The sequence below is a fragment of the Garra rufa genome, chromosome 22, assembly GCF_049309525.1.
Source record: "Garra rufa chromosome 22, GarRuf1.0, whole genome shotgun sequence".
NCBI classification, from domain to species: domain Eukaryota; kingdom Metazoa; phylum Chordata; class Actinopteri; order Cypriniformes; family Cyprinidae; genus Garra; species Garra rufa.
Window position 1 is genome coordinate 12,087,903 of NC_133382.1, and position 122,007 is coordinate 12,209,909.

Genomic DNA, 122,007 nt, shown 5'->3' on the forward strand with positions numbered 1-122,007 from the left:
AACTTTATAATGCTTTTTGACCCACTTAAGTAGGACTTAGTTTATTTCCAGAAGAAAAAAAAATCCCTGATAATTTACTCACACCCATGTCATCCAAGATATTCATGTCTTTCTTTCTTCAGTAAAAAAGTAATCGAGTTTTTTGAAGAAAACACTAATATTCTTTCCATATACAGTGGTGTGAAAAAGTGTTGGCCCCCTTTCTGATTTTTTTTTGCATGTTTGTCACACTTTAATGTTTCAGATCATCAAACAAAATTAAATATTAAACAAAGATAACACAAGTAAACACAACATGCTTTTAAATGAAGGTTTTTTCTATGAAGGTAAAAAAAAAAATCAGGCCTAATTATTGCCACACCTGTTTGCAATCAAGAAATCACTTAAATAGGACCTGCCTGACAAAGTGAAGTAAACCAAAAGATCCTCAAAAGCGATGCATCATGTTAAGATCCAAAGAAATTCAGGAACAAATGAGAAAGAAAGTAAGTGACATCTATCAGTCTGGAAAAGGTTATAAAGCCATTTCTAAAGCTTTGGGACTCCAGCGAACCACAGTAAGAGCCATTATCCACAAATGGTGAAAACATGGAACAGTGGTGAACCTTCCCAGGAGCGGCCTGCCGACCAAAATTACCCCAAGAGCGCAGCGACGACTCATCCAAGAGGTCACAAAAGACCCCACAACAACATCTAAAGAACTGCATGCCTCTCTTGCCTCAGTTAAGGTCAGTGTTCATGACTCTACCATAAGAAAGAGACTGGGCAAAAATGGTCTGCATGGCAGAGTTCCAAGGAGAAAACCGCTGCTGAGCAAAAAGAACATAAAGGCTCAGTTTTTGCCAGAAAACATCTTGATGATCCCAAAGACTTTTGGGAAAAAGTAACAGCATTTCAGAAAAAGAACATCATACCAACAGTAAAATATATTGGTGGTAGTGTGATGGTCTGGGGCTGTTTTGCTGCTTCTGGACCTGGAAGACTTGCTGTGATAAATGGAACCATGAATTCTGCTGTCTTCCAAAAAATCCTGAAGAACAATGTCCGGCCATCTGTTCGTGACCTCAAGTCGAAGCGAACTTGGGTTTTGCAGCAGGACAATGATCCAAAACACACCAGCAAATCCACCTCTGAATGACTGAAGAAAAACAAAATGAAGACTTTGGAGTGGCCTAGTCAAAGTCCTGACCTGAATCCTATTGAGATGCTGTGGCATGACCTTAAAAAGGCGGTTTATGCTCGAAAACCCTCCAATGTGGCTGAATTACAACAATTCTGCCAAGATGAGTGGGCCAAAATTCTTGCACAGCGCTGTAACAGACTCATTGCAAGTTATCGCAAACGCTTGATTGCAGTTGTTGCACTTTTTCACACAGGGCCATGTGGGTTTGGATTTTGTTTTCCCAACAAAACTTCATTAAAAAACTGCATGTTGTGTTTACTTGTGTTATCTTTGATTTATATTTAAATTTGTTTAATGATCTAAAACATTAAAGTGTGACAAACACGCAAAAAATTAAAAATCAGGAAGGGGGCCAATACTTTTTCACACCACTGTAGTGGACGTCAGTGGTGCTCATTGGATTGAAGGTTAAAAATGTAGTTTCAATGCAGCTTTAAAGGGCTCTAAACAATCCTAGCCAAGGAACAAGGGTCTTATCTAGAGAAACAATCAATAAATTTATATTTATAGACTTTTTAACCACAAATGCTCATCTTGTCTAGCTCTGCGATGCGCATGCATACTCTGTGCACTTCGGTTCAAGACAATTATGCGACAAAACACCCATCTCATTTTCTCCTCCAACTTCAAACTTGTCCTACATTGCTGTGTTACCTTTTTTGGTAAAGGGTTGCATTTTTGACCTTCACTCCATTGAGCACCATTGAAGTCCACTATATTGAAAAAAATCCTGTGATGTATTCTTCAAAAAACATAATTTCTTTGCGATTGAAGAAAGAAGGACATGAGCATCTTGGATGACATGGGGGTGAGTAAATGATCAGTAAATTTTTATTTTGGAAGTGGAGTAATCCTTTAAGTCTTTCTAAATCCTAAACCTGCTTAGTGAGCAGTTAGTAAGAAAGAATCTTACAGTTTTTCTGCTTTCTCATATTCACTTTCGAATTAAAATGTGGGTCAGGGGAAGCCAGTCGTGGGTCAAAGCAGCAGAGTGACTTTATTTAAAGCCTGCAGCGGGTCAGCGGGTCATACGGTAGTCTGTGGAAGGCTGCTGTATATCCGCACTGCTCTGCTGAGCATTTTCCAGCATGTATTGTGATCAGGATAGCTTTGCTTCCTCAGTGGCAGTTTGCCCATGTGAAAACACAGAGCGCACCACGCAAAACACGCTTCCTCTTCCCTCAATTCGCAGCCCTTGAAAACAATAGCAATGCAGCACATTTCAAGAGGAGGGAAACTATTTTGAGGTTGCATGAGCCAAATGACGGCAGTCCGCAGTGTTGACGTGGACAGACTGTCAGATCTAGGCATGAGAAATGAGCTTCAAAAACAACAGCAGAAGATATCATTTTTCTTTTACAACTTAAAATTTGACAGTATTATAGGAATATTATATGCTAGTTTTCTGTATGGAATACCTGGATGAGCTTCTCCATTTGCCAAAATGTGCAGCAACATATTGCATCCCACAAAGTAATGAGCTTCACTTGACCTTATTTTGACCTTATTATTTGAAGTACATTTTTCTGTGTGGAATGCAAAATTTAAAATGGCTTAGAAGAGTGTGCAAGTACATGAATTGTAATATGCCTTGAGGAAACTTGCTGAGATCTAAAAAAGCAGCAAAAAGAAGAAAAGAAGAATGAAGACTTTCATGTCTTAATGGCAGACTGTCACCAGCTGCTTTTGCTCCACAAAAGTTTCAGGCATTATTTTGGACACAAGTGATGTGCATGCCAAAAAAAGGGAAAAGATTAAGAAATTAAAAAAAAAAAATAATAATAATAATAAAACCTAGGAACTTTTGGGGAAAAATGCATGATAAATAAAAGCAAAAAGTGCATAATAATGATTTTTGTTATTTGTATCTTTACTATTAGATATTTTTAGTCTACATTGCTACTTTCACATTATTTATTTACTGTACTACCTTTTTTTTTTTTGCAAAAATGCGGCCACTATTTATTAATAATTAAAGTTACAGAGGATTTTGGATGCTGTCATTTTTGTTGCTTATTTTTTTAGTTGGAAATGAATAAAAAAAAAGTGTTTCTAACCTGGTGCTGTTCTGTCGTTTTGTCTGAAAAATCTTAATTTTTAAATTATTTTTAAAGCTTTTATCATTGCAACATTTGCAACAATATGCAACAATTTAAATAAGTCTGATGTCTGATATAAACCTAAGCATTTTTGTGCTATTTAAAATAAATCATTAATACTTAAACAGCTATCAAGATGTGCCATGCTCATAATTCAGTGACTCTAAGGGCATTAGTAGTACAGTATAGCTGTTATTAGACATAGTGTCCACCATACATGAACATGAAGACACAAAAGCATTTTGACATTTGGTGTAATCCATTAATATATTTACTCTGCAAAGGGGGCAAGATGCAAGATCAAAATGGGAATGCCAGAGCGAAGGTCACCAGGATGGGCGGAGACAGTCCTTCAATCTGGAACGGCTGTTAAAAAAATGTATACTTTTTAAGTTATTATAATTAAATAAAAGACTGTTAGACTAAACATTATTATGTATGTTACTTGAGAAAAAAATATATAATAAAATAAATAAAATAATAAAATAGATAGATTTAGTACTGACCTGAGTAAGATATTTCACATGAAAGACAGAAAATAGAGAAAATAGTTGTTGAAATTATTTAAAATGACCGCGTTCAAAAATGTACATACACTTGATTCTTAATAATGTGTTGTTACCTGAACTATCCACAGCTGTATTTTTTTTTTTTTTTTTTTTGTAATAGTTGCCCTTGTTTGTCCTGAACAGTTAAACTGCCAGCTGTTCTTCACAAAAGTCCTTCAGGTCCCACAAATTCTTTGGTTTTTGCCATTTTTGTGTATTTGAACTCTTTCCAGCAATGATTGTATGATTTTAAGATCCAGAGCTGGGGGGTGAAAACTTTTTGAATTTGAAGATCAGGGTAAATTTGTTTTGTTCTCTAAGAAACATGTAAGTATCTTCTTTAGCTTCTGATGGGCAGTACTAAATGAAAAAAAAAAAAAAAGATATTTAAGCAAATAAGAAAAATGTACACATCTTCATTCTGTTCAAAAGTTTACACCCCTGGTTCTTAATGCATTGTTTTTTCTTCTGAAGCATCAGTGAGCGTTTGAACTTTCTGTAATCGTTGCATGTAAGTACTTCAGTTGTCCTCAGTGTGAAAAGATGGATCTCAAAATCATACAGCCAATGTTAGAAAGAGTTGAAATACACAAAAATGCTGAAAAACCAAGGAATTTGTGAGACCTCAAGGATTTTTCTGAAGAACAGCAGGCAGTTCAACTGTTCAGGACAAACAAGGGACTCACGAACAACTATCACTAAAACACACACACACACACACACACACACACACACACACACACACACACACACACACACACACACACACACACACACACACACACACACACACACACACACACACACACAGACACAGACACACAGACACACACACACACACACACACACACACACACACACACACACACAGACAGACACACACACACACACACACACACACACACACAGACACACAGACACACAGACACACACACACACACACACACACACACACACACACACACAGCTGTGGATCATTCAGGTAACAACACAGAATTAACAATCAAGTGTACGTAAACTTTTGAACAGGGTCATACATATATAAATATAAATTTAACTTTTATTTTCTCTTGTGGACTATATGTAAACAGCTTTTATGTGAAATATCTTATTTAGGTCAGTACTAAATAATAAAAAGAAAAACATGCATTTTGAATGATCCCTCTTATCTGTACAGATTCTGCAAGGTGTTTGTAAACTTTTGACCTTAAATGTATATTTATTATAATAATAATGATGATGATGACAACAAAAATCAACAACACAAAATTACTCAAGTTTTAAAATAAACAATAAATTATAAAAATCATTATTAATAAAAAAGCAAAAAAAATAGTATCTCGGCTATACTAAAATACTGATTATTATACATCATATTTACACAATGTTGTTCTGTAGTCTGAGTGGTTGTTAATTTATCTTCATCTTTATTTTGGACTGTAAGCTATTTAAACTGGCAGTGTTCAGATTATCGTGCTCAAACCACTTATCCGTCTCTAGTTTTCAGTGTTTTATTGTAAACTCTGGGTGTTGGTACCTTGCTCCTACCACGGCGTTTACATAGGCCAAACTCTTGATTGACAGATCCACTGCTGTGCTCTTGCCACTCGCCATTGGCATAGCTTTGCACTGTGATGTGATAGCGTACTGATCGATCCGACCTCACACTGTATGGACGGCTCACGGTGGAAGACTGGCATAAAGCAGGATCCCAGTGTCTTAACCTCTACACACAGAGAGAGAGACAGTGAGAGAGACAGAAGGAGGTGGGAGAAGCCATATGTTCTGAGGAATCTCTGACGAATATTCCGAGGAACAGTTCACCCAAAATATGTCTAAGTCTAGTCATCATTTATCACCAAAATGTATGACTTTTTTGAATTCATGCACACATACATTTAAATCCGAGGCCAGCTGCATAAACACTGTGTTAAAGGGATAGTTCACTCAAAAATGAAAGTTATGTCATTAATTCCTCACTCTCATGTCGTTCGAAACCTGTAAGACCTTTGTTAGTCTTCGGAACACAAATAAAGATATTTTTAATGAAATCCGAGAGCTCTTTGTTGATGTTCTTGGCATGTTTCTGGACCTCAAATGTGGTAGGACCCTTGCTGTCTATGGAGGGTTAGAGAGCTGTCGCATTTCATCAAAAATATCCTAATTTGTGTTCTGAAGATGAAAAAAAGATCTAACAGTTTTGGAACGACATTAGAGTGAGTAATTCATTTTTGGGTGAACCATCCCTTTAAGACTGTGTCTTAAGAACTAGTTTGACTTACTTTTTAGATTCAAATTAGACCATTCTCCTTTTTATAACAGTTTTTAAAACCTATGACTAGTCTTTAGGGCTGCACAATTAATCGCACAATGTTGTGAGGCGCGTTTAGTCAATGAAGCCGGTACTTTGATTAGTCAAAGTAGACTTTGATCACGTGCGTTCAGCTGCGTTCAGCTGGAGCGTTCAGAGGCATAATTCACTGACAAGCTACGCCAAAACGCGCTCAAAATCGATTTGGCGTAGCTTGTATTAATTGCCGCTCCAGCTGAACGCACGTAATGGAGATTTACTACCAATCAAAGTACCGGCTTCATTGACTAAACGCGCCTCACAACATCGTGCGATTAATCGTACAGCCCTACTAGTCTTAAAGGGATAGTTCACCCAAAAATGAAAATTTGTTGTTTATCTGCTTACCCCCAGGGCATCCAAGATGTAGGTGACTTTGTTTCCTCAGAAAAACACAAACTAAGATTTTTAACAAAAACCGGTGCAGTCTGCCAGCCATATAATGGACGTGGATGGGCACCAAACCTTTAAAAGTAAACAAAAACATGCACAGACAAATCCAAATTACACCCTGCGACTCGTGACGATACATTGATGTCCTAAGACACGAAACGATTGGTTTTTGCGAGAAACTGAACCGTATTTATATCCTTTTTTACCTTTGATACACAGCCACGTCCATCTGTCATGAGCACGAGCTTAACATCCGGCTCGTAACATGTGCACGCGCTCTGGCGTAGTATATGCAAATGCTGTAAGGGGAAATCAGTGAAAAGTCCCGGATGAGTTTGCGCAAGCAAACATAATCTTTTAGCTTTAAATCGGTTTGAACAATCAGGATAAGCGCAAGTAATTACCATTTTGAATAGCCGCTATACCCACAATCTCTGTGCTCTGTGTAAACAATGAGTGTCGTATACATGCGACAGATCGCTTCCGGCGTTTGCGTATACTACGCCAGAGCGCGCACACATGTCTACATGCTAAACTCGCGTTCAGGACAGATGGACGTGGCTGTGTATCAAAGGTAAAAAATGATATAAATACTGTTCAGTTTCTCAGTTTCTCTGGCTGGCAGACTGCACCGGTTTTCGTTAAAAATCTTTGTTTGTGTTCTGCTGAGGAAACAAAGTCACCTACATCTTGGATGCCCTGGGGGTAAGCAGATACACATCAAATTTTCATTTTTGGGTGAACTATCCCTTTAAAGAAAAAAAATGAGATGACTAACTTTCAAGACTAGTCCAAGCAGTTTATGCAACCAACCCACGCATATGGTGTGTCAAGCCTTAGTAGGCAGTTTTGACTACAATGATGAGACATGTAAGAACCAGTAATGACTTCAATTTTAGACTGTTTCTAACATACAGCGTATGTATGGAATACTTTTATGTTAATTTTGTGGCTTTTTTATATTTTGACATTGCTCTTCTGCTTTTTTGTGTTCTGTGGAAGAAAAAAAAAGTCATTCAGCTTTGACTGAACAATGTAAGAATGCATAAATTATGACAATATTGTTGGTGAAGTGCATCTTTAAATTTACAGAACACCAGTTAAATACATTAAAAATGAAGTGCATTAATAGCTCAAAGTCTCAAAGTGCCATCTGGTGGATACTTAAGACATATTAAGTCCTTGTTAGACATTCTCTTGTAAACAAGAAGTACACTTCAGGATACTTTTAAAAAGAGTATATATTTACTTTAAAAGATTATACTTAAGTGCAAACTGAATGTAATATCTCAGACACTTAATTGCATGTTATTTACTATTAAACAAAAATGTATTGTAGTTTAAATTTATAAGTGACCCTGGACCACAAAACCAGTAAGTAAGTAACAAATAAGGTATATTTGTAGCAATAGCCAAAAATACATTGTATGGGTCAAAATTATCGATTTTATGCCAAAAATCATTAGGATATTAAGTAAAAATCATGTTCATATATCAAAACGTAATTTTTGATTAGTAATATGCATTGCTAAGAACTTTATTTGTACTTTACTTTATTACAACTTTGAAGGCAATTTTCTCAATATTTAGATTTTTTGCACCCTCAGATTCCAGATTTTCAAATACTGTCTTAAAGGAACACTCCACTTTTTTTTGGAAATAGGCTCATTCTCCAACTCCCTCCCGAGTTAATAAGCTGAGTTTTACCGTTTTGAAATCCATTCAGCCGTTCTCCTGTTCTGGTGATATCACTTTTAGCATAGCTTAGCATAGATCATTGAATCCTATTAGACCAATAGCATCACGTTCAAAAATGACCGACAAGTTTCAATATTTTTCCTATTTAAAACTTGACTCTTCTGTATTTATATCGTGTACTAATACCGGAGGAAAATGTAAAGCTGTGATTTTCTAGGCCGATAAAATTCACTCCCATTCCGGCGTAATAGTCAAGGAAGTTTGCTGCCGTAATATGGACGCAGCAGGCGGAGTAATATCACGCAGTGCCTGAAATTAGTTCCCAGCTAGGTTAGTATTTGCACATGTGCTGCGTGATATTACTGTGCCTCTTCTGTATAACTACAGAAGAGTCAAGTTTTAAATAAGACAAATATCGAAACTCGTTGGTCATTTTTGAACGTGATGCTATTGGTCTAATAGCATTCAATGATCTATGCTAAGCTATGCTAAAAGTGATATCGCCAGAACAAGAGAACGGATGAATGAATTTCAAAACTTTAAAACTCAACTTAATAACTCGGGGGGAGTTGGAGAATGAGCATATTTCCAAAAAAAGTGGAGTGTTCCTTTAACAAAGCATACATCAATGTAAAGCTTATTTATTCAACTTTCAGATTATGTATAAATATAAATTTTAAATTTACCCTTATGACTGGTTTTATGGTCCAGGGTCACATATTAAGTGCAAAAGTACATTTAAGAGTATGTGGTTAAATTGCACTGCTGAATAGACTGACAAGCATATATGCCAAAATAAAATGTAATTGTAATTTCCATTGAAACGTATATGGCATAAATATGTTTGTTATTACACATTTGTAATAAATTAAAAAAAATATGTTAACTTTAAATGTAATATCAAATAACACACTACATCAGGCATTTACAAGTAAGTGTACTTTTTTTTAAAGTGCAAGTAAAACTCATAATTTTACATAAAGTGCACTTTGTGTGTTAAGAATTGCAGTCATGAAGTGTCTTCTCTTTAAATACACTTGGCCTTATATTTTATTAATATTATATTATCTACAAGTACAGTTTTTTAAATACAGTTTTAAGATTTGAAGTATACTACAAGTGTGTATTCAATACAATTACGCACATTCTTTTTCATAAGCATAAATGAAGATATGAGTGCTCTAACCTCAATGGAGAAGCTGTATGTATCAGATTCGCCCATTTTAGCTGCTTGGAGAAGAAAGTAAAAGCCATAGAGGCTGATGGTTTGAGTGCAGCACTCTTGTTCCTGTACGGTGAAAAACAGAACACATAAAATACTGCCTTACAAGCAAATAAAAGAACATGAGCATGAAAGAAAAAAGCATGGGTTGACTTTGTCATATTGTAACAACAGTAATTGCAAGTGACTGAAGGACTGAAAAGCTCTGGAAATGGCCATAACGCATCAGTGTTAAAGTGTCAGAAAGTGTACCGCACCCTATCAAACATCATTCCAAACCGGATCGCTTGTTTGGCGAAGTCAGTCACGACCATGTCACCCCCACTGTGAAGCTATGGAAAAAGAAACAAACATACAGATAAACCCTGCAGCTAATAAATTAGTTTTCACTTGGTGCCAAAAAAATCAATACAACTTATATTGAAACAAGCAAGACTTGAATTATGTATGGTGCTACATCTGGAGTGATGGGTGGGTTGAATGTAGTGTTGTGTTTGTGGTCTCTACACACACTCACAGTGTGGTAATGATTGGACAGGATGTGCAGCAGCCAGGATTCAGGAAGAACTCCGATGTTCTGCAGCTCCTGCAGATGCTTCCCTGAGACATGAACACACATAAACAAAAAGAATGTACATATATATAGTCTTGGGGAGTAAACTAAAAGCTGTAACACTTCTAACTTAAGCAAGAACATTTGTCAGTAGTGTTTTTCCCAAAACAGTGTAGATTTTCCAGTGATAAGCAACTTCTCCCAACAAGTTTAGTGTGTGGTTGAAAGAATAGTTCACCCAAAAATAAAAAGTTGCTGAAAAGTTACTTTTGCACCATCCTACATGTAGCAGAGTTTGTTTCTCCATCAGAACAGATTTGATGACATTTAGCATTGCATCACTTGCTCATCAATGGTTCCTCTGTAGTGAATAGGTGCCATCAGAATTAGAATCCAAACAACTGATCTACAAGTAATTGTCACAACTTCATAAATTAAAATCTTGTAAAGTGAAATGCTTTTTGTTCCCCTTTAATCAGTTTCTTGTGGATTATTGCAATGTATCAGCTGTTTGAACTTTCATTCTGACGGCACCCATTCACTGCAGAGGATCCATTGGTTTCTCCATTTTTCCAAATCTGTTCCGACGAAGCAACAAACTCACATACATCTTGGATGGCCTGAGGGTGAGTACAATTTCCAAAAAAATTTCAATTTTAGGCAATTAATTCCTTTAACATTAATTGAAGAGACCTTTCTGTTTTAATCTACACATTATTCCATGTGAATTTTGAAACAGTTTTTTTCTAAGCTGCAACAAGCCCTATGATTTGAGGCATCATTTATGGCTGCATCTGGTGCAGACAAGGTATGTAAGGCTAAGAATTAGTTGAGATCCATAACCCATGCGCAAATTGTGTTAATAATTGTTTCCAAACAGGTTTCCCTAAATATAGATAGATAGATAGATAGATAGATAGATAGATAGATAGATAGATAGATAGATAGATCTTTATTGTCATTGTCACAGGTACAACGAAATTTAAAGTGCTCTCTAGTCAGTGCATCATTCATTCAGTAACATCCTCTCACACATTCTTTTGTCACGCATTCTCCTGTCAAAATACATTGATTAAACAGTGATTGTGCACATTATCGCTTAGCAGCATCATTTAGATCGGTTATTGCAGTTGGGTAAAAACTGTTTTTGAGTCTGTTTGTCCTTGCATTAATTAGTCTGTACCGCCTGCCAGAAGGCAACAGTTCAAACAGGGGGTGGCCAGGGTGTGAGGTGTCCTTTATAATGTTCTGTGCCTTTTTGAGACACCGGGAGCCATGTAGGGCTTCCAGTAAGGGGAGAGGGCAGCCAACAATCTTTTGGGCAGTGTTGATAACCCTCTGGAGTGCTTTCCGATGAGCTACTGTGCAGCTAGGGTACCAGATACATATGCAGTATGTTATTATGCTTTCTACTGTGGCACGGTAGAAGGACACCAGAAGTCTCTGTGTAATGTTATTCTTCCTGAGTATTCTCAGGAAGTATAGTCTCTGTTGGGCCTTTTTCAGCAGCTCATCGGTGTTTACCCTCCAGGATAGGTTGTCTTCGATGTGGACTCCCAAGAAGCGGAAGTCAGCCACCCTCTCCACACAGTCCCCGTTGATGATTAATGAAGAGATGATTATTTCCCCATCTTAGATAGTACTTGGCTGAAGCACCTTTACAGCCTCAAGTCTTTTTGGGAATGACGCAACAAGATTTGCACATCAACGTTTGGCAATATCTGCCATTCTTCTCCTTACTTCTTCACCACTCAAGCTCTGTCAGATTGGATGGGGTCTGACAGACATTTTCAGGTTTCTCCAGAAATGTTTGATTGGGTTCAAGGCAAACCCAGGCTCAGGCTGGGCCACTCGAGGACACTTTACTTTTTGATTAGACCACAGAATCATGTTTTTCAGTCTGAGATTCCTTTAGGTGCTTTTTTTTCTCAAATTCCAAGCGTGTTTTCACGTCTCTTCACTGAGGAGAGGATTAAGTCTTGCCACATCACCATAAAACCCAGATCAGTGGAGTGTTGTAGTGATGTTTATTCTTCTGTACGTTTCTACGTTACGTGGGGCAGCCGTCGTAGAGAGTCGGACTTGTAACCCAAAGGCTGCAGGTTCGAGTCTCAGGTCTGGCAGGGATTGTAGGTGGGGGAAGTGAATGTACAGCACTCTCTCCACCCTCAATACCACGACTGAGGTGAGTCCCTTGAGCAAGGCACCGAACCCCCAACTGCTCCCCGGGCGCCGCAGCAGCGATAGCAATATGGCTATTCACTTCACGGTGTGTATGTGTTCACTACTGTGTGTGTGCACTTGGATGGGTTAAATGCAGAGCACAAATTCCGAGTATGGGTCACCATACTTGGCCTCATGTCACCTCCTTTCCTTTCCTTTCTCCCATCTGCATATATGATCATGAAGCTCAACTAGAGTGACCATCAGGTTCTTGGTCACCACACTAGCCAAGGCCCTTCTCCATCAATTGCTCAGTATGTCCAGGAGGCCAGTTCTAGGAAGAGTCATGGTTGTTTCAAACCTCTTTCATTTAGGGTAATGGAGCCTCCTGCTTCTGTGAACCTTTAATGCAGCAGATTTTTTTCTGAATTCTTCCCCAGATGTATGGCTTGATGCAGTCCTGTTTCTGAGCTCTACAGGCATTTTTTTTTTTTTACCTCAGGGCTTGGTTTTTGCTCTGATATGCATTTCAGCTGTTAGATCTTTTATTAAGATGTGTGTGCCTTTCCAAATCATACCAATTCAATTGAATGTGCCACAGGTTAACTTCACTCGAAGTGTAGTAACATCTACAAGCAATATGAATGCTCCTGAGCTAAATTTCAACTGTCTCAGATAAGGGTATGAATACTTATGCAATGGAATCATTTAGGTTTTTAATTTTTAATAAATTTGCAAAGATGTTAAAAACATGTTTTGCTTTGCCATTATGGCGTATAGAGTTTAGACTAATGTGGAAAAGGTATTTTAAAGCAGTTTAACATAAGGCAGAACATAAAGAAATGTAAAAAACAATGACAGGGTATGAAAACATTTGCAAAGCACTTTACATGCAATACTTTGCATCAATCCAAATGAATCCAATCAATTTCAGATTCTGAAAAGTTTTGTTTTCAGATATGCATTTCCATGTGAAACAAATGCATTCCAAACTAAACAACTTCAACACATGTACAGCACCTGTCACACCCCCGGACTTTCATGTTGGTTTCTCCCATTCTCCCCCGCAGTTCAGAGTGTTTTTGGTTTCTCCCTCATTGTCTCCACCTGGATGTGTAATCAGTCTGTCTATTTAGTGTGTGTGTTTTCCCCTCTATGCTGTCGGTCTTTAATGTTATATGGATGTTTTCCCCTGGTGTTCCTGTGTCTGCCTGTATCCCGTTGGATTTATTAAATATACGTCTTTTATTTACGTCGTTGTTCGTGTGTTCCTGCCTGCATCGTGACAGAAAGACCAACCCAAACAGTTTTTTTTTTGCGTATTCCACCCCGTTTTGTTTATCATTCAGTTTTTCAGTCTTTTTGTTTCCGTAGTGTTTTCCCCCATGGATTCCTTCCTCCGTCCTGAATTCATCCTCCTCCGGCTGAAGCAGGGGGATTTACCGCTCGAGGGTTACACATTCATGTTCCAGCTTGTAGCAAACACCACCAGCTACCCGGACGAGCGCCGTCGTCCGAAGATGGCCCTCGAGCGGATTTCGCCGCATTTGTGGAGTGGACACTGGCGAGAAACAGACCCGCCAGTGCCACTCCGGACCCAGAGCCCAGCCAGCCACCCCGACCTGCGGATTATGAGCCCTTCACAGACGGAAAGCCCGAGCCCGGAGCGACAGCAGTATGGAGTGCCGACGGGGTCAAAACTGCTGATCAGGTGCGTGAGCCGGCCATTACATCCGTGACGGTGGAGTGCTTCGTGGAGCAAGAGAGGGCTGTAGAGAGCCCCGTCCACTGCACCGCCACTGGGGGTGAGCAAGAGCACTCTGGGGACTTAATTGACTGTTTCACGGAAATACCCATCTGCCTGGTTTCCCTCCCACCCTCCCTCTTCTGCCTAAGCCTGAATCTCCGCTGGTTCCGCCCAGCCATACAGAGTCACCGCTGGTTCCGCCCAGCCTTCATGAATCCCCGTTGTCTGCTGTCTGTCCCCTTGCTCACCCTCAGCCCACCATCTGTGCGGTGGGTTCGCCGCGGGTCTGCCAATCTCCATCGGTGTCATGGCTGGAGGATCCCTCACCATCGCCTCCAGCCTCAGAGTCCTGGACTCCGCCTCGGCCCTCCGACCCTGCGGCTCCACCCCGGCTCTCTGCTCCCTCGTCTCCGCTGTCGCCCGTCGGTCCACCAGCTCCACCGGGCTCCATCGTCCCTCCGGCTCCGCCCTGGTCAGTCGTCGCCCCACCTTCGCCTCTGGACTATACTCCTCCGGCTGTGCCTCGTCGCTCCGTCCCACTGGCTCGTTGGACCTCCTTCCTCCCGCGGGCACAGCCTCGGCCCTCTGTCGCTCCGGCTCCGCCGCGCACCTCCGGATCTCCATCTCCGCCTTGGTCGCCAGAGCCTTGGGTTCCGCCTTGGCCCTCCGGATCCGCGGTGTCACCCAAGATCTTCGGCTTTCCGTCTCCGCATCGGGCTCTCCCACCACCTGCTCCGCCTCCATCGGTCGGACCCATGGAGTCGTCAGCCTCTCCTCCACCATGGCTCCTCCCTCCATCGGCTCCACCGTGGAATTACATCTTGGCTGCGGCCTGGGTCCCACCTGGCTCCTCCTGCTCCAGCCCCCTCCTGTCACCTCCTTGGCTCCTCCCTCAGTCATCACCTCCATGGACTGTTCCGTCACCATTCTGGACTCCATCTTTTGCCCTCCTCCCGGGAGTTCGTCCTCCGCCGAAACCCCCTCCTAAGACTGTTTGCTGTTTCCCGTTTGTCGGCGCAAGGACACGCCTTCCGGGAGGGGGAGGTAATGTCACACCCCCGGACTTTCATGTTGGTTTCTCCCATTCTCCCCCGCAGTTCAGAGTGTTTTTGGTTTCTCCCTCATTGTCTCCACCTGGATGTGTAATCAGTCTGTCTATTTAGTGTGTGTGTTTTCCCCTCTATGCTGTCGGTCTTTAATGTTATATGGATGTTTTCCCCTGGTGTTCCTGTGTCTGCCTGTATCCCGTTGGATTTATTAAATATACGTCTTTTATTTACGTCGTTGTTCGTGTGTTCCTGCCTGCATCGTGACAGCGCCCAGTAAATAAAAGTCACTGCGATAATGTCAACAGAGTAAAATAGTTGGATTCAAAAGCCTACACCCACCTTACCATTCAGAATGAAATTCTGTTCAAATCAAGCTCAATCGGTTTGACATGGTGAATTTTTAGAAATATGATCTGTCAGAGTATAGAAGAATAAATAAAAAAGGTAGTAAGCCAAGTAAGAAGAAAGTAAGTCATACAAGTTTGAATGACATAATGGTAAGTATATGATAACAAAATGTTCCTTTTTTGACCAATAGGCCACATCAGTAACATGACTGTGTTTGTGAAGTATTTCTGAATAGCTGACAGTGCTGTCATGTCTGTTTGATGGTACAAGGTCAAATGCTGGGTGGGCATTGAAGGTCCAGTGGATTAGGCTCTGACTGTGGCCATGACGTGATTCTGTAGCTGGGACGTACTGTTTGTCTGGACAATCTCTCATGGAGATATACACATTCATTCTGCCAAACTGCTGTTTTCAGTTAAGCTAGCAATGAGCCACAGCAGTATTTAGAGATTCGGGACAAAGATGTATGCTTTGTTTAATGGATGATGTTAGCTTGTGAAACATCTTCATCATTGTGAAGCATAAAAAACTTACGTTCAGTAATGCCATGCATACGAAGAGCTTGAAAGATAGTGATGTATTTTTGACCCTGAGGCTGTTCCAAGAAAACAGCCGTTTCCCTGAAACAGACAGATATTTGATGGAGGGATGTCATTAAAACAGCATATGCACATGGAACTAGCTAAGCAGTATCAAGGTCATTTTAAAAAGAATGTAAAGTGTACTGAAGTATTGTAATGTCCTCTGTAAATGGGTTTTTTACTGTCTGGAATTATACTAATGGATCACGTGTATTGTGTTTTTGCTGATAGCTGTAAATTGCATAAAGGAGGTTATGTACCTGGAGAAGAAGGTGATGATGGTGCTATGTGCTGGTAAGGTCTGTCTGAGGGGGTTTAACTGCAGATACAGCCAGTTCAGCACTGCTCTCAAGACCTCATACTCATTAGATGTGAACAATCTAGACACAGAAACCTTATTAGTTTCCTGCTGATTTACTCCATCTGCTCAGTTTTGATGCATTTTAATAGGCATTATGTATGCTGAAGGTGACTTGAAGTACAAAAAAGTACTTATAAAAGTGTCGTAAAGACTGTCCAAGCCATATGTCACCCCAAAATCAAAAGAAATTATGTTTTGCAAAGACAAAGGCCTATTTTAAGACCATTAAGTGTTTTGAAAATCACATTTCACCTATTAGAATAGTGCAAAGTAAATAAAAACATTATTTATGTTTTAAGTACAATATTTAGGTCTATGCACCATGGTAGTGTTTGGTGCAATGTACTTACTTTATATTGATGCAAATGAAGTAAATAATGTAAATGAAGAAAGCATTTGCAGAAAGGATGATTTTCATGGCAATATTACAGTAATGAGAATCTAATGAAAATTACCAGTGAGAATAAAAGGCATTACAAACAAATGCAAAAGTAAAACATCCTGATGCACTGCAGTAATGAAGCATTGGAAGGAAAATGTCACGATGCAAAACATCCTAATGGTCGTATAAACAGGCTTCATCTTCTTTATGCAAAATCAATGCAATCAAATAAGGTCCTGATGCAAGTGCTTCTCAATGTGATTTGCCACTGAAAGGTCAAAACGAGAAGAGAAAAGTATGAGACCTTGGACTAAGCAGGGTCTTCAGCAGGAGATCAAATGGCAAATCTTTGAGTTTGATGTGCCAGGAAAGCTCAGTCACTAGGAACAGCTCCAACCAGCGCTCGCATGCTCTCTGGAGAATAGTCTCTTTAAACTGAAAAACACAGAAAGGGGTGTATAGACGTTTACACACTGAATACAGAGCTCCCCCTATTGGCCATTTAAAGAACAATAGAATAATACTTTAAAAATAATAGTAATAATAATGGTTACCTTGCAGGACACTTTATGAAAGCTGCACACAGTTGCAGATGAGATATTTTTCAGCATCTCTTTAAGACACCTGTCAATCACATCCAGGACACAGTATTGGATATACACCATACAACGTGTATTCATATATGTCTAAATTATTTCTGAAACAAAACAAGTATGCATTTTGTGTAAAAATTAATTTGTATTAATGATTACAAATTCACGCACCCATCACCAAGGGAGAAATTGACTGTTATGTAATGAATGTGTAGTTCAAAATCTGTTGGGTGGAACATGGTTGATCTTATTTGAAAAATATCTTTCAAATAAATACAGTGACTGACTGCAGTGCCAAAATTCACATCCAGTTCCACCCAACATCCTGGATATGAATCAATCTAAGATTGGACAACACAAACTTCTCTAGAGACCTGAGTGTGAGCTCATGCACCACTGGATCAGTCATTATTACTTAATATGACACATTACACACACACAGAAAAAATGTGTTTTGACTTTCATTATTAGTAGGAGGCATGTGACCCTTTGTCAACCCTTTCCTAAACTAGGATTTTTATTTATTTTTATTTTTTTTTTCAGGTCAAAATATATGTAGACAATAAATACAGGTGCATCTCAATAAATTAGAATGTCGTGGAAAACTTCATTTATTTCAGTAATTCAAATTGTGAAACTTCTGTATTAAATAAATTAAATGCATGCAGATTGAAGTAGTTTAAGTCTTTGGTTCTTTTAATTGTGATGATTTGGGTCACATTTAACAAAAACCCACCAATTCACTATCTCAGCAAATTAGAATAATTTAAGACCAGTGAAAAAAAACATTTTTAGGGGAATTGTTGGCCTTCTGGAAACCTGGTAGGGGCTCCTTTTGCTTTAATTACTGCATCAATTCAGCATGTTATGGAGGTGATCAGTCTGTGGCACTGCTGTGGAGGTATGGAAGCCCAGGTTTCTTTGACAGTGGCCTTCAGCTCATCTGCATTTTTTGGTCTCTTGTTTCTCATTTTCCTCTTGACAATAGATTCTCTATTGAGTTCAGGTCTGGTGAGTTTGCTTTTGGTGCTTTTGGCAGTGTGGGCAGGTGCCAAATCCTGCTGGAAAATAAAATCTATAAAAAGCTGGTCAGCAGATGGAAGCATGAAGTGCTCTAAAACTTCTTGTTTTTCAAAAAACACAGTGGACCAACACCAGCAGATGACATTGCACCTCAAATCATCACATACTGTGGAAACTTAACACTGGACTTCAAGCAACTTGGGCTATGAGCTTCCCCAGCCTTCCTCCAGACTCTATGACCTTGATTTCCTAATGAAATACAAAACTTGCTCTCATTTGAAAAGAGGACTTTGGACCACTGGGCAACAGTACATTTCTTCTTCTCCTTAGCCCAGATACGATGCCTCTGACATTGTCTGTGGTTCAGAAGTGGCTTAACAAGAGGAATATGACAACTGTAGCCAAATTCCTTGACACGTCTGTGTGTGGTGGCTCTTGATGCCCTGACCCCAGCTTCAGTCCATTCCTTGTAAAGTTCACCCAAATTCTTGAATCAATTTTGCTTGACAAGCCTCTCAATGCTGCGGTTCTCCTGGTTGGTTGTGCTTTTTTTTCTTCCACACTTTTTCCTTCCACTCAACTTTGTTAACATCATTGGATACAGCACTCTGTGAACAGCCAGCTTCTTTGGCAATGAATGTTTGTGGCTTACCCTCCTTGTAATGGGTGTCAATGATTGTCTTCTGCACAAGTGTCAGGCCAGCAGTCTTTACCATGATTGTGTAGCCCAGTGAACCAAACTGAGAGACCATTTTGAAGGCTCAGGAAACCTTTGCAGGTGTTTTAAATTGATTAGCTGATTGGCATCTCACCATATTTTAATTTGTTGAGATTGCTGTTGAGAAATGGTGGGTTTTTGTTAAATGTGAGCCAAATAATCACAATTAAAAGAACCAAAGACTTAAACTACTTCAGTCTGTGTACATTGAATTTATTTAATACATGAGTTTCACAATTTGAGCTGAATTACTGAAATAAATGAACTTTTCCACGAGATTCTAATTTACTGAGATGCACCTGTATATGTTGTAAACAGCTGTCACGATGCAGACAGGAACAGACAAACAATGACGTAATAACAAGAGTCTTCAATAAAATCCACAGGGAGGAACAGGAAACGCAGAAGAATACAGAAACACAGGTGGTAAAAACAACGCTAGACAAGAAACTAAGCAAACACATCAACTTATAAAGACACACTGATTTAACCTTACAGGTGTAGGGAATCACGCTAATGATGGGGAGAAACCAAAACACACAGTACAGCGGGGGAGACACTAGGAGAAACCAACATAGACAGTCCAGGGGTGTGACAATACCTCCCCCTCCCGGTAGGCGCGTCCTTGCGCTGACAAACAGGGAAAACAAACTAAACAATGTCTTAGGAGGGGGCTTCGGCGGAGGACGGACTGCCAGGAGGAGGGCGATCAAGGGGATCCAGGGTGGAGACAGAACAGTCCAGGGAGGTGATGACAGGGGAAGAAGCCAAGGAGGAGACAGGAGGGAGCTGGAGCAGGAGGAGCCATAGTGGAGGAAAAGCTGACGACTCCAGGGGGCCGACCGACAGAAGCGGAGCAGGTGGCGGTAGAGCCGAGGTGGAGACGGAGAGCCGATGATCCTGGGCGACACCGAGAATCAGGAGGGCCAAGGCGGAGCCCAAGGCTCTGGCGACCGAGGCGGAGATCCGGATGTCTGCGGCAGAGCCAGAGCGACAGAGGACTTAGGTTGTGCTGAAGGGAGGGAGGAGTCCAACGGAGCCAGTGGGATGGAGCGATGAGGCGCAGGCGGGATGATGACTGACCAGGGCGGAGCTGAATAGACGATGGAGCCCAATGGAGCTGGTGGACCGACAGGCGATGGTGGAAACGAGGGGGCCGAGAGCCAGAATGGAGCTGCAGGGTGGGAGGGCCAAGGCGGAATCCAGGACTCTGAGGTTGGAGATGAAGATGAGGGATCCTCCAGGCATGACGCCGATGGAGACTGGCAGACCCGCAGCAAACCCACCACACAGATGGTGAGCTGAGGGTCTCACAGGTGACAGCGGTGGCAGGGCTGAAGCAACATAGTTGTTAGATGGTGTTAAGTTAGGAAGAGTGGGAAATTAACACAGCCAGACCGTTCAGGGTGTACAGGGAGTTTAATGACAACGTCCAATCATGTCCTGTTCCACCGCCAGTTTCCCCAGGTCCAGTTTAGGCTCACCCTTAGCGGCGGTGCAGTGGGCAATGCCGTCTTCAGCATCCTCATGCCCCACTGAAATTTCCACCGTCGCGGGCATCGTGGCCGACTCTCACACCTGGTCAGACGGCTCGTGCACCTCTGGCTCCGTGGCGATCGGCAGCTCTGTCGCTCCTAGTGGCGATAGCTCGATGGTCATCGGTGGGCTCGGGCTCATATCCCACGTGTTAGGGGATTGCGGGCTGGGCTCTGGGTCCGGAGTGCCACTGACGAGATTCTCCTGGACACAGGCGGGGAACGAGGATCTGTTTCTCACCAGTGTCCACTCCACAAAAGCGGCGAAGTTTGTTCGAGGGCCATCCTTGGACGACAGCGCTCTGCATGGCGCGTTTAGGCTTGCGTCACAAAATGCACTTGAGCGTGTCGTCCGGGTAGCTGGTGGTGTTTGCTAGTAGTAATAATTGGAATAATTGGGTGTAGCCCTCGAGCGGTATCTCCCCCTGCTTCAGCCGTAGGAGGATGAATTCAGGACGCAGTAGGGTATTCATAATGAACACTACGGAAACAAAAGACTGTGAAAAAGAATGGGAAACAAAAACAGGGAAAAAACGTACAGAAACTGTTTAGGTCCGGCGTACTGTCACGATGCAGACAAACAACGACGTTATAATAACGAGAGTCTTTAAAAAAATCCGCAGGGAGGAACAGGAAATGCAGGAGAACACAGAAACACAGGTGGTCAACTTATTAAGACACACTGATTAACGATGACAGGTGTATGGAATCACGCTAACGAGGGGAGAAACCATAACACACAGTACAGCGGGGGGAGACACTGGGAGAAACCAACATAGACAGTCCAGGGGTGTGACAACAGCATGGCTTTTTACATTTTTCATTCAAAGAGCCAATATATTGTGAAATACTTAAAACTTAATGTAATATATTCCTGTAATGGCTAATACAGGAATATATAATAGTAATTTGGAATAATTATATGTATATAATTATTCCAAACTTTGGATTGGCATTTATGTATATACAGTTAAGGTAAAAAAAATTGCATACACCTTACAGAATCTGCAAAATGTTAATTATTTTACCCAAATAAGGGGGAATCATACAAAATGTTATATAAAATGTTATTTTTTTTATTACTGACCTGAATAAGATATTTTACATAAAATACATTACATATAGTCCACAAGATAAAATAGTTGAATTTATAATAATGACCCCTTTTAAAAGTTTTTTGTTTTGTTTAGTGATATTTGCCCACTGCCCACTGTTCTTCAAAAAAATCCTTTAGGTCCCACAAATTCATTGGGTTTTCAGCTTTGTGTATTTGAACCCTTTTCAAAAAATGACTGTATGATTTTGAGATTCATCTTTTCACACTAAGGAAAACGAGGGACTCGTGCAAAACTATTACAGAAGATTCAAATGCTCACTGATGCTCCAGAAAGCAAAACGCATTAAGAGCCAGGGGTGTAAACTTTTGAACAAAATGAAGGTGTACATTTTTCTTACTTTGCCTAAATAGCATATCTTTTTCCATTTAGTACTGCCCTTCAGATGCTACAGAAGATACTTACATGATTCCCAAAAGACAAAATAAGTTAAATTTACCCTGATTTTCAAATTCAAAACATTTTCACTCCCCGGCTCTTAATGCATTGTGTTTACTTCTGAAGCATCAGTGAGCGTTTGAAACTTCTGTAATAGTTGCATATGAGTCCCTCAGTTGTCCTCAGTGTGAAAAGATGGATCTCAAAATCATACAGTCATTGGAAAGAGTTCAAATACACAAAAATGCTGAAAAACCAAAGAATTTGTGGAACCTGAAGGATCGTTCTGAAGAACAGCAGGCAGTTTGACAAACAAGGAACAAGGAACTCATAAACAACTATCACTAAACAAAAAAGCAGCTGTGGATCATTCAGTTAAAACACAGTGTTAAGAATCAAGCGAATGCAAATTTTTGAATAGGGTAATTTTTATAAATTCAACTAATATTTTTTTCTTGTGGACTATATGTAAACATCTTTTATGTAAAGTATCTTATTCAAGTCAGTACTAAATAAAAAAAACAACATGAATTTTGTATGATCCCTCTTATTTTGGTAAAATAATTAACATTTTCTGAACAACAGTCACTGCAGTAGCTTGTGTTTCTTGTACTGAACCTGCCAGTGTAAGAACAGATTGGAAGCTGTCGATACTCACTTTTGGAAGAGGACTGACATTCCCAGTAATGCAGCAGTAGAAAGCACAGCCTCTCCCCACTCACTGGGGCGTTCCTCGGGGTTGTACAGGGTCCGCAGGGCAAAAGACAAAGCTAGAACAAAGCAGAGATTCTTACATAACTTTGTTTCTCCTTAAATGTCACTGTACACCCCCTCATCAGTCAACATCAATGATAGCACACTTAGATCAGAAACTCTTGTGACAGCAAGTCAACAAGTCATGATGGCACAGCTTGTTATTTACCTCTAAAATTTAATAAATATGACATCTTTTTAGCGCTTACACTCTTTATTGATGGAGGCATCTTTGACAGGCAGTTGGAGAATCAAAGGGCCGCTGGGATGCCACTTCCTGTAGACCAGTCCTCTTTCACGCTGAGACCTATTAACTCTGCTGTCTCTACCAAAGGCTGCAGTATCACAAACAAAACAGAAGGCCTGAATTTCTCTCTTGAGGTGTTTTCTTTTTTAAATATGTCCACTATACAAACTCTAAGGTAAACATGTAAAATATTTATAGGTTATATTTGAAGTGGTCTATTTATTATGATGACTATAATTATGATGAATTATAACTTGTGAACCATTATTATGTAATAAATAATGCAATAAAAGATCCCATATCTTTTATTGCATTATTTATTACATAACAATGGTTCACAAGTTATTATTCTGCATATTTTATGACTACTTTAATGAACTCCTTTATAAATAAACAGTTTGGCCCCATGAGCTCATTATATAAAATTATTTCTGGATGGTGTCAGCTAAACAAAAAAATGGAAACAAAACAAAACCAAAAACAGTATATAGATGGGCACCATACCAGCTCTCTCTTGTAGCTGAACATCCCTCTGTCTATTGCTGTTGGTATACAACTCAGATAATGTGTCTGAACCGCTCAGAACAGAGCAATGCAGCTCCCACCGGACCCCCAGACATTCCAGTACTGCATCTATGAACATGCACGAACAGGACAGTTATTTAGTACATCATTATCTAGCATTTCTACAGTACATTTTCTAAACAAAATGTAAGCGTCATTTGTCACCGTAACAGTGCTAGGGTACTATAGATGTAGTGGTCTGGCTTGTTAGTTAGTCAAAATAGCCCAGTCCCAAGTCTCTATGACCCCAACAATGTCACAGAATAGGTGCAAAACTGGTCACTTGGATAGTACTCTTTCAAATAGTAAACCTTTTTAACTTATTTACCTCTAAAGAATGCATATTAGTTCCTTAACGTTACACATCAGTACTTAATGTGTACAAATTAGTACCTAAATGGTAGATAGTAGTACTTTTTGAAAAACTGCCTCACTCACCGCTTTTGTACCTTTTTTCTGATAGTGCAATATGAGGCATTGCCAATGAGTCATTATGTGGTTGCCAGTTTGTTGCTATGGCTTGATTTTGAATTTAATCCTAATTTTGGCCTACTATCTCAAATTAAAAAAATATAGCTGTAAGCAGCAATTAAGAGGCCAAGCACAACAGAGGTAAAATGAAGAGCCAAGGAGCTGTCTTTAATTACTTAGTAAAGACCATGGTTCTCCAACCTTGCTTCTGGACAGCTACCTTTCTGCAGACTTAAGTTCCAACCCTGCCCAAAAAAGGCTGACATAGGAAAGGAAAGGAGGTGATGTGAGGCCAAGTATGGTGACCCATACTAGGAATTTGTGCTCTGCATTTAACCCATCCAAGTGCGCGCACACACACACACACACACACACACACACACCCACCCACACACACCCGGAGCAGTGGGCAGCCATTGCTGCGGTGCCCGGGGAGCAGTTGGGGGATCGGTGCCTTGCTCAAGGGACTCACCTCAGTCGTGGAGAGGGCGCAACTCACTCCCCCCACCTACAATACCTGTCGAGCCTGGGACTTGAACCTGCAATCTTTGGATTAAAAGTCTCTTTAACCATTAGGCCACGGCTCCCCCCAAAATTAGGTATTGGGTATTGCTCAATTCGGTTCCAAATCTAAAGAGACCAGTCTTATGATTTTTGGCCAAACTAGTCAGAAGTTACAAGCAGAAATAACATTTTTTTTTTATATTTTGACTAGTAGGTGATGCTGTGCCAGTGCCCTCAAGACATGCTTGATATAAAACATACCAAGTTTGGTCAGAATCCGCTAAATCATGGAGAAAAAGCCTCATGTCTTTGTTTTACATATCAATAAGCTTTTGATAACTCTTTGCCAGAATACTCTGAAAATGATCTGAGCCAATTTTGGTGAAAATGGGACAAACCATAAATAGATTAAATTGTGAATAATCTTCACATGTAGATTTTTTTTTTTTTAAATTTTGGTAAGAATTTGATTCGGTATGAGCCAAGGATTTCAGAGGAAAGAATTTTGCTTTTGTGTGTCTACACTGGACGCGAGCGGCGCTGCGCGACGAGACGCAACAAATTACAATAGAACCTAGTATGCTGTCTACACTGGATGCGGCGCGGGGCGCGGCGTGACACGGCAAATCCCAGACAGTAATCTGCTGCCGCATTCTATTTATGATGTGCTCACACAAAGTTTAAAGGTCCCATATTGTACACATTTCTGGAGGTTTATTTTAGTTGTTGATGTCCTTAAGAATATATATTTTTGGTATAAGTGCCAAAATCCATCTCAATATATTTTTACAGCTCCTTTTTTAGGAGCTCTGTCAAAAACAGGTCGATTTTGGCCCATCTAATTAATATTCATGAGCCTCTCTTCTGACTGGCCTGTTGTTTTCTGAGTGACGCACAGCCAGGCCAACCACAGTTAACTACGGTCATGTATGCTTTAGCCGAGCCCAGAGCCATAGAGAGAGCCTAGCCTGCTGATACTCAACAGGATATTTCAGAATGATCATTAATGTTTTTTCTTTTTCAAACACCGAATGCAGTAAGCCACATAACTGTTGCTTCAGTAAAGCCCCTGTCACAATGCGCGCTGATTCTGGAAAATTACGGGAATGAGCGCTGTGTGAACAAAAGCCAGAACCATAAAGGCAGTGTTGTAGTGATGATGCAAGTTATCATGCGACTCTTCACAACGAAAAAATACGTGCAAAGTGGAATGAAGCGGCGATCGGGCAGAGCCAGCTCCTCACTATCAGCACTGAAGCACAGTTTGTTCAGGTTAGTTTCAGTTTAGTGACGGACAGATTCCGGAAAACAACTGTGAATGAACCAAATCAAACAACTCCGGAACAAATCATGGGACACATTATCCGTGTATTTACCGGAATGGCTGTGTGAAAGAGGCTGAAGTTGACGTGCCAGTGGTCTCTTATATTCACGTTGTTCTGAAGCCTGTGCAATGATGTAGTTTCGACATCTATCGACTGAACAGGGTTTTCTCGACTTGTTTTCGTGTTGTTGTTGCTTAGCAATGTTATGGACACGATATTGTCTGGGTTTGACAAAAGGAGGGTGGGACGTGATTGGTGCTGGGGGTGGTGACTGAAGGCGGTGACTGAGTAGATCGGATGTCACATCTTTGCGGAAGTCACAGTGGCTCGTGAAAATGAACAGCTACTTTAAGCAGGCTGTGTGCAGTTTACTGTGGATTGACTGTTTTGAAACTCATATGGTAGTCACATAGCCCATAGACCTCAGTTATCATGAAAAAAGCCAGGAAATTTCGATTTTGACAATATGGGACCTTTAAATGATTTGCAACGGTCGCTTTGTCGCGTCCAGTGTAGACAGACTTTAGCTATTGCGGCGCGACACGACATGACACGGCGCGACAACACCGGCCAGGTGTTACAGTTCAAAAGTTATTAGCTGAAACATAGGCGCAAATTTGGCCTGTTGATGGCATTTCAAAGTTTAAGTGAGAGGCTACAAATTGACTGTGGGTAATAATGAGGCTGTCCTCTATGTGTGCCAAATTTCTTCACTTTCCCACAAGCGGTTAATTTAGATTCATAAGGTTCATAACAATATGCTAAAGTGTTCGAAAAATAACACATCTTACTACAAAATCCAAAATGGTCCATGTTCAAAATGGCTGACATGGGAATACTGGGTATTGATTCGGTATAACACTTTAAATTTAATGAGATGATTTGTCAATCTGCTTAGAAATTATAAACAAAAATGTCAAATTTTAACAGAGCACGTTTGGTCCGAATCTGCTAAAACACTGAAGATATAGCCTCATTTCGCAAATTTCAAATTTCAAAATGTTGGTATGCATTTATGCATGCATTGATATTTGGTTAAATTTCGGTTGCGACGTCAGGTGACCAAAACTGAATGTCAGTTCAACGTTTAATGTCAACCTTAATTTGATGTCCAATATCATTGTCAGCTGACATTGATATTTTGTTTTTAGGTTGTGTAACCAAAATCAAACATTAAGTCATCATCAAATTGACATCATGTGCCCTCAACTCATGCTTGGTATAACAGGGAACTGTTTGGTTTATCAAAAAGCTTTTTTCCAGGGCCAATTTTGGTGAAAATCTCTAGGAAGAGTTAGAAAAAGTAGCCTGGCAAGCCAGACCCACATAAATGTAGGGTCTGGGCACTCTCCATAGACAGGGCTCAACCGGAGGGGTGGGATAAACGGTTGTCTTTCAAACTCCTCTCCACGCAATAGGATAGTGCTACAACCAATCAGAGACTTAGTCTGTCAGGTGACGTAGTCTGTATGGCTCTGGACGTAGTCAGAGCGACGGAGATTTTTAACGAAAATCAGTGCACTGTGCAGTCTGTCAGCCAAATAATAGACATAGATGGGCACTAAACCTTTAAAAGTAAACAAAAACATGCACAGACAAATCCAAATTACACCCTGCTCTGATGTAGTATACGCAAACACCGGAAGGGGAAATCGGTGAAAAAGTCCAGGATGAGTTTGCGTTAGCAAACGTAATCTTTTAGCTTTAAATGGGTTTGAACAACCAGGATAAGCGCAAGTAATTACCATTTTGAATAGCCGCTATATCCACAATCTCTGTGCACTGTGTGAACAATGAGTGTCGTATACACGCCACAGATCGCTTCCGGTGTTTGCGTATTCTACACCACAGCGCGTTCACATGTAACGAGCTCCTGCTCAGGACAGATGGACGTGGCTGTGTATCCAAAGTAAAAAATTATATAAATACTGTTAAGTTTTCCACACGTAATTCACAGAACCAGGAATTCATGTCTGACGGAACTTATGGTCGCAGGTCAGGCGTCATCATGTTAAGCCCGCCCACCGACTCGTGATTGGCCCGGTACATCTTGGATTTTTCGGAATTTTAAGTGAATTGAGAGTAACTAGACTGACCTTGGAAGCAAATGTAATTTGCTGCCGCTAGGGGCGCGTCTAGATTCTAGGCTATAGAAAAAGTAGATTTTTCGCAAAATTCAAACCTTTAAATCTTGACCCACAGAAATGTAAATGTTGGTATGCATTTAAACTCGGCATGAGCCAAGGAATCAGGGGGGAAAACAGCTTCTAGACCTAGAAAAAATTGTGCCAATTTGGCCCTATTGGTGACGCTGGAGAGTTTGAGATAGAGACTCCAAATTTGCTACGGTTAATATTGAGACTGTCCTCTGTCAGTGTGCCAAAATTCATAACTTTTCCCCATGCTGTTCTATGGGCTGCCATCAGGGGCGTAGATTTAGGGTGGACGGAGGGGATGTGTCCCCACCAATATCCTCCGACCATTGAAATGTCCCCACCAATAATTTAATCCATTTAAAAAAAAAATAAAAAAAAATTGTGCTGTCAACATTAACCTAGACACGCAGAAAGGGATAAATCACGTTCTCTCCTTGAGTCCTCCCGCCCCCAAAACACATATGAACATTTTGATTGGCTGTGCCTTTTCCTGCTATCATGTGAGAGGCTATGGCTGCGTTCAGATACAAGCAGCACCAAATGCATTGGATTGTTGGGTGACATACATGTGAGGATGGCGGCAGCAAAAAAAAAAAAAAAAAAAAAAAAAAAAAAAACCGCTGGACAAAAGGAGCTTTTTTCAAAGAAAAGTGTAAGTCACTTCAAGTTCGCTAGTGAATCCATCAAAGTAACGACAACAGTTAACGTTAATGCTAGTGTTTGTTTTTTTTACCGCTTTGACGCACATTCATTATAGCAGGGCAGGCTATAGTCTGTGAATACGGATTTAAAAGTAACAGCAGATTAAACAGCTAAATGTAAAAGTATAAATATGATCCCTGTCAGTTATCCTAATCTAATGATGACTATTTGTCAGAAATCAGTCTTGTGAAAGAAATTGATATGCTACATACTAATATTGCCATGGCTAGAATTTTGTAATAGGTCCCCACCAATATCCAGAGCAAATCTACGCCCTTGGCTGCCACAGACCCCCACAACGGAAGAAGAACGTTTAATGTCAGAGTTAATTTGATGTCTAATACCAATGTCAGCTGATGTTGATATGTTGTTGCTTTTAGGTTGTGTAACCAAAATCCAACGTTAAGTCAATGTCAAATTTACGTCAAATTCTGACCCATTGTTTTTTACCTCAACCAAACTGCAACGTCTGTCCGACATAATGTCCAGTGTCAACTTGACGTTATATTGCTGGGCAGGCTCTGGATATGACTCAGGTCCCTCATTTACAGTCTATTTATTCAGCAATTTTAACATCACCAAGGTAAAAACCACTTAAAAATGCAAAACACACCTAATACATAATTTGAGGCATCATTCATTCAAATAGAACATGTTTGTTCATAATACATTTGAGCAACAGCAAAAACAATTCCTGCCTTATAGCAAATATCACCAATTAGTCAATACTTCATACCTGGTTTAGTGTTTTGGGTCACTCTGCGAGACAAAATGCTAAATTGTTCCTCAGGGGTGTCAAGCTTTGAAGACCATGTGACATCTTTGCTGCGTATAAAGGTAAAGAGATACATTATACGTGCATCCACACTCTCTCTCTCTCTCTCTCTCTCACACACACACACACACACACACACACAGTCACTTTAATCCCTGCTAATCCCCCAGTCCTTCAGTGCCAAGTGTTCTGTGGCCCCTCCTGATAGTCTTTGTGTTCAAAGGCCCACCAAATTGAAAGTTGTCATTCTCTAATGTGCTATCCAACCTGCTCCATAATGATAGCATGTGGCCTGGCAGATTTCCCATAGATCTATCCCCGGAGTGAGATAAACTGTCCCCCCCTCTTTTCGCCTGCCCGTCTCTCTCTCCCGCTAAACAGTTGTCATGGAAGTCTACTTGCCCCTGGCAACATACCAGAGTCTGGTACGTCGGCTGGCCGAGAGTGGGTGAACGAGACGTGGCAAAGGGGATCGTGGGCAGCTAGTGGCATCCTCGTGCCAGTGGAGTGCCATGGGGTCAGCTGCAACATAAACACACAGTGAGAGAAAATCCAAGAGTGTGCGTGTCAAGAATAGGATGAAGTGATCCAGATATTAGTTTTGAGTAAACATATGTCTGTGACAGATGGCTCTTTGCATTAATGAAAACGAGAGCAAATGACAAAAAATAAATTCAAATTAAGAATATTCTACTGTGGATTACTAATACTTCACTTTTGATCAATCCAGCATTTAAAATTGAGATATTGTTTACCATCTGTTTTGAATCCTTTGCACTTATTATTAACCAAATTAAAAAAAAAAAATGACTTGCCTTCAAGTCATCCAAGATGTAAAGAGTTTGTTACTTCACCTGAACAGATTTGGAGAAATTTAGCATTACATCACTGGATGTATAGACAATGGATCCTCAGTGAATAGGTGCCATAAAAATGAGATAAAAAACATGACAAAAACATTACAACAATACACATTTGTTACGGGTTTGGTGCTGGATGGACGAGACACGACACGAGTTATCAAACAAACAGAGTTCTTTAATATAATCCAAGGAGCAGACTGATCAGGAACACGAAAGACATCCACACACGTAGCGTTAACATTCAACAAAGACCAACAGAGTACTGAACACAGAGAGAAACTTTTAAAGGGTGTGCTAATTACTAAGACAGGTGCAGGGAATCACAATGACGAGGGCTAAACCAAAGTACACAGATCAACGGGGGGAGACAATGGGAAAAACCAAATACATACATAGACATAACTATGACAACATTATATTAAAGTTATAGTTTGTAATATAGATATTCATCAAGACGGTTTTATCTTAAAATAATTTTTAATTTAATTAAACAGCTTCCTGCTAAAGTACAGTTGAAGTCAAAAGTTTACACACACCTTGTAGAATCTGCAAAATGTTAATTATTTGATCAAAATAAGAGTGACCATACAAAATGCATGTTATTTTTTTTTATTTAGTATTGACCTGAATAAGATATTTCACATAAAATACATTTACATATAGTTCACAAGAGAAAATAACAGCTGAATTGATAAAAAGACCCTGTTCAAAAGTTATGATTCTTAATACTTTCTTAATACTTTGTTGTTACCTGAATGATCCACAGGTGTGTTTTTGTTGTTGTTGTTGTTGTTGTTTAGTGATAGTTGTTGTTCATGAGTTTCTTATTTGTCCTGAACAGTTTAACTGCCCACTGTTCTTCAGAAAAATCCTTAAGGTCCCATAAATTCTTTGGTTTTTCAGCATTTTTGTGTATTTGAACCCTTTCCAACAACAACTGTATGATTTTGCGATCCATATTTTTATACTGAGGGACTCATATGCAGCTATTAGAGAAACTTCAAATACTCCATTCAAAATGTTCAAAAGTTTACACCCTCTTAATGCAATGTTTTTCCTTCTGAACCATCAGTGAGCATTAGATTTAGGAAGAACTAGGCTATCACTGAAAAAAAAAAACAGCTGTGGATCATTCAGGTAACAACACAGTAATAAGAATCAAGTGTATGTAAACTTTTGAACAGGGACATTTTTATAAATTCAACTATTATTTTCTCTTGTGGACTATGTAAACGTCTTTTACGTGAAATATTTTATTAAAGTCAGTACTAAATAAAAAATAACATGACTTTTGTAAGATCCACCTTATTTTGGTAAAATAATTAACATTTAGCAGACTAACTTTTGACTTTAATTGTTCATGTGAAGTACTTATGGATTATTGTAATGTTTTTATCAGCTGTTTGATCTCTCATTCTGACGGCACCCATTCACTGCAGAGAATCCATTAGTGAGCAAGTGATGTAAAGCTAAAATCCTCCAAAATCTGTTCCAATGAAGAAACAAACTCATCTAAACCTTGGATGAGTAAATTTTCAATAAATTTCCATTTTATTTTAACATTATAAATATATCATCAACAAGCTTGGTAACCAGCTAAGGAACAGAAAAAGAGTCAGAGATAGAGAGATACAGGTTTGGTATGACATGACGGTTAGTAAACAAAGTTATAATTTTCATTTTTTGGTGAACTATCCCTTTGATTAAAATATGTAATAGTTCTCTCTTCAAAGGCCATAGGGTTTGTGCCTTTACTACTGTAACAAAGTAATAGGACAGCAGTTTGTTTCCTATTTTGTGGAAAGTAACTATTAACATCCCTGGAGCTATAGTAATAACTTCAGTCATACAAAGCATTCAATTCAAGCAGACGCCTCTCAGCATGCGCACCTCTGTTTCATCACAATATTCTGATTATTCTGAATTAAACAGACTCACAGAAGCCTGGCACAGGAATCAAAAGCCATACTGTCTTTCTTATTGTTTCACTGGGTAAAGGGCCTTCAAGTGTGTAACTGCCAATGCCTCTTAAACCCCTCCCGTGCCAAAGCCCTACAGGTGCCTATCTCTAAAATGATGCCAGGTTTGTGACACCAGGTCGGCGAGTTGGCACAGACTGGCACTCGTATCCCTCTGGTCAACCCAGGATTCTGGCAAAAGTCAACGCTGAAGACGCGCTGCGGCATTATGGGTAAAACTCATTAATGCAAGTTGGTTACTCCTTGATATATAAGAAAGCTTTTGCCAAATCTGAACACCGGTTTGAAAAGACATGTTTTGTCATGATTAGTAGATCAATTGGATCTGTCTTGCTCTGTGTACTGTAATGCAGTGTAATAGATAGCTCTACAACACACACAAACACTCACACACACAAAAATATTATTTTATATTCAAAATGTTAAACAGTACTGAAATGAAAAAAATATATATATTAACAAAAAAAGATACAAATTAAATGTAGGTAGACATATTCTAAAGAATACAGTGGCTTTAAAAAGTGTTTAGACATTTAAAATGCACCTAAAGATGTCTAAATGGTACAGCATTAAAAATAACAACATCAAAGCAAGTGAACATACAGTACAAATACATTTTCAGATACAAATACATTTTCACACAAAAAGAAATTTGTTAAGAAAAAGAGATAAATTAGATATAGTATTGAAATAAATACATTATTGATAATTTAGGGTATATAGTGGTGTCTATGTATACATACATTAAAAAACTCAGTCACACTGGTGATTTTTATATAAACTGTATATATATATTTTTTTCCAGTGACATTCTGACAGCGCTTTAGTGTCCAAAAATGTATTGTGCACTGTACTTCATTGTAAAAAATAAATAAATAAATAAATAAATAAAAAATAAATAAATAAATAATGTAAATGAAACAAACATTATTGCAGAATTATAATTAATTAATCAATTAATTATTAGTAAAATTCCATAAAATTGAATTGAAAAATCATTATTGTAAAACACACACACACACACACACACACACACACACACACACACATGTTGGGTTTACATGTTTTATGGGGACATTCCATAGGCGTAATGGTTTTTATACTGTACAAACCGTACTTTCTATCGCCCTACACCTACCCTACACCTAAACCTAGCCCTCACAGGAGATTGTGCACACTTTTACTTCCTCAAAAAAACTCATTGTGCATGATTTATAAGCCTGTTTCCTCATGGGGACCTAAGAAATGTCCCCACAAGGTCAAAATCTACTGGTATTCCTATCCTTGTGGGGACATTTGGTCCCCACAACGTGATGAATACCAGGTACACACACACACACACACACACACACACACACACACACACACACACACACACACACACACACACACACACATATATATACACACATATATATAATATATATAATAAATGCATATAAAATATAAATTAATATGTTGTAAATGAAACAAAGATGGTTGCAGGATTATAATTAAGGTATCTTAATTATAAAAAAAATATCTTCTTTTGTGTTCAAAAGTTGAAAGAAATTCATACAGGTTTGGTACAACTTGAGGGTGAGGAAATAATGGCAGATTTTCATTTTTGAGTGAACTATTCCTATAAAGGGATTTACATGCTAGAACAGTATTTTATTTTTTATGTGTGCATAAATCCAAAATAAATTTTCTGGAGTTTCAATAATCCAGAGTGTAAAGATCATCCAAAACATTAGTTTGCATTTTTAGGCTGATAGCACATCTCACCTGATTTGATTTTTCTCTCTGCTGTTTTATCACCAAACTCTTCAGACCTCTGAATCTGTGCCTGACCCAGCAGGTCACTGCCTAAAGCACCTGCCAGCTGCCAGCGGTTAGTGTGCCCGGCTTGTGTGCGCTGACATATTGAGTGAGCTGACACCTGTTAGAAGCACAGAATAACAGTGTGTGCTAAACATTCCAAAGGGAAATAAATATATTTCATGAAGTCATGAAAGAGATTCAAACTCACACTTCTTGTAGAGTTTTTTTGTGAATTGTGGGAGGCTATAAACATCGACCTGAAAAACAAAACCACTGAATGAGTAGCCTAATAAAGATTTACACACACAATACCTCAAACTCTTTTATGAAATGAACTATAGATATGAAATGCATTGTAGAATATTTTAACTACACTGATTAAAAAAAAGTTGATGTCACAAATAATTACAAAGAAACGATAAGTAGCCTAAACATTCAATTAATCTTGAAATTTTAAGTCAAAATAGTAGGCTGTTTTCTCACACTTTAATAATAGTTTTTTTTACAACTTCAAAACAAATTTACAGTGTAAAAACTATATTAAGTGATTCTGGTAAATCTGTAGTACTTCGAATTTTTACATTTTTAAAAGTCTCTTATGCTGTCAAATATTTTTACAATATGAAATAACTTCTATTTGACTACATTTTTAAAAGTAATTATCCCTGTAATGCAAAGCTACATTTTAAGAATCATTAATCAAAAGTCATTTAATTAAATTAAATTAATCATTTAAGTCACACGATCCATCAGAAGTCATTTTAAAATATATATTTATATCATCATTATGAACAAAGCTGGGTAGTAACTGATTATGTGTAATCAGCTTCCAAAAATTAGGTACTTGTAATTAGATTAAACTACACTTTAAAATAATCAGACTTCAGTTACTTTTTTTATGGATCACGTAATTGCCTATTATTTACACAATAGTATTAATTATTCATAATTTATTGATTCTCCGGATGCAACAGTCGCACCGCAACAGCTAAAGTCTGTCTAGACTGGACGTGACAAAGCGACCGTTGCAAATCATTTAAACTTTTTGTGAGCACGTCATAAATAGAACGCGGCAGCAGATTACTGTCGGGGATTTGCCGTGTCGCGCCACGCCGCCCCGCATCCAGTGTAGACAGCATAATAGGTTCTATTGTATTTTGTCGCGTTGTGCTGCGCCGCTCGCGTCCGGTGTAGCGGCCTCTGGCGTGGCGGCCATCTTGGCCGGAGACACTGAGGCCTGCTGTACTGAGCGCTGGGTGGCAGCTGGCGGGCTTGAGCGCAGAGAGAAAGCCGGCGCACTTGAGCGCTGGGTGGCCGCCGGTGGAACTGGGCTGAGGATTCTGGTGGAGCTTTGGCAGACTTGGGGAAGCGTGGAAGGCTTGTAGGGATCGAGCTCATTGAAGAAGTAGGTGGAGGACACTGGCTGGTGGTGAACTGGAGTGATTACATGCTTTCGGATGGGAGGAGGATAGGAATCCTCCACATCGGCATAAACTTAAAATAATTAAGTAGAAATTACTCTTCAAACTCTAACTGTACATGTTACATTTACTTATTTCTAGGGATGCACCGATACGAATCGGCCGATCATGCTTGCGCGTTTTGTCAGTAAAGCCGGTTCTGTAATCAGCGGTAAATGCCATCAGGTGCGTGATTTCAAGTTGAGCCGTATATACTACACACCGCCGTTGTTTACCGACGAGCTGCGCAAATCAATGTTCATTATCAGTGTGAATGTGCGCAGCTCGTCAGTGAACAACGGCTGTGTGTAGTATATACGGCTCAACGTGAAATCACGCACCTGATGGCATTTACCGCTGATTACAGAACCGGCTTTACTGACAAAACGCGCAAATGATCGGCCGATAAGGATCGGTGCATCCCTACTTATTTCCTTTGCTAATTTTGCTTAACTTAGTTAAGTAGGTTTTACTTAATTGCATACTTAAATTTTACTGGAAAAAATATGCGTGCAAAAACTTACTAAATCAAAATAAAGTAAATTTCCTTTTTTTTCCCCAATTGTATCTTTGGAAGGCTTGTGTCTTTTAAAAACATTAAAATGCACAAATTTGATTTGGTTCACGTTTAACAAAAAAACACCAATTCACTCACTCAACAAATTAGAATATGGTGACATGCCAATCAGCTAATCAAGTCAAAACACCTCCAAAGGTTTCCTGAGCCTTCAAAGTGGTCTCTTAGTTTGGTTCTCTAGGCTACACAATCATGGGGAGGACTGCTGATCTGACAGTTGTCCAGAAGACAATCATTGACACCCAAAGCCAAGGAAGCTGGCTGTTCACAGAGTGCTGTATCCAAGCATGTTAACAGAAAGTGGAAGGAAAAAGTGTGAAAAAAAAAAGATGCACAACCAACCGAGAGAGCCGCAGCCTTGAGAGGCTTGTCAAGCAAAATCGATTTGGGTGAACTTTACAAGGAATGGACTGAAGCTGGGGTCAAGGCATCAAGAGCCATCACACACACAGACGCGTCAAGGAATTTGGCTACAGTTGTCGTATTCCTCTTGCTAAGCCACTCCTGAACCACACAACGTCAGAGGTGTTTTAGGCTAAGGCGAAGAAGAAATGGACTGTTGTCCAGTAGTCCAAAGTCCTCTTTTCAGAGCAAGTTTTGTATTTCATTTGGAAACCAAGATCCTAGAGTCTGGAGGAATGGTGGAGAAGCTCATAGCCCAAGTTGCTTGAAGTACAGTGTTAGGTTTCTCCAATCTGTGATGATTTAGGGTGCAATGTCATCTGCTGGTGTTGGTCCACCAAAGTCACTGCACCCGTTTACCATCAAATTTTAGAGCACTTCATGCTTCCTTCTGCTGACCAGCATTTAAAGATCCTGCTTCATTTTCCAGCAGGACTTGGCACCTGCACACACTGCCAAAAGCACCAAAACTTGGTCCCATAGTGAGTCTATGGGGTATTGTCAAGAAGAAAATGAGAAAAACAAGAGACCAAAAAATGCAGATGAGCTGAAGGCCACTGTCAAAGAAACCTGGGCTACCATATCACCTCAGCAATGCCACAGACTGATCACAGGTGACTGATCACAATTAAAGCAAAAGGAGCCCCTACCAAGTATTGAGTACACATACAGTAAATGAACATATTTTCCAGAAGGCCAACAATTCACTAAAAATGTTTTTTTTTTTTTTTTTTAAATTATTGGTCTTATGAAGTATTCTAATTCATTGAGATAATTGAGTTAATTGGTGGGGTTTTGTTCAATGTGAGCCAAATCATCACAATTAAAAGAACCAAAGACTTAAATTATTTCAGTCTGTGTGCCTTGAATTTAATACACGAGTTTCGCAATTTGAGTTGAAATAAATTACTGAAACTACTGAAATAAATTAACTTTTGCATGACATTCTAATTTATTGAGATGCACCTGTATTACCTAAAATGTGTAATGTATTGGATTACATTACTAACTACAATTTTTGTCATGTACATACTTTTGGAATCAGTAACAATTTGTAAGTAATCAACTGAACTCTGATTCTGAATGTTTTTACACAGTCACTTTTGATCAATTTAATGCATAGTTGCCTAATATTAATTTAACATTAAAATAATATTAAACATTAATTTGTATTAACACACACAAACATGCAATATTTATGCAGAAACAATTACACAATTATATAAAATATATTTTATAATATATTATACAATATAAAGCACTTGTTTTAGTTTGTAATAATATTTTACAATAGTACTTTTTTATTCTGAGCAAACAAACGCATACTTGGTGAGCATAAGACATAACATTAAAAAAGTCGTTTTGTTTCTAAACTTTTGACATGTAAGTTACTGTACATGACACTTAAAATGAATTAACCCACCTTGTGTGAGGTCTGAATGGCATATTCCTGGTATATAACTTACTGTACATGACACTTAAAATGAATTAACCCACCTTGTGTGAGGTCTGAATGGCATATTCCTGGTATATAACTGACTCCACTGGATGTGCATTCTCTTTAAATCTAAATAACGTTACTTTCACTGGCGCTGACTGACCGTTCACATCATGTTTTAAACGCTAAAGACGTTAAAACACTTGAGAAAATTATTGAGTATGGCGTTGTTCCCCACTACATCCTAAATAAACACGGAAATCTATTTAACAAACCAGGCAGTACTGTACAGGTGAAAGAGTAAAATAAACTTAACGTTTATGGCCCATGTCTTACTTCTTGTTGACAAGTCCTGTTGCTAGGAGACATGTGGGTCACTTGACTTGTTAGTGTCAGATGACACATATTATTATATTCTCGACTGCAAAAAAAAAAAAAAGAAATAAATAAAATGCTACATAAACAATTTATTTTTTATTTATATTATGCTGACAATGCTACATTGATATATAGCCTACATATTTTTCATTCAGCTGTATTACTAAATACTAGAAATTGATGCTAACCAAAGATTCTAGTTGAATATAGCCTGCTTGAGTGCGTATATATAATTTTCTTTTAAGTATTATAACGTTAAATTCCTTAACATAAAACCAACAAATGCCTACAATTCCCATAGTTCAATGAGAGGTACGTGACGCCCATCGCGTTCAAGTTCAAGGCTCTGTCCAAGACCAACCAATCACACGCCTCGAAAACTGTGACGTATGCATAGCGCCGTCTGTGATTGGTCAGCATTTTTACGCCTGTACCGCGACGCGATTGTCGTGACGCGAAAACGCGAGGGAGGGGGAACGCGAATGGAGGCCGTTGGTGTTTCAGAGCCGAAACAATCGAGGGACAAATACATGAGGAAAACTTAAATAAAAAGTCTGTGAATCTTCATAATCCGTTATATCGAAACTCATATCTCAGATACACGCAAAACTGTGTTGGTGGAGCTCGCGAAGCAGTGCTTGTCAGTATTTAGTGTTTGTTTATAGTGTTAGTGGAGCACAGAGGCCCGGATTCACTCTCTTCACCAACCAGGCGAGTATTTAACCTCTTTTGGTCCTGCTGTGGGTTCAGTGCTTCTGTAGATTCAAAATTTACATTTTGTCCAAAAAGGTGAAAGATTTTTAATACTGGATATAAGAGTGCGTTTCATAGCATTGCATGATTAGCCTGCTAGCCTTTTCATGCTAATCCTCCTGCTAGCCCATTAGCCGTTAGCGTGGTAATGTTGTTTTTATCAACTGATTTGGTTTTCTGGTACTATTTTGTTTTGATCCACGTAAAGAAGTTGTGTTAACGTCTTATTTGCATAGCGAAGGCAAAACAAGTTGTAAAGTGTAAGGTAAACAGAAGGGAACAAGTAGAATTATTAGCATTAGCTTATGATCATAATAGCTTTTAGCACTTTTAGTTTATTGCTGATTATTGAGAGAAAAAGTCGCTTTGTTTGCAGTAATATCGATTGGAATTGTAGCATACCGGTACATTTTGTTTAATATTCTTGGGGTTGTTCAGTTGGCACCAGCTAGGTTGTAAGCCTGTAAAGAGCTGAAGTTATTATGATGATAATACCATGATATTGAATGATTGCTATATTAATGTTCAATGGCATTTGCTTGGTACTTCAATGAATGCAACTCTAAAATCCATGGTAGTTCTTTTGTGCTGTTATAGTAGTCAGGATCTTGGAACTTGCACTGCCTTTTATTATTTATTGTTGATATATAAAAGTTTCAATATTAGATTTTTGTGCACATTATATCAGATTCTTATGTAGGGCACAAAGTGACTTATAAACTGGTTTATTTTGTTACTTGTGATGATTATGTGTATAGAAAGTATTGAGTGGATTTGTAGCATACTTTTTGTTTAATATTTGTAATATTATCAAACCAGCAACAGCCTTAAATTATCATGGTAGTAATATTATTGCTATGAGTGATTGCCATATTAATATGCCATATCATTTGCATCAAGGAATACAGATGTACAACCTTGATTCTTTGTGCTGTTACAGTAGTCAGGATCTTGAAACTTGCACTGTGCAAAATGAAAATTTGTTAAAAATATACTCACTCAGGCCATTCAAGGATGTTGTTGAGTTTGTTTCTTCATTGGAACAGATTTGGAGAAATTTAGCTGAAATCATGAATCCATTGCAGTGACTGGGTGCTGCCACAATAAGATTCCAAACAGCTGACAATAAACCACGTCAATCCAATCCGTCAGATAGCATCTTACGAACTGAAAAGCTATATGTTTGTAAGGAACAAATCTGTAAATAAGATGTTTTGTAACTTAAAACCATGGCTTCTTGCTAAAATACATAGAATTAATCCTTTATCTATAATATTGCTTTCTTCAGTCTTGTCTTGGCTCAATCTGGAGAGAAAAATGCACAAATTAAGGCCTAAGCCCACAAGTGAAAACAGTCCAAAACAGTTTTAAATATGTCGGTGGATTTTGATTTGAGAGCACAACAGAGGATGGACGTTTTCACTAAAGTAAACATTATTATGGACTGGTATTTTGACAGTTTAAAAGGGATTTGTTTATTAAAAACATCTTTTAACTTCACAAGACAATAATTGATCACGTGGAGTTATGTGAATTATTGTGATGTACTTACCAGCTGGTTCGACTCTCATTCTGATGGCACCCATTCACTGTGGAGGAGTGAGCAAGTGATTTAAAATTTCACAGGAATGAACAAATAAACTCATCTATGTCTTGGATGGCCTTAGGCTTGGGTACATTTTCAGCCTTTTTTTTTGTATTAACCATTCCATTAAACTTCTCAGTTTTTTTGACCACATCACGTTAAATTGTTTTTTACTTATGTAGGGAATAAAGCGACTCGTTAATGTTATTTAATTTGATACATATTCAGTTGAGGTCAAAAGATTACATACACAACCAAATGTTGTGAAATGTTGTAAAATGCATGTTATTTTTTTATTTAGTACTGACCTAAATAAGATGTTTCACATGAAAGATGTTTACATATAGTCCACACGAGAAAATAATCGTTAAATTTATAAATGTGACCCTGTTCAAAAGTTTACGTACACTTGATTCTTAATACTGTGTTGCTACTTGAATGATCCACAGCTGTGTTTTTTTTTTTTTTTTGTTTAGTGATAGTTGGTCATGAGTCTCTTGTTTATCCTGAATAGTTAAACTGCCTTCTGTTCTTCAGAAAAGTCCTTCAGGTCTCATTGATATTTAGGCAAATTAAGAGAAATGCACACATCTTCATTATGTTTAAAAGTTTACACCCCTGGCTCTTAATGCATCGTGTTTTCCTTCTAAAGCACCAGTAAGTGTTTGAACCTTCTGTAATAGTTGCATATGAGTCCCTCGGTTGTCCTCAGTGTGAAAAGTTGGATCTCAGAATCATACAATCATTGTTGGAAAGGGTTAAAATTAGGGCCGGGACTTTAACGCGTTAATTTAGATTAATTAATTACACAAAAATAACGCGTTAAAATTTTTTAACGCATTTTAATCGCACTTAGTTTTGCGGACCGATTATACTGGAGCACCAACTAGCGTTCAGACAAACTGCGTCCGTCCTAAATAGTATTGTATGTCCCAAATCGTAGTATGTTTAAAAAAGTATGGTCTACTACTTAACGACCAATGCACACTCTTAACGGCTAATATTGCCCGCAACACACTGCGCCGTGAACGAGGATTCGATTAGAACTACAAACACGCATAAAGTGTTAAAAAACTACAAACATGGAGGATATACGCGACCAACGGACAGGTAGAGAAAGGGGTTTGAGTGATAAATAATCAGTGTGTAACCTGATAAAAAATATTTTTTAAATGTTATCCGCGTTATATTCCATGTGCAGCAACATTTATAATGATAGGTTTGGTCATTAACGTTTAAATGCATAATTAAGCAAACACAAGAGCAGAGTTCTCGGAATGAAAGACTCGTTAAAGAACGTGCCTCTTGCTACACTTAATGGCAATATTCCACTGGTCTGTTGGACTTGGTTGAACAAAAATAAACAATATTTTGTTGCTTAAGCTTATGTATTCAGTCATTATTCAATGGTATACTAAAAATCCATGTAAAAATCTTAATTCTCACTGTTCTCAGGTCAAATATTTATATGCGATTAAAATGCGATTAATTTCGATTAATTAATTACAAAGCCTCTAATTAATTAGATTAAATTTTTTAATCGAGTCCCAGCCCTAGTTAAAATACACAAAAATGCTGAAAAAGAATTTGTGGGACCTCAAGGATTTTTTTTTTTTTTTTTGAAGAACGCAGATTAACTGTTCATGATTCATTAACAACTGTCACTAAACAAACACACACAGCTGTGGATCAACACAGTATAAAGAATCAAGTGTATGTAAACTTTTAAACAGGGCCATTTTTTCATAAATTCAAGTATTCTTTCTCTTGCGGACTGTGTAAATGTCTTTTATGTGAAATATCTTATTCAGGTCAGTAGTAAATAAAAAAATAACATGCATTTTGCAGGGCTCGACATTAAGGCTTGTCCGCTTGTCCGGGACAAGTGGATTTTTTTGTAGGACAAGTGGAAGAGAAAATTGGTTGTCCGACTGGACAAGTTAAATTTCAAACAAAATAAAATGCCATGTTAATTAACGTTATATGCCGTTAACGACAGAGCAGAACGTGCAGCGCAAACACCGAGCGGAATATTGAACAGAGAGCGCAGCGCGCCGACACACACACACACACACACACACACACACACACACACACGGAACGGAAAAGACCTGCTCGTGAAGTTACTGTACGTTCACACCGCCCCGTTAAGAACTCTTGTCAAACAGTACGAGGAAGCTTGTTGACGCTTTGGCCGCTCTGACGTAGCAGCATTCTATGTTCGATAATGGGAGAGTGCGCGAGCGCGCGCGTCTCTCTCTCTCTCTCTCTCTCTCTCTCTCTCGAAATTGCGATAAATTAATCTGTGCGACCTCAAATTATATTTGGAAGCATTTGTGCGAGTGAGAGAAATGAGTGTGGTGCGACTCGGTTTCAAAACTGTCGCTAGCCTAACTACTGACTAGTAGTACAAGACTAAAAGTCTTGATTAACATAAGTTTAAGAGACGAAAAGACGATCGCAATAGGTTTGGATAAATCTTCAAAAAGGCAATGATGTCATTGAATAAATATGCACGCTGTACGTTTCAAAGTCAAAACGCTGCAGGGATGTCTTCATATGAATGTATCTGAAGGGAACAGACTGTCCTCAGAAACATGTCGTTTGTATTGTCATTTCATGTCTGATAAAACCATAGACATAATATCTCTATATATGTCTATGGATAAAACGGCGTTAGTGCTGGTTTGTGTACAGCTGTTACTATGGAAACCGTAGTATTTCAGCGCTCCTAAAGCGCCCCCTCGTGACAAACAAATTAATTTTTATTTTCAATACATTTTTTCAGCTGTTTATGGTCAAATTATTGGAATTATCGATCCATGTGTAAGTGTGAAATAATGTAATTTGCCTTTTAAAAATCTAAACAATTAAGTAATACTAATGTTATATATCTTATATAAATATAAGAAATGATATACTTGATTTATCCCTTTTAATGGTATAAAGGTTGAAATGCCATTGTATTAGATATTTAGTTTTTTGTGTCTGTATCTGAATTATAAATCATGTAATTTTATGGCTTAATATTCTACCGTACATTGTCCAACCCCACTCATACTATTCATTTAGCTTGTGCAGCTCTTAAAAAAAAGGGTCATAAATTGCCTTAAATTGATATTTTAAAATTCTGCAGCTACACTAAATGGTGAAATAAAATTCTTTCCTTGATATTTGTTTATATTTGTGTATTGAAAACATTTTTGATTGACATTTAGACTCCTATCTGATTTTCTATATTTTTAAAAAATGTCTTTTTTTTTATTTGGGCTAGTTAAATTAATTTTTGGGCTATCAAATTCTGATGAGTACCTGCCCGAAGGGCTACCAGAGATTTTGACATTTTGCGAGCCCTGAGCCGTCAATCATTCCCTGTCACTGAAACTGCGCTCCGCTTAACTTAGAACTGGACGTTTTTTTCTCTCTCTCTCTCAACCAAACCCTGTTCCGGCGTTGCACAAACTGCAATTAGGGGTGTGTGAAATGACAATTTTATTTTTATTGTGGACAATTAAAAGGTCTCCACAATTTGCTTTTGAAGAAATATAGTATATTTCGTGCTACAGCGCACATTCTGTCAGATACAATTCTGCCGCCTCCGTGTCAATATACTATACAATGCGGCTCAGATAGCACATGTACGTCTGCAAGATGTCTGATAAAGATCTCTTGATCTGGAAAGCATCTGCTGTGTACAAACATCTGGCAGGCGTCTGTCAGATGTCAGTTAATCAGAATCGGCCATGAAGAATCAAGATCGGTGCATAACTAAAAAGAAATTGGGTGCTCCTAAATTTTTTGGGATGCTCCTAACTTTTTAAAGTTGGGAGCACCAGTGCTACCAAGTAAAAAAGTTAATTTCGAGCCCTGCCTTACACCAACAGCACCATATGAGTTCAAACGGGAACGAAAATTTGTAACCAAATGGAAAGATGAATTCGACTGGGTTATTTATGAAGACGGAGAAATGTTCTGTGGCGTCTGTCGGATAGATAGTTTTAATTTTTTTTTCACCGAAAGTCACCACTACCTCTGGTGATACACTGTGCACATCAGCGTGCAAAGTATTACTTTTAGGGATGCTCATATTGACCGTTTAACCGTTAACCGACAGTAAGAATTTTAACCGATTATTACTATCAGTTAAACGGTTTAAAAGGGTATTTTTTTTTTTTTTTTTTTTACGTTTGCTGCATGGTGAAAGAAATAATGCTATTTGTAAGTTATCTGTTTACTCATGCACGCGTGTCGACGTGCAGTGTGGCTGTACAGACATATTTTGCTTCACCTTTACTTAGTAAACAGATGCAATATATGCAACTCAATGGCAAGTGGCGTTATTGGGTTATCAGAGAGTGAATCCGTGAGTGAATGTATTCAAATTCTGAATGAATTATAGTCTAGAAAGTAAGTGCTATGCGCTCCCATTACAATCACTGGAAAGCTATCACTCATCCTAGAGTAGTTCATCGCAATCTCATAAAGTTATTAAAAAGTAATAAAATAACCTTTACACTGCACAATTAATGTCTTATTTATATAATGCCAACACTTTCTTTGTTTTAATAAGAGAGTTCGCGAAAGTGTAGAATTCAGCAAAACTGAAACCGGCACTTTGGTTGGTGAGTGGATTGTAACATAGCCTCCTGTGATTGGCCACAGTGATAATCAAATCAACATACATGTCTGTGATTGGCTATTGCTGAACGCTGTAAAACACGCATAACGCATATGACAGTGGATGGAAGTCCCGAACCGCAAACTGAAAGGGTTTTTGTGATGGTGTTTTTTTCGCGGATCTAAGAGTTAACAGGCGGTCCTGCCTACCCGTACAGCATGTGGACATGTTAAAAACTAGGCACACTGAGGTATTGGCTGGCCTGCTATATATTTTTATGTCCGACGAGAAGAATAAGACCGGTACAGTTCTTCAAAGCGCATAAAAGGATTCAGTGTGTTTTAGTTTTGTCATCTTTATTAGGTAGTTATTTAATTTATACATATTTAGTGTAGGCCTATTTATATTATTCTTTTTTTTTCATTCAGATTTTCTCTGTTCTCAGAACCGCTGCTGATGCGTGATAATTTAAGTATATGTCAATACAGTTTTTGTTGTTGCTCTGTATGCTGCTGTTTGCACGTTAAAATAAAACATTTGCTTGTATTTTTAATGTATCATCACAGATACTCGTGCATTCTATTTTTATTTTAAACTAATTTATTATTCTAATTTTATCAGTTAACGGTTAATGTTCGGATAACGAGCAGCGGTTGTCGGTCAGGAAAATTAACCGAAATGAGCATCCCTAATTACTTTGTATTATACTATGAGTCTGGAGATCCTTCTACTGTTCCTTTCTACTTATACTTCTACGTTCCTTTCTACTGTTTCAACTGAATTGTATTAATATTGATAGTGTTTGGATGCTTTCAATGAATTCTGCATTAGCAAAACAAAAAAATAAATAAATGATATTATAAATCTTTACCCGGACAAGTGACTTTTGTGCATGGACAAGTGAAACATAAATTTACTTGTCCGAAGGACAAGTGCCTCAAAAAGTTAATGTCAAGCCCTGCATTTTGTATGATCCCTCTTGTTTTGGTCGAATAATTAAAATTTTGCAGATTATGCAAGGTGTATGTTAACTTTTGACTTCAACTGTATGTGTACAGTAATCAAAATCTTATCATGTAGTAATTTTGGCATTCTAGTTTCATACTCTTTATCGGCACATAAACGCAAGAAGTTATCAGGTTTGAATATGAGTACATCTGTTTTACTATGAGCAGCTTCAAGATCTTTTAGGTTCACACATGTCGAATGCTGAGTAATGTTAATTTTATTTGTTATGAACAGATGAAACTTGGAGCATTTGATTACAAAACAGCCGGTGAATTATTCATGTAACACTTTATGATCTTTCACAGGGAATATGAGACAGATGCCACAATGACATCTAGATTTGGAAAAACATACAGCCGAAGAGGAGGCGATGGAACCTCCAAGTTTGACGAGGTGTTGTCCAATAAAAGAGCCACGCTCAGTACCAAATGGGGTGAGACGACTTACAAAGCCAAGGTGGGAGCAAAGAGGCCTGGTTTGAAGACTGAGGTGACAGATCAAACCAAGAGGTCCAAGGTCTCTGACGGTGATGGCTCAGAGGATCCGTTCGGATTCGACAGTGACGACGAATCCAGGCCGGTCACGTCTCGTAGCGTAGCCCAGGCTAAACCCAAGGTGACGTCCACAGGAGGATCCCAGGCCAGCCTAACGCTGGAGCCTAACAGCAGGGTGAACCAGCCCGCCAGCGTAGAGGCCGTGGCCCCCAGCAGGGCCCCTTTCACTCTCAGCACTGAGAGAAGTGCTCACAAAGTGCCAGAGGATCCTGGGAAATTTTTTAACACCTCTACTACAGGTATGTTTTTCCATAAAGGATTTTTTTCCCCCTTTTAAAAAATTCATTGCAGTTGTATTTAAACACAGCGTTTAAACACTGCATGATTTGTTCCAGCGTCCCCACATTAATCAGTTGTTGTTATAAGCTGTCAGAGTCTTTCAGGTGTTTGACCCGTTTAACTTCACGGGAAGCAAGTGTGAGCTTACCACATTGTAAAAACCTGCCCTAGATAGGTTTTTGTGGTCGTTTACTTGCCTGAAACATTTGAACAAGCAACTTTAATTTTCTAAACAAAACCGCATCTAAATATTTCGTAGTTTGACTTTGCAGTTCATATTTGGCATTATGGGTATTTTCGAAATAGGGAAGCGTATGCAGTATCATCAAGTCTCCAGATCCTTGACTGTCCTGTAGAAGATTTGTCAGCTGTTTCTTACAGTTTCTTTTGCTCAGATTAAGGGGTGTGCAGGAGCATTGGTGACGTCTACTTCAGTTTATATCATCAGGTGTTTCTGACAGATTTTAAGTATCTTTTACAAGTGCATGTGAATGTTTGGAAGTAAAATAATAATGTTTGTTACTAAAGCCTGGAATAAACACCAGGCATCATACACTTGATGACATTGTAATAGTTACAGTGGAAAAACTGCACATCATATGTGACCCTGGACCACAAAACCAGTCTTAAGTCGCTGGGGTATGTTTGTAGCAATAGCCAAAAATACATTGCATGGGTCAAAATTTTATTATTTTTTTTTTTTGCCAAAAATCATTAAGAAATTAAGTAAAGTTCATGTTCCATGAAGATTTTTTGTAAAATTCCTACTGTAAACATATAAAAATGTAATTTTTGATTTGTAATATGCATTAAGAACCTAATTTGGACAACTTTAAAGGTGATTTTCTCAGTCTTTTTGATTTTTTTGCATCCTCAGATTTCTGATTTCAAATAGATTTATCTCAGCCAAATATTGTCCTATCCTAACAAACCATACATCAATAGAAAGCTTATTTATTGAGCTTGCATATGATGTATAAATCTCAGTTTTGTCAAATTTAACCTTATAACTGGTTTTGTGGTCCAGGGTTACATATACTAAATGACTGAGGATTACACACCACCAGAGATTTAAGTCATTGTGAACACAGCAAACTCTCTCAGAAATGTGCCTTGTTGCTAGGAAACAAGTGAAAAATGAAAACAATATGTGTTCTAAAATCAGCTCAAAATACCAAACATGTAAAAAGCACAAAGCGATTTTCTGTGAAATCTGTCAACTCATATCTGCAGACTGGCTCTGTCTTTCGGCAACTAGCATCAACTTGTCCTGTTTGTAAATCAGGGCAAAAATCTGGGCATAAGTCATGTAGTGTATTTTAGCCTTAAGTGTCTGCTATATGCTGCAGCTCTTTGCTTGGGCTTTTGTATTTGTGTATAGTTTCTAGTTATTACAAATCTAAAACTAATGTACCTGAAAGTGTATTACCAATTCTAATCAACACTAGCCAGGCTGAATTTATGCTGGACTCATGGATATTTGTATTACTGGCGAGTGCCTTTTAATACTTGTCGATTGATTGATTGAATGATTTAGATGGAATTTTTTTATTCAAAATAAATGTGGCCATGACTAACTTTCAAATTGGAATTTAAATGCAAATATCTTGGAGTGAAATACCAAGAGGCTAGGTATAAGAATTAAATAAAGCATACCGTGAAGTCGCAGTTACGTCTGATATACAGTGTTGGCCAAAATTATTAGAACACTAGTATTTTCAACAGCTAAAAACATGGTTTTATGTCAGTTATTTCTATCTTTTGCTGTAGTGTGAGTAGGAAATATCAGTTTACATTTCTAAACATTAATTTTGCCATTAATTGTAATCCAGTGAGATTTTTGTTTGCACAAGGATTCTGATAACAGCCAGTGCTCCACACAGAGATCTGGTCGCATCATCCAGTCTGTCAGGAATGACTTGAAGAAACAGAACAAACTGAGACAGACTAAATCCAGAAGAACTGGGGCAACTTAGGCACTTGTGTAAAAATGTTGTAAAATGTGGATGCTGTCAAAAATAATGTCATAAATAGATTTTCTTTATTACTTCTATTAACTAAATTAAATCAACATTTGGTGTGACTATTTATTTGTGTTTAAAGCAGCCTTTGCCCTAGGTGCACTTGCGTGTAGTTTTTCAGGTAGCTTTGCAGGTAGAAGACATTGACCTCTGTGTGGAGCACTGGCTGTTGTCAGACTCTTTGTGCAAACAAAAATCGCACTGGATTATTATATACAATTATTGGCACAATGTACGTTTTAAAATGTGAACTGATATTTCCTACTGACACAATGCAGCAAAAAAGAGATATAACTGACTTAAAACCATTTTTTAGCTAGTGAAAATACTAGTGTTCTAATAACACTGTAAATATTTCATATTAATATTTCATTTGACTTAATTTTCGTGCTATATAAACAATACAATACTTTGATATTCTCTTACACCTTTCCATGAAACGGCTTGCACAATTTAGTCAAACCCAGGGGTGTAGAAATTGTCAAATGTACAGTTTGCATAGTTTTTTTTAAGATACACTCAAATAAATAACTAAAACATTGAAGATGAAATGTGAACATTCATAGATTAGTTTACATCCAGAACAAAAATGTCCTAATTAGGGTTGCACGGTATACCGGTACTACGGTAGTATCACGATACTAAAGCTTACAAATACCCGCGGTGCCATTGCATTTTTGAAACGGTAGTATCGTCCAAACGGTAGCACCATAAGATATGTTGTATGCACGGCAGGAACACTGTTTAAAACGTTCATGCACGCCAGCAGAAACATTACAAGTTGACTGCCAAAATGTCTTTCTGCTGTGCTTTGTGTAGTACAAGCGGTGTATAGGCTTTATATGCTATTCAGTGTTTCACCATGCTTCAGTTCAGTTTGAAATGAGAAGCTGCACGCGCACGTCCTTGTTCACGCTGCAGTTTCAGAAGAGAGGGTCTGATTCAGACGACTGTCTAATGTTATTTAAAAAATATCAGCCCAAGAATCAATTATTAAACATCAACATATTTTACTAGACAGAATTTTCGTATTTTTATTCATTTGCCCACTTTTAGAACATGTGTAATAATTTGTTTCTGGAAGCATCTTTGCGATCACGAATGCAATTCCATTCAATAACATAGTGGTTTTGACCTTGGTTCTTATCAATCATATATATATATAACTTGGATATTTTAAGATATGGCAGCAAAAATGCCCCTGACAGTTCAGCAATAAGACACGAGCAAGATGTTTTAGTTTCGTTTCTGTGTTCGAATCTGAATTGGCGTTGGTTTGGGCGAATCACTGATTCACTAAGCCATTCATAAAAACGAGTCATTTGATTCACCCCTGAATGATTCAGCCGTTTTGAAAGAATCGTTTGAACAACTCAGTGATTCAATCATGAACACTGCTGCCATCTGCTGGCGGTTTTAAGTTTCCCGTCATGTTCCATTCTTTTCCAACATATTTCTATATTCAGAGTTTTGTATTTAAAACATTTATCTTATATCATTATTTATGCAATTATAAGTACAGTCTAAATGCATAAATACCACATCTAAATGTCACTCTATGAAGCTTCTGTGCAGTGCTCAGATGACTTTTGTTGACATGATTTCATGGATAACAATAGCCAGTCATTTATTCACATTAGTGAAGTATTCAGAGAAAAATCTTGCCTGTTTTCATTTACATCTTTTTATTCATGAATTTTTTTTATTCATTTTGTAGATTTGAATTTTAAAATAACAGAATACTGCATGGTATCGTGATACTACTTGGTATCGTGATACTTCAGCTGGTATAGTATCGTAAGTCATTTTTATGGTATCGTGACAACCCTAGTCCTAATAATTTAATCACCTGCATATAATGTTAATGTCTTTCTTTTTTCAGTCGAAAATAACTTTACATTTTTTGAGGAAAACATTCCAGGATTTTTCTCCATTAAGTGGACTTCAATGGTAGCCAACAGATTGAAGGTCCAAATTGCAATTTCAGTGCAGCTTTAAAGGGCTCTACATGATCCCAGCCGAGGAATAAGGGTCTTATCTAGTGAAACGATCAGTCATTTTCTAAAAAAAACCCCCACAAATGCTCATCTTACACCAGCTTTCTGTCCTCGCATTACGTGGTAACGTTGGAAAGGTCACGCATGATGTAGGCAAAAGTACAGACCCAGTGTTTAATCATTAATGAGAAAATGTTAGTTTTTGCTCTAATTTACCATTTTGAGTATACAGACAAAGAACTAAACTGCCAATGAATTTTCAATGTGATTGCGTAATGTGTGAAGTCGTGGACACTCGTCGCAGAGCTAGTGCAAGGCGAGCATTTGTGGTTAAAAAGTATATATAAAATTTTATATTTAGAAAAAAAAACGACAAATCGTTTTGCTAGGTAAGACGCTTATTTCTCAGCTGGGATCATGTAGATCCCTTAGAAGCTGCATTGAAACAATTTAGATCTTTAACCTGTTGGATCCCAATGAAGTCCGCTATATGGAGAAAAATCCTGGAGTGTTTTCCTCAAAAACTTAAGTTTCTTTTCAACTGAAAAAAGAAAGGTGTAAACATCTTGTATGACATGGTGAGTAAATTATCCGGATATTTTTATTCTGGAAGTGAATTAATCCTTTAACCAGTGAGATTACAGCTTGTGCGCTGTGACAGTGGGAATTTTGCAAATTGAACAGTGAATTGTCTTACTGTTTCCAATATGGAGTTGTAGATAACATGGGTTTCTTATATTTAGGTGGATATGCAACAACAACAACAACAAAAAATCCTCCTCATACCCAACACAATGCCAAAACAAACTGTCACATTTTGATTTCTTATATGTGTTGTAAGGAGGGAAAAGAAATGTGGAAGTGAATGTGGGTGGAATTTCACATGCGGGTTGCTGTAGGGATGTTGGTTTTAGCGGTACATCCACTGCCATAAGTGCTGTAAATGCTCAGGCTGTAGACTTGTGTAAGACCCTGTGTAATATCTCAGTAATGGATACGCCGGACTAACTCTTGCAACAACAGCCTGGAGCTCCCAGCAGACCAAGAAATGAAAATCTTTAATTGGCCCAAACTCTATTTTACATTTCCTCTGCGTAATTGCTTTTTCAGGTTGGTACTCCTCCAGGGTCTTGCAAATCATTTGGCTGACTAAGTAATCAATGAGGTGAAGTTAGGTGAAACTTTCAGAACACTGACACCCGTCAGCGGCGATGTTAATACGAGGAGAACACTTAGACGCCGATGGAGCGTAGAGTCTGGACAGGCTCCTGTGAGCTGCTTATCTCATTTAGAAGCACAGCACAAAGAACTCATCACCTTGTCTGTAACTGCTAAGGGTCTCTCATGATAATGCTTGCTGATGAGTGGCTCTCCCTAAGACACTTCATTTTGGTTGCTCCTATGCATATTGCTTGGGTCAATCTATTATCTGGCAAAAGTAGATGTTGATGTTCATATCAATCTCTAGACAGCAGAACAAAGCCTGCTGGATCAAAGGGGAATTTATAGACAATAACTAAACTTTCAATTCATGGAAGGAGATTTTAAAAGCCTAAATGTTAAATATCCAGTATGCAAATAACAACATATTTTTAACTTCTCAAACTGAACTTCTTAAATGTTCTACTGAATTCCAGAAAGAATGGCAAATTACTTCTGGGGAAATCTGAACAACATTAAATAAAATGCAAAGTAACACCTGGAACATCATAACTAGAGCTTTAACTCCATTTGTTGCACGACTCACTCATATATAAAAATGGGCTTTTTCTGGACTAGGAAAATGCTATAATAAGCACAGTGAGATATAACCATGCTCAGCAGCGTTTAACACATAAATACTCCCACACAGTCGAGGTGTTTCCCCGTTTGCACCAGATCTTCTTCTGCAGCTGCAATAACTGCCTTGCCTTGGTTATCAGGCGGGGCCCTACGCTTGCTTTTCTTTTTAGTAGCACGTTCTAAACCGTAATAAAAAATTAGCCTAATACGAGGTGATATTTGACGACTCAAAGTGATTTACAGAGTTTTTTTTTTTTTTTTACCAAAGATTTTACCTTTGTTTCTAACTTTATTAGACGTATATCATCTTTTATGTCAAATAAAAAAAAAAAATTTAAAAATAACGTTCTAATTAAAACAACAGAATAATAACAAGTAGGATAAGAATAAGTTACCAGTCAAATGAAATCGGTATTAACAAAATTAATTTGTACTACAGAGGTGGCACAGAAGAACAAAAAAAGTGGCTTGTAGGTGTATTTTCATGTTTAATGAGGCTCAGAGGTGGCATGAGTGCAGTCAAATTCATAAATTCATGTTGAGATGAATGTTTTAAAATTTTGAATACAGAAATATTAAATGATTTGAATAACTTAAAAGATTGTTTAAAAATGAAACTAAATCTGCCAGTGGGTCTGTCACTGATTTAATTACTGAATCATATCATTCATTTGATTCATTCAAACGGCTGATTCATTCAGAAATAAAGCAAGTGACTGTCTTTATGAATGGGAAATTGAATCATTTCATTTCAATTGACTCACTGATTCGTTTAAAAACGCACGTTCATTCATAAACAAAACACCGTTATAGTTAGACCATGTCACTTAATAATAACTTGTTTATTTAACTGTTGTATTAAATCAATATTTAATTTACAAACTCCCTTAAAAATGATTCAAAGTTGTCACTGATCTTAGTTCATTGCAAAGTTCCATTATAATCAACAAAGCTTTCTAAACTGCACAATGAATTTTGACCGGAAATGACACAGGCTTCTTCCAAAAGATAATAAGACGATGTACAAGAGGCATCATTGTAGGAAAAAAAAAAAACATGTCTAAGCTTTTATTTACATTTGAACAAAAAGTGGCATGTCCAAAATTATTCATACCCTTTACAAACTGTCACAGTCTATAAGAAAATCCAAAGTTCTATACATTCCAAATAGTTCAAGCTGTTCCCAAATCACGACAACGGCCCAAAACACACAGCAAAAGTGGTGAAGAAATGGTTAGCAGACAAAAACATTAACGTTTTGCAGTGGCCCAGCCAGAGTTCTAAATCCAATTGATAATCTGTGGAGGAAGCTACAGATCAGGGTGATGGCAATGAGACCCTCCAACCTGAATGTTATAGCTCATCGCTAAAGACGAATGGACAAAAATACCAGTGGAGACATCCAAAAAACTGGTCGGCAATTATAGGAAGCGTTTGATTGCTGTAATAGCCAATAAAAGCTATAAGCCAATTGATTATTGAGAAGGGTATAAATAATTTTGGACATGCCACTTTTTGTTCAAATGTAAGTAGATGAGTAAGATGAGTAATATTTTTTTTTTTTTCCACAGTGACTCTAGTACATCATCTTATTATCTTCTGAATCAGAATCAGATTCTGGGAGACGTCTGTGTCATTTCTAATCAAAAAAGAAAACTTGCTGGTTGAATAAAAGTAACTTTAAGTCAGAATTTGCCAGGGGTATGAATTATTTCGGGCTTGACTGTATGTCTGTGATGCATTACTCAATGTTGCAAAAACACATAGAAACCTTTGAAGCTCCCCTGAGCGCAAACTTGCAAACATGCTGATCGGGTCAGTTGCACATGTTGCTCCTAAATGTTTTTTCATAGTCACACACAGTAGTTTTTAGTGGCAAATGCGAGTGAAGTGGTCGCACTGTAGGACCCTGTCAGGCAGACTCATTTTGACTTTAAAAATGCTTCCTCTGTCCAGCTGTTTTGAATGCAAACATTGTCTTGGATGAACAGATCCCCAGTTGTAGGTTCTTCACTTCTCACTGACATTACAGATTATTCACTGTAACCGAAAGGAATGTGAAACAATCTTTGACAGCTCCTGTTTATCTAATAGTTTTTTTAAAAATATGTTGGTGTGAGCTGGAAATCATCTGCTGCTCTAAGAAACCTCCGCATGTGGAAAACAAGCGTCCCGTGGTGGCCAGGGGACAGGATGGGATTAGCGATGACACTGACAGTGATAAGACACAGAGGCTGAAGTAGAGTGAGGGAGGAACGTGGACTTGTTTGACTTCTCGCTGGTTGAGAGATTGAAACTTGTCAATTCTCTGTCAGAGTGGTGATGTGAAAGCGCTGCCGAGTGGAAAATATATATCTCTGGCCTCTTGCAGAAATGTAGTCTTTTCAAAATGTCAAAGAATGGTCTTGTTCCCAGTTATTCGTTTACTTGACAGAAAAAAAAATGGATTTATTTCACTTTAAAAATCTAAATTGATTTAATTTATTTTAATGGAATGTTGCAGTATTTATGTAAAATTTATCTTTTCTTTCTTTTTGTAATTTTAAAAATAGAAAGTAACTTCATCTCTCTTGCCTAACTCATCTGTCATGACGTGTACACCTTTAATAAGGGGTCAACATGAACTGCGAGCACTTGGAATACCTGGAATCGGAAATAGAATGGGACATTTACTGTCGAAGATTGGTCATATCAATCCGTACCACATCCAGTCTAGTCAATCACTTTAATTAACGTTTGTTTTTGTGTCTGGATTTATTATTTAATACAGTTTTATTATCAGTGGTAATCAAGTGAAGGCATAAAACATTAACTATTTAATCTTTTAAAATGTAATCAAATTAAAATGCAACAGGTTTAATTAATACATGGGTGAAAAACTCTGATATTCCTTAAAATATCCAGTTTTAATAATAGTAATATGTTTCTGTCAATTTCAAGTTTTAATTGGATTTTTTTTTGTCATTGTCGTGAAAACCTTTTAAAGGGCTAGTCCATCCAAAAATGAAATTCTGTAATTAATTACTTAACTTTGTTCATCTTCAGAACACAAATTAAGATATTTTTGATGAAATCAAAAATCCTCCATAGACAGCAAGGGTCCACGTTCAAGGCACAGAAAGGTATCAAGAACATCGACAAAATAGTCCATGTGACATCAGTGGTTCAATATGCATTGTTTACATTTAGAGAAGAGCCTGCATTGTGATAGTCTTCAATATGGTACTAGGGTGACAAAGAAGAGAAGAATTGTTAAATAAAGTTGTTACTTTTGGGTTTATTTGCACACAAAAAAGTATTCTCGTAGATTCATAAATGTACTGTTGAACTACTGTCACATGGACTATTGTGTTGATGTTCTGGACCTTGAACATCTAAGGACCCTTGCTTTCTATGTAGGGTCAGAAAGCTCTTGGGTTTCATCAAAAGTATCTTAATTTGTGTTCTGAAGATGAACAAAGATCTTACAGGTTTGGAATGTCATGAATGTAAGTAGTTAATAATGACGCCTGCTCACGCAATCATTCTAATATTGAATATTTCACACATCAGGGAGCAGCTATCATACGCAGAGTATTTAAATCTCTTTTAAATAAGCGGATATTCACTTTCACTTTCAATTCTGCGATCACATGCACTCTGTCTAAAGGGAGCACATCTTACAAGATCAGATATGAGCACATTTTCTGCTCAAATCATCCTCCAGCATGGTTTGTCAGTTATCTCTCTTTACTCTTGTCTTGACCCATGATCAGCTAAATCTGATTCCTGCAGCTTGCGTTGGATGCAGGGTTGCCAAATTTGCATTTTTTGCACAGAACTGGGCTAATTTTTACCATGGGTTAAATGTTTGTTTGAAATGTTGCATAAATTACATTTGTCTGAAATGCTTGCCTTGTATTGAAACGTTTTGCATTCTACCCATGATAAAACTGTGCAAGATGTTGAGGTTTGCGATGGTTCCTGACTTTGGGGTCGTGCCCTTAAATCCACGAATTTAAGGGATAGTTCACCCAAAAATTAAAATTGTCATCATTTACTCACTGTCATATTGTACCAAACTTGTATTAATTTCTTTTCTTGTGCTGAACAACACAAAAGTAGATATTTTGAAGAATGTGGGTAACCAAACAGCTTCTAGTCCCCATTGACTTTGAGAGTAGGAAAAAAATATGGAAGTCACTGGGGATCAGCAACTGTTTGTTTACCCACATTCTTCAAAATAATTTTTATGTTCAACAGAAGAAATACAACTTAAGAGTGAGTATTGGCGCTTTTCCACTACACAGTACCAGCTCGCCTCAGCTCGGCTCTGTTTGGTTTTCCACTGTGTAAAAGTTGTACCTGTACCGGCTTCCAGGTACTTTTTTTCGTACCACCTCCGGCGAGGTTCCAAGCGAGCTGAGGCGAGCTGAGGCAATACTAAAATGTGACGTGAAAACACAGCAGACTGCTGATTGGTCAGAGAGAATCGTCACTATTCACTGCGTCATCATTGCACGCGCCAGCAATAGTATCCAGAATAACCCCGCCATTTTTAAAAAGTTTGGCCAGAGATTGCGTGACATTTCCAATCCATTACATATTATGGCAACTCGGAAGAATACGCCGTGGTCAAACGAGGAGGTGCAGACAGCGGGTGTGTGTCGCATAGAAGATTACATCACGGCAGTTTCTTGCAGCGTCGCTATGACAACCAGGTACTATTGTGGAGGTACAGGTACAACTTTTACACAGTGGAAAACCAAACAGAGCCGAGTCGAGCCGAGGCGAGCTGGTACTGTGTAGTGGAAAAGCGCCATAAATGATGATACAATTTAAATTTTTGGGTCAAATATTCCTTTAATGTTTATAAAATAAAACAAAACGAGAAATAACTTACTGCTCTTGACAGTAGACATTTTTTTTTTACATATATTTTTGCACCAAATAGTATCGATAACAGTACATATAGTCGATAAGTGTCAGTATCGATAAAATGTAAACGATACCCATCCCTAGTAGTTAATGACGACTTTTTCATTTTTGGGTGAACTATCCTTTTAAGTTGCTGTGTGCTTGTGATATGGCAATAGTTTTATAAATAAATAAACTTAAAATTAACTCTGAGCAGCTCTAGAAAAATGAAGCATTACGCATAATTCAGTATGTGTTTTGTAGATGAAGCTGGTGCAATCGTTCATACAGAACAGACTTAATATTTAAAAAAAGCTGTCTTCTTGCACTTTAATATTCACAGACATTAGTCTGTATCGAAATTTGATTCATTGTACAGTCTACTTTGATTTATTCATCCAAAATTCTGTGACCTCCTGTGCTATAAATTACTTTTTTATAACTATTCTGTGATTTTTGCCCATGTTCCAACTTCAAGGCCGATTGTGTGCTGCTTTTACGTTAGTGGTTGCTGTGTCATGTCACTGTGCATTTGCAAAGTTCACTGCTGCTTAACTTTGGCAGTGGTTGCTGTCAGTCACGTCGCCCAAACACAAGCCCCTATTTAAATTGAATGACTTCTGCTGCCCCATTCAAAACGCTGCCAGTATGAGCGCCTCTTGACTTGATGTTTTCATACATTACCCAGACTTTAATTCAGATGTGTTTGAAGGACTGTTACATAAATCCTTTTCAACTAAGATTTGAAAAGAATTCAGTCATTGGAGAGTGATGGGTAGTTTGACAGTGACTGCTTTAAATTGTCATTAATAGGTTTGTGGTGAATAAACAGTCATTTGGATGAAAGTCTGAATGTTTGAGGTGATCTTGATGGCCTAATTTGTTATTTTCGCCTAAGTGGTGATATAACTAAAATTGTGTAAGTGCTGTTGTGCAATAGATGGTTTTTAAACCTAACAGCTTTTCTGCAACACTTCCTTTGCTATGGAGCTCAATGGGGGTTTTGTATGTTGGGACCTTTTTCCAAAGCTGCCATTAACGTTTTGTCCAGTTTGCTCATTCATAGTTAATTGTGGTTATTGGTGTAATGGAGAATACGTACAGTAATGGAAGAATGGCAGACAGCACTCATTAGCCACGTTTCCACTGTCGGGCCAAAAGCGGGCGTGCTAGTGCGTACCAGAGCCAGTCGCGTTTCCACTGTCACTTCCGGGGCCTGATCGTGCCTCGTCAGTGCTTCCTCAGGGCCAATGGCCCGGGTTTTTCGGCCCGACGAAAACCTTGGGCCAAAGCGGGCCAGCCGGGGCTTGAGGCGTGGTCAAAGTGAAAGGCGGAGTGTGTCGGTGCGGTAAGATGCGCATTTCGCTGTATTACTAATACAGGGCTCTTCTATGTATTTGGGCCGAGGACAATATACAACGCCAGTTTGACGGCGTTTGCAGAAACAAAGACGTGATAAAATACATCGTTGCTGGACTCGCAAAGCTAAATATCCAGCGCACCACAATGCAAGTTCGAGACAAGTTGAAGAAATTGCGGGCGCAGTACAAAGCCATAAAAACGCACAATGGACAAAGCGGTGCCCAGAGAAGACACTTACATTAGGCAGATATTATATGGAAATGCAGTTTTGATGGGCACATTACTTAAATGGTTATCTGATGGGGCACCTTTTGTGTCCTGTGTAAATCAGGTTTTATTCAGTAATAGTTACACTATTAACTGTTGTTACAGACAACTATGTAATGAAAATATTTAAATGCATGTCTGATTAGTGTCTACTCGTATTTAAATTTGGAAAAATGCAAATAAGATCCTATAAAAATGAGATCTGATGTATAAGTTTTTTTACATCGTCCAAAAAACCCCACAGAAACTCACCAACACACCTTGATAAATTGTTAACATACACTGTACCTGTATCTGTACCTAAATAAAAGCATAAATTATACTAGAAGTACAACTGTGTAGTTATTTTTTGCAGTAGTGTGTAGATAATATGCAACATTTTGTTTAATGCAATACCAAGTTAGACGAAAGATGTGTGTGTAGGTCATAAAAACAAAGCTTCTTTTCAAGTGATTTATTAATGTAATATGTGACCCTGGACCACAAAACCACTTAAGTCGCTGGGGTATGTTTGTAGCAATAGCCAAAAATACATTGCATGGGTCAAAATTATTGATTTTTCTTTTATGCCAAAAATCATTAGGAAATTAAGTAAAGATCATGTTCCATGAAGATTTTTTGTAAAATTCCTACTGTAAATGTATCAAAATGTGATTTTTGATTAGTAATATGCATTAAGAACCCAATTTGGACAACTTTAAAGGTGATTTTCTCAGGATTTTGATTTTTTTGCACCCTCAGATTCCAGATATTCAAACAGATGTATCTCGGCCAAATATTGTCCTATCCTAACAAACCATACATCAATAGAAAGCTTATTTACTGAGCTTTTATATTATTTATACATCTCAGTTTTGTAAAATTTTACCTTATGACTGGTTTTGTGGTCCAGGGTCACATATATTACAAATATTGCTGCTGCATAAACAACTGTTGTTGAGCACTTCTTGTATCAGAACAGAGATCACCAACATTACAAGACGTTTCTGCATTGGCTGTATCCGGCTTCCACGTCGCTTTATTGTTCTTTTTCGCCTTGCAGCTAATATAAGCTTTCGCCGTAAACGCTGCTGAGCCTCTGTCTTCGCATCTTGGTTTCGCTGCCTCATCTTCCACCAAGAAAACACCGAAAGGAGCAAACAGCCGCTTCGGCTCTCTTCCTTCGATAATCACACTACGGTGACTTACTTTCAATCTCCCCGCTGAAAGGGGAGGGGTTTTGTGACGTTTGATTCAAGGAGGTGTGTAAAGGGCGGGCTTTAGGTTTGCGCAGCGAGGCTACTGGCTCGATAGTGGAAACGCAGCTTACTTTTGGTCTTGGTGCTTGCGACTTGAGGCCATTGGCCCCGCCGGCACGCTCTTAGCACTGGCTCGCACTGGCCCGACAGTGGAAAAGCGGCTATTATTTACCAGAGTATAAACTAGACAATGTTATGACTGCAGAGGTGTGATTATTGCTTTGAACATGTCTAGCAGTGTGTTCGTATTGTCTTCAGGCTTGTTTGTGGTAGGGATCAGAGAAAATTGATGGGCTAAGACTGTGGTCTTCAAGACTTGGTGCACTGTGTGAAATACTTTTTATGATGGAATGATGGATGGATGCATTTTATTTTAGGGCTGATCGATTATGGCGGAAACCATAATCACGATTATTTTTGAAAAAAAAAAAAAACACTGAATACTTTTATGCAAGTCTAAAGTAGTCTAACAGCCTACTACAGAAACTGAATGTAATTATTTGAATGTAAAATTAAACAGCGTCTTCACTGTAAGAATTAAACATGCTTTGTTTCTTATTAAAACTACAAAAGTCCTTCATTCAAAAGCAGTGAGTGCTTTCTTTTTGTATTTTTTCGTTTTATTAATATTAAGCATAGAGACGCAGAAGGAATATTATTTGTTGCCACTTTAAGAGCCACACGGATCCATACTGTTACACACGTATTTTCATTCTCAACCGTTTATGATCATTTATGACACAACTGACAAAGGTTTACATGAATAATCACAGAGCGCCTCATTTTGAAATATTTTTGCGACCGTTTAGGCAGAACCTTGAGCTAAAACATAACTTTACATGTCCGTTTTCTGCTCCATCTCTGAGAGCATACACAGAACAGCGCAAGTTCTCTTTCTCGCTTTTAAAAACACAACATCAAAGAAACATTAATAAATCAAGCACGTCCCATTTTATGAAAGTCACGTTACATGATTTGCATGTGAAATTAGACTTTTACAGAGGAGTGAAAGTGCACCACTGGAAAGGGGGTGGAACGGGGCGCAATAATAATTTTATCTCAATTACTGTATTTTAATAATGGTTTAAAGCCGAAATGAAATCGGAACTGAATTTCGATTAATTGCACAGCCCTACTTTATTTTGCTTCAAAATCTCGACCACCATTCACTGCCATTATAAAATCATAATTTAAAAATTGCAATTTAGAATTTAAGCAAAACAATCATGATTAACCACTATCTTGCAGCCCTGATATAGTTTAGCCAGAGAGACAAACAAATTTGACCCTGGATGACAAAAACAATCTTAAGTAGCACAGGTATATTTGTAGCAATAGGCAAAAATACATTGTATGGGTAAAACATTTTCTATTATGCCAAAAATCATTAGGATTTTAAGTAAAGGTCATTTTCCATGAAGATGTAAATTTCCTATCGTAAATATTTCAAAACTTTCATTTTTAAATTAGTAATATTGCTAATGACTTGCATTGCTATTGCTAATTGCTAATATTGCTAATGACTTGATTTGGACAACTTTAAAGGTGTTTTTTTTTTTTTTTTTTTTTTTTGCACCCTCAGTTTCCAGATTTTTAAATTGTTGTAACTTGGCCAAATTTTGTCGTATCCTAACAAACATGCATCAATGGAAAGCTTTTTAGATTGTGTATAAATGTCAATTTAAAAAATGGACTCTTATGACTGATTTTGTGGTCCAGGGTCACAAATGAGGTAGTTAATTTCATCTTATAGTTACAAAGGTATGTGCCTAAGTAACTGGTTATTCCTGATAGAGTTTAAAGGATTAGTTCACTTCCAGAACAAAAAATGACAGAAAATGTACTCATCGCTTTGCCATCCAAGATATTCATGTCTTTCTTTCTTCAGTTATAAAAAAAAAAATATTTGAGGAAAACCTTTCAGGAGTTATCTCCATATAGTGGGCTTCAATGGTGTCCCCAAGTTTGAACTTGCAAAATGCAGCTTCATAGTCAGTGTAATCCGAGTCAATACAGTTGGGTATGTCGGAAAACTCCCATCTCGTTTTCTTCAACTTCGAAATTGTCTAACATCACTCTATTACCTTTTTTTTTTTTTTGTAAAGGCCGTTAGATCTTTTTTGCATGTTCACTTTGTAAACACTGGGTCAGGACTTCTGCAGCAATGTAGGCCAATTTTGAAGTTGGGGAAGAAAACAAGACGGGAGCTTTTCGACATGCCCTAACTGTCTTGAACCGGAAAAAAGAGTTCATGCAGACTTAGTGAGTTTGTTTCGACAGGGTTTCCGCGGGGTCTTAAAAAGTCTAAAATTTAAAAATCAAAATTTTAGGCCTTAAGTCTTAAATTCGCTGTTCTAGGTCTTAAATAATTTTACACAGGTTTTATTTTTCCGATGTCCATGTAACGCTACCTCTAATGCTCATTTAAATTCTCTTTTTGTTGTTTCTGTGGTGTTGTAGTTCTTTATTTCACAATTCCAAATATAATTTGCTGTATTTAAACTACAAATGAGACCAGCATGCCATAGCCAATCAGCTTTCTGTTATTGGCGCGAGTCTCTCTCGGATTGTACCGCAGAAGTAAAATGGATTTAACTTTTTAGCTATGGGGAAGTGCAAGTTTAGCGATACTTAGCTTGAAAAAACTGAATATAGGGCTTGGCTAAGGCCAGTTGCTAAAAACTAGATTATTTTTCTCCCTCTGTGGAAGTTGCAGAATCGCAGTAGCAGAATACAGGTCAAACGACCTTTTTCTGTATATAATGTTATCAATAATAATAAGAAATATAGGTCGAGCTAGCTGACCGCCAGCCTTCGAAATACTTTTAAAATGTTTTTTTTTTTTTTACTTGCCCGACCGAACAAACCGCCTGATTAAAACTGAAGTGACAAAAACAACTAGCGAAGCATCGAAAGGCAAGAAAGATTCATATTTTAATACATTCAACGTAAACAGAAATTGATAATGGATAGTGTATTTCTGGTCTATTTGTGACATACTTAAAAACAAATGAATGTAACAGCACTCTAAAGAAACACACTGAGGTAAAAATTTCAAATGTATAGTTTATTTATAACATGATATAGTTCAGTAATATACCAAGTGAGCTTTTTGCTGAATATTCTCACAATTACAAATGTTACATTAATTTTAGCTCAATAAAAAAGTAGTTAGTCGAGTAGTTACTTACATATTAGACAATATGCAACATTAGCAGAAGCATTCTGCTAGCAAAGTTTTGCTATGATTCAGCGTTTTGCTCGAATCAGTTGAAATAACTCGCTCATGAAGTGACTTACCGCCACCTGCTGGTAGTTTAGTGTGTTTAAAAGTATGCCTCCACACCCAACATTTCTAATTTATATATTTATAAATCAATAAATGTGTTTAAAACATTAATCTCACTTTTAATTTTGCAGTGTAAATTATGTAATCTCACTGCTAACAGCCATTTAGAATTTATTGATAAATTCATAAAATAAATTTCAAAGGTAATGCAAACATTTCAAAAGTAAAAAAAAAAAAAGGCCTTTATAAAGGTAAATCAAATATGCAGATTTAAGATGTAAAAGCTAATAGAGCACTGATGAAAATATTGCTTAAGAATTTTTTTTTTTACATCAGATATTTCTAGTGGCACTTTTATGGGGATATTTTGTGTGGAATAGTATCTGCTGATATGAAAAGTTCACTGTGTATCGTAGTAATAAATTTAATTTATGACAGCCATGAAATTGTGTTTACTTTTTACATTAAACACATTAAATATTACATGTATGCATGTAATATAATATCTATTTCCATTACAGGTTCGGTCTTAAATTTCATATAAGGTGGTATTAAAAAGGTCTTAAAAAGTCTTAAATTTCACTTGTTCATATCTGCAGAAACCCTGTTCGAAAATGGCTGATGGTTTCGCTAGATAAGACACTTCTTCCTCGGCTGGGATTGTTTAGAGCCCTTTGAAGCTGCATTTAAACTGCATTTTGAAAGTTCAAACTTGAGGGCACCATTAAAGTCCATTATATGGAGAGAAATCCTGAAATGTTTTCCTCAAGAAACAATTTCTTATCGACTGAAGTAAGAAAAACATGAACATCTTGGATGACAAGGGGGTGTTTTGAAAGTGAACTAGTCTTTTAATGTTAGACCAAGTTCTGTTTATTAATATGTTTTAGTAACCTACTTCCTGTTGATTTAGGAACATGACAGGTCAAGTACTTTAAGTAGTTCCTTTCTATCTGACTGATGTTTGACTTTCTTTTCTGTAGGAAAAACCCAGAGTTGGTCCATCGAGAGCACAGACCGCCACAGCTACTCATGGTACAAAAACCCTTCAGAAAGCGACACGAGACCTCTCGCCCAGACCACAACGTTAAAGTCTGAAAAAACAGAGGACAAGGATTCTTATGATGCCTGGAGCGCTGTGGTCGGTCTGGGAGCACGCTCCACATCTCTCTTTACCGGACCTAAAGACCCTCCGTCTACCTTGTGGGCATCCAGTAGTTACAGTCGCAGCAACATTCAGGGCAAATCCTCCACTGAGACTCGGTTAGATGAGTTTGGCCAAGGGGAATTTAACGTTCCCGTTGAGCCATCTGAAAGCGAGGACCACTCTCAGTCTGTGCTCAGGGCGTCCAACTGCAGAACGTACTGCAGACCCAGTAAAGGCAAACAGCCTGGTGGAGCTGATGGCAGCGGAAGCGCTTTCAGTCATAGTTCCACAGGAGCCTTACAGAACAGCGGGGCCGAAAATGCTGGGAAAACAACAAACAGAGGTCGGACGAGAGACTTTACAGTGCTACACCCGTCTTGTGTTTCTATGTTCAACGTCACCTTCCAGGACTCCATGGACCGCAGTATGGAGGAGTACACTGCCAGCGCCCCAGCGGCTGGTCCGGGCGATGCAGGAAGACTGAAGAAGAAAACCGAGACGGAAAGCAAACCTTCCAGGTAATAGATTTATGTAAGGTAGTTGTTAAGTTTAGGTATTCGGTCAGGTTAAGGGATCTAAAACATGGCCATGCAGAATAAGGCATTAGTAGGTGCCTAATGAGTACTAATAAACGGTTATGCTATAATATGCTATAAATTTACATGCTAATACGCAAGTAGATAATAGTGAGAATTGGACCTTGAAATAAAGTGTTACCGTTTTTTGTTTTTGTGTTTTTTTTTTTTATTATTATTATTTGTATTAATTTATGTTTATTTTAGTTGTTTGTTTATTTTTTGTTTAGTTTTATAGTAATTTTTGTTTTGTTTTGTTTTGTGGCATTTGTATTTAGTTAAGTTTTATTGTCTTTTTTATATTTATTTAAATGTTTATTTTTTGGTTTGTTTTGTTTGCTTGCTTGCAGTAAAGAGTAGTTAATTTATGTAAACCAAACAACTAACCAACAAATTAGCTAACTAACTAACAACTAACCGAACTAACAAATAAATATTTTTTATTTATTTGTTTTTGTTTTGTAGTATTTGCATTTAGTTTTTTTTATTTGTGTTGGTTTTTGTTATGTTTGTTTTGAGTGTTTTTTAATTATTTCTATTAATTTGTTTTTATTTTATTTTAGTTTTAGCTGTTTTTTTAATGTTGTGTGTGTTTTTTTTATGGTTTTTCTTTTGTGGCATTTGTATTTAGTTTGTAAAAAATATTTATTTGTTAGTTTTATGTGTTTGCTTTTTAGTTAGTAAAAACTAGTTAATTTATGTATTTGAGCATATATGTTAGTTGTTAGTTTGTTTAGTTATTTTTTTTAGTTTTATAGTGTTTGTTCTTTTGTATCATTTGTATTTAGTTTTGGTTTTGTTTTTAGTTTTGTGTTTTGAGCCTTGTCACACATTTAAGCACCACGGCTTCACTATTAATCCACAGCTCCAAACTCAACAGCTTTAATGAAAATAGAGAAGTAAACATTAACACCATCCAGCTCTAGACATTAGAATTTTTTTTTCATTGCGACTAATTGTGATCTCTTTAAAGCTGCTTCCTTAAAAAATCTGACAGTAATGACAGCCCTATTTAACAAATAAATGAATTAATTTGAGATTGCAAAGTTTGCTTTGATTAACCAGCGCTAATTGGGAGACACCAACTGATCAGGTATACATAGATGAAGCAAAATGTGATAAAATCCTCAAAGCTGCCAGTAATTCTGTCGAATTCATAATTTATTGGTTGCTCTCTTTGTCGTTGTGTTTCTAGTCGATCCAGACCCACACAGAGCAAAGCGAAGAGCGGAAAGATGGAGCTCTTTGGGTTTGATGAGACTGATGCTTTGGATGAGGATGACGACTGTGCTTCAGGAAGCTCTAACTACAGGATCAAATACTTCGGCTTTGATGATCTGAGTGAGAGTGACAGTGAGGATGATGAGGGTTCCTCTGAAAGAAGGAAAGCCAAGAGGAAGGCTGCAGCAGGCATGGCAATGTCAATGTTGTCTACAGAGACCAATGTTGACAGTCCTCCGACCAGAGAGATACAGAGCTCTCAGAGCAGTCACACTGCAGGTCACAGTCACGGCCTTAAAAATGGTCAGTATTTACACTCAACACACTAGCTTTGAGCTCTGTTTATGTCACAGTACCTGCATGAATCCACAGTAAATCTCACTGTGCCATCAAGAACAAATCTAGGTTTCAACATTTCAAAATTTTGATGAGTTAAAACAGAATTTTAAATTTTACTTTGCATACAGAAAATGACTTCCCTTTTTTTCATTGTGGAAATATTTTTCTGACAGTTAAGCACATGTTTCCTAAAAAAAGATTATATTATATTATATTATATTATATTATATTATATTATATTATATTATATTATATTATATTATATTATATTATATTATATTATATTATATTATATTATATTATATTATATTATATTATATTATATATTTATTATACAGTGGCATGCAGAAGTTTGGGAACCCCTTGCAGAATCTGTAAAAATGTGAATAATTTTAACTAAATAAGAGAGATCATACAAAATGCTTTTTTTTTTTTTTTTGAATTAGTACTGTTCTGAGTAAGATATGTTACATAAAATATGTTTACATATAGTCCACAAGACAAAGAAATAGATGAAATGATTTAAAAAAAAAAAAAAACTTTAAAAGTTTGGGAACCCTTGGTTCTTAATACTCTTGTTTCTTTGTACCCTTGTTTGGTCTGAACAGTTAAACTAAGCACTGTTTTTCAGAAAAATCCTCCAGGTCCTGCAGATTCTTCAGTTTTCCAGCATCTTTTGTATATTTGAACCCTTTCCAGCAGTGACTGTATGATTTTGAGATCCATCTTTTCACACTGAGGACAATTGAGGGACTCGAACACAACCATTAAAGAAGGTTCAAACATTCACTGATGCTCCAGAAGGACAAATGCCGCAGTAAGGGGGGTGAAAATTTTTTTTTCTTTTTGAATTTGAAGATCAAGGTGCATTGTACTTAATTTGTCTTCTGGGAAACATACAAGTATCTTCCGTTGCTTCCAAAGGGCAGCACTCAATGGAAAAAAAAAAAAGATATATTAACAAAATAAGAAAAATTTGGAAACCTGTTCAAAAGTTTTTACCCCCTGGTTCTTAATGCATTGTGTTTCCTTCTGGAGCATCAGTGAATGTTCAAACCTTTTTTTTTTATTAGTTGTGTTTGAATCCCTCAGTTGCCCTCAGTGTGAAAAGATGGATCTCAAAAACATACTATCACTGCTTGAAAGTTTTGTGGACTATACGTAAACATCTTTTATGTAAAATATCCTACTCAGGACAGTACTAAATAAAAAATAACATGCATTTTGTATCTCTTATTTTGTTTAAATGATTCACATTTTCACAGGTTCTGCAAGGGTTTCACAAACTTTTGCATGCCACTGTATTACATTATATTATATTTTATTTTATATTAAAGTTATTTTACTTTATTTAGTTATTTGTTAGTAGTTTTTTTGATTAAGGTATTTTTTATGTTAGTTTAGATTTATGTAATTTATTTATTAGTTTAAAAAAAATCTGTTTGCATGTGTATATGTTAGTTGGTTGGTTAGTTTGTTGGGTATCTGTAAAATGTTTCCAACATTTTATTTATTATTATTTTTTTTTTTTAGATGGACATTTACACTTTTTTTTTTTTCTTTACATAACTTTATTTTTCTTTTTCTTTTATATAATTTCTAACAGTTTTGAATCATTTCAAGTCATCTATGACTCAAATGACTGTCAAATTACAAATTATTGTCAGTTGTTGTGATTTAACTGTGCTGGTCAATAATTCAGAGAACTCATTTTATTTTCAGAGACAGTTTTTACAGATCCTTTGGAATTTCCAGAGATCCTCTTTCCCTCTGAGATAGTAAGGAAACCTCAGGTCAAAGCTCAGGAGAAATCCAAGGAGAGCAGCAGAAAGATCTTCAGCGGACCTAAGAAGGTGAGTGTCGTAGCCTCTCCTTTTTTTTTATTCATATTTCCCATCATTCAGCTGATGGTTTGTGAAGCTAGTATTTGTTTTGGAGCATGTTGTACTATGTGTCATTTCATTTAGAATCTAAAGGTTGTTTTGCCCATTTCAACGATACAAATGTTGCCCTGCTGCCAGCATGTAAACAAGTGATGTAGGCGTTTGATTTGTTGTTCTGTTGTTTATGTACGCTAACGGAAGTGTGTTGAAGGCAGAGGGTGAAACGGGCATCTCGCCGTTGTCTTCAGCATGACTTTTATCTATAATGACAGTAATGCAGTTATGTTGCTCACCCCCGCTGACAGCTCAGCCATTATTACGAATGTTCCTGCGGCTGCTGTATGTGCACAGGCTTCTCTGGGGTTATGATTGATTGTTTAAGTCATGACTGAACTCGAAGCATATAAATGTTCAAACATAGCAGTGTTTTGATAGCATCACAGTTTTTACATTATTCGGGGGTATTAGACTTTGAATGGCATACTTTTTGATAACTCTACATATTAAACAAAGGTAGCAAAAGGTATTGGAACTGCTTTCCTTTATGGTTCCCTTGATTACTATATCAGAGCAGATCTGGCAAGAAGTAGAGTTAAGGCCCATCCACGCGAAGATTAATTTACTCTGGGTTTTGGCTTCAAAAAACTGTGATTTCAGGCTCCCGAAACGCCGGATCCATCTGGACAATACGCCTATATGATTTCGTGCAATTTTTTCGTATACAGCTAATGTGTCTCCATGTGGACGAGCCCTTAGTGAGAAGTAGTGCTGCACGATTAATGAAAATAAAACTGAAACCTGCTCTGCTTTGAGTTCCAGTCACCCCTGCCCCAAAATATTTGAAAATGGAAAAATTAAAGGGATAGTTCACCAAAAATGACAATTGTCATTATTTACTTATCCTTGTGAAAAGACTTGATCACTTTATGATGAACAGAGTTAATTTAGGCTTTTATACAAACATGTACTTTGCTCGGCAAACATAAACAAAAGCTCAGCTGTACCAAAGTCCCTTTAAGGCAAGTCATGTCACTCGGCGGCCATCTTTGAAACGCCTCTCGGGCATACAAGTGCAGCTCCTATCTGTTTGAATGGGGAAACATCAAATTCTCCTAAACTGTTCACCAAGCTTACGATTAAATTTCATATTTTAAATCTCCAAAGAAATCCAACAAGAACTGCCTCATAAATATGGTTCCTTGTGCTTGAATAGCGTTAAAGAAACGCTTATTTTTCCGGCTAGATGAGCCAGTGCGCATGCGCAATACTGAACGCACGTCTTAGAGCGCCGGCTGTTTCTATAGCAACCGGGACTTCTAACGGCAGATGCTGTGACGCGCTGACTTTACTGATCAACGATTGGCTCTTTCACTAAGAAGGCGGAGCTTCGCGGCCATGATGACCGTTTCATTGTTCCCCATTCAAAACTACACGAGTGACATGTCTTTGGTATTCTATAGTCTTTGGCTGTACTTGCTTGACATGTGAAAACAAACTTCATTGGTTCTTATGGAAGCTCAAATGTGCTGCGCAACACAAGATTGAACCTTGTTGGTTTTCACATGTGAAGCAAGCATGCTTTAGCTTCTGTTTGCCATAATTGATGTGTGCATGCCGTTGACTGATGTTAACGTGAATAAAAAAGCCTCAATTAAATCTGTTCATCATAAAGTGATCAAGTCTCTTTAGAAAATTGGGAAATTTCTTCATCTGTGTTCCAAAGATAGGTTTTTTTTATGGAAGCCCATTTCCACCACTGAATAAAACTAAAACAGGTAATTGCGACTTTTTATCTCACAATTCTGACTTTTTTTTTCCTCATTTCAATTTGACATCTCGCCAATTCAGTCTTTTTTCTCAGAATTGTTTGTATCTCGCAATTCTGACTTTTTTTTGTGTTATTGTTGTGTTGCAATTAGGGTTGTAACGGTATGAGATTTTCACGGTATGATAATCGTCTCAGAAAATATCACGGTTTCACGGTTTCGTGGTATACGGTATTAAACTATCATTATTATTATTATTATAATCATCATCAGCTACAATGACCCTTAAATGAATAAAATGAGATGTTTTTTGGTTGAACATGGTTTATTGTAACAAACTTTTTTAAATGAAAATAAAAAGTAAACTCATGGAAGTATGAGTCTACCTTTTGGGAGGGAAAAATGAAAATGAAGTTGCGCATCACCCATTTGAACAAAATACGGAATAAGTTATTTCTCTTTATATTAGACACGAATAAACCAAACTGATCCTTCCTCTTTAACAGCATATATGAGAGAGCAATATGTGCAGGGTCATGTTTGTTAATATTTTCCTGAGATTATCATAGCAGCATGCATTTCTTAGCTTTTTTTCAGGTCAGGTTATGATGAAAAAATGTAAGCATGTTGAGATTTTCAGGGCTCAATTTTGACCGCTGAGGTGAGAGAATGTATCCACTTGTACTAAACATCCTCTCCGAAGGTACACTTGTGGTAGGAACACAACGATACTTTCTGGCCACATTTGCCAGATTTCATCAGCATGCATTATATATATATTTCAGTCATTATTTCTTCAGGCTTAACCAAACGTTTTTTTGACAGGTTGTACTAAAATCCTATGCATTTCAGTTAGTGTATTTGATGATTATTATTTTAAATGAAATTATAAAATGATCATTAGTGTTTTCTGAGAGTGGCTCTGGATATGTTTCATGTGTTTACGTCTTCACTTTGTAGCGTTCCAGGCAAGTCACCCCAAACTGCCTGAGCGCATTTATAATAATTACATTATTATTAATTTGTTCGCAACGTTATATTGTCCTAAAGGCTGCTTTTTTTTTTTTTTTTACTGTGTAACGTTACCACTTGCATAAACACCGCACCAGTAGACCTGCTGACATAGTGGTTTCGCGGGCTATGTCACGTCAGAACTCCGAACTGGGATTATATCGATCTAGTACGAGTTCACGAGTGGGAAGTCACGGGTTTGACGGCCGTTCCGGTGCACTTTCACGGGTAGAAGGTTGGAAAAACACGAGTAACGGTTTGCCTGAAACGCGGCAATACTGAGTGAAACAGACGCTTTAAAAACCATGAGCCTCATGTACTTGAGTGTGTACTAGATCTACAAGGCGAAACGGCGCTGCTCATTCATAGAGACGTACAGAATATAGAATTAGCAGTCTTTTTGCGCTGTTTATTCACAGACACACACATCGCGATTTGATTTACTGCACAGCTATATTTTGATTTATTCATCCATCTATCTATCAAATCGCACATATTACGTGACATCTGTATTATACTCTAATTGGGATTCCCTTTGCATCACAGAAATAATACGGCCATAAGGAACTTAGCTTTATCTTCACAGAGGGATGGTGTTCGCGAAAATGGGAGAATATGTTTTTTCGCCGCTGTAAAGGTATGGGTGGAGTCTAAGCAGTCAAGTGGAAAGAAGTTGCATATACACGGCAGCACGGGTGAGATCTGGTTTCATTATTATAATTTTTTTTCAAAACCGGGGATAAGCAAATGTGCACGATATGATAATCGTACATGTCAATATCGCAATAAACCGCCATACCGGTATACCGTTACAACCCTAGTTGCAATTGCAAGTTATAAAGTCCAGTTCTATGGAGGAAAAAAAAGACTGTTTACAGAATTGCAAGTTTATCTCAGAATTCTGACATTATAATTCGCAATATTGCAGAGGCCAATGTTATTGGCCAATATTGGGCTTTTTATGCAGGTTTGATCTGTGTTTGTACTGGCATTCTTGTATTGTGTGTAGTGACGTATTTATCTATATTACCTGGAAGTTCAAAACTTGGAAGTAGAGTAGTTTGGAAGCTTAGTTTCAATAAAGTTTTTGGTGTAATGAGGTAGTTTTGTGTAATTGTAAGTTGTGAAACTTACACTGTTTTTCTCTTGTCTCTTAAATGCCAAAAGGTTTAAAATTTAATTTAATTTGATTTAGGGTTGTGTGCACAGGGCTCTAGACTCACTTGTCACTCCTCTGCGACTAACTTTCACAGTTACAGTAGCACATCATTTTTTTTTTTTTTTTTTTTTTTTTGCTACAACATGGGATTAATCAATGCATGCTGATGAACTTTTATATACTTTTAGTTTATAGTTATATGGTAACAAAAGTGGTTAACATTCAACCCATTCTTTTTCATCAGTAGTATATGAAATTGTGATATGAATTTTGTGAACGGGAGTTCCTCTTATAAGCCGGGCTTCGGATGCTTATGCTTTCGAGTTTGCGATCTTGTTACATTTTACAAGAAACAAAAAATTGTCTATTTTGTTTGCGTCTATACACCTTTCACTTTAAGATTAAAACAAAAGATAGATGCATTGTTATTCTTAATATAAAAAAAAAAAGCACAACAACAACAAAACGGTAGGTTACAATGACAAACTAGCTTTCATAATGTTTATTAACAAAAACGAATAAGATCAGGCATGGCATACACCACATGCTGTATTATATACCGACTAATAAATTACAGAACTTTTAGCAAACACTGAAAAATCAAATAAATAAAAATGTATAGAAAGAAAGAAAGCCTCCATAGCCTAACGTGTGGTAAACAGCAAGGGTAAATGAAAACAAAAAGTAAAGTAAAACTAAACTGGCAGTGACAGTGCTTGAATGTTTTTCTGAGAAGAATACCAATATGTTTCCTCAATATTCACATTTTTTCTCATACTGATGCGGCAAGTATAAACCGAGCTCTATACTCAGTGATCGCGCTAAAAATGACTCTTCACGTGATCGGTGAAATCTGACTGATAAAATGTTCCGCGCCTCTGCAACGTGCGTTGTTTGGAGCGGCACAAATGCGATCATGTCAAATTTTAAAACATATGCGATTTAACATCATGGAGTATATTGCAAAAACCAAACAAAAATACACCTACAGCGTGAACACATAAACTGAGATGTAGGTTAGACTACTGTGCAAGCACATTTAGAGTTTGACACTTCAGCTGCATGGTTTGTATGACTTTTATCTGTCTTTTATATTTAGAGCGTTTGATACAGTGACAAATATCAGCACGATTGCAAATGTGATATTGATTTGATGAGCAGTTTAATAATATTAAGTGACCTAAATTTTAGACACAACAGTTCTTGTTTTTTCTGTATTTCGACAATGAAAATAGTTCCAAACAGCCACAGCACAAATGTTTTGCATCTCTGAACAACACAGGGATGGTGTTTTGTTGAATTAATCAGCTTTGAACGAATCGGTTGAATGAATGACTCAATGACTCACTCATGTATAGTGATTTGTCGCCACCTACTGGTGATTTTAGTCTTATTTAAAGAATAATTTATTTTTTCCACAAATCATTTCGAATATCCTATCAGTATTAAATGTTTTTTTTAAACATCAAAACATTATTTATACAATTATATCTGCAGGTTAAATGCATTCATGTCCTGCATTAAACAGACTGTGTAAATGCATCTAAATGCCACTTCAGATACTGATTCTGTCAAGGTACCAGCAACACACTCAGCAAAATATTGTCTAATTATCGGTGTCGACAAAATTCCTGAAAGTATTGAGATATCATTTTTTGACATTATCGCACACCCCTATTGTTAGTCAGTCAAATAACTTGGTGGCATTTAAATTAGCACAGTTTCCCAAACTTTCAAAAGATCACTGAAAGCAAATGTTTGAGTTTGCAAGGCTCAAGAACATTTACACGATCAATAAATTCGAGATTGTTGGAACTAGGCATGGGATGATAACCGGTTTCAAGGTTTACCGCGGTTTGAAAAAGTCACGGTTTCAAAACCGCAAAGAAAAAAAGTTATGCCGTTCCTACGATATGTGCATTTTTTGTGTCGTCAAAGTGAAAGCGCAGGACACCCTACTGGGTTGTGTGTGTGCGTACCTGCAGCGAAAACAATGCAGCCCCTCCCCCAGCGGTTAGTGCTGGCAGGCGCGTGTCTGTGATTGTGCACGTGGTCCGCAGTCAGTGAGACTCAGCAGTAATATAAGTTCAGGACGGCCGATGGAGGCGAACCCCCACAACTTTTCCCCCCGTCAAAAAAGACCAAGTCAGCAGTGTGGGAATTTTTTGGGTACCGCAAAAATTCTGACGGCCACGGCTTGGAAGAGGAAGGTCAACCGACATCATGTTTTAAAAAAGTCGCTGGCTAATTAATAAGCATTAGCTAACATCAACTAATTTCCTCTTGCACGTTACTTTACAGAGTGGGGAATAGCAGACTATGGCCCGGTTTCACAGACAAGGCTTAAGCCTAGTCCTAGACTAAAATGTAAATCTGAGCTGTTTGAACTGAAAGAAACTTGCACTGACTGATCTTAAAATATATCGGTGTCTTTGTTTTGTCTCAAGATGCACACCGGTAATGTTTTTTTCTAAGCATGTTTATAAAAATTACTTAAATATCCTAATTGAACTATCTGCTAATCCTGGCTTAGTCTAAGCCCTGTCTGTGAAACCGGGCCTATATGTACCAACGTTACATTTCTGTGATTAAACATAAGTACAACAATTAGGTTAAGGTGAAATCACGTCTTTGCTTTTAAGCCTTCTGCTACGTTAAAGGTGCAGTGTGTAGATTTTTGCGGCATCTAGCTGCGAGGTTGTGAATTGCAACAGTCCACCGCTCACCCCTCCCTTTACAGAACTACGGAAGCCGATACAGGATTAAAATCTCGCCGTTTTTGACAGCAACGAATAGTGAGATTTCTTTTAAATGTATAGACGTATAATTTAAGGAATTATATTTACTTAGGGGCCGTTCACATGTCGCGCCTAAAAACGCGTGGAAAACGCTAGGCGCGCCGCTTTCTTCCTTATCAACAAAGCGCTCGGGCGCTTGCGCTCCGGGAAGCGTCTGCCGTTTCTAAGCAACCATCAGCTGCACTCTAGCTCCAAGCCTATGCGTCTCCATGCATTGTTTCTTCTATTAGCGTCAAAATAATGGGGGCTTGACAAATCATAAAGTTCAGGAAATCCCTGGACCACAATGATGAGCTGCTCCTCCATGTTTCTGCTGAGGTTTCAATGTAACGGAAAAACGTGAGGTAGCTGATTGGATAGTTCATGTCACATGACCTGCGTTGCGCTTGCGACATTCTGAAAAGTTGAAATGTTTTTAAATCGATGCGGCGTGGACGCGCCTGGAAAAAACGAGCGCGTCGCACCGCGCGTCGCGACCGCGTCACTTCCAATATGCGCGCGCAAGCCGCGCGTCTCCATTTGAAATAACGAACTTGCGCGCGCAAAAGACGCTTCATGTGAACGGCCCCTTAATCATTCAATAAAACGATGTTATTGTGAATATTACTGTTACTTGTTCATCATTGTGTCAGTGTTTTTTCGCAAGCTGATAATTCTAAGTTAATAAAAACATAATGGTTCATTAAGTAAGGTCTTTATGCACCCCTGAAAACTAGTTATGTATATTATGTTGCACCTCTGTCTAGAGATCATCTTAAATATTACACAGTGCACCTTTAACATCTTTTCAAAATCACGCCATTAAAAAATAAAAACAACTCGCTGGCTCTCCTGTGTCTTTGAGTGTTTGTTTATTTTTGGAACTGTCGCTAATGGTAATATTTTTGTTTTGATTAGGGGTTGCATTTTTTCCATTTAGAAGGATTTGTTTTTGAAAATTTTATTTATGTTTATTGATGTGGATTATTGTTGAGCTGCAGGTTTAGGCTCACACAATTGACTGCAATTTAATTTAATTAAGAAGATTCAATTATTTATTTTAATTATTTTGCCTGATGTTCAATGTTACAAAATGTTCTATATGTTTCCTAAAATAAAATATACTGTGTTCAGTTGAAAAAAAAAGTTGTATTTTTTTACCCAGACATTCAATTATAACATTGTAGAGCAGTAATTAAAATACCGTGAAACCGTGATATTTTTATCCAAGGTTATCATATCCAAGGCCCATGCCTAGTTGGAACGTCATACCGTAATTGCTGTCCCAGAAGGGCAAGTGTCAGTTCTGTCAAATAGCGCACACATCTGGTAGTGGTCTCAGGCCGTCCATATTAAGCCACTTCTAGAAGATTGATTTAAATGACATTACAACTCAAAATAACACTTTTACTGAATAAATCATGGAAGTGCTTCAACAAAAATGCATCACGTTTGCCTTTTAAACTTTTTTTTAAATGAGATGGGTTTCAGCATTTTTTCTACTTAACTAGTATTGAATTCACAACATTCCCTTCATGTGTCTTTAGTCGTAGTTACAGGAGTCAAGAGGGATGTTCTTATTCATGACAGCTGTGAGGTATGAGAGGTGTTTGAAACAGGTCAAAGCTCAACATCGCAGTGACTTTTACTGCCACCGCTGAACATGCCAGGGGCAGAACCTGCTCACCTCGCTCAATACGCAAACTCAATGACTGATTCACTTGCATGAATCATTTATGTGGAGATATTTCACTTGCTCTCTCTCTCTCTCATGCATTTTTTTTTTGGCTTCTTTAGAAGGATTGAAGAGGCAACTTTTCTGAGAGGGTTTCAGTTTATTGTGCTTAGATAACTAAACCACTTATACTGATAGTGATAAACCAATGTGTTATTTTTTTATTATTATTTATTGGCTCATTCGGTGTCAAATCAACCAAATTTCAAAAACTTCCCTAGCTCAGTTTTTTGATTTTGCTAATATATTTTCTGAAGAAAGATAGACATGTGACGAAAGCCAAAATATTAAATGTCATGGATGAATATTTGCTGAGTAATCCACTATTTTATAGAGGGGGTTAAAAATGGCAATTTTCCCCTTAGATTCAGAGTCAGATTATAGGGAAACAAGATAGAATTCTAATTTCAACATTATTTCTTCTTCAGACATTGTTCTTTATGTAAAATAAGTATCAGCTGAATACAAATTGACCAACATTTGGTTTTCAACCACTAAAAATGGGTAATATTCAACAATCTGGACATTGAGGTCCTCATTGAGGTCCTCATATCTGTAGGACAGAATTATGTAGGGCCTTGAAAATTAAGATTCCAAATGAAAAGTTTATTAACAGCTAGAATCTAAAATCAAATTTGCGATATTTTTGATACTTCTTGAGCTATTTGCATGCTAACTTTGGAAAAATAATATTTATGCCAGATACATCTCTAGTTTCAACATTATTTGTTCTTCAAAGAAGTATCATAGTTTTGCAAACTGACCCACATTTAGTTTTCGACCCCTGAAAATGTGTACATTTAAACAATTTACTCTTGGAGCCCTATTAAAATTCCTCTTTCTGTGTAACCGAACCATATAGGGCCTTAAAAATAAAGATGCCAAAAGGAAAGTTTGTTAAGATGCAATGTCTAAAAGGGCATTAAAGGAGAACTCCGGTGTGATATTGACCTAAAGTGTATTGAATCATGATACCGAGTGTGAACGTACCTTGCATATCTCATCTCGTCTTGTCCACTGCAGTCCGAAATCTGGGGTCAGTTAGCCGATGCTCACAACAGGTTGTCAATGAGAGTCAATAGGGCATCGAAGTAGCCATGTAAATAAATCACTGTTTTACGCCATTTACGAGGCACAAAGTAGCTCCACACTTCATTGGTAGACTTCCAAGGGCCCTGACATTTAAAACGAGACATTGAGAACTCAGAAAAAGCACCGGTAGTTTATTTACGAGAAGATTTATACAGACAGTAACTGCAAGAAGTTTAGCGGTCGCCGCCATCTTGAATTTAGTCACGATAAGTCGAGTGACGATCAGGAAAGAAACTGCAACCTGATAAGTTGAAAACCTGATAAGTTCCTTCCTGCTCGACACTCGACTTATCGTGACTAAATTCAAGATGGCGGCGACCGCTAAACTTCTTGCAGTTACTGTCTGTATAAATCTTCTCGTAAATAAACTACCGGTGCTTTTTCTGAGTTCTCAATGTCTCGTTTTAAATGTCAGGGCCCTTGGAAGTCTACCAATGAAGTGTGGAGCTACTTTGTGCCTCGTAAATGGCATAAAACAGTGATTTATTTACATGGCTACTTCGATGCCCCATTGACTCTCATTGACAACCTGTTGTGAGCATCGGCTAACTGACCCCAGATTTCGGACTGCAGTGGACAAGACGAGATGAGATATGCAAGGTACGTTCACACTCGGTATCATGATTCAATACACTTTAGGTCAATATCACACCGGAGTTCTCCTTTAAGGTATATTTAATACTTCTTGAGTTACAGGCATGCAAACTTTGAAGAAAAACTTCGAGTGCTGTTTTCCCATTTTTGAATGGTCACCATTGGCACATAATGCAACAAAGATTGCTAAAGTCAACAGATTTTACTAACAGACCTACAAGTCTCTGTGTAAAAATAACATTATGATGCTGCCATTTTTCTGAAGTCATTTTTACACCCCTGTAATTTTACTCTAAATCTCAGGTGAAAATTACCATCTTGACCCCCCTCTACAAAATAGTGGATTTCTCAGTAAATATTAATCCATGACACTTAATATTTTGGCTTTCATTACTATACATGTCTACCTTTCTTCAGGAAAAAAAAAAAAAAATGTTAGCAAATTCTAAAATTTGAGCTGGGGACCTCTGGTTGAGTTGACACTTATTAAAAAAAAAAAAACACATTTTCTTTATTATTTTCATTATTTGTTTTTAATTTTTTAATTATTTGTATTTTAACTATGCTAGGTGGTGCTAAATTAACTTAAATTTCTTATCTGTAATTGATTAAAAAGTGTTGAAATCTGTGGAATTTTACTGTAAATATTTAGTAAGAATAAATCTTTCCAGATCAGCACAGTTACAGTTTAAAAATCATTATTAATATACATTTTTACATCAGAATCTGAGAAGACACTTTATTAGGTGTATCAAAGTGATCAAAAAAGTTAATTGATTGCTTGCTAATTTGTCAAGTATAAAGTAATTTATCATGTTGTAGTTAATAATATCTTGCCCTAGTTTATGTATGTGCACACAAGTATTTTTAAACCCATTTCATGATGATGCATGCAATTAATGTAGTGACTCTGCTGGAGAAGTGCCTGACTGTAGTGAAGTTACCTTGAGAGCTGCAGACTAGAGAGCCATTTTCTCTTTTCCTAAGCTCTTAAGACACTTTGGTAATGACATGATTATGATATTTGAAGGTAATGTAATTAGCAAATGGCTATTGACGCATAGATGCAGGAGGGTCAAATTAGTTTTTTTTAGTCCATCGGTGGCATCATACAGCTGTGCCAAAGGACTGATGGTTTGCAAACAAGCTGAAGTCTAAACTGCTTTATATTTTACACTACTCATTAACTTTTTAGACACACTGTTTTTCTTTTCACTGTTTAAGGATTTGTTAGGCTTTGTTATTAGAAAGGCTGTTGGTTTCAACAAATAAAGGGGTCATTTAGAAATCTAATTTTCCTTAATCTTTTAAAAGAATGAAATGAACTGGAGAAGATTTCTATGTCAGAGAGGGTGGAGTCTCAGAGCACACCCAGCTATTAAACATCCTACAAGTTTCTACCTCCTCAGTACAAAAAGAACATTTATTTAAGCAAAGCTCCAACTTATTTGGGTGTTGTGGGTTTTTTGACATCACAAGGGCAAATGCATTTGCATATAACTGTCTCTAGAGTAAGATATCGATCCATTGACGTCATTGGCCACACCCACAGCTGTGACACAGTGAATATGACCGCCACATCACATCAAAAATAATGGAACCCATTATAATCAATGACACTGACTAGACTAGAGACGTTAGACAGATGCCATATTCTATTTCTGATGTACTGCACATGCTTGAGCTATTCCTGTCAACAGGACAAATGGATGAGGAATAGAGGTGATCTTTTTGGAACATTTGCTTGGATGCATCCTGTTTAGATGGCATTTGCATCTCATTTGCACCTTGCACAGGACCCCAGTGTTCAGAACAAGTGGGTAATTAGTGTTAACATCATCTTGGATCGTGTAAGATGATTTTATATATATATATATATATTTTTTTTGCATTTTATTACATTTTTTGTAAATAAGACACTTTGCACTAGATGTTTCGGTAAAAGAAACTTGCAGCTAGATTGTGTTGCCAAAATATGTACTTAGTAGGGGGATTTTATGTTTTCTTGTGCATTGATGGTAGCCAGTAATCAGCAGCTGTTTACTGAAAAGCCTTAAAGAAGCTGCAGTACTAAAATTGGGCATTACTGACTTTTTTGTGGCTTTAAGTTTAAATTTTGACTAAGTTAAAGAAGTTCATTTCCAGAACTCCATATAGTGGACTTCTATGGTGCCCCCGAGGTTGAACTTCAAAAATGCAGTTTAAATGCAGCTTTAAAAGGTTCTAAATGATCCCAGCCGAGGAAGAAGGGTCTTATCTAGGATCGGTTATTTTCTACGAAAAAAGTAACAATTTATATACGTATATAAATTACATAATTAACCAACATCTCACAAAGAATACCATTTTTATTCAATTATCAGAAATATCACAAAGATATTGATTTTATACAACAGCTCAATAAACGGGAAGTTTATAATATTAAGAGACTTATGTTTTAAACACCATATTGTCCATTTTTGTTCTATTTCGCCAATGAAAATGGCTTCAAACAAAGTTAAAGACAGTGTTTTGCATTTCTGAGCAACATGCGACACTGTTTCCTACTGAATGAATCACCTTTTTGAATGAATTTGTTTAATGAATCGGTTGAATCAACTCTCGTATTAAGTCAGTCAAATGCTTCGTTCCTGAATGAATCGCAATGATTCACTAATTAACAGTGACTTGCTGCCGCCTACTGGTGGTTTTAATTTCACATTTAAAGTGTCTTCATTTTTTTTTTAATTTCCAAAATGAATATTTAACTTTTTTTTGCTTTTATAATTGCTCTTTACTGAACAACTTTAATAAGGGTTAAATCCATATTTATACAGTGAACACTATATGTGACCCTGGACCACAAAACCAGTCATAAGGTTAAATTTTACAAAACTGAGATATATACATCACATGAAAGCTTAGTAAATAAGCTTTCTATTGATGCACGGTTTGTTAGGATAGGACAATATTTGGCTGAGATGCATCTATTTGAAAATCTGGAATCTAAGGGTGCAAAAAATCAAAATACTGAGAAAATCACCTTTAAAGTTGTCCAAATTAAGTTCTTAGCAATGCATATTACTAATCAAAAATTACCTTTTGATAGGTTTACAGTAGGAATTTTACAAAAAATCTTCATGGAACATGATCTTTACTTAATTTCCTAATGATTTGACATAAAAGAAAAATCAATAATTTTGACCCATACAATGTATTTTTGGCTATTGCTACAAATATACCCCAGCGACTTAAGACTGGTTTTGTGGTCCAGGGTCACATATAGTGTGTACACTTGCCTAACAATATTTAAAATTTAAGTTATTAAAGTTACGTCATTTTTGGTGTCAACCTTATTTGCAATGGTTACATTTAGCAGAAACAATGAAAACAACAACTATTTTATTTAATTTCATTACTTTTTTTTTTTGTGGGGCCAGTGAAAATTTGTCAGGGCAAGTACAAATGTGGACCGAACGGGCCAGTAGAAAAAATCCTTAGCGTTGAGGCCTGTAAATTGTAATTTTTTTTTTAGAAAATAACAGAGCGTTCTGCTAGATAGGACACTTATTCTTTGACTTGGAATGTTTAAAGCCCTTTGAAGATGCATTTAAGCTGCATTTTGGAAGTTCAAACTCAGGGACACCAAAGAAGTCCACTATATGGAGAGAAATCCTAAAATGTTTCCCTCAAAAACATAATTTCTTTACAACTGAAGAGAGAAAGACATGAACATCTTTGACAAGGGGGTGAGTAAATTATCTGTACATTTTAGTTCTGGAAGCAAACTTCTCCTTTTAAGTAATTGCAAGATGTTTCTCAAGTCAGGCAGTGTTCATGTTAGCCTTGATCTTACTATTAATCACAGTCATGATTCATGATTGATTATTGCCAAAGTTAAACTACTCTTAACTACCTCAGCAAGACGCTCCACTGACCTTAAAAAGCAGTTTATTGCTCTTTTATTGCCGCATTATTGCTCTTTTCAGCAAAGTGGATAATGCAACTCTCTCTCGTCGTATTGTGACTTTTTGGAATGTAACAACGCCTGAGTTTTCATAGCTAGAAGCAATTTCACATGCTTGCAGATATGTTTCAGCTGTATACTTGTCAGAGGTGCTCATGGAGCGAGGGACCTGCCTGTTCCTCTCGGAGGTCTTGCTTGGCAGCGTCATTCCCAGACTTTAGAGGGGGATTCCAACTTGGAGAAAAAACACTTCAGGGGGCAGTTTTGATTTCTCTCTGCAAGACCTTCTGGAAGCTTCTAACCCAGCGTGAGGAGCTCTCCATGGGGTGGAGCTAGACTTTCGCTCCCTGCCAGCATGAAGAACACTTCTTAATTACAGAAGATTAAAACCAGTCTCCTGCAGAGTCATGTTGAGGGCCAGAGTCTTTCTCTTCATTATTAATAATAACCCAGCCTCAGTGGACTGCGCCTACACCTCCTCCTGTAGCCAAGTGCCCTTTTATCACCCCCTTCCCTTTTGGCTGTTTGTGTGCCGTCAGTCCCCGCAGTTTGACTTGATCTGGCATCCTCTGCGAGTTGTTCTTATATAGAGTGTTCCTGCAGTCTGCTTTGAATGCGCTCCCGCTGAGACAAATGACCTGCGCTTCAATTCACACTCCGCCAACACAAACAAGCTGAGAAATGTAGCACTTCTTAATGAGTTTTAATTACAAATGTGATTACAGTTAAAAGAAAAAGGAATATAGCCATTTTTGTGGAAAGTGGAGCAGAAGCTTTTATGCGCCGAAAAATGTTTAGACCGTTATCTTCATGACTGGAGTGGATTTGGATGTTGGCTGTTTCACTGTTTTCACTCCCAACCCTCACAGGTTTCTTTTCACAATTTGTTTTGGCTCAGAAACCTGATATGTTTGCTTCATTACCATGAGTTTTAACTTTTTTTTTTATTTTTTAACCATAAACGGAGGAGTTCTTTGCTTCACATTCACATGGGGTTTTGAGCTTTGCTCTTATTTTTGCTCATACTTGAGTGTACTTTTGGAAGGACAAGCACAACTTGTAAAAGTTGCAAAGTATCAGAACTGATAGCCTGCAGTGTGGCTGTGCTTTGAGTGACCCGAGTTCAAATCCCAACTCGTGGTCCTTCACAATCTCGCTTTGTCATCTAATTCACTCTTTCAAACCAGACACAATGTGATGAGAATTAGAATAAAAATTGGTCTGTTTATCACATGGCTGCAAGACGCGACACAACGTAAGTCATAGCCAATCTAAAAGTCTGTGGATAGGCTCTCTTTAGAAACATGTTGCTGTTCCCCACATCAAAATAAATAAATGCATAATCAAATTCACAAAAAAAAATAACATTTTAAAGAGGTCATCGGATGCCCATTTTTCACAAGTTGATGTCTTAATGAAAAATCTATGACATACTTTGGTTAAAATTTCTCAATAGTAGTCTAAATCAACACCCTTTTTTAAATTGTCCAAAACAGCTCTGGGAGAAGGGAAAGGTGATTTGCAAAGATTAATAAAAAAACAACACTTATACTAACTTCTTCTGTAGATAAATCTGAATCACGTGAACACAGGCGCATTTACAGTTGAGGTCAAAAGTTTGCATCCCCCGTTTCAGAATCTGCAAAATCTTAATTATTATACCAAAATAAAGACGAATCATACGCATGCATGTTATTGTTTATTTAGTACTGACCTGAATAAGATATCCACATAAAATGTTTTTACATATAGTTCACAAGAGAAAATAATAGTTGAATTTATGAAAATGACTTTGTTCAAAAGTTTACACCCCCTTGATTTTTAATACTGTGTTGTTACTTGAATGATCCACAGCTGTGTTTTTCATGACTGTATGATTTTGAGATCCATCTTTTCACACTGAGGACAACTGAGGGACTCATATGCAACTATTACAGAAGGTGCAAATGCTCACTGATGCTTTAGAAGGAAAAACCATGCATTAAAAGCCAGGGGTGAAAACTTTTGAACAGAGTGAAGATTTTTTTTTTTTTTTTTTGCCTAAATATCATATTTTTTTCATTTAGTACTGTCCTTATGAGGCTACAGAAGATAGTTACGTGTTTACCAGAAGACAAAATAAGTTGAATTTACCCTGATCTTCAAATTTAAGAAGTTTTCACTCCATGGCTCTTAATGCATGGTTTTCCCTTCTAGAGCATCAGTGAGTGTTTGAACCTTCTGTAATAGTTCCATATGAGTCCCTCAGTTGTCCTCTCAAAATCATACAGTCATTGTTGGAAAGGGTTCAAATACACAAAAATGCTGGAAAAGCAAAGAATTTGTGGGATCTGAAAGATTTTTCTGAAGAACAGCAGGCAGTTTAACTATTCAGGGCAAACAAGGGACTCATGAACGACTATCACTAAACAAAAAAACCACATCTGTGGATCATTCAGGTAAGAACACAGTATTAAGAATCAAAAGGATTTTTAACGGGGTCATTTTAATGAATTTAATAAATATTTTCTCTTGTGGACTAGATGTAAATATCTTTTATGTGAAATGTGTTATTCAGGTCAGTACTAAATAAACAATAACATGCATTTTGTATGATCCTTCTTATTTTGGTAAAAAAAAAAAAAAAAAGTTACATTTTGCTGATCCTAAAAGAGGAATGACTTCAACTGTAGGTAGATCGGAGATCGGCACATCCCTTCATTTATGGGGATATATAAAAAAAAAAAAAAAAAACACTGGGTGGATTTATCATCATATTTTTATTATAGGGTGGCTGTGTACACACACTGCCAACACATTTGTTCAAGAAACGTGTAAAAGTGAATTTTGCATCCGAGGATCCCTTTAACAATTCTAAATATATAATATTCAAAATATAAACTCTGGTTAAGACCAAAACTTGGATTAAAATGGAAATGTGTCTTTTATTGTGTGTTGCAATGCTATTTGAAATCATATTTTTCACATCAGTGGTTCTCAACCTCCTTGACCCCAAGGCACCCCATTGTTCACAACAATATTCAATTGTCCTCTCCCCTCCTTTAATTTGAAGGGTTAAGAATAAGGAGTGTTAAAGACGTTTTAGTCACAAAATATTTTAGAGCTTGGCATAACTAGAAGAGTGTATATTTATTATAAAAATGCATATGGCTTTTTAAAATTTACTTGACTTTTCCAGGTCTAGAAATCAGGCTTTTAAAATAATTTAAATAAATGAATGTAGTTTTCTAAGACTCCTTAGGGTCCCAGCTCCCTGAGTGAGGACCACTGATAAATATATGCACTTTTTTTTTTAAATTAAACTGGCATAGTAAATTGGTACTTCTATTCAATCTTAAAATGGATTTGTTGTTCTTGTTGCAAGTCGTGCCAACCTAATTAACCCTAGACTCATAATGTTCAATGAACTTAGGTCTGCACGTGAAGCTCTTGTATTAAAATGCCCTCAGTGTAACAGTATTTGTCTGTTCTTTTTGCAGTCACCTACTAAAGCTGTGTATAATGCAAGACACTGGAACCAGCCAGAGCCAGAAGAAATGCTGCCCATGCCTCCATCACGATCTCAGGCTCCTCCAGTGAGTACAACATTAAGCACAGGATGCTCCACCAAACACTACACACTCCTACACACAGTCACAACCCACTTTAGAAAGCACTTCAGCATAAGCGCTTCTCATGCTATCACCACAATGTTTATAGTCACCTTTGTGTAAAAACTCCTACCTCTTTAATGCCACTCCACACATTTTTGCTGTGGTGTCTCCCCAGTGTGTGATACATTAAACAGCGGTAGTTTAGCACCAGAACTCAACTGTTAAACTCAATATGAAACAACATTTACAATCCACTTTATTTTAATGCAATGTTTTTCTAGGTGTAAGGGAATTGTAAGGAGAGATTTTATCCACCAGGAATTTATTGGTTGTTATTTTGCTTTATATATTGCTTTATTTTTGCATTAAACGTATATCAGGGGTGTTTCCTCAGAGGAGGCAAGGGAGGCAGTTTCTCCTCAAAATATTGGATACGTTTTTTATTTTTATTTTATTATTATTATTATTATTAGAAATAGCTGACCCTAATAAATCATTCACCATTAAACCAGGAACATGTATTAAAGTAAATAGAGTGCATTTTGATTTGCCTTTTTAGTGCAAACACGGCCCTCATTATGCACTTCTCTTTCAACTAGCAACATCTCCCCCAGCCTCTACATGTGCCATCCAAACACAATCAATCCCATACAACTTAGCCAGCCTGCATCTGTTGCCACCAGTGAAGCCCGCTGCAATATTATGCACTCTGACAGATATGCTTACACTTCACTTGAACCGTTTGTAAGCATTCTCATTAGTGCAGCGCCTCCATTTCTACTGTTCCTATAAACAAGGCCACGGATATTAGAGTGTTCAAAACATTGCATTATTCATTCAAATATGTGGTGCTTGGCCATCTTAGGAGTGTTTTATTTAGCAGCGTCGCTGCTGGTCGTGGATTTGGCCTTTTAGTAGTTGCTGCATGAAGAATCTATAATGTTCTGTAGCACTATCTTTAGTCGTCATGTTACATAACCAGCAGTGGGTCGTTGTTGGCAGCTCAGGGTGTATGTGAATCAGCTCTGCAGTGCTTCCAAACATGTTGTTATGCTTTAATTCTAAGTCGTCATTCTCGTACAGGCCGCTTCATCGGGAGGCAGTAAAGAGGCGAACTCGCACAAGGATGACGGAGTGTTCAAAGCTCCAGCTCCTCCTCCCAAAGTCATCAAGTCTGTCACTATCCCCACAGAACCTTACCAGGACATGGTCACTGCACTTAAATGTAGGAAAGAACACAAGGAGGTAAGTGTGAACACTTGACATCAGTTTCTGCATAGTGTCAAATCAAGCATGTTTTTCAAAATAGCATGACCTAATAAACGTTTTTAGTATAGTATGCATGCTGCTTACTTTAATTCAACCAATCACATTGGTCAAACTTTATATTAGGTGGCCTTAACTATTATGTACTTACATCAAAAAATAAGTCCAATGTACTTAAAGGTTGAATCAGCGATTCTAGGCTGAAACATAAAGTGTCACATTCAGCTGACCTTTCTTCACGATCCGTGATTGGCTGTAAAAAAAACGCGTCTCTGTGGTCAGCCTAGGGTCCGAGATATGCCAAAAATAAAAATAAAAATCGGTGCTACCAACCATTCCACAGAAAATCAAACAGTGTTCCAACCAATCACCGTCAGGGGGTTGGTGTTGTGGACTTTCGCTCTGCCTCCCTCACATCCCTGCACCAGTACGAAAGTCCACAACACTGGTTGGTTGGAACACTGTTTGTTTTTCTGTGGAATGGTTGGTAGCACTGATTGTTTTTTTTTGGGCATATCTCGGACCCTAGGCTGACCACAGAGACACGTTGTTTTACAGCCAATTTATGGGGCAGGCAGCGAGCGGATCGTGAAGAAAGGTCAGCTGAACATGATACTTTATGTTTCAGGCTTGAAATCGCTGATACAACCTTTAATGTGATCATATTGCATTGCAGAACACTTTTGCTTCTATTAAGGTGGGATATGCGTAGGGCTAGGGACAGGTTTGGTGGTATGGGTAGGTTTAAGGGTGGGTTAGGGTGTAAGGGATGGGTCAACAGTGGTAATTACAGAAATTAATTACAAATCTAATTACATATAGGTTTTAAAAAATACAAAAAGTACAATGTAAAAACATGTATGTACACTAAGTATATTGTACCAAATGATTAATTTAAATGTAAGTACATAGTAGTTAAGGCCACCTAATGTAAAGTGGGACCTTTACCTTATCGCTTGGAAATAAAAAGTATTGTTTTACAGTTTTTTTTCTCACTTATGAAATATATTGAATAAAGAGACTGCTGAGTTAAGAGATTTGTAATGTACTAGAAATTTGAATATTTGGCAGCTTTATACTGAAGGGCCAAGCAGAAGCCAATTAAAATTGAAAGTCAGTGGCATGGAACCGATGATAAAGGCATAAAGCTCTATCTTAATATGCATACAAAGTAGTGCAGCTGTTTTTCAATGAATTTTGAATTAGAAAGTCTCACTGGCAGCATATTGAAAACCTGGCATGATCATTAGGTCTGTTATTGTAATACAATAAAGAGCCATTGATGGTGTCCAGGAATCACTGATGTTCTGTGGAGTAATTCTGATTGTGGGTGTTGAACAGTTGTTCAGGCCCACCTACGTTACAACCCTCACCTCTTACTCCCACTTGAATCGGTTTTCATCAAGCTTGGAAGCTGTTCGGATTGTTTCCAGACCACCCTCGTATTTAATAAAGCTCTGTTTTTTGGTCTTTATATTAGCTTGCAGGCCTACATTATCAATGAATAATGAAGCGTAACATGCAAAACTTTGCTGGCCTTGTGAGATTTCTTTGTGCGTGCCGTGTGGAACGAAACTTAATCTGCTCCAGGCAGCTGATTTTTAAATAGTTTTTTTAATATGATAGTAATTAGAGTAGCTATTGCTGTAGTCTGTACCAATAACAGTAAAATGTTACAATTCTCAGTACCAATTTCGATGGCATGATAAAAACTGTTGGAACTATTTAAAGGAGTAGTTCACTTTCAGAACAAAAATTTACAGATAAAATACTCACCCCCTTGTCATCCAAGATGTTCATGTTCTTTCTTTTTTCAGTCGTAAGGAAATTGTTTTTTGAGGAAAACATTCCAGGATTTCTCTCCATATAATGGACTTCTGTGGTGCCCTCGGGTTTAAACTTCCAAAATGCAGCTTCAAATGGCTCTAAACGATCACAGCCGAGGAAGAAGGGTCTTATCTAGCAAAACAATCAGTTATTTTCTAAAGAAAATTACAATTTATGTTTTTTAACCTCAAAAGCTTGTCTTGTCCTAGCTCTGTGTGTACTCAGTGTCGAGATTAAAAAGTATATAAATTGTAAATGTTTTTAGAAAATAACCGATCATTTTGCTAGAAAAGACCCATTCTTTCTCGGCTGGGACCATTTAGAACCCTTTGAAGCTGCATTTAAACTGCATTTTGGAAGTTCAAACTCAGGGGCACCATAGAAGTCCATTATATGGAGAGAAATCTTTAAATGTTTTCCTCAAAAATCATCATTTCTTTACGACTAAAGAAAGAAAGACATGAACATCTCGGATGACAAGGGGGGGAGTACATTATCTGTAAATGTTAGTTTTGAAAGTGAACTACTCCTTTAACTGTATTTTTTAACCATTAAATTAAATGAGTTAAAGGGATAGTTCACTCTAAAATTCTGTCAATAATTTCTCACCATCATGTCATTCCAAAACTGTAAGCAGGGTTCCCGCGGGGTCTTAAAAAGTCTTAAAAAGTCTTAAATTTAAAAATCAAAGTTTTAGGCCTTAAAAAGTCTTAAATTCGCTGTTCTAGGTCTTAAATAATTTTACACAGGTCTTATTTTTCCGATGTCCATGTAACGCTACCTCTAATGCTCATTTAAATTCTCTTTTTGTTGTTTCCGTGGTGTTGTAGTTCTTTATTTCACTATTCCAAATATAATTTGCTGTATTTAAACTACAAATGAGACCAGCATGCAATAGCCAATCAGCTTTCTGTTATTGGCGCGAGTCTCTCTCGGATTGTACCACAGAAGTAAAATGGATTTAACTTTTTAGCTATGGGGAAGTGCAAGTTTAGCGATACTTGTCTTGAAAAAACTGAATATAGGGCTTGGCTAAGGCCAGTTGCTAACATCTGTAGATTTTTTTTCTCCCCCTGTGGAAGTTACTGGGTCTTCAGACAGAATCGCAGTAGCAGAATACAGGTCAAACTACCTTTTTCTGTATATAACGTTCTCAATAATGATAATAAATATAGGTCGAGCTAGCTGACCGCCAGCCTTCGAGATACTTTTAAAATGTTTTTTTTTTTTTACTTGCCCGACCGAACAAACCACCTGATTAAAACTGAAGTGACAAAAACAACCAGCGAAGCATCGAAAAGCAAGAAAGATTCATATTTTAATACATTCAACGTAAACAGAAATTGATAATGGATATGTGTGTATTTCTGGTCTATTTGTGACATACTTTAAAACAAATGAGCGTAACAGCACTCTAAAGAAACACACTGAGGTAAAAATGTTAAATGTATAGTTTATTTATAAAATGATATAGTTCAGTAATATACCAAGTGAGCTTTTTGCTGAAAATTCTCACAATTACAAATGTTACATTAATTTTAGCTCAATAAACAAGTAGTTAGTCAAGTTACTTACATATTAGACAAAATATTTTCACTGTTTTGTTCTGTTTCACCAACGAAAATAGTTCCAAACAAGGATCGCAGCAGAAGCATTCTCCTAGTAACGTTTTGCTATGATTCAGCGTTTGGTCGAATAAGTTGAAATAACTCGCTCATGAAGTGACTTACCGCCACCTGCTGGTAGTTTAGTGTGTTTAAAAGTATGCCTCCACACCCAACATTTATAATGTATATATTTATAAATCAATAAATGTATTTCAAACATTAATCTCACTTTTAATTTTGCAGTGTAAATTATGTGATCTCACTGCTAACAGCAATTTAGAATTTATTGATAAATTCATAAAATAAATTTCAAAGGTAATGCATACATTTCGAAAGTAAAAGTTTTTTACATCAGATATTTCTAGTGGTACTTTTATGGGGATAGTTTGTGTGGAATAGTATCTGCTGATATGAAAAGTTCACTGTATATCATAGTAATAAATTTATGACAGCCATGAAATTTTGTTTACTTTTTACATTAAACACATTAAATATTACATGTATGCATGTAATATAATATCTATTTCCGTTACAGGTTTAGGTCTTAAATTTCATATAAGGTGGTATTAAAAAGGTCTTAAAAAGTCTTAAATTTCACTTGTTCAAATCTGCAGGAACCCTGTGTAAGACCTTTGTTCATCTTTGGAATACAAATTAAAATATTTTCGATAAAGTTAGAGAGCTTTCTGACCCTGCATAGACAACAAAACAGCTGACACGTTCAAGACCTAGAAAGCTAGTAAGGAGCTGGACATTAATAAAACTGTCTGTGTGACATCAGTGGTTCAACCTTACTTTTATGAAGCTACAAAAATACTTGTGTGCAAAGAAAACTAAATTAATGACTTTGTTCAACAATTTCTTGTCTCGACTCGCATTCACGGCAGTTCCACTTTTGTTTTCTTTGTGCACAAGTATTCTCATTGCTTCATAAAATTAAGGTTAAACCACTGATGACACTTGGACTATTTTATTGATGCTCTTATCTTTAAATGTGTCAGTTGCATTGCTGTCTATGGAGGGTCGGAAAGCTCTCAAATTTCATCAGAAATATTAGGGGTGTTGAAATTAACCGCTGCATCAATGAATCAACAATGCTGAGGAAAAAAGAAAAACTATGACTGTCTTAAAGCACTCTTAGATACTGAAAGTACTTGTTATATGTTATATGAAAGTACTTTATATTTGCTTGTATGTTTTGAAGCATACAATTGAAGCAACAATTGTTTTGATATTATTATTAATTTTGTAATTATTTTAAACTGTATCCTGATTATAAAATTTAATTTAAAAAAAGTGCACAAACTAAATTTGATATAATCATGATGCATCATGATATCGAATCAAATCGAATCGTTGACATAATAATCTTAATCAAATCTTGAAGCTAGTGCCGATTCACACTTATATATCTAAAATATCTTAAATGTGTCTGAAAGATGAACAAAGGTCTTATGGATTTGGAATGACAGAATTTTCATTTTGGGGTGAACTATCTCTTTAATTAGTAACTTTTAATAACTATTATTAATAATACTTAAGTAATAAAAAGTGATCCTGTGAAATACTTTAACAGAATGTAGTTTTCAAATATTGATAAGTAAACATTTTGTTTAAAAAGATCAGAGTGACAGATCTGTTATTTTACATTTACAATTTTTTTTAGTGTTCCCCTTATAAACATTTAAGCTGTCAGTCACTTTAGTTTAAGTCAACATGTGTACGTATAAATGTATATGAATAAAGTGTTTGAGTCAGTGAGTGGTCTTTGTATTTATATACCCATATACTTTAAGAATGCCAAATCTTTAATCAAAGAATATTTCTGTAATGAGATTAAACACTTGCTTTCTCTTTCTCAACAGTTGTACACCGTAGTCCAGCACGTGAAGCACTTCAATGATGTGGTGGAGTTTGGCGAGAACCAGGAGTTCACTGATGACTTTGAGTATCTTGCCACTGGTCTGAAGACTGGTCAACCCCTTAACACACGCTGCCTTAGGTGCAGAAAACATTCTATCTGTTTCAATTATAAAGTTACAACCTAATGTTTGCATTTGTGGCACGGTTTGCTCATTACAATCCTGTTGCGTTTGTGTACAGTGTTATTAGTTTGGCCACGCGGTGCGCCATGCCCAGTTTCAGGATGCACCTGAGGGCTCGTGGGAAAGTGGCTCAGGTCTTTAAAACTCTTAATGATGCACCTCAACATCCAGTAAGTCAAAACAAGTTTGGACTTTTTGAAAAACCTTAACTGCTTGATATCTTATGTCTAATCGATTTCCTGTCCTTGGCCGTTTCTCAGAATCTAGCTCTATGTACGGCCTCACTGATGTACATCCTCAGCCGAGACCGTTTGAACATGGACCTGGATCGGGCCAGTCTGGATCTAATGATTCGTTTGCTGGAATTAGAACAGGACAAGTCCATTGCTGATCAGTTAACAACAAAAGAGATGAACAAAGTAAAAGAAAAGATTCGCAAGCTGTGCGAAACCGTCCACAATAAGCATCTCGACTTGGAGAATATCACGGTAAGCTTGAGATCAGATCGGAGAGTGCTTGTTTGTTGGCTTGTGTTTCTTACTGCAATGCAGTAGATCTGTTTGTTTACATCTGCAAACTTTCTTGTCAAGGATTTGCACTTTATTTTATTATTCTGCTTGTGTGATAGACCATGTGGACGAGGGATTATGTTCATTCAGGGTTTTTGGGAAAGGTTCAGTTTCTGCTCCCTCTAGTGGATACACTTCATTGCTTATGTTGTACATTCTAAGGATGTTTTCCAAAATGTATCTGTCGGTGGGTTGTTCCAGAAACTAGTATGTGTGTTAAAGAATAGTTAATTCCAAAATTATAATATATTTAGTCATTTGCACACTCCCATGTCATACCAAACTCTTATGTGTTAATTATGTATAATGTGGTGGATTTGGTGTACCTTTTGAAGCTTTACAACAACTTTGTGTGAAAAACTGACAGGAATTGATTTATTCAAAGGAAATCTTGAATGAATCTGTTATTGGAGTCAATCAGTAAACCAGTCAATTTGGTTCACGGTGCTGGTTTTATGAACCAGATCAACTGATTTATTAATTAAATAATTCTAGGACTTCACAATAAATTGTATGAACTCAATTGCAATTTGCCTGTTGCGCAACCGGCAAAATATCGGAATACTTGAAACGAGAAACGAGAATCCATGAAACGCGTTCAAGGCTGCATGATATATGAAATCCATTTAAAAATCACAGTGCATAATGCTATTGTGAATCTACAATTTAATTAAATATATAGATGAGATGCAGGTTTAATATATGCAATTTAATTATTTACATGCATGTGGGTTACGTACATGTGTGTCAGAGTACCTCCATTCACAGTAAATGCTGCTCCACATAAACCGTTATCATTTACATGCGTGAAGCATCTCAAACTCCATCTCTGCATATTGCTGCGAGTTTGGGTTTATTATAACGTTCATCTGGGAATGCAACGTGTGCCATTTCATCAAATTTGTAAGGTAAATCCTTTATAAACTAGGTAAGGAGAATAACTTGCATGCTAACTGTTTATCATGATTTCAAAATAAAAGCTCAAGCCCTCATTCTGAGTTTACACGTTTTGATGTCCACATATTCAAGAAATTACAGTGACTATAGCATTTCTGTCATTAAAAAAAGGCCAAATAGTGATGATTAAATGGACATTTGAATTAAATTATGTTTAGTCAATATTGAACAAATATTAGATCGCACTGTAAAGTGTAAAAACAATCGTCAGGTCGTTGGCGACCTTCGCAGTCATTTGTAATGGTGCATAATGTACATTAGTTCTATTGTTTATAGTACATTATGCATTTTAACAGTTTTGATAAATAATCCATATAATTGGTTGTTTTTTTTAACTATATTTGAACTTCTTATTATTGCCTCATTGATATTGTATATGTATTTGAAGTAATTTTAAAGGCAATAGTACACTTTATCTCATCTTTGTCTATTTTTATTTTAGTATTTTAAGTTTATGTTAGTAACAGCATTATCTTGCATTGGTAACAAGCCTCCACAAGCTTCAATGCTTATGGTTGCCAAATGTTAATAGTTAAAATCCCCCAATAAGTGTTTTTTCACCTTAAATAATACATTTTCTGCTTAGTTGTTTACTTAAAGAAGTTGTTCACTTCCAGAACAAAAATTCACAGATAATTTACTCACCCCCTTGTCATCCAAAATGTCCATGTTTTTCTTCAGTCGTAAAGAAATGTGTTTTTTTTTTGTTTTTTTTTTAGGTTTTTTTTTTTTTTTGGACTTCACTGGTGCCTCAAGTTTGAACTTCCGAAATGCAGTTTAAATGCAGCTTTAAAGGGCTCTGAATGATCCCAGCCAAAGATGAAAGGTCTTATCTAGCAAAACGATTGGTTATTTTCTTGGTTAAATAAGGAAAAAAAAAAATTTATATACTTTTTATAAATGTCTAGCTCTGCGTGTACTCTGTGTATTCCACTTTGAGACATCAAGCATTTGAGGTTAAAAAGTATAAAAATAGTAAATTTTTTCAGAAAATAACCCATCGTTTTACTAGATAAGACCCTTCTTCCTTGTCTGGGATCGTTTAGAGCTCTTCTAAGCTGCATTTAAACTGCATTTTCAAAGTTCAAACTCCTTAGAAACACCATAGAAAACCCTCTATATGTAGAGAAATCCTCAAAAAACATAATTTCTTTACGACTGAAGAAAGACATGAACATCTTGGATAAAAAGGGGATGAGTAAATTATCTGTAAATTTTTGTTGTGGAATTGAACTTCTCCTTTTAATCTTCCCAACCTGGCAACCATGCATGCACAACTCTCTACATTACAGTGCAGATGAGCTGAAAAAAAAAAACAGTATACATATAAGCTGGAATTTAGTGATATCTATTGAGGTATTTTGTTCAAATAAAAGAGTAATACATGATCATTTGTGCTGTTTGCTGAAGATAAATCTGCAAGCAGACAATGCGAGTTGACGTTCTCTTGATTTGTGCTTATGTGAAAGTGCAATAATTCTGATGAAATAAAATAAAATGACAGTAATCATTATTATTTGAGCGAAGTCGTCGTGATTAACTGTTTAACCATTATTGTACAGCTCTAACTGATTCACAACTAATTGAATATGAAATGACTTTATTGTTGAACATGATAAATGTTCAAAAAAGTTTTAAAGATGAGAAATGTACAGAGACTATTTCTCAGAGAGGGGTTTGCTGACAGTGTAGTTTTTGTAAGCTGTTCTCACAGGACAAGTTCAAAAGCAGCTAGGCGGGGCACATCAGAATGAAACACAATTCAAGGTTTTTAAAACTTCAGCTGTTGTTACTTAACACACTGTACTGAAAATGCTGACATTGAAGAAACCAAAGACATGACGCACTGGAGCATGTGCACATAGAACAGCAGTTAAAAATACACAAGCTGAACTCAATGTATCCTGTGTGAACGCCCACTCAGACTGTTAGCACGCTGACGCACAGCGTGATAAAACCCTCTCCAAGAACTTGTCTCTAAATACATTCAGAAATTCATTCAGAGCACCCTTTGCTAAACTATAATAATATTTACTTGTTTTTATGTTTTTGCTTTAGCCATCAAGAGCTTTTTATCAAGTGGTGTTCTTTGCATTTCAAACCCTCTGTTTACATCTGTTTTAATGTTCTGTTTAGCAAATAGAACTTTTACATTTGCATAATGGCGTCATTATAGCTGAATGCATCTTTTTGATTGTGCATTGTCTTTTTCTCGGCAGTCGGGACATTTAGCCATGGAGACATTGTTGTCGTTGACGTCGAAAAGAGCAGGGGATTGGTTTAAAGAAGAACTCCGGCTTCTGGGAGGCCTGGACCACATTGTAGATAAAGGTCTGCTGCTTTTACTCCGTATTTGTTAAAGTGACCTGCATATTATTAAAAATCTGATTGTTATCCATTCTTATAGAAGATTGTTAATGTTGTATTATTTTGTATTAAAGGAGTAGTTCAGTTTACTTCCAGAAGAAAAATGTACAGATAATTTAATCATCCCCTTGTCATCCAAGATGTTCATGTCTGTCTTTCTTCAGTCATAAAGAAATTATGTTTTTTAAAGCAAACATTTCAGGATTTCTCTCAATATAGTGGACTTTTATGGTGCCCATGAGTTTGAACTTTCAAAATGCAGTTTAAATGACGCTTCAAAGGGGTCTTAACGATCCCGGCTGAGGAAGAATGGTCATATTTAGTGAAACAATCAGTTATTTTGCTTGTCTTGTCTAGCTCTGTGTGCGCTCTTTGTATTCTGGTTCAAGACAGTTAGGGTACGTGAAAAAAAACTCCCATCTCATTTTCTCCTCCAACTTGAAAATCAACCTACATCACTGTTTTACCTTTTTTTTTTTGTAAAGGGGGTTTGATCTTCTTTGCACGTTCACTTTGTAAACACTTGGTTGGTACTTCAGCAGCTATGTAGCTATGTATGTATGATTTTGAAGTTGGAGGAGAAAAGAGATGGGAGTTTTTTTGACCTACCCTAACTGTCTTGAATTGGAATACACAGAATACATGCAGACCTAGACAAGTTGAGCATTTGAAGTTAAAAAGTAAATAAATTGTCAGTTTTTTTTTTTTTGTTTTTTTTTTAAGAAAATAACCGATTGTTTCGCTAGATAAGCCACTTCTTCGCCTGGGATCGTTTAGAGCCCTTTGAAGCTGCCTTTAAACTGCATTTTGGAAGATCGAACTCACGGGCACCATAGAAGTTCACTATATTGAGAGAAATCCTGAAATGTTTTCCTCAACAAAGCATATCTTTACGACTGAAGAAAGAAAGACATGAACATCTTGGATGACAAAGGGGAGTGATTTATCTGTAAATGTTTGTTCTGGAGGTGAACTTCTCCCTTTACATACATTTCATACATGCATTTTATAGTAAGATGCTTTTAAGACTGATTTGATTCATGTGTGCGTTTCCTCACAGTTAAAGAGTGTGTGGAGAACCTGAGCCGAGAGGATGATAAGGAGAACCTTGTGGCGTCATTGTGGGGGGCTGAGAGATGTTTACGTGTTCTAGAAAGTGTAAGTCTGATACTCATCCATGCTTTTGTGTTGTAATTCTTTGACATTAATTGTTACGCACGTGTTTTGTTTAAAGCAGGGGTGTCCAATCCTGTTCCTGGAGATCTACCTTCCTGCAGAGTTTGGTTCCAACCCTGATCAAACACACCTGTCTGTAATTATCAAGTGCTCCTTCAGATCCTAATTAGTTGGTTCAGTTGTGTTTGATCAAGGTTGGAGCTGAACTCTGCAGGAAAGTAGATCTTCGGGAACAGGGTTGGGCACCCCTGGTTTAAAATAAACGAATGCAGTATAATGCTCTGAATGAGCTTGAATTATTGCGAGCTAGACTGTTTGCCCTTGCGAATCCATTAAATTCACTTACTTTTCAGCATTAATGTAAAAAATTCTAAATTAATTTTTTTTTTCGCATTGGTTTTACAATAAAAGACTTTTTTGTTGACCTCCCTTAGATTTTAGTGGCGTGACATGCACTACCATTTAAAAGTTTGGGGTCAGTAAGGTGTTTTGAGAAAAGTGCCATCTTTTGTAACATCATTAGGGCCCTGTCAAATCTATATATTTTTTTTTCTCAAGTTCTGTTTTATTTTTTGTTTTAATGGTTAAATAAAATGTATTAATCAAAAGACTAATTAATTGAAATTATGAAAGTTACACAGTTTGAAAGCAATTTATTAAATGTTTAACAAATTACATTTTAAGGCACTATGAAACATTTCTTAACCTTTTCTTAACTTTTCTTTTTTTTTATTTTCCATTAATTTTCTGGATTCTATTTTAATGGTTTAAGTAATTAAAATAATAATAATAATAATAATTAATTTAATAAATTATCAATTATTATTTTAATAATAAAAAGCATTCCTAATTAATTGATTTTTTTTAAATCAAGAATAATTTATTATTGTATTTTATGCTAAATGAATTCTGGTACATAATTTTCTGGTAAATATTTATTTTAAAAATACTGTTTTAATAATTATTTTATTATTATTATTATTAGTAGTAGTAGTAGTGTTATTACGTTGAAGGAGAAGTTTACTTTCAGAACAAAATAATTATAATGTACTCAACCCCTTATTTTAAATTATTATATTATCTCACAATATTACTGCAGTTAAATAAATTTAGTGTTATATTAAACAAATACAGGCTTGATGAAAATAAAAAAAAGACGTACTGACCCCAAACTTTTGAAATTGTTGTGTAGTTATTAACTGTTAATAATAAATAACCTTTGCTATATATTTTACCTTTAGACCTTATTCTGTCTTTTTATGAGGGAATGTTGTTATTGTACTTGGCAGAGTAAGTCAGCTATAAACCTCAGTAGGTTTCTCTGAGGAATAAACAAGACTCCATTAACCTTGATATTAACCTACTGTAAATTGAACAACAGAGACTATCTCTGCTGGGCCAATTTAGAAAAAAAAAAAAATAATATTTTTTGCATTGTGGCTCTTTTATTTTAACTGATCTTTAATTTGATTTTTATCAATACAGGTAACAGTTCACAATCCAGAAAACCAGGGCTACCTGATCGCATACAAGGACTCTCAGCTCATAGTGTCTTCAGCAAAGTAAGTGCCTCCAAAATAAAATAAAAGCAGTCATCCAGCTGTAGTTTTGCAGTAATGTAGCAGTACACTTGTCATGTTTTCCTGATTGGTTTGGCAGTAAGCCCCCGGGTACTGTGTGGTCAGGCAGGGTGCAGGTTAACCGTGCACTTTGTGCTAGCTTTCCTCATTACAGCAGACAGCCTCCAGACTCATTAACAACCCCAACAGCAACAGGAACACTTTATCAACAGCACCAGCTGCCAAGACCATAAGCTCAGAGCTGCTGTGCCAGAGAACACCCTCTGATACAGCTCAAGCCATGCTGACATTTCGTAAAGCGGCCAATCATTTCAAACCTTAATGAGAGTTGCATACTGTCTCAAGTGTCCAACTTCAGACCACTTAAAAGGATAGTTAACTATTGTCATTTAGTCCCTAATGGCATTCCTAATGTGCATTACTTTCTTACATGTCAGACTGTTTACTGTGCATACAATGAAAGCATGCAGTAATCAGGAGCTGTCAGGTACAATAAAGTAGAGATTCTTAACTTTACAAAACAATATCGATTCTTAAATCCCATAAATCGATTAGTCTAGCCTGTTTTCAGTTAATGAATGAAACATTGTAGCACACATCCCATCCAATTATTTGCAGTACACTTAGTGCTTTGTTACTTTTGACATGAAGTCTCAGATTTCAAATTCTATCCATTTTATTACAATATTTAAACAATAAATGCCATTTTGATGCTGTTTAACGTAGAGTTACACAACGAGATAAACATGAATAAACAATCAAAGGTATGTAAAAAGATAGAGTACAACTTACCGAAATCCATATCCTTTTCATGTAATTGCTCAATGAGTTATTCAACTGCAGAAAGACGTCAATATAACAGCTTGTAAACAGTCACATAACGTCACATTTACTCACAAAAAATATATATATTTGGTGATCTTAAACAGCTAGAAAAATGAACCTTACAAAAAGGAGCTTTTTGCTAAGTTTATCACCATGTAACATATTCATAATTTTTACTGTCCTTTAGTGTTTGTTTTAAAAAAATCTGCCAGGTTTTTATGACAGACACCACATGTTTGTACATTAATGTACATAAATGTTTGTATTTCAAAAAAATAAATTGGAGTAGAAATATAATTATGTAATTTTAACTTTATTATTATAAAAACTTTGAGTGTAATTTAAGTGTTTGTATACAAGTCAGTTAATCTTAACCTTGTTTTAGTAATAGTATAGTAGTAATATTGTAATGTAGTACCAGCTGACTCTCATGTATATTTTACAGAATTAGGTGAGTGATTTTATAAAAAAAAAATTCCCTTGAGAAATTTGGCATGTACTGTATCTAATATATATTTTAAAGTAATCTATATCGAATCAGAAATCGAATTGCAAGCTTGTGAATCAGAATTGAATAGAATCTTGTAATTTGTGTCAAAACCCAGCTCCAATAGAGGTACATGGGAACCAATTTGTTACAACAGCAAATTAAAAAATATGTATGTCTAATAAAAGAAAACAACCTTTATTATTGCTTTTCCACAGCTTTCCAAAAAGGATGGATTATGGCAGTCCAATGGCAAAAAGAAGTCTAATATGTACTGTTTTAGGAAGAAACCCAGTTGCCGAGCTCAGTAACACAAAGTATAGTGTTGTAAACGTACACACATATACATTGGCCATTCTATAGAATTAGCTCAACGTCAGAGTTAGAAGTGTCTGTACAAAAATTATTTTTTCACAAATTTTGTATATATGCAAATTATATAATCAAAGTTACACATTTATAGTAATTGCAGTTAATTTTCATATTGTATTTTTAGAAGGTTTTGGAATATTTGTCCTTTTCCCAAATTTGTCACAACCGAAAAACATTACTATATAATTTAATAAGAACGGTTATATTGACCTATTAAGATTTTCCATATATCTTTTTTGTAAATATATATTTTTATATATTAAAAAATGTTCTGAGGTAAATCAATAACAATTACAATTTTAACAATATTTCATGAGATTTATAAGATTTGTTGTATTTTGAATCAAATTTTTCTTTTTAAAAGGAAAAAAGTTGACCATACTGATTTCAAACTTGATTCACTATCATAACATCTTAGTTGATAATTCAGTATACTTTATTTTTGACAAAACATCCCATGTTTCCATCGTGATAGCACATTTTCGGTAGTGATGGTAATGTTTTGGTAGCGACCACAATACATTACAGAATTTTAACATACTAAAACATACTAAAATACAAATAAATTGCATAACTGTATTAAAATTGTTTATTTCCCCCAAATAAAGGATTACGTGTTCCTTTTTGTCACTACCAAAACGATGACATGTTTCTGTCATGACTGTTACGGTAGTGACAAGTTTATGGGATAATACCTAAAAAACAAACTTCACTTCACCAAATGTTTCGGTTGTAACTGTGACAATTTTAGATGCTTTCAATGTTTTTGTAGTGGCATGAAAATGAAAGTTGTAAGTAGAAATTTAGGGGTTAGGGTTTGGGACAGCCACCTCGATTAACCAAGTTGAGCACTCGTTCTGTGCATCAGGTGCAGAACCTGGCTTCAAAAAACAGATGCATGAGTGCTGCCAGCATTGCTTTAGAGGTTGCAGAAGTAGAAGGTCAGCTTGTCAGTGCTCAGACCATACACCGCACACTGCAAAAAGTCGGTTTGCATGGGTGTCGTCCCAGAAGGAAGCCTCTTCTGAAGCTGGCTCACAAGAATGCCCACAAACAGTTTGCTGAAGACAACCTGTCCAAGAGCATGAATTACTAGAACCATGTTCTGTGGTCTGATGAGACTATAAGATAAACTTTATTCTTAATTAAAACTAACTCAGAAAACTTTAGCAGCCATGAAGCAATGCCCTGTCAAGCATCTATAGCACCCTAGCAACTTTTAAGTGGACAAGGTCCACTCACATTTTCAGAAAATGCAAAAATCTACTTTCCTTTTGAAACCACATTGAGAGTCATGCACATTTAGGCATCTGTTATGGTAAATCTAGCTTATACTTGTTCGCTTGAGGCAGTCTGGCCTTTCTTCCGCTGCTAATGTAATTACGAGCTGATGGCCCAGCTCTCTAGACGGGGTCAGACCCTTCAGAGTGCACAGCGAACTAAACACGGATGCTCAGGACTGTGAAGAGGATCTAGATGAGTCAACAAAGTTGGCTTACACACACACACACTGTCGGAAGAGCTCGTTCAGCTGGCTTTAATTCAATTAGAGAGTACGGCAGGCCTGCTTTAATAATGACCTCACTAATATATGAATACATGAACCTCTACCTCCATTTCCCATCTCGCTCGCTAATGACCTCTCATTATGCTAAGCGCATTAGTGGCGTTTGCATGAAGCTGGTCATACTCTAGCACATGTGCTGTGGATGCAGACTCCCTCTCTTTTTCCATTGCTATCTCATTCACACACACGTCTTGGGGACTAATAGAGAGGAAGAGCTAAGTTTTCCCCTCTAGAGAAAGCTAATGCAGCTTGTGTTAGTGTCTGCTGACCCTGGCTCTGGCGTAAATGCAATCCATTAGGATGTGCGCACTTCCCACTGCATCTGTTATCTGCAGGCTGTTTTTCCATCTTGTTATTCTGAATGGCCATTATTTAGATGCTGATAGAGCACTTATAGTACTAGACTTTGTGTTAAAATGTTCGCATGTGATGTCACTGTGTGAAGATACACCTTATATTTAGCTGAAGGATCTGTCAAAGGGGTTTTAATGTCCTGTGTTGGACTGTAAATTATGATTTGATTTACTAAGGGCTGTTATTTTTGTTCTTACAATAATATATGGAGTTGTTTAAAGCAGTATTTCTCAGTTGGGTTTGCTGCAGGACACAGATTTTGTCAAAGTTTTAAGATATTTGTTTTACGTAACTATGCAACCTATTTGTGTTGGCATCTAATTTAACTGACAGAAAAACCTTTTAGTTTCTCATTACTTTTAAAGGATAAGCCTCTTTATTTGACTAGCCTAACTATGCACAATTACATGGTTAGCTGCCTTTTATTTTTTGCCTTTATCATTGTTTTAGAACAGGACTGTGACTCCACTACCACTACCTGAAAGGTCCCATAGAATGGAAAACTTATATAAATCTGGTGTTTGCAAAAGACCACTACAAAAGGTTGCTGTTTACTGCACTGTGAGTTCAAAATTAAGAGCTCCAACCCATATCCATGTTTTGGTAGCAATTCATACTGCACTTTAAAGCTTTTATTTGGACTGAAAACACTGTTTTAGTGAAAACAGGCTTACAAAAACACACCTTACTACAAATCTAGTGAAATGCTGTAGTCATCTCCCAAGAAAATAATTATAACTGGTGGCCATTGTGTTCCCCAACGCGTTCTAAACTCACAGAGCATGCAATAAATGAGTTCACTGCATTCACTGTGAACTAAGCAGTTCTGAGGTGCGGAAAACACTGGATTACGAGCTGATTGCCTGAATCAAGTGTGCACTTTGCTTTGAAACTTGTAGCGAAAACAGATTTGATGAAGGTATTAAGCCATATGCTTTCGGTTTTAGTTCATTGACCGATACTGTCAAAGCATAATGGCCTGAAAAACAACTCTAAAGACCTTTTTATGTTAGAATAAGAAGTTTAAGTATGTTTTAAAAACTACAATTTTTGCCTGGAAGACCTATTGTTTCATATCATCATGTGACCATGATGATATCAAGACAATTTTGCTATCGCAATACCACAATATTGATAATAACGTTACATCCCTAATGCTTGTTGTATCTAATAGGTAGAGTACTGAAAGTCAAACAAAAAGAAAAAAAGTAAGCAGAAGAAGTAAAGAGGTGAAGGAAAGGTTGAAAAAGAAATGAAGAATGAGGGTAGGCACAAGCAATATATGCAGAAAACGTACTTTCTCCCAAACTGGTGTTCATGTCTAATAAGAGAAGGTCAAATAGACTTCTCCATTATGTCATATGTTGTTTAAATGACTATCGGTTAGCCAGGCTAGGTCATTGTGACCAATCAAATGTTGCGGTTAAAAGTAGATGAGTGGTTTTCGCACCTTTAGGACAAATACAACAAAATGAACACTTTCAAATATCTTAAATTACAAAAACTGTTTCTGGAAAAGAACATCTAGTGCCATTAGTGACTAATTCTGAGAAACAGTATTACTCAGGCAGTAGTTGAAAGATGTCCAATATCTAACAAAATGCCAGTGAAAAAGATATAACTTTCAAAAAGATATATGTAAAATGTGCATAACATACATATTTTTGGAGAATATTACATATAAACTTATTTTAAACAAAATAAATAAATAAATAATGAATACTTGAATATGAATATATGTGTGTGTGTGTGTGTGTGTGTGTGTATATATATATATATATATATATATATATATATATATATATATATATATATATATATATATATTCTTCTGTTATAAGATGTAGTTTAATCCATATTAATGTAATTTAATATTGTAGTTTAATCCATACCTTTGACACAATCTGTATTGTATGAAGCACTATATAAATAATGGTGACTTGACGACTTTGAGAAGACATAACATCTTCGTTTTTGTTTTGTTTTAGGGCATTATGGCACTGTGAGGAGATGATCCAGAGGTACAGTCGAGAGGTGAACAGAGGCCTGTGCTCGTCAGGCACGCCACTGCCCTACTGTAGCAACAGCAACGTGGGGAAAGCTGTAGAAGACTGCATGCGAGCCATCATCGGAGTCCTTCTAAATCTCACACATGACAACGGTCAGTACAAGTATCAAGACGTTTAACTAAACAAACCTTTCACTTGAAAGGAATGCAGTGTAAAAAGTGTAAAAAAAAAACTACTTTTAAAAAACTGTAACTAACTAACTTTAGCTACTCAGGAATAGTTCAACCATTCATGAAAATTCTGTCATCAGTTACTTGCCCTTATTCCAAACCCAATGTTTGTTCATCTTCAAAACACAAATGATGGTATTTTTAATGAAACCTGAAAGATATAAGTCCCCTCTTGAGAGTCTGTCATGAATGCATAAATCCATAAAGACATCAAAGTTCATCATTATCAAAGTTATCTGAAAAGACATTATTTTTTATATTGAAGATTTAATTTGGGCTTGTATAAACATTGGTCAATGCACCTAAAAAGAGCAGATCAAATATGGTCAATAGAAGCTCAACCATAGCTATTTGAAGCAATACAGTGATGGAAAAAATTATTTGATTCCCTGCTGATTTTGTATGTTTGCCCACTGACAAAGAAATAATCGGTCTATAATTTTAATGGTAGGTTTATTTGAACAGTGAGAGACAGAATAACAACAACAAAAATCAATTTAAAAAAGTATTTGATCCCTTCGCACAACATGACATGGTGTCAAAACCCTTGTTGGTAATTTCTTTTAGTTTGCACACATCTCAGGATTGGACTTTGCATATCTTCTCCTAGTCATTTAGGTTTCGAGGCTGAGTTTGTCAACTCAAACCTAAGCTCCATTTTCAGATTTTCAATGGGATTAAGGTTTGGAAACTGACTAGGCCACTCCAGGACCTTAATGTGCTTCTTCTTGAGCCACTCCTTTGTTGCCTTTGCCGTGTTTTTGGGCCATTGCCATGCTGGAATACCCATCCACGACCTATTTTCAATGCCCTGGCTGAGGGAAGGAGGTTCTCTTCCAAGGTTCTCGCACCATCCATCGCCCCTTTGTGGTGCAGTTGTCCTGTCCCCTTAGCAGAAAAACACCCCCAAAGCATGATGTTTCCATCGCCATGTTTGACGGTGGGGATGGTGTATTTGGGGTCATAGACAGCATTGCTGCTCCTCCAAACATTGTGAGTTGAGTTGATGCCAAGGAGCTTGATTTTGGTCTCATCTGACCACAACACTTTAAGTTCTCCTCTGAATCATTCAGATGTTCACTGGCAAACTTCAGACAGGCCTGTACATGTGCTTTCTTGAGCAGGGGGACCTTGTGGGCGCTGCAGGATTTCAGTCCTTCACAGCATAGTGTGTTACCAATTGTTTTCTTGGTGACTATGGTTCCAGCTGCCTTGAGATCATTGACAAGATCCTCCTGTGCAGTTCTGGGCTGATTCCTCACCATCCTCATGATCATTGAAACTCATTAAAATGCAAATCAATTTTCAAAACTTTTTTTGAAATGCGTTTTACTAGATTTTTTAGTTGTTATTTTAGTTGTTGATTCTCTATTCTCAGCACACAAACTAATTAATTAGTAATATAATTAAATTAATTAAATAGTAGTTACAGACCTGGTGACATTGCTGGTTTTAGTTCATTACTCCCCAGCAACGAACTGTAAATGCTAAGTACAGATTACTCTTGTACCTTGATTTGCACTAATTATTGGTCCTCAAGGTGGCAACACTAAATTTAAAGATGCCCACAAATCGAGTTTAAATGAGAAGTTAATTTTTTATTGCCAATAACATCTGCAGAGAAATAGTGGAGACACTGGACAAGAATGAATCCTTCTAGCACATGTGACAGGCCTGTCTTAATGCACGCTATTTAAATGCTATGCACTTGAATGTGTTTTGGACAGTTTGAGACTCACTGCAGCTCGCTTGCTTTCTTTTTTCACTACTGGTAAGTGTTTTCACTGACAAACGTTCTCCATGTTCAGCACAAAGACCCAACTAATCAGTAATGAAATTCATCATTGGTAGTTATTGATTGGTCATTACCAAACCAATAACTTTGCTGCTTTTCGTTAGTTACTCCACAACACTGAAATGTAAAATGTGCTGGAAGCTGTTCAGCTGAACAATCAGGTGGCTGCGCCGCAGCAGCTCTCTCATTACATTATGCGTTATAGAACATTTGTTATTCTGCTTTTAAAGGGCTTAAAGTCAATAAGAGTCTTTTGGCCTTCTTGCATGGGCTTTTGTTCGATGTGCCAAATGGATTTCTGTTAGCAGTGCTGCTTTGGCTAGCCGCTCGCTAGTTTTGCTGCCAAACCCTTCAGCATAATGCAGGAGTACTCAGTCATAAGCCAGATGTGAGTAGCTTGGAGAACAACAGTCAGAAAATCCCTGATTAGCTAACGCTGAACTCGTATGTGCAGCAGCCATTGAGTGCATTTTCTGTTCTGTTTGTAGAATGGGGCAGCACAAAGACAGGCGAGCAGGAGGAGTTAATCAGCACAGCGCTGAACTGTGTGCTCAGGGTCCCACAGTACCTGCCGCAGGAGCAGAGGTTCGATATCAGAGTCCTGGTGAGTACACAACTCTACTAATTTCACTCAGCATTGGTATACATCCAGGGGGGACCAGCAGTGTCCACTAGGAGTTTCTGAGTGCTTTCAAACATTGCAAATGAAAAATATATACTGTGATCACATTTGTAACAGGGCTTTGTTGTAAATCAAATGTATGCATGGTTTATTTGTAAAGTTTATTTGAAGATGATTATAAAATTAAGTAACAATGCGAGTATTAATTGTAATGCATTATTACAAAAACGAATTAGTTAGGAAATTGCAATAATTTCAATTAAAATGCTTTAAAAAGTTGTGAAATACTTTTTTTTGAGTATTGTTAGAATGCAAAAATAAAATTGGGTCACACTTTATATTAGGTGGCCTTAAATATTATGTACTTACATCAAAAAATAAGTGCAATGTACTTAATGTGGTCATATTGCATTGCAAAACACTTTTGCTTCTATTAAGGTGGGATATGGCTAAGGTTAGGGACAGGTTTGGTGGTATGGGTAGGTTTAAGGGTGGGTTAGGGTGTAAGGGTTGTTTCAACAGTGGTAATTACAGAAAATAATTATAAATGTAATTACATAAAGGTTTTTAAAAATATATAAATACAATGTAAAAACATGAATGTACACAACGAGTACATTGTACCAAATTATTTAAATGTAAGTACATAGTAGTTAAGGCCACCTAATGTAAAGTGGGACCTGTGTTGTAGTATAAAACGCATACAGAGATAAACTTTGCTGTTTATTACGATGTAATCTATTATACATTTTATTTTAACTAATTAATCTTACAGGTTCATGTGGTTCATTGCATTTAATTGCACCTAACATTAAAAACTGTCATCATAAATGCTTACACAATGAATCAAAAATATAAATGTAGGGAGTGTTCACTCTTGTCATGTTGGTTCGATTAAAAGAAACTCTGGTGCGATTGCTCTGTTTATGTGGTTCATTTGAGTAAGTGTGAACACTGCCATCTGAACCCTGGTGCGCACCAAACAAGCGGACAGAGACCGCTGAAAAGATTCTCTGTCCGCTTCCAAAACTAACTCTGATGCGGTTTGAATGAAATATGAATGCCACACAAACCAAATTTTGTGAATGAAGAAAGAAAAGTCACAAAGTGCCTTGAAAAACAAACCTTTTTTCAGTTTGTGGTTCCTGTTGATCTAAATGGGTTTTTCATTGTATTTGTATGTGTTTTTAGGGTCTGGGCTTGCTCATTAATCTGGTGGAGTACAGCGCAAGGAACAGACACTTTTTGGTGGAGCTGCAGATGGAGGGAAGTGAAGTCTGGGACTCTATGTGTGTGTCTGAAAAAGATGAGTTGCAGACTGAGAGATCTCTAAGTGCAATCGCTGCTCTTGTGAAGGTAAAAACACAAACAGAAAAACAACTGCTGCATGGCCACGCTTCACAGAACTCATAGCATGGAAAACAGGACCTAGTATTATTACACCTTTTATAAAAGTCTTGGTGTGATGTGATCACAAGTGGCCATTCAAAACACTTTGCTTTTTACACCTGGTAGTAAGATACATCTCAACTGCATCTCCTGTGACCACTAGTTAACAGATTTTGCTACGTACATATCAATAATTAGAATTTTTTGAATATGTCCACCAAAATTATTTTCCTTCACGGATTGAAATATGACAAAACACTAGTAATTTATTTGTCTCTGTTTCTCCACGAATAGCTTTTTCTTCAGAGAGAGCATGCAGCCATGTTGGCGGAGGCTGAGACGGATGACTTCATCAACGATCCGCCAAAGGCACAGTTGGACCAGAGTGGAGAATGGAAAGAAACCAATGAAGAGATCCAGTGGGTCGCTTCTGAAAACAACAGCACAGAGGACAAGAAGAAGGAAGAGGATGATGAAGAACTTGATCTCAACAAAGGTAGACACTACACTTTTTGCCACAGTGATTAATTTTGCTTAATGTACAAGCCTCTTGGTGGGCAACCAAACTCAGTTTGGACTTTGAGACCCAGTGAAAGAACACAACAACACACTGAAGCATATTTAATAAAAATTGGATGAAAGAGAAGCTAATGAAGTGCTTGCCTTCAGTTCTGACTTCTGTTCATCCCGATCCTCTCTTTCTGAGAATTTAATTTTTTATGAAATATGTGAGTGCACCACATGAAGTCATGGCGCAATTAGCTCCTGCATTAAGAATCAAATTGCACACTTAAAGTATGTCACAAAAGTGAGTACACCCCTCACATTTCAGCAACCATTTTAGAATATCTTCTCAAGGGACAATACTATAGAAATGAAACTTGGACATATTTTAGAGTAGTCAATGTGCAGCTTGTATTGCAGTATAGATTTATTGTCCCCTGAAAATTACTCAACATACAACCATTATTGTTAAAATAGCTGACAACAAAGGCAAGGTACACCCCAAGTGAACTTGTCCAAAGTGTCAGTATATTGTGTTAGCACCATTGTTATCTGGCACTGCCTTAATCATCCTGGGCATGGAATTGAGCAGAGCTGCACATGTTGTTGCTGGGATCCTCTTCCACTCCTCTACAATGACATCATAGAGCTGCTGGAAGTTAGACACATTTTGCTTCTCCACCTTGCACTTGAGGATGCCCCCAGATGCTTAATAGGGTTCAGGTCTGGAGACATACTTGGCCACCCCATCACCTTCAGCTTCCTCAGCAAGGCAGTTGTCATTTTGGTGGTGTGTTTGGGGTCATCATGTTGGAAAACTGCCGTTCTTCCAAGTTTCTGGAGGGAAAGCATCATGTTCTGCTTCAGAATGTACAGTACATAATGGAATCAATGTTTCCCTCAATAAACTGCAGCTTCCAAGTACCAGCAACACTCATGCGGCCCCAGACCATGATGCTACACCACCATGCTTGACTGTAGCTAGGGCTGGGCGATATGGCCTAAAAATAAAATCCCCGATTTTTTTCACAAAAAATCCGATTTACGATTTAAATCGATTTTTTCCCCCCTACTACTTTTTAGCATGTAAAGAAACCCCAGCTTTTCCACAATATATATGGGCACCATATATTTTGCAGTATACATTGCAACTGCATCAGTGCACCAGACCCCATTCATCATACCAGACACAGTAAATGTTTGTAAGACAAATAAATATGAGACGGGAGGAAAATATATATTTCCATGCTTTTCTCTTGCACTTATATCGTATACAAAAATATACAATATTGAACACAGAAATATTAAATGATTTGTTCTGCCAGCAGGTGGTGGTAAGACACTGATTTAATTACTGAATCATATTCATTTGATTCGTTTGAACGGATGGTTCATTCAAGAATAATGCAAGTGACTCTTAATGAACGGGAAATTGAATCATTTCACTAGATTCGTTTTAAAACGCACGTTCATTCATAAACGAAACACCGCTGAGTTTGAGTGGAGATGCGCTGCGGCTCAGCTGTGACTTGTTTCAGACCACTTTTGACGACAAAACAGAGCAAAATCAGGCAATAGTGTTATAGTCGGACAATGTAAGTCACTTAATAATAACTTCTTGTTTATTTAACTGTTATAATCAATATCTCGTTTTCAAACTCCCTTAAAAATGATTAAAAGCTGTCACTCATCTTAGTTCGCAATATCACAAAGCTCTATTATAATAAACGAAGCTACTGCCCATTCAGTCTCTTATTTACACTCTCTCTACACTTGAGATACATTAGTCAATGTGCAAAACACATAGAAACCTTTGAAGCTCCACTCAGCGCAAATACAAATATGCTGGTCGCACTCGAGCCTTGATATGCAAATAATTCGCTATTGTCTTCAATCATCTCTCTACTCTGTTTATGTGATAAGTGAAATTGTATGTAATATAACCGGCTAACTTGCTAGCAAGAAGCTAATCATGTCCACTTAGTGACTCGCGTTCGCGTTATTTGTTTTCCGTTCTGAATACAGCGGTTAGTTAGGCGCGCCATCATGTGGTCGGACAATATTGCCTCTTAATTATTCTGCCATTGGTGCAATTACAATGTATTTAATATTTTTATTAAAAAATCGCGATACCTCGATTTAATAAAAAATTAAATCGTCTTCAAACGTAAATTCGAATTAATCGAAAAAATCGAAAGAATCGCCCAGCCCTAACTGTAGCCAAGACACAATTTTCTTGGTGGTACTCAGCAGGCCCATCTGAGCCGAACAAGTTTATCTTATAGTCCATCAGACCACAAGACATGGCTCCAGTAATTCATGCTCTTGGACAGGTTGTCTTCAGCAAACTGCTTGCAGGCTTTCTTGTAAGCCAGCTTAGATGAGGCTTCCTTCTGGGACGACACCTATTCAAACCGACTTGTTGCAGTGTCCGACGTATGGTCTGAGCACTGACAAGCTGCGCCACCGGAAGTACACCCCAAGTTTCATTTCTATAGTATTGTCCCTTGAGAAGATATTTTAAAATGGTTGCTGAAATGTGAGGAGTGTACTTCCGGTGGCGCAGCTCTGCTCGTGCTACTGTTGTTTGTTTGTTAGTTTGCCAAGCGTTTTTCTTTTCCTTTCTTGTTTTAAGTGATTGTGATTGTGTCTGAGTTTGGATCGTAAAGTCAACACGATTAAGTTTATCCTATCCTAAGCTGACCTTCTACTTCTGCAACCTTTAAATCAATGCAGGCAGCACTCATGTATCTGTTTTTTGAAGCCAGGTCCTTCACCTGAAGCACAGAACGAGAGCTCAACTTCGATGATCGAACCTTGCAAGGCCTGTTTTGAATGGAACCCGTCTTGGAAAATCTCTGTATGACCCTGACCACTGTAGTGTATCTTGATTTCAGGTTGTTACTGAACCCCTAACAGCTTTGACCATCTTTTTGGAGAGCAACAATTCTAATTCTCAAATCCTCAGAGTTCTTTGCCATAAGGTGCCATGTTGAACATCCAATGGTCAGTATGAGAGAATTGTACTTAAAGCACCTAATGTTAACTGCTCTAATACAAGATACACAACTTTGTAAGGTCCTGTCAAGCAGACAAAAACATAAACATGAGGAATAGGACATGTGGCTTTGCATGGTTAAACAACATAGTGCTGTTATCACTTAGGGTGGACTCACTTTTGTTGCCAGCTATTTTGACAATAATGGCTGTATGTTGAGTTATTTTCAGAGGACAGTAAATCTGCTATACAAGCTGCACATTGACTACTCTTAAATATATCCAAGTTTCATTTCTGTAGTATTGTCCCTTGAGAAGATATACTAAAATGGTTGCTGAAATGTGAGGGGTGAACTCACTTTTGTGACATATTGTAGTTCTTTTCTGACATTTGCGCAATTCCAGTTACTTTCTTCTGATTAATTTAAATGCAAAGCTAGTCTAATGCATGGGTGATGATATGAAATTGTCATCTGAAGTCAACAAGCACAGCCTCAGAGTTAAAGCTGCTTGTGCATGACCTTCGTCTTCCAGTATATATTTAGTCTTAAGGAGTACATGCTGTTAGTTTTCTTTTGGTGTTCAACAAATATAGTCACTTAGCAAACTTAAAAATCTGTGTGAACTTGCAACATCTGTTCCGGCAGAACACATTTCCTCTTCAACCAGCCTTATTGTTAAGTATCTAAGGAACTGAATTCCACCCAAGCATGTGGAAATAAGCACAATTCGGAGTGTTTATGTACGTTCTGTACAATAAGTGGGGCAGCTTTATTAGTATTGTTTGTTCGCTCTGCGTGAACTTAAATGCTTTTGTTCTATACTTCTTTTCCTTTTTTTAACATGTTTCTTGCAACAAACAAAAACAAATTAAAAGTATAACAATAGGAATAGGAAGGAATAGGAATAGGAACAGTTGAAAAGACATATTACATATTTTAAAATGTATTTTTTATTGTTGAAAATACAGTAGATACATTTTTTTCTAGGAGTTTTTAAGGAAAACTTAAATATATAAATAAATATATAAATTAAAAAAAAAAAATATATATATATATATATATATATATATATTTTTTTTTTAATTATAAATTTTTTTTAATATAATATAAATCTTTTGTATCATTATACATGTTTTTACTGTTACTTTTAAGTTTTGAATGTATCGCAGCATCAACAAATAAATATATTAAACAGCAAAAAACAATTTAATTAAAATTATAATAATATTCATATTAACAATCATCCAAACTTTTGACAAGTAATGTAATTAAAAACGGAAATGAAGAAATCTTAGTGAATGAAATGTTAACCCACACGATTAATTTAAACTTAATTATACATAGAATGTTACTTTTCATGAGCTTAGATATTCAAATAATATTGAAAAGGGTCATTTTGAGTTATATGTCATGTGATTTTTTTTGTCTCCAGCTCTTCAGCATGCTGGCAAGCACATGGAGGACAGTATTGTGGCGTCATACACTGCACTGCTTTTGGGCTGTCTGTGCCAGGGGAGCCCTGTAAGTAACACTTATTTCATCTCACCTTAATGTTTCCCATTTTGTATCTTTGATTCATGTCTTGTATCTGTGTCTGCTCACAAGCTGCAAATATAAAGAGTATTGTTTATTATTAATGTCAGGTGCGTTTAGCTCTGCCAAGACCGCTACCGTTCGGCTAGATACCCTTTCTGTCCTCGACAAGTGCTTGCTTGTGTTCTCAGAAGTGGAAAGGTGCCTCAGTCACTTTAAGGTCAGGCTAGACCAATAAGAGTACAGTGTTTACTGATACAAAGCTTTTGTTGTTACTATTCCTTTGAGTGTTGTTTGTCTAAATTGCAGTTTTCAAGTTTCAGGGCAGGTCCATGAAGAAAGTTGCCTGTGTTGTGTCTGACAGTATTAATGGATTTATTTTCAGGACGTTAATAGGTGGGCTGCAGAATCGGCTGTAATGGACTCCTCTGTTTCTCTTTCATACCACTCTGTTGCTTTCTGACTGACGTACACAGCCATTATCTGTCTCGCCAATAAACACGGCCCAGACGTTGATACAAAAAGAGACGGCATTTATACTCTGTTTGTTTCTCCCACTTTTTCTTTTAGATGCATGTTTGCACACTTTGAAGGTCAAGTTTGATTCTGTTTTAGAAAAACAAATTGACTTCAAATAGGGTTTCTTTAGGAAGGCTCATCGTCCTGTTTGAATCTTAGATTCATTTTAGGGCATCAGAGCATTTAGGAGGAGGGAAATATTTGATTTGGAGGGTTTTTTGAAGATTGAGTACCATCGAGACTCGGAGCGCATTGACAAAAATGATGGCCAGAGATTGAATGCAGCTGCTTTGATCAGCAAAATCTTGCTTTTAAAAATCTCCAGACTCTCTTTCAGCACAGGCCTGAAGTGCACTGTAACCTCACGGGAGGAATGAGCTGCTAATGCTGTGGTTTTCTTTCAGATGAATGTGACTACTGTGAGGGAAAACCTGCCAAAAGGGGATTTTTCAGTCATGACAGAAATGCTGAAGAAGTTCTTGAATTTCATGAATCTTACAGTAAGTGCACAAGTGTTAGCGATTGACCAGTATAGGATTTCTTTTATAAAGATCATTTTAGTAATCGATACAGCAAAATTTTAGAAAAAGGTCATTGTGACTTTTAATCTCACAATTCTTTTTGTTTCGCAATTGCAAGTTTACATCTCGCAATATTGTGAGATGGTGAGATATAAACTTGAAATTGCAAGTTATAAAGTTAAAGTTGTCAGACTCACAGTTCTGAGAAATAAAGTCAGAATTGTGTGATATAAACTTGCAATTGCAAGTTATAAAGTCAGAATTCTGAGATATAAACTCGCAATTCTGTGAGCAGCCTCTTTTTTTCTCCTCAGAACTGGACTTTATAACTTGCAATTGTGAGTTTATATCTCGCAAATCTGACTTTTTTCTCAGAATTGCGTAATGGAAACTCACAATTTGGAGATCTAAAGTCTGAATTCCAAGATTTTTCTGGGAAATAGTTGCAATTATGAGAACTAAGTCAGATTTATGATATAAAATCCGAGTTCTGACCTTTTTTCCTTAGAATTGCGAGTTTATGTCTTGTAAATGTGACTTTTTTTAGAATTGCGAGTTCATTTCATGCAAATCTGACTTAATAGCACAATTTGAAGTTAAGTCAGAATTGTGAGATATAAACTCGCAATTCTAAAAAAAAATGTTCTGAACAAATTGGACTTTATACCCTGCAATTGTGAGTTTATCTCTCAATTCTTAGAAAAAAAATCTGAATTGCGTAAAAGTCTGAATTGCGAGATACAAACTTGCATTTACAACAAAAAGTAATAGATTTTTTTTATCACACAATTCTGAGAAATAAAGAATTGTGACTTTGTAACTTGCAGTTGCAAGTTTATATCGTGCAAATCTGACTTTATAACAAAATTTGAAGTCAGAATTTCTTCTCAGAATTGTGACTTTGCAACTCGCAGTTGCGAGTTTATATCATGCAAGGCTGACTATATAACTCACAATTGTGAGTTTATATCTTACAATTCTGAGAAAAAACATCAGAATTGGAAGTTTGTATCACAATTACAAAAAAAGTCAGAATTGACAGAAAAAGTCGCAATAACCTTTTTTATTTTTTATTTAGTGTCAGAAATGGGCTTCCATAAATTTTTCCAGTTTTTTTAATGCGAAAAAAAATAAGATTTTTGACAAACAGTTGTTTAATTATTACACATTAAGAGAATTCTTGCAAAGTTAGAAAGTTTGAGTTCTAGTAGTTTAGAATAGTCAAGAATATGAGAGTAAACACAACGCAATATCCCTTACAACTTCTGTAGTCACTTGTTCCAACATTTTCAAGACGGGAATCTTAAAAAAAAAAAAAAAAAAAAAAAAAGTAAGAGGTTATTACAGATATATTTCATGTCATAGAATAACAAGAATGAAAATATTAAATTGTGTTAACCAGACCAAAAACCCATTGAGATAATAGAAGCATAAGTTTAAAATGCTATTATTTCCTGCAGCATAACTCTATTATATGATTTGATAAAATAATACACACATTATTTATTTTAAAAGAACAAAAATATTTAAAATATTAGCAGAAGTAGCAACTATTTATCATATATATATATATATATATATATATATATATATATATATAAAGCTTCACACATCCACACAATATGCATATAATTTGATAGTTTTCATGCTGAACAACTCAAGAACCATTGCTGTCAATCAAATAATTTATGAAGTATTCTCAATTATGTTAAAAACCTACTTTTGCGAACTAGTCCTAGGTTTTTCACCCAATTTCGATAAAACCACTGCAGTGCAGTTCTCTGGATTCTCTAGATCAGGCGTGGGGAACCTTGAGGGCCGGTGTCCCTGCAGAGTTTAGCTCCAACCCTAATCAAACACACCTGATCAAGGTCTTCAGGATACAGGTTGGTATTTTTTTTTCAAGGTTGGAGCTAAATTCTGCAGGGACACCGTGGATCAAGGTTCCCCACCCCTGCTCTAGATCAATAATTATCAAAAAAAAATTGAATTTTGTTCTTTGGTTAAATATAAACAGGGTCATTTTAAAGAGAGGTGTGGCCACATATACCCAAAAGTCCATAGAACCTAAACAAAAACTCAAAACTTACGAAAATTGGTGAAAACATGTACCAGATGACTCTTAACGAGCATGCAAAGTTCCATGAAGATCAGACCATAGGTGGCACTACAGCAAAAAGGTGTCAAAAACATGATATTTCTGTTGTAAAAGAACTAAAATCGCAATAAAACTTCCATATATTCACAAAGACTTATATCTTCATATCATATGATAGATATCCTCATTCTGAATAACTTTACCTCTATAGGACCACTGTTGTCATTCAAACTGTTCTTTTAATATTTGACATTATTCAAAAAAACATAATTCTGTGACTTAGGTTTTAAACGCAAACTCGATAAAATCATAATCTCCATCATAGATGTGTTCTGGTGTCAGCCATTTACTTCATGTTGGCCTACACCCTAACAGCATAGAAGCCATAAACTCCTTAAATGCTTGAACCCCGGCCACCATAAAATAGTGTAACCAAAGCTTGTTCAAAACATCTGTTTATTGAGAAGGCTTTCTGCTTTTAGAACTTTTACATGAGAGGGTATCATTTTTTAGACTTTATATGTTATTACAAACAATAGAAAGTAATTGTTACTTAATAGCATGTATTTGTGTAATTACAATGTATTAAGGATGCATTATAATAAACTGTGAGCCATGGTAAAAATACCTCTACTGTTAATTGGCTGAGTGGCTAAATTGAACCTCTATAATCAGAAAAATGGCCACATATTGACTGATAAAACGGCCTGTCACTAGAAATTATGTGACATGAATATGAAAACTAGGCAAGCCGCTACGCATAAGCCTGCTGTAATGTCAATACTAATGTTCTACCTCATTTTGCAAGGAAAACTAATAAGAAAGTTATGCTTATTGACTGAACAATTGTGTTTTTGTCCCTTACAGTGTGACGTGGGCACCGCGGGACAGAAGTCTATCTCCAGGGTCATTGATTATCTGGAACACTGCTAGTGTTTGCGGAGCTCCACAAACAGAGCTCAGCACACTGCTGCCCAACCTGACACACCCATCATCATCATCATCAACCAGTACCTTCCTCGTTCAGACTGTAAAGAATGAAGTTTAAAGCACATCATACACAGAACTCTATTAAAATGAGCTGATTTGATTGAGTTTGTCACAAGCTGTTCATCCGTTCCGTCTTAAAATGTTTTCATCACAAAATAATTGTTCCTCGCATCACAACTCTCCTCAATCTGCTGTCTATTGATCAGTCGCCTTGGAAGTTGGTTTTCATTGGCAGAAATGGAGAGTAGCTTTGAGAAAACTTGTTAAAGGATGTCTCTCTCTGTTTGCTTCATTCCAACTCTCAAGCCTATAAATTTAAAAGCCCTCGACACTGACCTGAACGATTGGAGGGCGAATCCAAAACTGCATTCGAAATTCAGGCCCTCTTTGAAATGCCGCAAAGACATGCCCTTCTGGTTCAAATCCATTCTCTTCACTTCAGGATGTGCTCCCTTTGTGTTGCACAAATTTGTTTTTAATCAATAGCGCCCGTGTCAAAGGTCTGCGAATGAATAAATTACTTCGCTTTCCATTTTGCTAGGGCAGGAAAGGGACAAAGCATTTTTAGAATGTTTTAGTAGTCGACTTATAAGCATATTGTCCAAATGCCAGAACGTTAACTGTAATGTTAACAACCCTGATTTCCAACCTTTACGTGGCTCAAAATCTACAGTAGAACTCGTTAAATTGTGCAATATGCCGAATTATGCTTGGCTGCAGAATCGCATTGTCCATGAAAGAAATGATTGGGATTTTGAATCAATTCAAATGCATTTTTGAAGCCAGGAAATCTCATCCTTGGGTTTGGGTCATGGCTTCCTGGTAACCTGAGTTCAGCGGAAATTCGGCATGCCCTGCTACTGAGGTTTGGTCAGAGCCAAAGTTGCTGTGAGAAATTAAGATTAATGCAATAACAGTTTCGATGAACGGCGGTTGCCGTCTAGCCGTGACCTTGGGCTTGGAGCCACGACAAACAAACAAAGTTTCACCTCACATTACATTAGTTCGTGTCATAAACTACATGCTGAATAAGTCCACAATTGTTTATGGTTGGTGTTTTTGAATTTCGCACTTGACATCTCTCTGATAAGGCCAGTAGCTTCCAGTTTTGACCTACACTTGTTCTCATGTTCTTAAGGTTGTTTTCAGAAGTGCTCTGTTGTTTGTTTGCCTTCTAAAGCGATCGCCCTCAGCAGTAGGTTTGATGTCAGAGGCGCAGACATTTTGCTGCTGTTCATGACTGAAATAGACTGAAATAACTTCTTAACGAAAGCTAGGGATCATTTTTCTCCCCCTCTCACCGCTTAACTGTTTTGGTTTCACTCTGTTACACGGAACACTATGAGTTGTGAATATTTTCTGGCCTGTTCTGGGTACAGCCCTGCGGTGTGTCTCTGAGCTCCAAACATCACAACGGGATTGAATTCACACAGCGGGGAACTGAATGAAGCAACACGAACTGTAAATACTCATGTAAATATTGGCTGTTGGAGAACTAGATAGACTACTTTTCTGAATCCAATCGTTTTATTTTATACCGCATTTTTCTCGGTTGAGTTTTTTGAGGGAAGAGTTCTTGAAAAGCCAACTGCAGGAACATGAAATTTGTACCAATTTCAAAATAATGTCTTTGGTTACTTGTACATAATTTTAACGCAAATAAAATTGCTACTTTCAGTACTTTTTTTTTTTTTGTCATTTTTGGTGTCTGATTGGGATATTAGTGTCTCAATGACTTTCCACTAAATCAAATTTAGGTCATACATTTTGACACTCTTTAAACATTATATTAACTGTAAGTAACTTTTGCAACTACCTGTCAAAACCTGTCATTTGAAGCATTAGTAGGCGGTCTGCTTGATATCTTTTAACACATTATTTTGATGGTCCTCAACACATTCTGCTGACTTTAAATAGCTTTGAAAGAACGTGTCGACTTATTCTACTAAGCAAAACCCAGTCTACTAATTCTCTAAGAGTTAATTGACATGAAAGTGCAAAATTACACTACCAGTCAAAAATACAGCAAAAGCAGTAATATTGTGAAATATTTTTACTATTTAAAATAAGTGATTTCTATTTTAATATATTTTAAAATGTAATTTATTCCTGTGATCAAAGCTAAATTTTCAGCTTTATTAATTCAATCTTCAGTGTCACACGATCCTTCAGAAATCATTCAAATGTGCTAATTTGCTGTTCAAGAAATATTTATTATTATTAACAATATTTACAACAGTTCAGTACATTCTTTAGGATTCTTTGGTGAATAGAAAGATCCAAAGATCAGCTTTTATTTGAAATTAAAAGGCTTTTGTAACATTATACACTAACTTTTATATTATAAATTATAGAAATTAATACTTGCTTTAAATTGATCAAAATTGATGATAAAGACCTTTATAATGTTATAAAAGATTTTTATTTCAGATAAATGCAGTTCGTCTGAACTTTTTGTTTACCAAAGAAACCTGAAAAAAAAAATTGAGCAGCAAATCAGAATATTAGAATTATTTCTGAAGGATCATGTCAAAAGTAATAATGCTAGAAATTTACCTGAGTAATCACAGACAGAAATTACATTTAAAAAAATATTCAAATAAAAAACTTATTTTAAATGGTAACAATATTTCATCATTTTACTGTTTTTGCAGTACTTTGGATCAAATAAATGCAGGCTTGGTGAGCAGATGAAAATTCTTTAAAAAACATAAAAAATCTTACTGTCCAAAAACTTTTGACTGGTAAAGTTTTTCAAAACATTATCTTTAGCTCACCAAGCCTACATTTATTTAATCCAAAATACAGCCAAAACGGTAATATAGTGAAATATTTTTACTATTACTGCTTTCTTGTTAATATATTTTAAAATGTAA

The 122,007-nt window shown here is 36.9% G+C and overlaps 2 protein-coding genes across 2 annotated transcripts; one reads left to right on the forward strand and one right to left on the reverse strand.

The window, feature by feature from the left end:
• Positions 1-3,517: 3,517 nt before the first annotated feature.
• Positions 3,518-38,176, reverse strand: btbd16 (BTB (POZ) domain containing 16). Its single transcript, XM_073827727.1, has 17 exons — positions 38,118-38,176; positions 34,390-34,438; positions 34,146-34,299; positions 29,953-30,058; positions 29,498-29,586; positions 23,544-23,672; positions 23,002-23,127; positions 22,698-22,809; positions 17,232-17,301; positions 16,982-17,112; positions 16,195-16,314; positions 15,888-15,973; positions 10,011-10,093; positions 9,751-9,825; positions 9,458-9,559; positions 5,368-5,556; positions 3,518-3,648 (listed from the first exon to the last, which is right to left on the reverse strand). The coding sequence occupies exons 1-17, from the start codon at positions 38,174-38,176 to the stop codon at positions 3,583-3,585; spliced, it is 1,746 nt and encodes a 581-aa protein (XP_073683828.1). The 3' UTR covers positions 3,518-3,582.
• Positions 38,177-38,914: 738 nt separating this feature from the next.
• Positions 38,915-120,811, forward strand: waplb (WAPL cohesin release factor b). Its single transcript, XM_073828355.1, has 20 exons — positions 38,915-39,147; positions 46,706-47,193; positions 65,069-65,750; positions 67,003-67,331; positions 69,090-69,220; positions 86,810-86,905; positions 88,007-88,168; positions 93,489-93,625; positions 93,727-93,838; positions 93,929-94,156; positions 97,414-97,525; positions 98,622-98,719; positions 100,223-100,299; positions 105,911-106,083; positions 108,445-108,560; positions 109,770-109,934; positions 110,262-110,463; positions 114,903-114,991; positions 115,927-116,022; positions 119,009-120,811. The coding sequence occupies exons 2-20, from the start codon at positions 46,728-46,730 to the stop codon at positions 119,072-119,074; spliced, it is 3,537 nt and encodes a 1,178-aa protein (XP_073684456.1). The 5' UTR covers positions 38,915-39,147; positions 46,706-46,727; the 3' UTR covers positions 119,075-120,811.
• The last annotated feature ends 1,196 nt before the right edge of the window (positions 120,812-122,007 follow it).

Excerpts from the sequence above, each read along its gene's own strand:
- btbd16 (XM_073827727.1), bottom strand. The coding sequence starts at position 38,176 with ATGCACATCCAGTGGAGTCAGTTATATACCAGGAATATGCCATTCAGA. Across the intron at positions 30,059-34,145 it reads AGAGAGAAAAATCAAATCAG|CTGACCCCATGGCACTCCAC; the intron begins GTGAGATGTGCT and ends TTTATGTTGCAG. Across the intron at positions 9,826-10,010 it reads TGTCCAATCATTACCACACT|CTTCACAGTGGGGGTGACAT; the intron begins GTGAGTGTGTGT and ends CTTTTTCCATAG.
- waplb (XM_073828355.1), top strand. The coding sequence starts at position 46,728 with ATGACATCTAGATTTGGAAAAACATACAGCCGAAGAGGAGGCGATGGA. Across the intron at positions 47,194-65,068 it reads TTTTAACACCTCTACTACAG|GAAAAACCCAGAGTTGGTCC; the intron begins GTATGTTTTTCC and ends TCTTTTCTGTAG. Across the intron at positions 98,720-100,222 it reads GTTTACGTGTTCTAGAAAGT|GTAACAGTTCACAATCCAGA; the intron begins GTAAGTCTGATA and ends TTATCAATACAG.